Here is a 144,179-nt window from a genome sequence, read left to right on the forward strand (position 1 = left end):
AGATACCACATACATACATACATACAGTACCGGTCGGAAGTTTGGAAACATTACTATTTTCAATGTTTTTGAAAGAAGTCTCTTATGCTCATCAAGCCTGTATTTATTTGATCAAAAATACAGGAAAAAACAGTAATATTGTAAAATATTATTACAATTTAAAATAATGATTTTCTATGTTAATATACTTTAAAATAGAATTTATTTATGTGATGCAAAGCTGAATTTTCATCAGCCATTACTCCAGTCTTCAGTCACATGATCCTTCAGAATGATTTATTATCAATGTTGGACAATATTTTTTATGATTCTTTGATTAATAAAAAGTAAAATAAAAAACATTTATAGATGACATTTATAGAATAACATTCTAAAAAAAATAGAAATATTTTTAACAATATGCTCTACCATTCAAAAGTTTGGGGTCAGTCATTTTTTCTTTTTTTTGTTGAAAGAAATTAATACTTTTATTTAGCTAGGATTGTTAATGTAAAACTGATAAAAAGTGATAGCAAAGATTTATATTGTTGTATAAGATTTCTGTTTTTGAATAAATGCTGTTCTTTTTAACTTTTTATTCATTAATGAATCCTGAAAAAAATTTCAGGTTCCAAAAAAATGTTAAGCAGCTTAACTGTTTCCAACATTGATAATAAATCAGCAAATCAGAATGCTTTCTGAAGGATCATGTGACTTAAGATGGGAGTAATGGCCGATTAAAATTCAGCTTTGCATCACATAAATAAATTCGATTTTAAAGTATATTAAAATAGAAAACCTTTATTTTAAAATGTAATATTTCACAAAATTACTGTTTTTCTGTATTTTTGATCAAATAAATGCAGGCTTGATGAGCATAAGAGCTTTTTTCAAAAACAATAAGAATAGTAGTTTCCAAATATGAATGTATATTCATAATTACATTTTCTGACAGTTAAATATACTAATTTTCTCATTATTTTGGATTGTTTCTTCTTACCAATTATTTTATACTATCACCCATTTGTTTCTGTCCAAGTATTTTATGATAACACCTTAGTCACCACTAGGGATCCTGAAGTAATTTCCTTAAGCAAATTAAAAGTCATTAACTTTAAATGAATCCAGAGGCCAACATGTTATACATGATTCCTTCTTTCCGTAGCTTCTTTGACCTAGTGGAGGGAATAGAGGACCCGAACGTCTTCATCCCACCTTCATTCTGTGATTCTGTGAAAGTGCTGCCGGCCAAAGAAGGTGTCGTGGTGAACTCCTTCATCGGTCTTCTTTAAGAGGAACAAAATGTTTGTTTTCAGTGCACAATTTTGATTTCTTTTAAACCTATGCACATTAAAAAAATAACGTGGCTATGCAAACTATGACTACTGCAAGTTATTTTTATTCTGATGAAAGTCCAATACAGTCATAAAGCAATTTCCATTCCCATCATAAATGACAGGCAGTCTTTAACTACAATAAACAAACAAAAAGAACTAAATGAAAACCATATACTGTATATACAACTGAAAAAGAAAAATATGATGAAGGTTATTCAGAGATAAACTGTACAATGTCCAGTGCCTTGTATAAGATTCTCCAAAATTCTGAGAGTCTTGGGGGGGTTTTGACAGGAAATTGCAATGTTGAGTGCTGGGTTCACATTTCAAAGGTTTAGAGTCGAGTCAAACCCACAGCACAGAGACAGACGAGGCCTTTAGCAGCCGATAGGAGCAGATCTGCTATTTGTATAGGATGTCGTAGTGGCCCGGTCGGTAGAGGAGGAAAATCTTGGGCTCGCCACCTTCAGGGAAGATGTGGTGATTGACTGTTCCTCCCTCTCCTCGATCCATGTACTCCACCTGGATGCACACGTTTAAAGCCTGAGCCAGAGCTATAATGTGAATGTGATCACTCTCTTTGGACATGGGCTCCACCTCCTGGCCAAAACAGAAGGACATGCTGGTTTAAAAATGTTGCAAAGTCATTGAAGAACAGGTTCATTTACAACAAGGGTGTCCAATCATGCTCCTGGAGGGCCAATGTCCTGCTGAGTTTAGCTCCAACCTTTCCCAACACACCTGTCTGGAAGTTTCTAGTAACCCTGAAGACCTTGATTATCTGGTGCAGGCACGTTTCATTAGGATTGGAGCTAAACTCTGCAGGACAGTGGCCCTCCAGGAGCAGGAATGGACACCCCCGGATCTACAAGAACTGGTTAAAAATAAAATCAGTGTTCAGTGTTACCTGTTGGCAAAACTCTCGAACGGTGCGACCGCCCTCTATGAAGTGCTGGAAGAAGTCTTCCTCTCTTTGCAGGTACCCAGAGGTCACGAGTCGCAGATAGACGACAAGATAATCCGATATGCTCTGCTCATTAAATGAGTTGAGCAGCTCACCTACAGACGGTTGCTTATCACATGCCTCAATCAGGTCCATGAACTGAAATGAACAAGACATGAGGAAATTAATTGTGCAGAAGAAATTCATTCAAGATTATAACTCCCCCCAAAGAAAGAAAAGGGTAAACGGTTATGAGATCTCAAATGCTGTACACATTTTCATACATAATTGTAATGTCAACGCAAATAAGCAGGACTGATTTCATGTTTCCAGTGTTGTAAACTTAAACTAAAACAATAAAACATAGCTTTGGGCTTGCAATATTTCTTTGGACACTGCAATGGTCGTGATATGATGTCACACTCTGTAGTGTCTTAAAAAATAAATAAATAAATAAATAAAGTAAAATCCAAAATTTACAATCTACTACACTTTCCTGCTGCACTCTTAATTCAGCAAAGAGGTCATGCCGTGACGTATCGATTCTATTGATCACACGTATTCACGTGACATAAATTCTCAGGTCAGAGTTCACCAAATTTGAACTTTGGAACGCAGCTAAATGCGAAAAACTTCTTCACACGAGCTGTCCGGTCCCATCCATATGAATGGAAGTCAATGGAACGAAAAGTGTAGTGTGAACGTCCCTTTAGAATAGTAGCCTTAAATATAATAAGCTGAAGTGCTAAATAAAAATTAAGCAAAATTGAAATATATATATATATAAAAAAAATAATAATGATAAAATTAACAAAAGCACATAAAAATCACAAACATTTAAACAAAACCTAAAATATTAATAAACAATATAATAGTATATATGTGACCCTGCACCACAAAACCAGTCATAAGTTGCACGGGTATATTTGTGCCAATAGGCAACAATACATTGTATGGGTCAAAATTATCGATTTTTCGTGAGAAAAAATTATGTTCCATGAAGATATTTAGTAAATTTCCTACCATAAATACACTCACCTAAAGGATTATTAGGAACACCATACTAATACTGTGTTTGACCCCCTTTCGCCTTCAGAACTGCCTTAATTCTACGTGGCATTGATTCAACAAGGTGCTGAAAGCATTCTTTAGAAATGTTGGCCCATATTGATAGGATAGCATTTTGCAGTTGATGGAGATTTGTGGGATGCACATCCAGGGCACGAAGCTCCCGTTCCATCACATCCCAAAGATGCTCTATTGGGTTGAGATCTGGTGACTGTGGGGGCCATTTTAGTACAGTGAACTCATTGTCATGTTCAAGAAACCAATTTGAAATGATTCGAGCTTTGTGACATGGTGCATTATCCTGCTGGAAGTAGCCATCAGAGGATGGGTACATGTTGGTCATAAAGGGGTGGACATGATCAGAAACAATGCTCAGGTAGGCCATGGCATTTAAATGATGCCCAATTGGCACTAAGGGGCCTAAAGTGTGCCAAGAAAACATCCCCCACACCATTACACCACCACCACCAGCCTGCACAGTGGTCTTCTGCTGTTGTAGCCCATCCGCCTCAAGGTTGTGCGTGTTGTGGCTTCACAAATGCTTTGCTGCATACCTCGGTTGTAACGAGTGGTTATTTCAGTCAAAGTTGCTCTTCTATCAGCTTGAATAAGTCGGCCCATTCTCCTCTGACCTCTAGCATCAACAAGGCTTTCGCCCACAGGACTGCCGCATACTGGATGTTTTTCCCTTTTCACACCATTCTTTGTAAACCCTAGAAATGGTTGTGCCTGAAAATCCCAGTAACTGAGCAGATTGTGAAATACTCAGACCGGCCTGCCTGGCACCAACAACCATGCCACGCTCAAAATTGCTTAAATCACCTTTCTTTCCCATTCTGGCATTCAGTTTGAAGTTCAGGGCCCGTATTCATAAAGAATCTTAATGCAAAGAGTAGCTCCTAGTGACAAAATTCTAAGAAAATTCTTAGAAATGTGGGTATTTACTCTAAAATTAACTAAAAAATCCTAGTAAAGAAAAAAGTAATTCAGAAAGCATCTTAACCCTTAAAAGTGGTCTTAAGGTCAAATTTGTTAGGAGCACGGACGAGGACTTTTAAGAGGCTTAAGAGTTTCTTTAGCAGCGGAGAAAATGGCAGAAAGACGAAGAGGAAGAAGAAATGTGTTACAGACAATGGATGACAGTGACTTAATCAGACGCTATAGATTAGATCATGTTTGTTGCATTAAAACCAACTTTCAAACCACCAATTAAATAGACATACCAGCAATCAGTGTAATTGGAAAGAGTGAAACAATGTTTATAATTCTAAGCCAATCAAATACCTTATAGGAAATTAACAGCATGGTAAATAACAAAAAATGATTTGTTGAATTTACTAAAAAAATCTTATCGTAAAAGTGGTCGCAATCAATTTATTTTAGGGATGCACGATATATCGGCAACATATCGTTATCGGCCGATAAATGATTAATTTTGATGTTATCGTTATCGGTCCAATAAGAAAATTTGACCGATATAGTCAAGCCGATAGATAATGTATTATTTCCTTCAGCTGAGACGGACGCGCTGTCCACCATGATGGGTTTGAATTGCTCTAAATATGTTTGGAATCACTTCGAAAAGGAAAATACAGTTATGTGCAACATGTGCAGCACAAGTCTTCTATAATCTACATAAAATGATAATGAGAATAGAATAGGCTGTAAAAGAGCGTTGTGTTTCAGCGCGTTTGTTGAGGGAAGAGCGCGCCCACTGAGTTACACCTTCATGACGAGCACAGTCAAGTTCGCTTGTGCATTCACAGCCTTTTGTGCCATTGTAAGTTGTAATATTATATTTATTATTATTCTGTGTATGTAATATCATATAGGATGCGTTTGGTTGAGTTAATAAACGATGCAGTAAAGCACTTCATTGTACCGGTCTTTAGCTTCAGCGCGCGCCCACGGAGTTACACCTTCATGACGAGCACAGTCAAGTTTGCATGTGCATTCACAGCCTTTTGTGCCATTGTAAGTTGTAATATTATATTTATTATTATTCTGTGTATGTAATATCATATAGGATGCGTTTGGTTGAGTTAATTAACGATGCAGTAAAGCACTTCATTGTACCGGCGCGCGCATTTCAAACAGAAATGCACAGCATTAATAACTACTGGGACTGTCCTATACATAACACTGCAATGAGAATATTTCTGTTATAAAACGTAGTGAATTCTCTGGGTTTAGTTGTTTTTCAGCGCGCGGTTGTGGGAAGCGTCAACAACGCATTCTGACCAGCACAGTCAAGTTCGCTTGTGCATTCGCGTCATTTTAAGCACATGTAAGTCGTAATATTACGTTTTTGTAGTATAAACATCTGATTAAAGTCATATAGGATGCGTTTCGTTAAGTCAATAACCCGCAGTGCTTCACTGTACCGGTGATCATCTTCAGTTTCAGCACGCTCTCAAACAGGGGAAGAGCATCCACAGGAGTTATAACCCTTCACCTATGCGTGATTTTGTGCTAATATAAGTTGTAATATTATATTTATTTTGTATAAATATCTGATTGTTCTCATATATGATGCGTTTAGTTGTTAATTAAACTTCTAAGCGCTTCAGTTTATGGTTGTTCGTTCATTCTCTCCAGCTTCAGCGCGCTCTCAAACAGCAACATTATTCCCAATAGACTAGACTAATATTACAGATGTTTACTATTACTGTAATATTAAACTTTTTTTTTTTTTTCAAAAACACAGAAGCATTATTTTTTATAATTAGCACTTTTATTGTTCTCGTATCATTTCCATCAACAATATGGTTTGATTAAAACCATTTCTTTATTGTCTGTGCGGAGGTTATTTCATGCACTTGCATTCTGATTCTTTATTATGCAGCCTCAGTAATGCTGTTCAATTACTTGTTTGCATTATTTAGGTATATTATTTTTATTTTTTAGACAATATAATTTTTGGTAACATTTTACAAATAAGGTCTCATTTTATTAATGCATTAACTATCATGAACAAACAGAGAGCAATAACCTTTGTTTCTTTTAGTAATAAAATGTTTGTGTTTTGTAACAGTCCATTCACAGTTCATACCTAATGTTAAAAGACAACTTTGGGTCTGAATATGTTGAGATAAACATGAACTAAAATTAATAAATCCTGTTGAAGTATTGTTCATTCATTGTTGGTTAACTAATACTAACAAAAATTAAACCTTATTGTAAAGTGTTAAAAAAAAAATTTGGCCTTAGGAGTGTAAAATTAATTTGAAAAGGTAAGGAATCTCACACTGGTTCAAATAGGCTACTGTAGTGTATAGGTTTGATTTATGTTGAAGTGTTTGGGACATGGCTTTTAATGGTGAGCCTTTTGTTTTTGTAATCAGGCTCTCAGAGTTTATTAAAATTTGTATTTAGATTTATCGGCCAATATATCGGTTATCCAAAATGTTCATATCGGTGCATCCCTAATTTATTTGATCTCAATTTAAACAAAAACACATGCAATTCCCATTAAACCAATTCATTTTTTTTATTAAAATATATATATATATTTTTTTTTTAATTATTTAAACGAGCACAAATTAATTATGCTTAATTACATTTTTCAGTGTACATTTATATATTGTGTGTGTGTGTGTGTGTGTGTGGGTGAGAGAGAGAGAGTGAGAGAGAACGGTAAAATAGGACAATTTGCGCTTGTAAATTCAAAGTGAAGCCTTAGAATAGACCCTATACTTAAAAGCGCTAGATAGATAGATAGATAGATAGATAGAGAGAGAGAGAGAGAGAGAGAGAGAGAGAGAGAGAGAGAGAGAGAGAGAGAGAGAGAGAGAGAGAGAGAGAGAGAGAGAGAGACATTGAACATTCTTTTAAAGACCTACTGTGTTGTGAAAATCTTCAATGGTGAATTCTGTGAAACCTTGGCTCACCAGATCCAGTTTACTCTTGGCAGCAATAGCCTTGAACCTGCCAAGTGAATGGAACCAAATAGAAAGGTTACAGGACCTACTTGAGACCATTATCTTATTCTCATACTTTCACGTAAATTATCTTAACTGGCTTAACACAAAAAGCAGTTTGTCTGTCCACATTGAAAGTGAAAACGCTGCGTGATGTGACGATCGCTACCATACAGAACATATTTCATTTTTAATATCTAGTTTTGTAGAGTGGGAATCATTATTTAGCTAAATGAATAAATGATGTTCACTTGAATGTAGGCTGGCAGGTGGTTACCTGTGTAATTCTTTGCTGTCTTCAAGCAAAGACTCCAGATGTGAGAAACCAAAGGCTCTGTAGAAACAGTTCCCATCTGGCCGTGTTTTGCGCATACATGAGTACTTCTTCTGTAAGTCCTGTTGACGAAACCGTTTAACTTGTTGAAAAGAAAAGCCAGAGATGGGGATGCTTGGATATATTTGCATATAACATTACATATCCAAACATTATATAGTTTCTTAGCTCGGGATATGCGACTAGATAACTGACAAAGACAAAGATAACTACATAATAATAAATGCATAACATTCTATAAACATTTATTCTCTATTGAACAGGTTCACTTACTTTTATCTTCTGCTGGTAAATGCCGTCATCATCAGCATACTCTCGCTTGAGGACAGACAGTTCCTGTCTATCTGACACCAGAGGAATGCTGGTCGCTATCTACAATGATATTCAGGATGGGTTGAAGATTGAATCTAGTGATTTCTCCTAATGAGCAACATGTAAATACTGCATACATTAATACATGCTAAAACGGTCCCCCCACACCTTTTGACCAATGAATTCCTTCAGTCTTCCTGTCATTCATGATTACTGGATAATGATTTTTCTTTAAAGCTGCAGTCCGTAACTTTTTGCGCTCTAGCGGTTAATAAACAGAACTGCATGCGTCTTGCGGAAGAACATTGCAGCCGGAGCTACTGCTCTCTTTTCATGTCTATGGCGAGTCATACAGGGACTGTGCTCCTCCGCAGCGGTTCCTACCTGTCTGGTCTGAAATAGTCCCAATATAAACACTTATTATAAGTGTACCATAATGATTCAGGGTAAGACAAAAACACGGTTTGGAAAATGGAGTCATGTTGTACATTCTCATTATATAATTTTTGTAAATCTTGAACACAAAAAAAGTTATGGACAGCAGCTTTAAATAAACAAATAAATAATAATGAAGTTTTAACAAATTTATAAAGACTGAAATTAGACCCAAAAGGTTTTTTTTTTTTTTTAGCATTGTAATGCCCAAAACCCTAATATTTTCCAGATTTCCATAATCGTAGGAACAAATTTTGCTTTAATCAGCATTACTTTAATATCACTGAAATGCTATATTTTTTTAAAATGTTTTATTTTTTCATTTAAATTTGAGTTAAAATAATGTAGTTTTTTTTATGCGTCTTCATAGTTGTATTATTTTTTTCCTTGGCAACTAGTTGAAATAAAACTAGTTTTTTGTATATTTTATTTCAGTAAATTACTTAGCTAGAAGAAGACCTTTAACTCTAGAGGCGTATAAAAAGCATTACAGGACATTACAAATGAATGAGTTAAGGGCTCAACAATTACCTCTTGCTGAATCTTATCTTGCTGTGCAATAATGGCTTCATCGTATGCAAGACAATTCAGCCCTGCCAAAGAACAAAAACAATTAAGTGCAAAATATTAACAAATAATGCCTATTACGTGACAAGTGGCAAAAATAATACTCGTTTCCCCTACATGGTCAGGAACAAACGTTAGTATCGCTGTAACTGCGGGTGTAAGTTAAAGGTATTTGTTTCCACATGTATTAAACGCCTGTGTGACACACGGGGAGCATTTCGGTAAAAGTTTATATTGAGCTAGTAGTCATTTACAGCATGATATAATGATTTGGACACTGAAACAAGTGCTTTAAAACATAAACAATGAACTCTCAGCTATTGTTGTTAGCAGTTAGCGCTAGCTGCTCATCCCTTAGCTCCTGTACTTCATACAGCTCAAAACACAAGCGACATGTGCAAGCCGATGTAAACAGAAGTTGGTTCTGGTCAAACAGCGGTAGCGTTTTTCTCACCATCAGTCTCTTTTTGAGAGATCTCTTGCTGTTGCTCCTCCGCCATGTTCCTGCAGAACAGTCATTTCCGGTCACCTGATTGATTGGAACCGCTGTAGATGACCCTACTTCCGGTGAAAAACGATGGACTTTTCTCCCATAAAAGCTGGTGGTAAGTATACATCTTGACATTATTATTAATAATTAAGAACACAATTTATTTAGGCATATGATTATTCACGAACGAGGAAAGTATAGAAGATTAACTTCCCAAGCGTTATCTTAAAGAAAAATAGAGGAAACTAAAATAAACACATAATTTTGAATTTGTATGACAAAGGCTAAATGGTTTATACACACATTTGTTTGTAAAAGTCATATATATTTTAATAAAATGTCAAGTTATAATAATGATATAATGGTACCATGTGGTACTTCGTTCAATTAATGGCTGGTTATCTGAATCAGGTGTGTTAATTAAGGCAACTATTAAAAATGTGCAGACCATGATTGAAAACCACCCCCAAATGGGGTTTCTTGAATATCTGAATTTTTTTCATAACTGAAAAATCAAAGATGTTTGCAACCATATTTTGAGATCTGCATTTGATCATTGATTGTTGCAGGACACCAACAATAATCTTATACAAGTTGTCAAGGCCTGGCAGAGTCATTGACTTTATTTCAAAGCATTATATCTTGCTTTATTCCAACAGAAAACAGAGACAGAATGTAAGATTTAAATAATGGTTTATTTCAAATGTAACAGCTCAAGATGATGAGACACCCATAAATATATGTTATTACACAGTTGGTAACAGGGAGCAGATGCTCGGTGTAATGAAGACCGGAGTGTTTGGAGGAAAGTAACCAGTCGCATGGAGAGGTAGCTGGGTGGCTCAAAGGAAAGAAATTGTTCTGCTGTTCAGGTAAGTCGGAGGTCTGTGAGGTGGTGGTCCCAATGTGTTAAAAGCAATAAAACCAGACAAACTGCTTTCAGTCAATGACAGATTGATCAATCAGATGCAGCGGAGTCCCTCTTTTTATAGTTTTCCAGGTTGGCCAGAACCCACCCAGCTGGTCCCAGGATGGCAAGAGAAAACAAGGCCAGACCAACAGTTGTCTCCTGTAAAAACAGACACAAGACCCAAACGACTGTTAGGTAACCATGTAATTAAATCTTGTTATTACGACTTCGCGAGAAGTTTAAGAAAATATTTCAACATATCAATGTGAAATGATACAATATTAAAATATAATTTTAATGTTAGGTGCAATTAATCACTATTAGTTACAGGAGAAAAAAAAAAGATGATTAGTTTTGCGATTGACAGCACAGGCCATAATCTGAAATGATCAATTTCTCTTTTATGCCAAAAATCATTAGGATATTAAGTAAAGTTCATGTTCCATGAATATATTTTGTACATTTTCTACCATAAATATCACATTTATTATTAGTATTAGTTGTAATATGCATTGCCAAGGACTTCATTTGGACGACTTTAAAGGCGATTTTCTCAATATTTATAATTTTTTGCACCCTCAATATTCAAGATTTTCAAATATTGTCCTATCCTAAAAAACCATACATCAATGGAAATCTTATTTATTCAGATTTTCTGGTTTTGTGGTCCAGGGTCACATGAGAGATAAGATTATGGCCTGGTTTCACAGACAGGTCTTAGATTAAGCCAAACCTTATTTTAATATGTTTTAAGATTTGTCAGTGCACATGCTTTCAGTTAAAACAGCTCAAACATGCACTTTAGTCTGGGAATATTTTAAACCTTGTCTGTGAAACCAGGGGTAGGAGTCTCTAAAAAAAAACGTCCTTCGGAGGAACAAGGAACCGTAAGAAACAGAAATGGTTGATAGAGATTTTAAAGTAGAGGAAGACAAAGTATATAGAAATATACACAATGGCCCTTAAACGCGAATTATTTCTCTTTAAAGAGCAACTAAAAGTAATTAAAGTAAAAAAGTATTCAGTTCACCATCTATCGTCTGGAAGCACCCCGACCTTCTGAATAACCGCTAACTTATAAGCCGATCAGGTTTTGTGTGCCGTTTCAACCCCAAACCACATCAATCCAAGAACTATGCGACACTACAAACGTGTTCAATTCACAATAATCGTGTGAATTAGAGCTCAAACTAAATTGAATTTGTAAAATGTTATGTATGTGTCCGGTGATTACGTTGAGTCTAAAGGTGAATGCCAAGGAGATAAAGGCCTGCCCTTCACGAAACAACCAGCTCTCTACAAATACTCACAGCGGGCCCCAGCGCATCCTTGGCTGGACGCGAGGCGATGTTGGCTCGCTGGGTGATGGTTGATCCCCGCAGAACCGGAGCGGTGCGGATCCGAGCGATTCCCCGCAGAAATCCAGACATCTTGCTGCTTTAAAATAGAGTATGTAATGAACAGGAAGATGGAAATGACAGCGGAAATGCAGCAAGCGCTCATGGGAAACATCCGTCTGCGTGTGGGAGTTGTAGTTTTTTGGGCATAACCCATTTTTAGTTTGTTAGACTGTTAAAAATAAACATCTTGCACCGTCACTAGTTATACATTATTAAGATTATTCATTACAATTGTGTGGTTATATAACAGTGACACTGTTTCTTCGTGGTGATAGTTAAATGGTCACTAAACCATCTTCTTTTACCTCCTACATAAGCGCCTGGCTTTGTAAAACCTGATCCCAGCAGATTTTCGTTTCATAGCCTACAGTATTTTTTTCAATATTTTTTTCTTTCTTAAAGATTCATTCATACCTGTGGTAAAAAACAAAACAAAACTAAAAACAAATTAAAACATCTTAATATTAACATACTTAACATTGATTTTGACAAAGTCTTGCCCTGAAAAAAGTCATTTTTATTACACTTCCACGATTAGGAAAATTACAGTTTGTTTAACACACGCTGATCCTCTGTGACCACATGATCTTATTGTCACTGTTTTTGATATAAGTTGCCACAATGGTAGTCTGTAATTAAATATGGAGGGGGAATGCTATTTCATGCATTCTGACCATAAAACATAACAAAAATATGGACGATGCGACTTCATTCGCTTCCGCTGACTATAGTTGAAGCCTCCGGAGGCCCGCACACGGCGCTGACATCTTGCGCAAATTTGGGACAGAGTCTGCGCAGTAGTGATCTTGGGACCGGAATCTGCGAAGTAGAGAGCAGGAAGTAGAGGCGCGATATCAAAAGCCCGCTCACACTCTCGCAGATGCAGAACAATTCATTATGTTGGTGTGAAATACACAGTTATGGAAATGTAGAAATTAAAGCTAAAGCTCCAATCTCCTCCCAAAAAAGTCTGTTAGTGCCTCAGTGACAACTTCACTCAGAAAAGCCGTCAATCTCAGCTGTCAATCATGATGTCACACCCCCCATTTTTATAGCATCAAATAACTAACTAAAACTAAACTTATTTGAAAAACGAACAGTTGAAATGAAATCATCGTGATAAAAACTGCCTACAATGACAGAAACCATCTTTAGGAAATTTCTGAGAGGAGTGCTGCAGGCTTGATGCTGACCAAGCCTGTTAGCCAGTGGCGGCTGGTCAATAGAGGGCGCTGGAGCGCCGCCCCCATCAAAATTCCAGAAATATACATGTATACAAAAATGAAATAAAAATAAAATAGTTTACTCATACGATGTGCCGGCTGTTAGTAAGAGCCTCAGCATTTAATAAAAACTGGCTTTGATCGGTTAACTAATATGTTCTTCAATATGTTTCATGCGGTTTCATGCCCGAGGGACGCCGGACAAATGGATGTCTATCTGAGTCCAAAAATATACGGGCAGCATGTGACCTGAAGCTGGTCTCTAATTGGTTTTTAAAGATCCTCCTCCGGATGCAGATCGCAGCGTCCCTGGCGAATCAGAATTGGATGCGTGTTATTTTATCCAATCTGATTGGTTCTCGTCACCTGTCATTCAACTTTACTCTCTCGGCCACTAAAGCGAAAGTGCGCGGGCGACACAGTCACTCCGACTCCGCCAAAACCTTGTTATGATGATCACTTTCGTAGAGATGGCAGCAGTTAAACCAAATTCTTTCACAAGGCGTTCGTTGGAAGATCCCGAACCGGACCAACGCGCTTTACAAATCCAGCAGCAGGCCAGTGACAGAGGAGGAAGCTACACTCGGAGCTCCACGCGCTTGTTATGAGAAACGTAGGTGGCTGGCTGGATGTGTTGTTAGCAATGCCCTTTATTGCTTTCCCTGTCTTTTATTTCAAAGTGTCGGTACTGAAGTTTTGTGGACAACAACGGGGGTAAGAGACCTCAAATATCTAACTGAACAATGCAAACGTCATGACACTACTGAGATGACTGACTTTAATCAGAGAGTCGTTGAGAAATTTGCTGGCCAGAAAGAAAGGAGAGCAACATTTATGTTCAAATAGTCAACATGCTAGTCTGTTGTTGCTGGTTTTCTTTTGTTTTTCCTTTCCTCATTCAATTATATGTGGGAAATGAATGTGTAAAAAGATAAAAGTGAAGACACTGTCAATTCTTAAATTCAGTTATAATGTTTAGTAGACTTTAACCATTTTTGCTTTGTCTTTTTATTGCCTGAAATTTTCTGGGGACCCCTTAGAACCTTCTGGTTTGAAAACCCCTGTGTTAGCCTGACTTCGTCATACTCGATTCTAGTCAGAATATGAGTCTGATACTGCTCCATTGGGCTGTGATTATGGGGGCGTGTTTCAACCGAACCAGGAAAGACCTCAATTGGATAGACCTACAACCAATCAGAGCAACGGAGCGACGCATAGTTGTCAACAGAACTCAACTACACACACGCTGGAAGAAGTAGAAGAAGATGAGTGTAAACAATCTTTGCCGGCGTTGTAAAAAGAATTTAAGGATACACAGGAGTACTTACCACCATCATTTCTGAGAAAAATGGTGAAGGTGAATGCATATACGAACAAGTTCACCGTTTAGGATTAGAATGAATTCAACCCAAGCGCTCTTTGGTGCTGTGAATGCTTACGTTTCTGTTTATCATCTGTCCATCATCATATAAAGTCCGCCCTGACAATTTGTTTGGTCCGAACAGCTCCTGTTCAGGCATAGGCCCTGTCCCAAATGACACACTTCATGTGCACTTTCGGTCGTGTGGACTTACAATGGCCGCTGCGTGCGCGTGTCTGTTAAGTCCCATTTGTCATTTAAGGTCTCAGAAGGGTGCTCGCGAGCACCCCCTTTGAGGTCGATATGCGCCGAGGTCGGGTTAGGCAGCGGATTTCTTCGCTGGTTTAGGGTGCCATTTGGGACAGGGCCATAGTTGCTCCACAACGTATCAAGACCAAACTCAATTGTTGTGGGCGGGGCTAAATTCAGCTGGCATCCAGGCTACAAGCCTGTAGCATTCCTGTCAGAAACTGAAGCCTACATGCCTCGATTGCCCCACGTGGTTGGCCCCAGTATAGCTCATAACCCCCGCCCCTCCGTGTTTTGTAATGAATGCGAGACAAATTAAACAATCAAATTACACTTCAAATAATTGTTTCCTAAAGATGGTTTCTGTCATTGTAGGCCATTTTTATCTCGATGATTTCATTTGAGGCATTGACAGACTTTTTTTGGAATGAGATTGGAGCTTTAGCTTTAATTTCTACATTTCCATAATTGGTGTGTTTATTTCACACCAACATGATGAATTGTTCTGCATCTGCGCGAGTGTGGGCGGGCTTTTGATATTGCGCCTCTTCTTCCTGCTCTCTAGTATACTTTGCAGATTCCGGTCCCGAGGTCTCTACTGCGCAGACCTGGTCCCAAATCTGCGCAAGATGTCAGCGCCGTGTGCAGGCCTCCGGAGGCTTCACTTACTTCAGCAGAAGCGAATTAAGTCTCGTAGTCCATATTTTTTTAAGGTCTATGATTCTTACTTATTTACACTGTTAAATAAGTGAGTGCACATCAACCAGAGTGAGAGCAAGAGCCCGCCCATCAATGAGCTTCGTTCGGGTTACAGAAGCCGTCGTTTTTTAGACAACAAAATCAACAATGTCACTAAAGTGCATATAATGTAAACAACACGAACGTATAGTTAATCGAATGTTATATAGGGATAATGCCATGATGTGTGTGTGTGTGTGTGTGTGTGTGTGTGTGTGTGTGTGTGTGTCTGGTGACGCTTTAGCTCTGCCCACTCCATGCCTCTATGAGTTCGGCTGTTCTCGGAAAGAATCGGTTCAGCGTATCTGTCTTTAATAAATATGATAAAATTAAAGACTCTTCAGAGATATGAAGGATGCAATACGACTCTATAGGTACTCAAGATTAACATGAGACTGTCAGAATCTGTGTGTGTTATGCCCCCTTTAAATATCCGTTATAGATTGTTCTGTCATGACAACTCTTGGAGTGTTTGGCATGGCAATGGTTATGACAATGTTAATATGTTTGGTCTTGGCAGAATAGATCTGCACTTAGACATTTCAAAGGGTTTTTACAGTAATATGTCAGCTTTTTTCCCCTCAGTTGTAGCTACCTCAAGAAACAAAAAAAAGCAAGATTTATCCCACAACTATATTGACAGAAATTATCTCATTGGGAAGACGGAGTTAACATGTTAAAGCTGTGACCACAAGACTTCAACATTGTTTGTTTAAAATATAAAACAAATATATAAAACTTTCAGGACTATGTGTTCTACTGTGGCATCCACAATGAGCAAGAAATAGGAAAGCGTTCCTCAGAGTTAACGCTGCCCATGACATTGCCCGATTTATTCAGAATTATACAAAATCCCAACGGAGTGGACGTTAAGTGAGAATACGACTTTGATAGGCATTTTTTATGAAAAATAGAATTCAATATTTACTTTTTTATTGTTTGATATCTTGCATATCTCTGCCCTTCAATTTAAATGTTTTTTTTTTTTTATTTGTTGCATTTTAAGCACTTTTGTTTGCCAGTTACAACTGAACTTAAATTTCATGTATTTTCTAAGTAGAGAATGTATTTAAAATAATACTAAAGAAAACTGGAGACTACAGAAAATAAAGTTACTGTACAGTCCTGTAGCAAAAGAAGAAAAAAAATACAATAGTGTTTCCAGCTTTCCAGAAGATATTGAACGCCAGTCCATTGTATTAGAAACACCCTTGCAGCAGTGTTACGTTTTTATGTAAGTTAATGACAAGGTAATATTACACAAAGTATAGTGTTATAAATGAAATAAAATTAAAACTTATTTACAATGATTTACAATGGTAATAACTATAGAAGGATGTAATCACAGTCTATTACAGGGGTCCATATTGGAATATTAGTTTGAAGGATAGAATTCATACCCAAAATCCCAATTTATTATAATTTAAAAAAAAAACTATTTATATCTGCATACAAAACCACTGCTATAAAAACAAACAAACAAATTACAGCATACAGACAAACTAGCTTTGGTTTTCATATATGTAACATTAACAAAACAAACCCAAACCCTATTCATCAACAATTGTGTACTTTATTTCTTTTCATCATTGATGTAATAAAACAAAAAATTCACACTCACTCATCAACACGCATACATTTATACTATATAAAACAGTATATAAAACGGTAAAAGATTTCTAAAGAGCACACAGCTCCATATGAAGCTCTATTTCTTACTCTGTACAAGTAAATAATACTTTTAACTTATATTAATTACAGTCAGAAAAACATGAAGACACCATACACTATTTATCATTCAAATTCAAAGAAACCTTTTACAGCCGTTGGTTGTTTCCATCATATTAACACTTAAATTCTCTTCTATGTGTTCCCGGCATACTGCAGTCAGATACTGTAGTGAAGTGACCGTCTCAGACAGGCTCGTTCAGGAGGACACAACCGGTATCCTTCTTGGCCAAATCCTCTTTTTCAGGTAATGTTTTGGATTTTTTCTGTACTAAACCTCTGTAATAAGTGAAAGAGTCAGAAAACATGTTATGGTTACCCATTTACACACTTTGCTGGTCTCACTTGCACTTCAACTTTTGACGCAATATCAGTTGCATAATGTTGGAACAGATTCAACCAGCACAAAACTTTAACATGTACCAAGCCACCACTAGCTCACCTGTCTTCCACATCCTGGACAGTATCAGGCAAAGATTGCCCAAGGGTTTCTGGGAGAAAAAAGGCGAAGATCCCACTAATAATTGGAGCCCCTCCGTAGATAAAACCAGGTAGCCATGGGGAATCCTCTCCCAGAAGAAGCACCAGGGGGGCCACCATTGCTCCAAACCGAGCCATCATGGACACCCATCCCATTCCGGTCTGACTGAAAGGACACAGCAGAAAATGTCAAATGGTGACATGAACTGCACTGGAAAATAGTATAGGATTCTGGGAATCGTTATATTGCTTGTCAAAAAGAAACAAAATTATGTACAAACAGGGCTGTAACTACCATAGACACAGGGAAACAAACCCCTCCCCCAAAATTGTGGAGAAATTAACACTTAAAAGCATACCTCGGGTCTTTAGTGACCCGGGACGTCATTCACTACCCTCATAGTTACCGCAGGCAGAAAACAAAAGAATAGGAGATATCATCAGCTAAACTTGAAATGTCAAATATGATGGTGGATCTGGTGAAGAAGCTGTCAGCGATCAAAATATTGATTTGGAAGATGTTGAAAATGATAGTTTTGAGATGGTGCATATGAGCTCTGACGAGGATAGCGATGATGGTATAAAACATCTGCTCAAACTGAAGCATTCCAAGCTACAAAAGGTAACAAAATATGGTTTATTTTATTGTTCTGTAATTGTTACTCTAATATCAGGAGAGTTTATACTATCGCGACATAGAGATCCATCCGTGTTAGATATAGATCGCTAAAGACCCGAATATGTAATAATGATTGGCGAAACATTCATGCATTTAAGGGTTAATACTGCTCTATTTGTTGTTAGAATGACAAATGTTTTAAAATTTATATTTTTAGGTTGGTTTGCAGTCAGCGGTCTAACAGCTGATTGGCATGACCAATCAAATCAAAGAAGGGATTCACAAACGCCGAACATAAATTCCAGTGCAACGATTAAGTTCAAGTAGTTAAACATTTAATATTTGACTTTTTTGTTAAATTGAAAATATAGGCTGAATCATTTAGCCTACATGACAAGAAACATTTTGCGTAACGTATAAAAGTGAATGTGTGCATATTTCCAAATATATATTATACTTTTTCTTTTACTATTCTTCTGTCCATTTCCTTCTGTCCGTAAATCCATTTTAAATCCTTTCATTATTTGTTTATTCATTATAAAAAAGACCATTATAACCCTCCCCCACAAATGTTCAAGACACAACCTTGTGGACAAGTGCAATTAAGCTGTCAATCGTAGGGAATATTTTTGTTGTTTTAGGATTTAATTACCGGATGACCGTAGGATACAGCTCTCCAGAGTACAGGTAACAGCAGTTGAATGACGCAGCCAAGCAGCCCTTCCCAATCACTGCCAGACTGGTGCGTAACACTTGCAGGTCTGCACATGCACACAAAAAAAGTGTCACGAACACATAGTTCCACGATCAGCCATGTGAATGTGAAACTTGAAATGCCATGTCTCAATTTCTGTGGTTTTGAAGAACAGACAAACATCCAGATCTCACCGGGATAACAGCTTTTGAAAACAAATGACCCTACGTGACAATGCCAGGCAGAAATGCTCACCATAAGGCACCAGAAGATTAATGAGTATCATTAAGCCAGACAGTACAAGAGCTCCACACTGAGATGGTTTTCGTCCTAACATGCTCATGGATATCGTAACCAGGATTTTGGCTGGGATATCCACTGCTCCAAAGATGACCTGGATAAGATAAATGCTGACCCCAAATTTTTGCAGATCCATGGAGAGGCCGTAGTAGGCGAAGCTGGTAGAGAACCTGTAATGTTACAGTTCGAAGGTCTCAAGTTTGGTATAATTCAAATGCTGGTTGGTACTGAATGACATGGTAGGATTGAGTGACTGACCAGACTGCGCTCAGGCACACGGTGATGGTTCTCATAGTGGATGTGCGCAGGAGGTCTAGAGCACTGTAAGACCCCTGTGAACAGGCCATCTCCTTCTTCATGGACTCTTGCAACATCTGTATGCACAACCACAACAGAATAAGCATTCTAAATGACCTGGAAGATGCTGAAAATTGACATAACCCTCATGAAGTCATACCTCAAGGTTGATTTTATCGGCTTCTGCATGGCGTCCATTAATGCGAGCCACCGTTTTGAGGTTTTTTACCGCCAGCTCTGATTTCTTGGTCAGGACCAGCCAACGAGCAGACTCTAAGAACCACCTGCAGAAGACAAAAACCCAAACATGACTACAGCTGAATATGAGCAAAATATACACTTTCAAGTGGTTGACTTCTTACAAGGAATTTTTAATAGACCCAGAGTCCATGCATGCCAGAGTTGACACCTGTGCCCCTCTTTTTCCCAGAGCCGAGCGTAACAAAAAGTCTGACCAGATGCGAGAGCTAGCATCAAGTCCGTCCCAGTGGGTGTGTTAGTGGAGTTCTTGGGCATGTCATGGAGCTCTGCCCTTACGCTGAGGGTGAGCTGTGCATAACTTTGCTTCCCAGGATCTCCTGTAGCCATTGGTCCTGCCTAGCACCAAGTCTGTTTTGTCACCGAGCACCATGTCAGTGTTGATGCTGATACTCCTACCCTGCATCCCACTCCCACCTCCTCTGCCTGTCCCATATCTGGCAATGAAGCCATTTTTGAACTCTCTGCCTGCCCTCTCACAGCCAAAGAGACCTTTTCATAACCCTCTGCCCGTACTATCTAGTTATTCGTCCCTGTCTCCGCTGGCTCCCTTCAGCTCTTTGACTCCTGCTTTACTGAATCCTCTCAACAGCTCGGATACACTTTGGTCTTCCTGTTCACCAGCTCTGCCCTGGTGTGTTGACCCTCTGGCTCCAACTCGAACCTCCAAGCCATCACTTCATCACTTTGGCTCCACCTTGGCTCTTTACTCCCTCTGCACTACCAGAGACCATTGTCCTTGCGGCTCCTCCGGGGGTTCCTTGTCAATCCGACACCACCTTGGTCAGTCATCGCTCTGCCTTTGTCTGCACCTTGGCCCTCTACACCTTCGGCTCCATCAGGCTCCTCCTTCCCTTCGGCTCCACACCTCAATTCTCAGTTGCACTGGCTCTGCCTCGGCCCGACACTCGTCACCACGTCTCCGCCTTGGTCTCTATGGACCTTCAGTGTCGTCCAATCTCTTCAGCACCTCGGCTCCGCCTCTCTCTCTCTTCACCAAGGCTTTACCATGGCTCCTTCAATTAGTTCCACCGTGGGTCTTCAGCCTACAACATTGGCTGCGTCCGAAACCTGGAAACTGCTGCCTTCGGAGGACACATTTCAAGGCAGGAAGGCACCAAGGCACCAAGACACGTCCAAATCTAATGTTAGCTTCACTTTCTGTCTCCAGAGATACCTTCATCTGATCAAGTTTTGAAGGCAGCACAGATGTATCCTTCGCTGCCTTTGATATCCCACAATCCTGTGCTTTCCATACTGTGACAGTTGAGCTGGAAAAAAAAGATGGCATCCGAAAGTTGCGTTTGCTGGTCAGTTTGTGTGTAAATGTACGTTTTTTTACCAACATTTTCTACTTCTGATGTCATTTCTAGCGAGAAATGACTAATGGAGTAATGAAATATTTGTTTTGTTCTCACAGCTCTCTCTATTTTGCTGTAGATCATTAAACGGTTACACTGCCTAAGAAGTGTGTCCGAAATTAGTTTTGTGAGGTGCCTTCATGCACAAATGGTCCCTTACAACACCATTGTCTGAAAAGGCAGTGAGGCAACGAGTCAGCTGCCTAGGTTTTCGGACGCAGCCACAATCTGGCTCCTCCCACCGTCATCTCCTCCTTGACTCCTCCCACCATCATCACCTCCCATGTTGCCATGGTTTTTGATTTGCCCTCATGTGTTTCACCTGTGTCTGGTTAATGATCCCGTTTAGCCCCCAGTATTAGCATTCATTTTCAGTTCTTTGTCCGTGATCACCAATGTACTGATTGTTCTGTTCACGTTTTTTTTAGAAGTTTTGAGTAATCTGAGTGTTTGTTTATTTTGATCTGATATTTAATAACGCTGCACATAGATCCCACTACTTTTTTCATTACTGCCAAATCTATTTTGACACTTTTATTCAGAAAATGGGCATTACATAGACCAAAAGTGACAGTAATGTTACAAAAGATTTCTTTTTTCAAATAAATGCTGTTCTTTTGAACTTTCTGTTCAAAGGATCTTGCAAAAAATGTATCACATTTCCACAGAAATAAAGTTTGTTTTGTAGAAACCGTCAACAGCAGAAGACGTACCATGAGTAGAGGAAGGACACATAGAAAGGCAGAGAGACGGCCAGTGTGAGCCAGCGCCAGTCTCGGATGCTGTAAGCGACGACTGCCAGGATCAGCTGGCCTGTGGTGTAGCAGTAGCCCGTTCCTGTGCCCACCACCGTCCGCACACGCGTGGGGATCCATTCCACAACTGAGAAGCAACAATGACACTTCATGCTTTTCTCCACTTGATGTCACCAAATACATTGTAAATCAAATGCATTGAATAGATGCCAACCTCTAATCCACAGCTGTGTTATTCACTATACTCACTTAGAGAGAAAGAATTGAGCACCAGTCCAGAAAGGGCCATGCCGCAGCAGACACGGAAAATGCAAAACATGGTGAAGGAGGTGGAGAAGGCCGTGCATGTTCCTCCAACCGCCATCATCAGGTTAGAAATCTGCAGTAAAATACGCCGGCCAAACCTGCACCAGTAAAGGGGAATTTAATTAGTGTGCTACAGCATTTCTGGGTCAGAAGTGTTATATAAGAGTTTATTATTATATTGTTGTTGCTGTCATATTTAACAGTAAAAGCTGTTACAACCTGTCAGAAAGTCCCCCAAAAAGCACTGATCCCACAAGGACGCCTCCCATATAGGTAGTTTGACTCATTTGCTTTAGCGCACGCTGGTCACAAACCAAATCCCACTAAAAGAATCAACATTTTCATTAAAAGCTTACAGGGGGATGGGGGACATACTTACATTTCTTTGCTTATAGCATGGTGAAGAGGCAGAGGTAATCAGTGACCCAAAAAAGAATTTGGACTCACAAGGGGTATTTGAATTATTGCAAAAATGTTACCTCATTTGTTAGGCTAACATGAACAACGAACAACATGTTTTACAGCATTCGGTTACACTTTACACTGTAACAATGACACCTTGACATAGTTATATATTTAAGTACTGATTAATAGCCTATTAATTAAAAACATCTGCCTTCTATAGGGTTAGGCTAGGATTAGGGTTTGGTTTGAGGGTTAGTTACATGTAATTATGCATAATTTTATGGCAAGCTGTTTTTGACTTTTATTCATTCACAGGATATGAAATCTTGATATCAATAATTCAATTTTCACTAGTTAAAATGCTAATTCTTGATATCAGGAATTACATTTCCTCTAGTAAAAAAGGGAATTATTGATATCAACAATGACGCCATCACTCGCAGAAATCTAAATTTCAACTAGTAAAAACTCTAATTCTTGATATCTGTAGATGTATTTTCACTATGAAACGTCACCATAAATGGCATTAAAATTCAATAGTTGATATGAAGAATTTGTTTCTTGTTGAAATTCCAATTTCATAAATCAGAAACACAATTCTTACTAGTAAAACCCTTCATTTTTGATATCAATAATTACATTGTTACTAGTAAAAAGATTATTATTGATATCGACAATTGAATTGCTACAAAAAAGATATATATTTTTGATATCAATAATTCAATTGTCCCTAGTGACAAAGTTAATTTCTGATATCATGAATGTGATTGTTAGATATCTGAAATGACTCTTTTAATTATTGATGTCAGAAATACAATTTCAGATATCAGAAATAGCAAATATAACATGTTGAAATATATGTACAGATATCAAGAATGAACATTTCAACTAGTGAATTCAAATATTCTTGATATCAGGAATTCACATTTTTAGTAACAGTGTAATTATTGATATCAGCAATTGAATTTGAATGACAGCCTATGGTGTGATTTAACTAGTGAAAGTACAATTACAGATATATAATTATAGTTATAATTTTTACTAGTTTAAATTGTATTCTTCATATCAATAATTCGATTTTTTCAAGTGATGATGTCATTGTTGATATCAAGAATTAACATTTTTACTAGTGGAAATGTAATTCCTAATATCAAAATTGCCATTATAACTAGTAGAAATGTAATTGCTAATATCAAGAATTAGCATTTTAACTAAATAAATTTGAATTGTTGATATCAAGAATGAATATCATGGGAATGAATAAAAGTTAAAATGGCTTGCCATAATAATTTACTGTTATTACTATTACTATACGCGTTAAATCCACATGTACCAGATCAAGACACTATATGTTGCTGTTTGGGTGGTAAGTGTGTTGCACATGCAACGTGTAACAAGGATTATCAACAAAAAAAAAATCTTTATTTTTTGTTCATGTTAGTTCACAGTGCATTAAATAATATTAACAGACTTTTGATTTTTAAAAAATGTATTATTAAATGTTGAAATTAACATTATTGTCATCACAGCTTGCTTATAATAATATCAACGAAAAGACATTTATCTTTTACCTCAGTAATAATAGTCGAGCTCATTTCTGTCATATTGTAGTCCCATCCATCCTTGCACTTCTGCATCTCTATCTCTTCCATGTCCTCTTCCATTAGGCTCTCTGAACTATTGCTGTCCAGGAGCTGCCACTGAGGATGTGTGTAGCGTCTGCAGCGTTCCGGTTGGCCGTTCTGGCCCAGGGGCACCGTTACCCGCAGCACATCCCCCGTGGAGGACATTGAGAGGTTGGCGTGGGGGGCACAGTGGTGCGGCGGCACAGAGGCCACAAAATTCTGCAGCAGGTTATGGCTGGCCATCATCAGGATGGGCATACTCAACAGGGTGACATGCAGGATCTGGAAACGTCCCGTGCTGCCTACCTGCTCCAGCAGGTCAGAAAAGACCATGGCTCAGATGTCCACAACAACCGGCAATGTCACAGGTACCACAACTTGCGTGAGGTATACAGTTTATAACCCAATGTTCTGATAAGTAGGTTGTAAAATGTATCTGTGGGAATATAAAGATAAGGTATGTTGGTCAAAAGCCCTTGTAGACAATTTACTTATAGGTTCTGAAATGGGTAATGCAATACATTTACATTTATCTCATTTACATTTATTTATAGAATTACATTGCAATCATAACAGATTTAAATATAATAATTTAGCAGATGTGTTGTTTATCCAAATAATTAAAAGCACAAGTTTAGATATGCCAACATATTTTGCTAATAATATTGGTATCACTGTGAAATAAGGAGTTTTTAAGGTTGTTTTAAAATAAAATACTATTTCCTTAAAATTTCATGTTTACTTCAATTTGTTACTGTTTCAGTGAAATTGTTAAATTTTCTAGCAATTTGAGTGAAAATGGTTTCTACACCAATTTCAGTGTTGGCAACATGTGCTTCAAATGCAATAAAAATCAAATACAAATAAGATAAATAAAAATATTCACAAATATTCAGATAAAAACAATTACGCACGGACCTGTTGTGACTCGGGATGTCCTGAATTTTCTCCCTAGAAAACAAATGGAACTAGAAAGTGATTCTCAATAGGAGAAATAAATGGTGAAACTGTTATGCGTTGTTGTATAAGCAGCTCTGAAATTCCTCAGGCTTTCGGGTGGAAATGCACCACAGTTTTGCCCTGGATTAGAAGGTCCCCGTTTAAACCGCTTGTGGCACGAACAGACTTTTCCATGAGGCACGGGAAGAGATGCCTCAGCTAGGCTGAAGTTGTTGTGCTCCTTCTGGAATCCCTTGGCTAACCTCTGCGCTCGTACCTGCTGTGTCCTGAAGATGGTCCAGTGTCCGAGCCGGTGGGGTGTTACTGTGAGAAACAGAGTACAGCTTAGGGTAGATGAGTTTGCGGGAGTTTTCATATCTCAATTTCAGTGTGAAAGGAGGAGGGGATTTTGGGTAAATGAATTACTTTAAGGCATAACCCTCTGCTTAGCTGAACGTAGGAAGAACATTTTGTCTACTTGAGCAATTATGTCAGAACAGGTAAGAAAAAGTAGAAGAGTAACCAGAGATGTTTATCCATAGACAGGTTCCTATATCCTCTGACTCTCAAAGTTCAAAATGCACCTCATAAAAACACACACACTAGCAGTATAGGTTATGTTCAGTAAGGCCATAAACCTGATTGACTTGAAAGAATAAGTCACTTCTGAAAAAATTATATCAGATATCAGTTTTATGGGGTGTCATCATTGTGTGTGATCAGGGTGTTCAAACTTTTAAAGGTCCTGTTCTTCGTGATCCCCTTTTTCAAACTTTAGTTAGTGTGTAATGTTGCTGTTAGAGCATTTATAATACCTGTAAAATTATAAAGCTCAAAGTTCAATGCCAAGCGAGATATTTTATTTAACAGAAGTTCTCTTTCAAAGCCTTCAGCGAACGGCTGGTTAGGACTACATCCTGGTATTTCCTGCTTTAATTACGTCAGTAGAGCAGTATGTCGACTAACCTCCGCCCACAAGAACGCGCGAAAAAGGGGGCGTGGTCTTGTTGCTCCCGCATGGAGAATAGGAAGTGTTGCGTTCGGTTGCGTTCGTATAGTTTGTTTGTCGCCATGTCGTCGAGACGCTGTTATTTTCATCCCGGAGTCAAATCACCTTTGTTTGGCTTTCCCAGGGACGCTGTACTTAGAGATCATTGAGCGCATGCATCCCCGTTATGGTGAGAGGCGTGACCTTTCCGGTAACGTGCGCTCTGCGTGCCTTAAGCTGCTGTCGAATCACAACACGGGAACCGCTGGCACAATCAGAACTCGTTACGTATTTCTGAAGGAGGGACTTCACAGAACAGGGAAATCTTTCAAGCCGTTTTGAGGACAGTGAAAACAGCAGTATACAGATAAGTAAATTGTGTGAAAAATACTGTGTTTTTTTACACGCGAAACATGAACACATGTTATATTGCACACTGTAAACACAATCAAAGCTTCAAAAAAACACGAAAAACGGGACCTTTAATGCTTTTTAATGATATATGATATATATATATCGAGCTTTGTGACATGGTGCATTATCCTGCTGGAAGTAGCCATCAGAGGATGGGTACATGGTGGTCATAAAGGGATGGACATGGTCAGAAACAATGCTCATGTAGGCCGTGGCATTTAAACGATGCCAAATTGGCACTAAGGGGCCTAAAGTGTGCCAAGAAAACATCCCCCACACCATTACACCACCACCACCAGCCTGCACAGTGGTAACAAGGCATAATGGATCCATGTTCTCATTCTGTTTACGCCAAATTCTGACTCTACCATCTGAATGTCTCAACAGAAATCGAGACTCATCAGACCAGGCAACATTTTTCCAGTCTTCAACTGTCAAATTTTGGTGAGCTCGTGCAAATTGTAGCCTCTTTTTCCTATTTGTAGTGGAGATGAGTGGTACCCGGTGGGGTCTTCTGCTGTTGTAGCCCATCCGCCTCAAGGTTGTGCGTGTTGTGGCTTCACAAATGCTTTGCTGCATACCTCGGTTGTAACGAGTGGTTATTTCAGTCAAAGTTGCTCTTCTATCTAGCTTGAATCAGCCGGCCCATTCTCCTCTGACCTCTAGCATCAACAAGGCATTTATGCCCACAGGACTGCCGCATACTGGATGTTTTTCCCTTTTCACACCATTCTTTGTAAACCCTAGAAATGGTTGTGCGTGAAAATCCCAGTAACTGAGCAGATTGTGAAATACTCAGACCGGCCCGTCTGGCACCAACAACCATGCCACGCTCAAAATTGCTTAAATCACCTTTCTTTCCCATTCTGACATTCAGTTTGGAGTTCAGGAGATTGTCTTGACCAGGACCACACCCCTAAATGCATTGAAGCAACTGCCATGTGATTGGTTGATTAGATAATTGCATTAATGAGAAATTGAACAGGTGTTCCTAATAATCCTTTAGGTGAGTGTATATATGTATATATATATATATATATATATATATATATATATATATATATATATATTAGGGGTGTAACGGTTCGCGTATTCGTACCGAACGGTTCACGGGGTGAGTTCCAAATGGAATCAGTATTCCCTATTTGATCATCCCTATGTGAGCAGGACACGGGAATCAGTATTCCCTATTTGATCATCCCTATGTGAGCAGGACACGCGTGTGCCGTATGTAGCAGTTTGGAATGCACTTGGCAAAGGGAGCGGCGTAATTTCCTCATTATCTTCAGCTGGGATGTTCCCATGACAATGCAGTGCCAGCATAAATAAATATACAATTCATATTTTTAAGAGTTATATTACTTTTTATATACAGTATTACAAATCATATTTTTATAAACATTTTAAAATAAAAAATGTTTATTTTTATTTGCAACAGTTAGGCTAAAAAAAAGAAAATGATGCAGATAAAACTGCGACATCTGCTGCAGTGTTGCCAAGTTCATACATGTCCGCAGGTTGAAGCGACCCCAATTGTGTGATATTTAGCACCGGGAATGCGTATTTCAGCAGGAAACCCTGCCAAAAAGACATATATTTTACCCCCCATAAGAGATTTTTACCAAAAAAACCCCACTGAAATGAGACTGGGCTTGTTTTGGGCTAGTTTTGAGTAGCGATTGGGCGGGTTTTGTTGTGAATATCTGGCAACCCTGATCTGCTGACGGACACTGTGCTGCGTTGTCACCGGAACATCCCAGCTGAAGATAATGAGGAATTTACGCCGCTCCCTTTGCCAAGTGCATTCCAAACTGCTACATACGGTACACGTGTGTCCTGCTCACATAGGGATGATCAAATAGGGAATACTGATTCCATTTGGAACTCACCCCGTGAACCGTTCGGTACGAATACACGAACCGTTACACCCCTAATATATATATATATATATATATATATATATATATATATATATATATATATATATATATATATATATATATATATATATATATATATATATATATATATATATATATATGATTGGCTTCATCACTCTGTCTCCTCTCCACCAATCAGCTCGTGTGTGGTGGGCGTTCTGGCACAATATGGCTGCAGTCGCATCATCCAGGTGGATGCTGCACATTGGTGGTGGTTGTGGAGATTCCCCCCTTTCCATGTAAAGCGCTTTGTGTATCCAGAAAAGCACTATTTAAATGTATCAAATTATTATTATTAATATTAAACTGTGTTTGGAAAAATAAGTGATATGATATCATCATTGCAAAATTATACAACTCACTTTTCTGAAGGATCATGTGACACTGAAGACTGGAGTAATGATATACATTAGGGGTGTGACGAGATTTCTCGTCGAGGTGAAAAGCTGTCTCGTGTCATACTGTAATGACGGAGTGTGAGGGTGAAGTTAGGATAGAATATGCCAACACTACGTTTACATTACGCCTCCACTCTAGTTTGGCTTTTTATAGAAATAAAAATAATTTAATTCAGGTGGATAACAGTCGCTTCAATTCCATCAACTCATCCAACAGGAGCTGTTCGAGTCGTCAATAGTGCGCAGCACTGATCACGTGACGAGAAGACATTGAGTGTGTGTTACGTGTTAGTGAAGCGCTCGCATTGAGCGTGTGTTATGCAATTGTGAGAAAAAAGTCAGAATTGTGACTTTATATCACTCAATTGAACATTGATTGATTCCTTTTTGTCTTTAGCCCAGGCGAGACGCTTCTGATGCTGTCTGTTGTTCAAGAGTGGCTTGACACAAGGAATGCGACACCATGTCTTGCATACGTCTGTGCGTAGTGGTTCTTGAAGCACTGACTTCAGCTGCAGTCAACTCTTTGTGAATCTCCCCCACATTTTTGAATGGGTTTTGTTTCACAATCCTCTCAAGGGTGCGGTTATGCCTATTGCTTGTACACTTTTTTCTACCACATCTTTTCCTTCCCTTCGCCTCTCTATTAATGTGCTTGGACACAGAGCTCTGTGAACAGCCAGCCTCTTTTGCAATTACCTTTTGTGTCTTGCCCTCCTTGTGCAATGTGTCAATGATCGTCTTTTGGACAACTGTCAAGTCAGCAGTCTTCCCCATGACTGTGCAACCTACAGAACTAGACTGAGAGACCATTTAAAGGCATTTGCAGGTGTTTTGAGTAATTAGCTGATTAGATTGTGGCACCAGGTGTCTTCAATATTGAACCTTTTCACAATATTCTAATTTTCTGAGATACTGAATTTGGGATTTTCCTTAGTTGTCAGTTATAATCATCAAAATTAAAAGAAATAAACATTTGAAATTAGACATGTGCCGGTAAACGGTAATACGATATACCGCAATAATGAACATGCACAATATTGTTATCGTGGGCACTTCAAAATACCGTGAATAATTATTTATTACGAATTATTCAGATTTTTAGAATGTATTTTAAGAATACTTTACCCGTCAACCGTTTAATATGAACAACGCGTCAAAGAGGAACGCGCACTGATGTAAACAGACCGTTCATGAGCCGAGCACATGGCGGAAGGCGTGAAGACGCACTGAAGTGCACATTCACTTTCAGACAGCAGAGGGCGCTGATGGAACAGCAGAAATACAGCCGTTTCCCCAGTAATCACAATCCGGTGCTCGTCATCACATAACCTAATACTTAAAGACTTAAAGTCATTTTCAAACTTTTTTTTTTTTTAAGTTTTAAATTACATGCCCTAGATATTGTTTGAATATGTTCTGACTGTTGTTCAATCACACACTTTACAATATGGCTCCATTATTTAACATTAGTTCATTCATTAACAAACTGACAATGAAAAATACTTCTAAAGCATGTATTAATCTTAGTTAAATGTACATTTCAGCATTTAATAACACATTATTAAAATCAAAAGTTGTAACTATTATTTAATGGACCTGAGCTTACACTAACAGTTGCTTTTTTTAAACTAACATTATCAAAGAAGAATAACTTCTGTAAAAATGTAGCTATTCGCTCTTTGTTAATGTTAATGCTTTAACTGGCGAGACATTATTGTAAAGTGTTACCTATTGTTCTTTATAATTCTTTAGCACTTTAATAAAGTAATAAAGTGTTATAATAAAGTTTTTAAACCTGTCATAGTATGACAACACTTTTTTTGCAACTTTTTTTAAATATCGTGATAATACCGTATACCGTGATAAAAGCTTCAGCAATTAATCGCAACATGAAAATTTGATACCGGCACATGCCTATTTGAAATATATCAGTCTGTGTGTAATGAATGACTAGGGGAGAACCGGGGCGAAAGTAACACGGGACGAAAGTAACAACGCGATTTTCTCCGAGCCCTGAATACATTTGCATTTCAAGCTATGACAGCATGTTCAGCACACAAACCTTGACGGATCTGCCAAATATCATGTGATTCCGCCATCGTTTCCCGCGGTTTGGTCCGAAATGCAGTTTTCAAGTACGGCAAGTAAATTAATGAAGCAGTACTTTTTTTCTAATTACAAGTTGTGTTTCTTGTTTTATGTGTCACAGTAATGATCAATCTACGGGTTATTTAGTGCTATTACACACCCTGAAGGTTTGTCTTTTCTTAGTTTTTCAGTATAAAAGTAAATCGTGTTTAAATGTCAGGACTTCCTGTCGGGACGAAAGTAACACTTGTTACTTTTTTCCCGCTATTATATATATAATGCATATTATGCATATTTAATCTAATTAAATTTTTATATTGTTCATACTGTTGAAGAAAAAACGTATCAAATAGATTGACATTGCAAATAAAAAATATTCTAAACAATTCAAGTTTGTACTGTCATATTACATTTGAAACATTTGATGAACTTTAACATATAAAATGAAAATGTAATTTAATATTTTTTTTGCAAAGATAAAGGACAAAATATGTTTGCAGTTACATATTAACAAGGTCATAGTCTGGTATGTTTAATAAAAACAAGAGTAGCACCAAAAAATCTAGCTTGTATTGTTGTGTTACTTTTGACCCACCTGTGTGTTACTTTCGTCCCACCTGATGGGGTCAAAAGTAAAAATGTGCAGCTTATATTCAAAGTGAAATTATACTGTAGTTGTTCTACATTTGTACAAAATACCACCTGCTATTGATAGACCACACTTGTGAGTTATTGGCCACAGCAAAAATATATCTCGGTCTAAAACATTATCTTTTAAAATTACGATTTTCTGAAAAATGGTACTTTCGTCCCTGCTCTCCCCTATAATATACAAGTTTCACTTTTTGAATGGAATTAGTGAAATAAATCAACTTTTTGATGATATTCTAATTATATGACCAGCACCTGTAGTTGTCATTTTCCTTTTGTAAGTATTTTTATTGTATCCATGTTTTATATCTCAATGACATGCAAGAAAACAAGCAAATAAAGGATTTCAAGAAAAAAAAAAAAAGATAATATATATATATATATATATATATATATATATATATATATATATATATATATATATATATATATATATATATATATATACATATACATACATAATGGTGAAGGTCTCTAGAATCATCCAAACAAAATCATTCTTACAAGAGATCTATAGTTTTTTGTACACTTAGTCAATAGTCCAGGCAGCAACTATAGTTGCTGGTGAGCAAATGACTTAATGGGGAAATGGGGTATACTGTGTTAACAGGTTAATAGATCAAGATTTTTGGTCTTGTTTAGTGCTTTTTGCTTCCATAATATCCCACCTAAAACATAACTTAACCCTTTAACTGACATCTCTACTGTACAGCAGACCTTAATTCGATAGGGAAAAATATCATATTTTATGATATTATGTCGTGTAAGGGCCAAAATATTGAGGACCCTTCATCCAGTTTTGAATGGATGCGTTTCATTCTAATCGGTCAAGGACCCTCATTTGTTTTATGACTAGTAGCTTACGATTCCATTATAATGTGGAAATTCAGACAAGTAATGAGTTTACATTTACATTATTATATGAAATCACCTACTCCAGTCAGCCATTGAATACTATGAGACTATTTATTTATTTTTGTTATATAGATGTAATTTTTTCGTCATATTGATTTATTTTCATTTAACTTTTTGATACACAATACCTTGTTAGGGCAACTTAATGGCTGCACTGTTCTGCACTATGTCCCACCACTTTAAGACAAATGTATTTGTATTTTCATATTCAACAGATTATAAGATAGATGCAGCTTTTTTGAGTTTGCATCGAATGTTCTCCGACTTTTATACATAATTTGTTTATGAATAAAGATTGATCTGTTGAAAGCAGTTATTTTGATTTAGATGCCAAATGTTCTCATCCTAGTCAAATTTGACATTGAAGGGTGCATACAACATATTTGCCCACCGGCAACTATAGTTGCCGCACATTCAAATACGGCAAAATAAAATAAATGCAGAACATGTTCACATAGGACACTATTAACATGACTATATGCATGAAACCATTCAGAAAAATGTGGCCACAAATGGGTTAATGTGATGTCAGTTCCCCTCAAGTTAATGAGGTGGAGTTCATTACACTTTCATTCTAGCCAGACATTTTGCACAGAATGTTGTAAAAGTGAAGCAACAGGCGTCCAGTGTGATAATCCAGTGGCCCCCGTTCTACAGTGTGAATGGAAAGTCAGGACCCGTTTATCTCCAAATCGTTGCAGCTGCCAGAGCAAATAACTCAGCTTAGACCTTCGCTTGAAACACACTGTGACAGATCCAGCCAGTTTCTTGCGTTCCCCTGCCAGTTTGCAAGATGACCTGAAGGTTGAAGGTGCAATGGGGGGATTTAGCATTCCTCACGCAACTGTGGCAGAGTAACCAAGCTTTAAACATCGCTGGTTACCCATTATAGTACTGCGCATCATGTAGATTGTTTGCGAATAGCATAACCCCTGATTTTAAACATTGCTTGTATGCATACGACAGTGTGTGAGAGATTGCTCACACGTGGATAAATACTGTGTCCAGCATGAATGGGTCAACAAGTGTGTGTTTACATAACACTTCTTCTCATTCTTAGCAAGCTGGTGAGATAAATGACAAGACAAAGCAGTTTATTTGTAGTTTATTACATAATTTTGTTGTTGTTTAACAAAAATAATTGAAAAAGGCCTTGTATTTGGGATAGCTGGTTATGACTTTTCAGTGCATGATTTTAGTGACTTTTGCACATTATACCGTTCAAAAAGTGTTTAAAGTTTAAGCAGCAATATGAGCAAAAGCACTGCCTCGCTTTAAAAGCAACCGTGACCCCCTACACCAGCCATTTTGCACACATTACAGACAATCTTGTCATTTTAAGCATGCTCCTAATCCTTTAAGAACTAACAGCCAAATGCAACAGTGTTTGAGATTGGATTTAATTGGATTTTTTTTCCAAGTATGAAGTGTTTATACAGTTTAGATGAGGGAAAAAACGCTCCATTGAATTAGAGCCCCAAATCCAAATATAACATCAAGAGCCTTCTTGGATGTGATTTTTATTCGTCTCCTTCTGAATATGCATTTTAGAGCGTTTCCCAAAAGCATCGTAAGCCTATACAGTGTTGGGGGTAACGCATTAAAAGTAACGCGAGTCATGTAATCAGATTACTTTTTTCAAGTAACTAGTAAAGTAACTTATTACTTAAAAAAAAAAAAAAAAAAAATATCGGAGTTAATTTTTCAAATAAGTAACGCAAGTTACTTTGTTTTCCCATTTAGTTACTGACAGCTCTCCTGTCCCTATATTGAGCGAAAAAGTGCAGAGGCGTTGTGTGTAAACATGATGGTTATTGTAGTTCTAATATAAATGTGAGCCAGCATTTACTCATCTCACTTGTCACAAAAACAGATTTACAAAATGAATAAAAACAGTGAAATGCAAACTCAGAATATTATGAAAACCTGCAATATGTTAAAGAATACATACTTTATTTAATCTCACTTTATCAAGCAATATTATTTTTGCTGCTGAACTTTGGTGATCCAATTCAACCACACTAATAAGCAAAAATGATTCGATAAACATCACATTTGTTTAATTTTTAAAGTAAGAGTGTTAAACTCATGCGTCCTATTCTTCTGCAATCTAGAATGGTAGCACAGCTGAAATATTCGTTTAAACTGTGCCCTCTACTGTACAGGCGTAAATTTGCATTTCCTTCATTTCACTTAAACTTTTTTGTTGTTATAAAAATCCAAACAAACTGCCCAGCCCAGATGAGAAAAAGTAACATAACGCATTACTTTCCATAAAAAGCAACTAAGTTACTTTTTTAGGGGGTAACACAATACTGCAATGCATTACTTTTAAAAGGAACTTTCTCCAACACCAAGCCTAAACGTAGATCATAGAGACCCATTGGTGCCAATAGTTTCTACGATATGCGATGCATTTGGGAAACACAGCCCTGGTTTTTGCTGAATAATGCTGATATAGATGTTACCCGTTGAACATTGATTAAGTTTGTTTAAGTTATTGATTGTTTGTGAAGTGAATGAGGCAGAACATAAAAGATTGAACATTGACAGAACATTGACAGATTGCATTCGGGTTGGCATAGGAAGACAGAGCAAGACAGGCGTAGCTGGATTCATGAAGAAAGAGAGCATCTAGTGTTGCATACAGGTCGTTCTTGGTTCGAGATGTTCAGGTGGAGGTTTATTCTAGGTCATCAGGAGCAGCAAGCTTCTCCAGAGTGGGCTCTACACCCCAGATCTCACGGGCGTACTGGGAGATGGTGCGGTCACTGGAGAACTTGCCTGAACCGGCGATGTTGAGGATGACTTTCTTGGTCCATTCCTTAGGTTTCTGTCAACACAAGAGGAAATTATATATCATCGAAGTTCATAATTTCTAAAAAAAAATTGGCAATGTAACAACAAAACAGTTTGCACTTTGCTCACCTTATATAATTCACTGACTTTCTCTTGGCATTTGATGTAGTCTTCATAGTCAGCAAACACCTTGAACCTGTGTGGCAAAACAAACATGATTCATATACGAATGTGGTTAAAATATGTTCTACGTTGGCATGTTATTTATATTAAAAGGCGAATATTTTTTTAAAGACCCAGATAGAATTTTTTTTACTAGAATAAATGGACTGCAAATAATCAGCAAATTCTCTGTGAGATGAACAGCAAATGATGTGTAAGATACAGTAGTTCAGTATATGTTATAATTAGCTCCCCATATACACCAATCATTCCTAATATTGTGTTGGTCCCCCTTTTGCTGCCAAAACAACCCTGACCCGTCGAGGCATGGACTCCACTAGACCCCTGAAGGTGTGCTGTGGTATCTGGCACCAAGATGTGTTAGCAGCAGATCCTTTAAATCCTGTAAGCTGCGAGGTGGGGCCTTCATGGATTGGACTTGTTTGTTCAGCACATCCCACAGATGCTCGATTGGATTGAGATCTGGGGAATTTGGAGGCCAAGTCAACACCTCACAATAGTTGTTGTGCTCCTCAAACCATTCCTGAACCATTTTTGCTTTGTGGCAGGAAAGCATCCTTTATCCTGCTGAAAGAGGCCACAGCCACCAGGGAATACTGTTTCCATGAAAGGGTGTACATGGTCTGCAACAATGCTTAGGTAGGTGGTATGTGTCAAAGTACTATCCACATGGATGGCAGGACCCAAGGTTTCCCAGCAGAACATTGCCCAAAGCATCACACTGCCTCCGCTGGCTTGACTTCTTCCGATTGTGCATCCTGGTGCCATGTGTTCCCCGGTAAGCGACGCACACGCACCCTGACTTTTCTGTGGCTATGCAGCCCCATACACAATAAACTGCGATGCACACCTTTCTATCCGAACCAGCATTAACTTCTTGAGCAATTTGAGCTACAGTAGCTCATCTGTTTGATCGGACCACACAGGCCAGCCTACACTCCCCACATGCATCAATGAGCCTTGGCCGCCCATGACCCTGTCGCCGGTTCACCACTGTTCCTTCCTTGGACCACTTTTGATAGATCCTGACCACTGCAGACTAGGAACACCCCACAAGAGCTGCAGTTTTGGAGATGCTCTGACCCAGTCGTCTAGCCATCACAATTTGGCCCTTGTCAAACTCGCTCAAATCCTTACGCTTGCCCAATTTTCCTGCTTCTAACACATCAACTTTGAGACAAAATGTTCACTTGCTGCCTAATATATCCCACCCACTAACAGGTATGATGAAGAGATAATCAGGGTTATTCACTTCAGTGGTCATAATGTTATGCCTGATTGGTGTATGTTGTATATAGTTGTTAAAACAGAGGGAAATACAACTCATTTGGAAAATGAAAGAAATTTGTTTTTCAGGATAAATGGCTATAGAATTTACATTTACTGTACAAAAAACTGTCTTTACTGTCTTGTTCATTGTATATGTTTACCTTGTACAACAGGGAAAATGGTGTCTATTACTGACTATCTGTGTTTGTGGTAATGTGTATGTGAAAGTTTCTTGTTCATATTTGTCTACCTGTCATGATGCATCAGCATGCTGACGATATCCTTGAAGAGGTCTGGCTGTTTTGGGCTGAAGAATCCTCCTGCGATCTGGTCTATGGCTTGCTTCAGCTCTGGAATACGATTGTAGAACTCGGATGCGTTGTATCTGCCAGATTGAAGGAGGTCATATCATATACAGTACATACATACACTGTGTGAGTGCTTATTATATCACAAAATATTATATCTAACAAATAGATCCCAACCCTTTAGCTTCCATGGCGTCGACATCCTCCACTCTCATGCCGAAAATGAAGAAGTTCTCATCTCCTGCTTCCTCTGCCATCTCCACATTGGCTCCATCCATGGTGCCGATGGTCAGGGCTCCATTCAGCATGAACTTCATGTTGCCTGTTCCAGAAGCTTCTGTGCCAGCTGTGGAGATCTGCTCGGACAGGTCAGATGCAGGGATCACTGAAAAAAATTAACATTAAAAAAATTAATTATTTTTATATATATATATATATATATATATATATATATATATATATATATATATATATATATATATATATATATATATATATATATATATATATATATATATATATATATATATATATATATATATTCAGGGATTATTTACAATTTCAGGTAGTATAAGTGATGCTGAAATGGGTTTTAAAATGAGGAACTGTGCTGATTAATATTAATTAGCTAATTAATATGCATGATCCATAGAGGTTACAAATAGCATGCTATTTTACATTTTTATTAATTAACTACAATTGTGTCTGTAGTAGAGCTCGCCTCCAATTATCAAAACTTAAATTATGATTAAAAATAAAACAAATAAAATTACTTAAACATTAAAAATTCTCATGGAGGTGTTTTTTTTTTGCCAGAGGACAAATGCATGACAAATGCATATCCAGGCGCCCCTGGATAATATCAAGACACGTAAAAGTTTGTAATTTGGCACCTTTCTCAGCAAGGGTAACTCTGTAGTTCTCCAGGAAAATGACTTTGAGGCGGTCGCCCACCACCGGGTCATTGTTGACCACCTCACCAATAGCTGTGATGAGACGAATGATCATTTTAGCTGTGTGGTAGCCTGGCGCAGCCTGGGAAGGATTGAGCAGAACGTATATAAATATGACAAGAATTCAATAAACATCTTCATGCTAATCTGACTGCATTTAAGTCCCTCGACGTGGTAAGATTACCTTTCCTCCAATCATAACTGTTCTTGGGGTCCACTGCTTGTTAGGCTCCTTCTTGATGCCTGCAAAATAGAAATAATTTGTATTTTATTTTAATAATTTATTTATGCTTTATTTCTCTTCCATACATTTTCTCCTCAAAGATTGACAGCGATAGTGGAAAGGGGACAAAATATTTTTTATGTTTATTTTCTCTTACAAAAATGTCAAAAACCTCTCCTCAGAGAAGACACCCCTGACTAAAAGTAATAGTAAGAAGGGGGAAAATATTTGATTTATGTATGTTTATTTTCTCTTCCAAAACATGCCCCCGATTGAGAGTAAAAATGAGAAGGGGACATGTAAGAGTTAAAGTCCAGAGCTACTCACGGTTGTAGAAAGTGATAATGTGCAGACAGTTGAGCAGCTGCCTCTTGTACTCATGGATTCTCTTCACCTGAAGGTCAAACATTGAGTTGGGGTTGATCTTCACTTTGTAGTGCTCTTCCAGGTGCACAGCGAACTTCAGCTTGTTCTCCTGGAAGAGGTGAGAACAGAACAATCGATTTTAAATTCCAAAATCCACTGGACCGCTGATATGGGCCACATATTCATCATTTCTAACCTGTTTAACTTTGGCGATATCTCGAATGAAAGCCTCATCGTTGACAAAATTGCGAAGCTTTTGCAGCTGATCCAGGTCGCGAATGAAGTCCTCTCCGATTCTCTAACATTTGAGCAGGCCAAAGAAAGTCAGAGCATGAATATGGCTCTCACACCATGACATTATACATGATATAAAAGTGCAAGTGCAGACAAACTTCTGCTGTCACAGTTGCAGTCAGTTATGCTAACAAACAACAAATGAAGTTATGAAGCACACCAACCTCTGCGATGACCTCAGCCAGACCAGGGTTGCACATCACCAACCAACGGCGAGGGGTGATACCATTGGTTTTGTTCTGGAACTTGTTTGGATCCATCTCATAGAAGTCTTTGAATCTATTTCGGAAAGGAACAGTTGATTAATTCTGTTATCATTTAATCATCCTCATGTCATTAGAAACTAGAAGAAATTTCGAGTCAATTATTCACTGAGAACTACTGTGACTGGGTAATTTGTAAGAACACTTCAGTAACAAATCGTTCAGTCTGTTTTGTGATGCGGATAAATGGCACAATCTCAAAACAACAATTTGTTCGCAAGTTCAGTTCACTGACTTAATGATGCAATGACTTACATTTCAGTCTATCGAGGAACAGAAGCTGTCATATGACACATACTGTATTGTGAGAATTGTCATTTATACTGTTTCTTTAATACCACAGGTTAGTTAAAGGGTTAGTTCACCCAAAAATGAAAATTCTGTCATTAATTACTTACCCTCATGTCGTTCAACACCCGTAAGACCTCCGTTCATCTTCGGAACAGAAATGAAGATATTTTAGTTGAAACCTGATGGCTCTGAAAGGCCTCCATTGGCACAATGGCACGGTTCACTCTCAAGACCCTTAAAAGGTACTAAAGACGTCGTTAGTCCATCTCACTACAGTGGTTCTAAAATAACTTTATGAATCGGCGATAATAGTTTTTGTGCGCAAAAAACCCCTAAATAACGACTTACATAGTGATGACGATTTCAAAACAAGGCATCGTGAAGCTTCGAAGCGTTATGAATCAGCGAGTCGATTCAGCGGTTTGAATCGCCAAATTTCAGCAGTTTGGCGGTTTGACACGCGAACCGAATCATGAATCGGCTCGCTGATTCATAACGCTTCGAAGCTTCACGATGCCTTGTTTTGAAATCGTCATCACTATGTAAGTTGTTATTTAGGGTTTTTTTGCGCACAAAAACTATTATCGCCGATTCATAAAGTTATTTTAGAACCACTGTAGTGAGATGGACTTTGTAACGACGTCTTTAGTACCTTTTAAGGGTCTTGAGAGTGTAAAGTGCCATTGTGCCAATGGAGGCCTTTCAGAGCCATCAGATTTCAACTAAAATATCTTCATTTCTGTTCCGAAGATGAACGGAGGTCTTACGGGTGTTGAACGACATGAGGGTCAGTAATTAATGACAGAATTTTCATTTTTGGGTGAACTAACCCTTTAAGATCGTATGTAAAGCTCTGTGATTTGTCTGTATGCGTGTCTGAATACATACATGGTAGCTTTGAGGATGTCGGAGTGGATACGTGCCACGCCGTTGACTGCATGAGAGCCAACGATGCATAGATGAGCCATGTTGACTCTCTTCTGTCCACCCTCCTCAATGAGAGACATGCGGCGCATGCGGTCCCCATCACCGGGGTAAAGAGAGGACACGCGCTATAGCAACAAACAGACTGTTCTGTATACAACACACTCACAAAACACACTTTTTGATCTTATGGCATCTATCAGCAGGATTAAGGATCTACTGTGATTTGTTTACACTACCTTTCAAAAGTTTGGTGTCAATAAGATTGGTTTGAAATAAAAAAAATTATTAACCAAGGATGTATAACATTTATCAGGGCAGTGAAGAGTTTTCTCAGTAAAAACGGTTTTCAACATTGATTATTAGGTGTGGGCGATATACTGGTAGACACGATTAACTGGTAGAAATGTGTCAACCAGTAGTGATTTTGGACTATCGTCTCTATCGAAGTTATGCTCATGTGACATTGCTGTGCTGCACGGGCACGGAAGCTTATCGTTTGCATTTGTTTTTAAGCATTGTGATTAAACATACACATGTGAAAGGTTAAATACACATGTGACATGTGTTTGCAAGTAAAATGTATGTCTTAAATGAACGTAAACAGTTGAGAGAGAAAACGCACAAGTATATTGGATCCATGCAGTCAGTCTTAAAGTGACAGCGCCCAAATTTACCTGCCATTATTAATATTTATCAAACAACAAAAATTAGAAAATCTCTAGCTGCTCTTGACTGAGTCACTTTTTTAAAATTTTATAAGAATTAGTGCTGGGCAAATGAATGCGTTAACACGGGCGATTCATTTTTTCAGTTTAACGCATTCAAAATATTTAACGCAATGTCCGTTTTTATATCCATTTTTGCCCAGCGTTACATTATATGATCACGCTCTTATTCATGTAAATGCTTTTAAACCATCTAAGCGCGACAAGACACAAGAGAACGCGCTGTCAATGTTAATGTCCTGTCTGAGTGGGTGCGTCTCAATCAGATCCCTAGTTCAGTAGTCAGGCACTGAACAGGGAGTCGGCCACATTCATGTACACGAACACGATATAATGATTTACTGCCTAGGAAGCTAATCGAGGGACACCCTGACACACACTCACACAGGCGCCAGTCTTGTGCACACATCGAGTTCTCTTTCGCTCTTGAACAAAAAATAACAACAACTCAGAGAATTTTGCCAAAATGCCAGTTTTGTAGAGTATTCTCATATTAGGAGTCTTAAATGAGTTAAATAACGTCTTAAATGAACTTGTGAGGAAATGAGATGCACAGGACAGCGCGTTAGATCCGCGTCATGTTCGGCAGCGGCTGATCTTAAAGTGACAGCAGCACTGATGATGTCTGTCATTAATGTTCATCAAAGAACAACGGGAACAGAATTTTTTTTTAGCTTTAATGATGATTAATCTATATTTCATTTATTATTTATGCAGTTAAAAATAACTATTACATTTCTGTGTAGACTATGTCTAACAGGGAAGGCCATGGGTAAATATAACATTTATTATAATGGGTGTAAATATTGTTTTAAGTTCAATTAAATTAAAAGTTATTTTTTAAAGCCTAATAAATGTTGAAATTGGTAGCTTTCAGTTATACTGTAATGTAACGTCATTAATGTTTCATACAGACATTAGTATCAGTGATTCATTCATAAAAAGATGCCATTACAACAAATATTTAAAATAGGCTGTCTTTGAATTGTTTCTTCATTAATTTGGAGAGTTACTGAAATTAATTACAATATCAAAATATTAAAAACTCCAATGTGTTTTTAATTGCGATTAATCATGATTAATTACAGAAAAAAATTGATTAATTAGTTACATTTTTTTAATCGATTTACAGCACTAATAAGAATAAATGTATATTTAATTTACACCGTAAAGACTATGTTTTTTAGTGCTTGAACTTTTTTCAGGTAGGTCTATTTCATTTGTGTCTTTGTTCTATTGTAGTTTGTTTTCATTTCTCTTTCTTTTACTTGTCTTCAATAAGCTTGATAGTTTTTTTAGGCTAGTATTAGTTTCTTAAATTATACTGAAAACGGTGATAAGAATTATGAAATTTCAAAGATAAAAACCATAAAACCTTATTTAAAGCAAAAATAACTATATTGTGATATACTATATCGTTATTGTGAAATAAAATTACTCTTATCGTGATATATGATTTTGGTCATATCGCCCACCCCTATTGATAATAATAATAAATGCTTCTTGAGCACCAAATCAACATATTAGAATGATTTCTGAAGGATCATGTGACACTTAAAGGGGGGGTGAAATGCTGTTTCATGCATTCTGAGCTTTTTACACTGTTAAAGACTTGGATTCCCATCCTAAACATGGACAAAGTTTCAAAAAAAAAAGTTGGACGTTTGATGGAGTATTTCTGTGCCAAAAATACTCCTTCCGGTTTCTCATAAGTTTCGGAAAGTTTTTTTTCTAGTTTTTTTCTGAAAATGAGTGTTTCACGCCCCCTTTAAGACTGGAGTAATGATACTGAAAAATCAGCTTTACCATCACAGGAATAAAGTGCATTTTAAATGAATAATAATTTTAAATTGTAACGATATTTCACAATAATAGTTTTTACTGTATTTTTGGATCAAATAAAGATCAAAGCATTAGAGATTTGCTCAAGAATCTTACAGACCCCAAACTTCTTAACTGCCAAATCTTGGCTCTCAGGTTTAGTGTTAAAGTGTGTTATAGTTTTGTGTTGTGTTGAAGCTGGACCTCCATGTGGCGGCGGTTGATTTCGTAGATGATCTCGAGGTGCCGGGGCAGCAGGGACTGGAAAAGGTCAATAGGCCAGCGTTCCAGAGCCTCAGGCAGCACAGTGTGGTTGGTGTAGGCACAGGTCTTAACGCAGATGTCCCATGCCTGCAGAGAGTGAGAGTGTCAACACAGTTTGGCTTACAACCTTTCCAGTAGACTTAATTTATATTAAGAGTAACTTGGGACTTGTAACACTTTTCTTTAATGTCTACTATAAATAAGGTACAAAACAAATATTATTTTAAATGTAAAATAGTGAATGTAATAATGGTGTTCATTGTTCAGAGTCATTTTTGAGTTCTGAGCTTGTCTGTACTCTGTCGCCCTCTAGAGTTATGAGTCTGTGGCCTTTCAGTGCTGTGTGAAACTGAATAAAGGAATGGTTCATTTGTAAAAATGTTCACTGTAAAAAAAAAATTGCATTCACAAATCTCAAACCTTGTCCCAAGTTAGTTTTTCCTCATCAACCAGCACTCTCATCAGCTCAGGGATGGCTAAGGCAGGGTGCGTGTCGTTTAGCTGAATGGCCACCTGAGAGCAGTCAAGGAAAAGGAGATGAAGAAAAGCACAGCTGTGACACCCACACCCTTCACTGCTGAGAGCAACTTCAAGACACACATCTTTCAATGAGACTTTAGAAGATATATCATATATGTATAAGATAGATGAACGGAGCTGACCTTGTCAGGCAGAGTGTTGAAGTCTGTGCGCACAATATCCCTGGAGCCGAACTTGGAAGCCTTGAAGCGGCGGATGATGTCTTGAAGAGTCGCAGCCACTACAAAGTACTCCTGCTTCAATCTGAGCTCCTTACCCTCAAAAAACTACAGAGAGGGGATCGAAAGCTTCAGGCAGGTGTTTAAAGACCACTCGCGTCAAAACTATGGCTGTCCTTTAAGGAATAGTTGACCCAGAGATTGAATGGTATTCTTTTATGACCCTATTTACAGTCTTCATACATTGTAAGAGCAACCAGCATCTTCCTCAAATTTTTAATATTGACAATGTTCATTTTTGGGTGAACTATTCCTTTAAATTGAGGACCTATTGTGTGTTTACTGACGTTGTCATTGGGGTAGAGCACACGAGAGATGTTCTCCGCCAGGTTCCTGTCCAGCACGGCCTGAATGTAGCCACCAACATTAACTGAGGAAGGAAGGAACATATGAGACAGAGTCCAGATTGGATTGTTTAAGGCAGGCTGTAAGTTTCTAGCATTCCTAGTAAGAATTAGATTAGCTGGTTCAGGTGTGTCTAATTGGGATTGAGGCTCAACTCTGCAGCACAGTGGCCCTCCAGGAACAGGATTGGACACCCCTGGTTTAAGGCCCTGATATAGTCACGGCCAATTTCTTTTTGTTCTTGGCTTATGGGTAAAAATAAGTTTGAAATACATAAACAACGGTATACTGTTAGCGAATATTCTAATGCCGCCCACACTCCTCAGAGCGGCATTTAGATGAATATGTAAATATGTGCTGCATGCTTTTCTCCTCAATCGCAAAATTAACACAAAAAATAAGACCGGTGAGAAAACACCTGTTAGGAAATGCATCTGATAAAAGCGATGTGCATGTTTGCACGAGCTCAGCAAGTCTGCACTCCATTTTAAAGCAGCACTAGGTAGGTTTTGCTCTCGGGGTCCCCCTACAGTTGGGAAACAGTATTGTCCTCTACTACTGTCGTAAACTCTGTCATCCCACATCCATCAGGGGATGTGCACGTGCATTTGTTGACATGACAACCATGATAGCCCTGAACACTGCAGCAGGAGTTCACATGCAGTTGTTCTGCTTGCGTCGCGTGTGAAATGTCTTCATCCCAGGTACAGTGGCATATGTTTCAGCATGTCATCTGAATATAATTTCATGGGTTAAATTTTTTGCAAACGCCAAATGATCGCGATGCTCACGTTTACAAGCCAGCGTCATTATAGTAGCCTAGTCTATTGGTTACCGTTTTACAGAATCTATATGATACTTCAATTCAATGTTTGAGTGGTAGGTAATAACCATATATCATCAATATTATAATATCAAGCTACCATAGATGAATCTGCAAATTTCGATTTGCATTATAGCTTGAGGCAAGACAAACAAACCAATATCACAGACACTGGTAGGTATCCTAAAATATGATTTTGTACGTCTTATGTATTTACTTGCAAGAATGTAGCCCCTCCTCCTTCAGCTCACGCCAACGAGCAAACGCTGGCCCAATGTTGATCCTCGTCCTGCCTTTAATCCGATCACTTTCTCGTTTCCTCTTTTTGCTTTCCTCCGACAAAACCTTTGCTTTCTTATTTTTCTGTGCTGCTTTGGCCATGACTATAACATCCAGCGATAGTTGGGCTCGCACGTTTGAATTTAAGGAAGTGGGGTGGTGGTGGAAGTGACGTATATGCCGTAAAGCAGTCGAATTTTGTAGTTCTTTTTGTTCTCTGGTTACTACCCGAAACCCGAAGTTTAAAAGTACGATTAAAAACGATACAGACCCCGTCAGGCTATGGCAGACGTGTCATTCAACCTATTGTAAGTCGATGTATCATCACAAGAGTCTTGAAAATATATTATGAAGGTTGAAAAGTTACCTAGTGCTGCTTTAAGTTGTCACATTTATTTATATAGCGTTTTACACAATTGATTTCCTTAAATCAAGCATCTTTACAGTGTTAAACATGAAAAAAAGTGTCACTTTCAATTAGAATTGACCTATCGGTATTGTTATTAATTTGGAAATGAGGGTTTACAGATCAGAACACAGTCGAGAGAAGCCTCATGTTACGGTCATCACAATCACAGATGACAACATCCAGAATCAACACTGTTCATGTACCGCAGATTCAATTAATTTACATTTAAAGCTGCTGTCCGTAACTTTTTTTGTGTTCAAGATTTACAAAAATTATATAATGAGAATGTACAACATGAGTCCATTTTTTTTGTCTTACCCCGAATCATTATGGTACACTTATAATACATGTTTATATTGGGACTATTTCAGACCGGTCTGGTAGGAACCGCTGCGGTGGAGCACAGTCCCTGCGTGACTCGCCATAGATATAGAGGAGGAGAACAGAGAGGAGTAGCTCCGGCTCAGTGTTAATTTCGTTGACGAATAATTTTCGTCATAATTTTCGTCAACAACCTTTTTTCACTGACGAAAACGAGAAAACTAGTGTTGGATGACAAAAAGTGTCATTTTCGTCAACAAATAAAAACGAGACGAAAATGTTAGGGAGGGACGATTAGGGAAGAGATCCAGTCAGAACTGATGTCCTGTGTAACAGATGCGCACATTTGATTTGAACGTGCTGATCTAACCACTGGAAAACATGGCGCTGTTGCACGCTCTACTGGCTCACGCATCCCCAATACAGCGCTCCAGAGCGGCTCACAATCAATGAATAGCACACATTTATGCCAGGCAATTGTTTATGAACTAATGCTGATGAATAATGACAATGTTTATATAGTAAAATGTTTTAGACGGTTGTAACAATGCATATTTTATCTACTGAACTTGAATGAGCTCCTGCAACTGCAATAGTAAGTCACAGACATTTCGAAATAAGAGTCAATGTGTATTTCGAGCTTGTTTGTAATTAAAAGTCACGCATCATATATTCGTTTTTGGTTACACAATAAACTGTATTTAATTTAATTCCCATTTAATTCATAGTCAGGAGGAAAGACCAGTATTTGACACATATTCAATAAAGCATCAAAGTATCAGGGTTATAATAGTTCACTAAAACCATTTAAACAAATCTTCATTACTTGAAATGAAATAAATGTTAACTGAAATTAAAACAATAAATAAACTTATTTGAAGCTTTAGCTTAACCTGATATGGCCTACTAACTAAAACAGAAATACAAAGTTATAAAAACGATATAGATGTTTTTAAAAAACAAACACAAAAGTGAATTGAGCTCTTTCGTGTATTTTTAATGTCAAAAACAAAATGATGTCAAAATGTCAGTTCAAGTGTCAGTCGGTTATGTAGTGCTTAAATGCTTAATGTATTACAATTTAACTAAACTCATTAGATTTTAGAAGACTAAATCTACTGTAGATTTAGTCGACTAAAATCTTATGATATTTAGTCGACTAAAACTAGACTAAAACTAAAAACAATTCAGGTGACTAAAATATGACTAAAACTAAATGGCATTTTAGTCAAAAGACTATGACTAAAACTAAATCAAAATTTGCTGTCAAAATGAACACTGCTCCGGCTGCAATGTTCTTCCGCAAGACGCATGCAGTTCTGTTTATTAACCGCTAGAGCGCGAAAAGTTACGGACTGCAGCTTTAACCAGTTTAATAAGGAGAGGCAATAAAATGTAGACCTTTGTTTATGTGTTTTTGACCTACACTGTACATGACGTGTATCAGTGTTACAAGTACCCCAGGCATATCATTTTACATTTTATCATTTTTGTAGCATAAACACCATCAAACCAATAAGAGCTTTGAATCTTACAATGTTTCACTATGGCGCTGAAACCTAAAGATGTCTGAGTTCCTGATACTCAACTGCCATTGGCTCATCTGCGTTTTAGGGGGAAGGGGCTCACAGATAGGTCAATCACAACTTTAATTTCTACTAAAAAGCAGCTCTCACTGTGTTTTTACTCATGTCTGACCTCGACCGACTGAACAAAAGAAATGAACCACACAAGATTTCCTCATCAAAAATGGCGGAACCTCAGAGCCACACCTTTCTATTACGCCAAAGCAACTTAAAGGCAAGCCTGCAATGTTAGCAAAAAATTTTTTTAAATACTAACGTCTGCAGTACACATTTTTTTAAATGGATGTCAATAGAAGAGAAGCTTCATTATTCTGAATAAACTGATTTTGTGGGAAAACAGCTTATCATTTCATGAATCGACAGCCTATCGGCTAATGTTCAACATGTTTGCTCTTAAACATTCGAATTGGATTTATCTATTTTTAGAGTTTACACAAAAAATTTAAATTAAGGGAAGTCACGAACAATTGCGCAACAGGTAGAATTCAGTTTAAGGCACTTCTCATTCATTTCAATGGTATCCGCAAACAGTGATTGACTGTAGCAACTCTGAATGGAATTCAATGACGTCAAGGCTGTAATGTGGTTTCAAGGCCCACGTGATCCAAGTTAGCCATTACGCTTTCTCCAATGGTAGAGCCATAGACTCTTATATCTCCCAATAATAAGACCATCTCTGCTATTACATCATCGCCAGAGACTAGTGGTAGTTTAAAGGTGTTTACCAGCCAGAGAGAACTTTTGCGTAAAGTTCACTTTGGCAAGCTGTTGCGATTTTGTCGGAAATGACCTCACACCTGTTCGTTCTTCAATTTCGCTTGAAGTATATTGGGCCTTAGTATGCCCTAGGCTGATGTTTTTAGCATGTATGTTAATTGTCACTGGTACTCACAGTCTTTCAGGTTGAAATCACAGGGGGCTTTGGCAGACCATAGCCTCATGGTGTTTACAATGTTGTTTCTGTATCCAGGTACAGGGGTGTCGTAGGGCAAAGCCAAGACAACCTGGGTAAACAATAAAAAAAATGGGTTTGTTAATAGTATTAACACACACAATGGTACAGCTTTATGAATGGGGATCCTATACCTGAGTATCCACCCATTTCACTCCATCTGGGTGATGCTCTGTCCTACCATAAAAGTGCACAGGGCGCATATATTCTGGACGGGCTTTCTCCCATGGGTTACCGTAGCGGAGCCAATCGTCTGCCTCTTCAACCTGTCGATCATCAAGATATGTGCAGAGTACACATGTTTAATTATAAGTCATATTTATGCATAATGTTTACAAATGAAAAAAATGTGGATGTGAAAAGTCTCTAGGTTTCTAAGCAGTTGTTGAGAAATTGCAAGCACTATTAACTCATTGGGGTTCTTTTTTATCTTTTCTTTTTGTTTTTTAAATCAAGTCAAACTATTAAAGGTAATTTAAACTACCTGCCAGCCACTGGAGATTTTCTGGTTGAAGATACCAAACTCATAGCGAATTCCATAACCATAGGCAGCCAAGCCAAGAGAGGCCATAGAGTCCAGAAAGCAAGCTAACGGACAAAGAGAGAGAGACCAAGGGTAGGTGAGACTTTTCAGAAACAGATTTATCATACCTGTGAGCGGTTCTGTAGCTTTGAAAGTTTCAAAAGCAGGCTGTTCCACTATTCTCTGACTTTATTGTGCAAAGTTAAAAAAAATCCATATACTGAAAAAAATGGTTCCTCTTTCAAACCTGAGGTCAGATTACTAACCAGCGAGACGACCAAGGCCTCCATTTCCCAGTCCAGCATCTTCCTCCATCTCCTGCAGCTCTTCCATGTCTAGACCCAGCTGAAGAACAAGGTATGTAATCATTCATTGATTTTAAAACGATTATCTAAAGCAGTACACTGGCTACATTGTGTTGTCTTACCTGATACGTGGCTTCATCACAAGCGTTCTCCAGGGCCAGGTTCACCATAGTGTTCTGCAAGGTACGGCCCATGTAGAACTCCAGGGAAAGGTAATATACACGCTTACAGACACAAGAAGGATATGACTAGTTAGTCGGGAGTAATTTGTTGTTTGTGTTTATTATTAGGGGTGCAAGCGTGTAGTGCTGAAACTCTATTGTAATTGTTAGAATTCCCAAGGATCAGCATTCTCCCCTAAAAGTGATCGGGAAGACCAATCCATAAGTCGTAGAGACTTGAAACTTTAAGGGATGGTAGTAGCCCCCCCAACTACAACGTCACAGAGGCTCGCCCCAATCGGCCTGATGGTGGTGTTACAGCAATCAAAAGTGTGTAACTCCATTTGTCACAGGCTCAAGTGTCTTATATCATTGGAATCATTGACTCAAGGCAGAAAAAGCACATTTCGGAAAACACTACTTTTGCGAACTAGTCCTAGGTTTTTTCGCCCGATAAGAAAGATTCTCTAGAGTCTGATTGTCAATAATGATCAAAAAATTGTCAGAATTTCGATTCACGTCAGCGATGGGACACCAAAACGATTACTAAATACACCATACCTTTTGACACATGTGCTTAGAGGCCTTAACCCTCTGCTGCTCTTCGTTTAGGGGTTGCATTGGTTGTCTTCCCGGTCATCAGTGACCGGACACCTAAAAATTAAACTTCCTCCACCCCAGTAAAACCAATGCAATTTATTTTTCTTCAATAATATTTTTTTCTTTTTAATTTTGTATTTTGAGATGATTTGATGGTATTTTTTTATATTTATGCAATAATTATGGTCTATTTTTGCCATTGAAAATGATATATAAAAAAAAAAAAAAATATATATATATATATATATATATATATATATATATATATATATATATATATATATATATATATATATATATATATATATATATATATATATATATATATATATATATATATATATATATTATTGCAGTATTTCAGGTTAAAATAGAGAGTAGGCCTTCAAAATAAAAAAAAATTTGAAGGCAGATTAGCGCCCTCTTTTGGAATTATTTAAGAAATCATGCAACCATGGGTGTCACTAGATCACTAGAGGTCTCTATGGAGAGGCTTGATAATTCCCTAGTTCTGTTTTGGACACATTTAATGTTTTTCTTTGATGGATTTGAATATATATTTAAAAAATATCAAAGACTATTTATTATAAAGTTTTAGATATTTTTTTTTGTTGTTAGAAATATATATATTTTTCTGTGAATTTGTGTTTTTGCAGATTTCCGATTCATTTCCTATGGTGTCATTTTTGACCAAAGAGCACAAGTGGGAGTATTTTTTTTACGATTTATACCATAACCTATACCTATACCTATAATAACCCTAACCCTCAATTTTTTTGTGTGTTTACATACCTAATGCTAGAAAAGTCACCAAGTTTCATATCATTCAGATGAAGCTGTGATTTTTAAAAATTCCAAATATGGTTCATAGGTTCAGTTTTTCATAGGTGTGTGTGTGTGTGTGTGTGTGTGTGTGTGTGTGTGTGTGTGTGTGTGTGTGTGTGTGTGTGTGTGTGTGTGTGTGTGTGTGTGTGTGTGTGTGTGTGTGTGTGTGTGTGTGTGTGTGTGTGTGTGTGTGTGTGTGTGTGTGTGTGTGTGTGTGTGTGTGTGTGTGTGTGTGTGTGTGTGTGTGTGTGTGTGTGTGTGTATAAGTGTGCGAGAGTGGATGTGTCAATATCACACTCTTGATGTTTTAGAGTGTCACCCCTTTACTGCTGTGTACTTTTTTTCAGCATCGTGGCCGATTTGTAGATTGTACACACAAATATTCAGAGAATTTTTGTGTTTTTGCCAATTTCCCATTCATTTCCTATGGTCGGTCATTTATGACCGAAGACAATGAACGCTACTTTTTTTTAACGACCAATTAGTATGCTCGAATCATGACCCCAATTTTTGTGTGTGTTTACATACCTAATGCTAGAAAAGTCACCAAGTTTCATATCATTCCGATGAGGCAGTGATTTTTTAAATTTCAAAACATAAAATTTTCAGAAATGACCGAAAAGCACCAGAGGGTTAAAGCCCATTAATTCATGCTTGCAGCTATATATATATATATATATATATATATATATATATATATATATATATATATATATATATATATTTATTATCATCATCACATTGGTAACACTTTACATTAAAGGGTTAGTTCACCCAAAAATGAAAATTCTGTCATTAATTACTTACCCTCATGTCGTTCGACACCCGTAAGACCTCCGTTCATCTTCGGAACACAAATTAAGATATTTTAGTTGAAATCTGATGGCTCTGAAAGGCCTCCATTGGCACAATGCACGGTTCACTCTCAAGACCCTTAAAAGGTACTAAAGACGTCGTTACAAAGTCCATCTCACTACAGTGGTTCTACAATAACTTTATGGAGTGACGAGAATAGTTTTTGTGCGCAAAAAAACCCTAAATAACGACTTATATAGTGATGACGATTTCAAAACACGGCATCATGAAGCTTCAAAGCGTTATGAATCAGTGAGTCGATTCAGCAGTTTGGATCGCCAAATTTCAGCAGTTTGGTGGTTTGACACGCAATCCAAATCATGATTCGACTCACTGATTCATAACGCTTCGAAGCTTCATGATGCCGTGTTTTGAAATCGTCATCACTATACAAGTCGTTATTTAGGGTTTTTTTGCGCACAAAAACTATTCTCGTCACTCCACAAAGTTATTGTAGAACCACTGTAGTGAGATGGACTTTGTAACGACGTCTTCAGTACCTTTTATGGGTCTTGAGAGAGGAAATGTCATTGCGTCCAATGGAGGCCTTTCTGAGCCATCGGATTTCATCAAAAATATCTTTATTTGTGTTCCAAAGATGAACAAAGGTCTTACAGGTGTCGAACGACATGAGGGTAAGTAATTAATGACAGAATTTTCATTTCTGGGTCAACTAACCCTTTAAGTACATAGTAGTTAAGGCCACCTAATTTAAAGTGGGACCAATATGTTTATATGATGTTGTTCATGTTAGTACACAGTGCATTAATTAATGCATAGTTTTTTAATTTTTTTTTTTTTTTTTTTAATTAACAGACTAATATTAATAAATGATGTAGAAGTATTATTCATTGTTAGTTCATATTACTTAAAGTTAACAAATGAAACCTTATGATTAAGTGTTACAATTTCTTTACATATCTATATAGAAATACAGCAAAGAACATGACATGGTTTACATTACTTTTGGTAATGTACTTTGATATATTGATTTAGGGGTTACCAAGTCAAGCTCCCCGAGAACTGCCCGACCGCCTGTGCACTATTTTTAAGACATTATTAAGGGCTATTTTAATACTTTCTGGCAGAGGGATGATTTAACACATGGCAATCCGATACCATCCCTGTTGTAGCCTTTGACATTTTAGGCCTTCCTTTGGTGTTGGGTTTGAAAAGCAAGAGAGAGAAAGAGACAGTGGAGGTGAGAGTGGGCGTGTGGCGGCACGACGGGCTGAAACAGACTAGTCAGAGATTGGGGAAGGTCACTGGTATTATGTAACAGTGGCATTTTGACTCCAGCGAAAATAACCGGCAGTGAGGTCACCAGAAAAGGTTACGGAGTCTTTAATATTATTCTGTAAAGCAGCTAATGAAGAAGGTCTGAGTGCAGACCAATGTGTTGTGCAAGTTTTGACTGATATTGAAAACTATGAAACAGATGGCAATGTCCAGGTAAACCACAAACTTCAGCCCACATCAGCAGTTTCTTAGCATCCAAAAGCTTTTCAAACTGGTTTCTTAGAAAAGGTTTCTTAGACAAGGTTTCTCACATCACTTGCACAATCACATTTTCAAGTCAAGGTTTACTGCTGATGTCCACCTACAGGAACGGGAACAGAATGGTACTCTCTGAAAAAGTCTGACATTTTTATATATGATATTTCCAGGAAAAAGTTTGTATAGTCTTCATGTAACTCTGATTTAATATGAGGCTGAATTACATGTCACCTCTTCTTCCCATATAGGTTTCTACGGTGACCTTTCTTTTAGGGAGCAACTTTTGACCTTTATAGCCTGGACACCAATCCCATCCAGGGATTTCGGGCTAGACTGGAGAGGAAAAGGTCAGGGATGCTGAGCTGTGGTTTAATCTCCTGTCTTCCGATTCAGATTTTGATGCCTTGAATACTGACACATTCTTGTTATACTTTTTCTACTGCTTGATCTTTTTAACATTTATAAAATATATAACGAAGATCTTTCAATGAAATATAATATGCTGTAAAATAGATCAAATATCATATAAATATAGATGTTAAAATGAAAATATTGTGTCATTAGTTGCTTTGAATGGCTTTTGAATGGTTTATGTATGCACATGACAGGACGCATTAATCTGGGGAAGCACAAACTGCATTATTGTGCTAGTAATGTACGGATCATGCTATTATAATCTAAAATTGAGGTATGTATGTTAATGCCAGTCAAAGTCATTGCATAAATTACATTAGACTACCAAAGATGTGCTAAAGTTGCACATATTTTGCATAGGGTGCTGATCATAGTCTATATGAAGAGCTCTCAGTGAAGAAGGGTCACAAAAGGTCAACAATGCTGTGGTCAAGCAGGCGTGGCCCCTGCACAAATGCCATGCTATTAGAGATGCATTGATGGATGTAACCTAGATATTAACTGCTTACAAACTTTTTTTTGTTCTTTTTTGGTGTAGTAGGCTATAGTGTCATGCATGGACCTGCTTTTGTTTTGGTACAATCTCGACATGCATGAACTTACTTTGGGGTCTTTCTCGTAATAACTCTGCTGTGTTCTGATCCATCTGCCTACCAAGTGGTCTCTGACTGTGTGCGCGAGCGCAAAATAATAATCCCGTTTGGTGGAAACGTTCCTGTCCTTTACCAGCGTGAAATGCAAATGGCGATTAAAGTTTTTCTTTAAGTCTGCCACATTCTCCACACCGGCGAGCCCCTTCACAGAAATCTGCTTCTTCCTGTCATGGTCTGACAGTGGTTTGGACATGGTGACAGCAGACTCGTCTTTGGATCAAGTAAGAGTGTAAACACCAGACCGCATGCAGCAGCACCCCATGCAGTATTGATGGCTATCCTTATTTAAAGTTGCCCTCATGAATATTAATTAGTGGGCGGGGTCGGCATGCAGCCATCCGCCAATCGTTTTCAATTTAAGTTCACGCTTTTTGAATACGGTTATACGATTTATTTTTACGCAGCTGTTAAATAAATATCTACAATAGAAGAAGTGTAAATTGCTTATAAATACTCGTATTTTGAGTTGAACTACAACTCATACAGTCGCTTGAGTTTGCAGAAATCTCTGGAGCCCAAGACATTAATAGCTGCAATGACCCAGCGCAAAGGCCATGATATTTGATAGCATAGTTCCACATAACAGCTGAGCACCACAGCATCTGGATACAGCACCACACACGAATTCTCAATCTAAAACAAACATTTTTGATAATTGAATACACAGTTTCCTTCAAATAAATAAATCAGTTCTTAATCCTCTTAATTTAAATATTTATACTAATGTAAATGTACACTTACATTCACGATAAATATAAGGCAGTACAAGAAGTGTTTTTTTTTTCCATTGCAAATATTTGCCCAATCACAACATCCAATTGCATTCCTAATTAAGCAACACTAATTTCCCCGTATTCCACCAGGTTCAGGTTTTAACTTTAATACATTGTTGTTGTTGTTGTTGTTGTTGTTGTTGTTGTTGTTGTTGTTGTTGTTGTTGTTGTTGTTGTTGTTGTTGTTGTTGTTGTTGTTGTTGTTGTTTTTTAAGCTGAGACATTGAATATAATTTTGTTTGCTTGTTTTTTCGTTTCATTTTTCAATAAAGCAGGTTATTTGACATTTTTGTCATTACAAGTTTCAGTACTAGCCAGAGTGAGAAATTAAAGTGTATGAAAATATGTGGCCACTGAGGGGAGCCAACACAACTGTTAAAGTTCAAATTAATCTCCCTCAAATCTGTGGATTGTGGATGAGTGAAAAAGTTTGTGTACATCCTGTGATGTTCAGACTTACCATTTGAACAAATAACGACACAACAAACAATTTCATAAACTATAATTATATTTTAATATAATATATTCATATATTTCTTGTTTTATATATATCGATCAGGCATAACATTATGAACACTTATCTCTTCGTGACGGCACCTGTTAGTGGGTGTGATATATTAGGCAGCAAGTGAATATTTGTCCTCAAAGTTGATGAGTTAGAAGCAGGAAAAATGGCCAAGCGTAAGGATTTGAGCGAGTTCGACAAGGGCCAAATTGTGATGGCTAGACGACTGGGTCAGAGCATCTCCAAAACTGCAGCTCTTGTGGGTGTGTTCCCAGACTGCAGTGGTCAGTATCTATCAAAGTGGTCTATCAAATGTCCATTAAGACATGGATGAGCAAGTTTGGTGTGGAGGAACTTGACTGGCCTGCAAGGTCCTGACCTCAACCCGATAGAACACCCTTGGGATAAATTATAGATGAGACTGCGAGCCAGGCCTTCTCTTCCAAAATCAGTGCCTGACCTCACAAATGAGCTTCTAGAAGAATGGTCAAAAATTCCCCCAAACCTTGTGGAAAGCCTTCCCAGAAGAGTTGAAGCTGTTATAGCTGCGAAGGGTGGGCCAACTCCATATTAAACCCTATGGATTAAGAATGGAATGTCATTCAAGTTTATGTGCATGTAAAGGCAGGCGTCCCAAAACTTTTGGCAATATATATATATATAACTATTGCCAACTTTTGGCAATATATATATATATATATATATATATATATATATATATATATATATATATATATATATATATATATATATATATATATATATATATATATATATATATATATATATATATATATATATATATAATTTTTTTTTTTTTTTTTTTTTTTTTGGTAACACTTTACAATAAGGTCTCATAACAGTAATGTATTAACTAACATGAGCTAACAATGAGCAATACATTTGTTACAGTATTAGTATTTGATAATGTTAGTTAATAAAAAATAGAGTTCCTCATTATTTGTTCACAATGCATTAACTAATGTTATCAAATACAACTTTTGATTTTAATAATGTATGTTGAAATTAACATGATCTAAGATTATAAATGCTGTAGAAATATTGTTCATTATTGGTTTATGTTAACTAAATGTGTTAACTAAAGTTAACTAATGAAAACTTATTGTAGTGTTACCCATTTTTTTAAAACATAAACCCAAGTTTTTCGATTTATGCTTAAAATGAAGGGGGTCAAGATATATTCTCTGACATGTCTTTATATCTTATGTAGTTTTGTTTCTCAAATATTTATTGTTTAAAAAAGTGATTTAGAATTTTTTTTCAATATCTAAAAAAAGGTCACACTTTAGTTTAGGGTCCAATTCTCCCTATTAACTAACTATTCTACAACATTTGCCTCAAAAAACTCCCAATTACTGCTTATTAATAGTTATTAAAGTGGTTGTTAGGAACTGGGTAGGATTAAGGGATGTAGAGTATGGTCATGCACAGTAAGGCATTATTATGTATAGTAAACAGCCAATATCCTAGTAATATGCATGCTAATAAGTTAATAGTGGGAATCGGAAGTGTTACAACGTAAAAAGTGTTTCACACTCCTCCACCCCTTTTTGGTGTGAATGTTAAAAATGAGTAAAAACATCTCGAACAGGAAATGCAACAACCGTACATTTCTCAACTGACAGGAAACCGTACAGGCAGTTGTACTCCGAGTGAACCCCAGTGAGGCCCTCTGTGGTTTTCAGTATGGGCAGATAGAGGCTGTACTGAAACACTGTGTTCATTAGCACTTCTGTTTTCAAAGACCGTCAGTAATCACTGTTGCACCACTGATGCCAGATTCAACAGGTAAGTTCCTTTGAAAATATTTCTAAAGCTTTATTTCTTCTATGTTGTCTGAGACCAGTTATTATTGATCCTTGATTTTTTTCTTTTTCATTTATGCACCTTGTTTTCTCCGGATGAGTCTTGTCCGTTGTATTATCCATGTGTGACCAGGATTTGTCTGCTTTTGATGAAAATGAAAAACCAGTGACACCTCTCACATCTGAACCATTCTCTGCTTTATTGATTCTGTCTCCTTTGCCGCGCATGCCGTTGTCTCATTTTCAGACTGAAAAAGAGAGGGATCAAAGAGAGGAGTGGGAAATTAAGTGGGGGGGAAAGGAGGGGCTGTGGAGAACATTGAAGTAGAAAGGAATGGAGAGCGTTTCATCGGATCAGTCAGCCAGCGTGGATGAGCTGGTGGAAGCCTGCATCAAAGCCTTTGGTCAGTGTTCATATTTGCTCCTTCCTTCTCTTGTGTAAACACTCTGATCAGCCAGTCGGAACAACACTGGCTTGTTCAACTGTGTGTATTTGTGTCTGTTTATCAATATTCCTTCCGCCCTCTTCAATATTTCTCTAGCTCTGGGGTCTTCAATTGTTTCAGGCCAATTGGCCCCTCTGGTGGATAGAGAAAAGGAGCAGGGACCCCCTGTTACTACACTCTAAAAATGCTGGGTTAAAAATAACCCAAGTTGGGTTGAAAATGGACTAACCCAGCAATTGGGTTGTTTTAAGCAAACATTTAACCCAATTGCTGGATTAGTCCAAGTCCAGTTTAAGCAAACATTCAACCCAACTTGGGTTATTTTTAACCCAGCATTTTTTCAGTGTATAAATAATCTAAATTAAAGGGAAAGTTCATCCAAAAAATTTAAATTATTTTACATTTACTCACCTTTATGTTGTTTGAACACAAACAAAGATATTTTGAAGAACATTGGTAACCAAAAAGTTGATGGGCGTTGTTGACTACTAAAAAAAATGGAGGTAAACAGTTACATCAAACATTTTAAGTTAAGAAATTCAAAGTTTAAGTAAGCAGAACTGGCAGATTTCTATTTTGTACTCCAACCATTTAACTTAAACATTTTCACATTTTTTAGTAGTGGAAACTTGGTTAGCTTTATACTTCTATTTCAGTAAATGCTAATTTGCTAATTGGTAACACATTGCTTTTGTAGCATTAGCATATCATAGCAATTGCCGAGCTCATGATCCACTTGTTTCCATGATGGTAACCCCTCAAAAACCCAACATAACAGAAACTCTACTACATTAGCATGCAGAAAAAAACATTAAACACTACTAAATCTCCCAATTAACATTAATCTTGCACACAAAACACTACATAAAACTTTATTTTAGTATTTACTCTCCCTTTCAAGTGTCATGGCAAAGCATGTTGGGAAAAATAAATCACACCCCAGTTTCAGTTAAATATAAGTTTGTAAAACTCAAAACAATGAAACGATTCAGATTGCTTAAAATGTGTCAGACTGGTGAACTTAAAAGAAAAAGAAAGTTATAAATACTCATAAAAGTTAGTAAATGATGACAGAATTGTAATTTTTATGTGAACAATCCCTTTAACTGGTTTTATTAGAGTCCAAAATATTACACTCTAAAAAATGCTGGGTTAAAAACAACCCAAGTTGGGTTGAAAATGGACTAACCCAGTAATTGGGTTGTTTTAACCCAGCGATTGGGTTGTTTTAAGCAAACATTTAATCCAACCGCTGGGTTAAAACGACCCATTCACTGGGTTAAAACAACCCAATTGCTGAGTTAGTCCATTTTTAACCCAGCATTTTTTAGAGTGTACTTAATATTGCTGAATCAACCTAAATACATTATTTTATATCAACAAAATACATTTTTATGGGTTAAAAAAAGCTATTTAGGGTAACAATTGCATTTGACTTGATACATTTTATTGTGAGAAGAACCCTTTTTTTTTTTTTTTTTTTTTGCTGACCTTTTGCTTGAATTTAGCTTAAAATGTTTGTTAAATTTAACGTATATAAAAAAAAGTCCCACAAAAAATGCCATGATTTTCATGAGAGCAGAAATGTTTAAGCTATTAAATGTAAATCATAGGCTAATGGCTTCATTTGAATTAATGTGCAAATTGCTGTCTGGTTTTCTGTTTTCCTTACAGACAATGAAGGCGTTCTGAGGGAGACATTTCCCGTGCGAATGTTTCTCACCATGCATCCCTGGTACCTGTCATCCAGTGACCTAGCCAAGAAACTCACGCACAAGTATCCTCAAAAGACCTGTCACATTATACTTTCTGAGAACTCTGCATTTAAAAAAAAAAAAAAAAACTAGCATTAATGTCAAATACCAGAAAAGAAATGTAAGACTTTAGTTTCCGAGGTGACAGGTCAGCTTTTATGCTAGACATTTAGCACTTAGTACAGTTGGTCATGGGTGGGGTTTGTCATTTATAGAGAGGGCTGACAGCATCACAAACTGTTTCCATCACTCTCCTCACAGCCGATAATAGTAATGAAGTGGAGCTACCTTGACAGTATTACAGGTCTCAGGAACCGGATTGTTCTGCAAATCGCCAGTCTCAGATTTGTCACCTTGTCAAGTAGGTTAAAGACCCATTGGTTCACCTAGTTTTTTTTTTACTTAGACATACAAAAAGCATAATAACTGTGCACACGCTACATGGCGGCTAAAAGCATGACACCCAAGGTTTGGCTATTTCAGCTGGGGGAGAGCGGAGCGCAACTTAATGCTTTATGACTTTCTCAGTTTGTGTAAATCAACTTAGGGTTCAGAGTATTTCTTTTTCCCCAAATAATTTCACACATGTCTAGAACAAATCGCCACCTTGGAATTATAAGGTTCCATCTGCATTCTGACTGGTTTGGAGATGTCGAGCTTTAAAGTTTTTTGTATTCCATTTGACTGTGTAGAAAGAACCTTTTTATTTTCTAATACTTAAAAAACAACATCACATAATGTAAAGAAGTTGTCACAGAATAAGAATATGACAATAACTCAATTCTGACAAAAATGTCAGATAGAACCTTATAATTCCAAGGGGACGAAATATGTATGTATTTTTCATTAATACAATGTATACTTCTTCCATTATTTACAGTAAAAGAATGGAAGTGAAATGTCACAACATGCCCCACATTTGAGGGGCACATTTTAATAACCATATGACAGATTGAAACGTTATCTGATCTAATCCAAAGATTATCCAAGACAAACTCAAATATTTTGTCAATAAAAGACAAGTATTCTTTTTTCATATGAAATAGCATTTTTTTTTATTCTGAATAAAATGATTTTGGAGTATGACAATAAACACACAGCTATACAGCATAGGTTAAAACAATGCAGTCAAATAGATGAAGACACATATTCAAACATATTCAGACATTCAGAAAAACACAGAGCTGAACACAACACTCCCCTCCCTCCACACACAGCATCCCAGAGCAGGAGACAAATAGACAAGCCATGAATGCTGTAAATTTCTTGAAATAATAATTCTGAATAATGTCTTTATTCACCTGTTTCTTATGGTTTCTCAATAGAAATTCATAAAAGTTAATAATGCCAATTGCATTGGTAACTGTATGGAATAGCATAGTTCTAATATCGGGGCACGTTTTAACGCAGTGTTAGAACGTTCCCCCTCTGCGCAACTGGGATTTAAACCTGGTTAATGTCTTCTGCTTGTTAGTATTTCAACTGTTAAATAACAGATATAAGATTTGTCTAATTTTGAAAAACTAAGTAAGAAATACTCTTGCTATGGTTAAATAAATGTTATATCTTCCAAAGATTTCTGAATTTTGGCGCAATTTTTTTCCTCTATATAGTGTTGATATGGCAACTTGTAAATACACTAAGTTTTGTCATGCTAGCATGTGTGGAAGTATTTGAAACGTGTGTTACAACTATCCCTGCATTAGGCCCCGCTCACCCCTACACCCAATACTATAGTGCATGAAATCAGGTGGGATAAAACATTGAAAAGATACTTGCGACTTTTTTCACAAAGTCAGAATTGTGGGACATAAACTCGCAATTGCCAGTTGTAAAGTCAGAATTGTGGTATATAAATTCGCAAATGCGAGAAATAATGTCAAAATTGCGAGTTACTTGTTTTCTAGCAATTATGACTTTTTCTCGCCATTGCGTGATATAAACTTGCAATTGTGAGTTATAAAGTCCAAATTGTGTGATATAAACTCACATTTGTAAGTTATAGAGTCAGAATTGTGACAAACTCATAATATGTGAGTTATAAAGTCAGAATTTGCGTGATATAAATTCTCAATTGTGAGTTATAGAGTCAGAATTGTGAGTTATAAAGTAAGAATTACGAGATATAAACTCACAATTCTGACTTTTTAAGCAATTACTTGGTGCTCAAGTTAAAATAAGTTTGAAAAACTGTGAACACACAAAAAAATTTTCTGTGTGAACCTGCAATAACAGCTTCCACATTTCCTTATGGGACTCGTTTTAGGGGCCACAGAACATGCTTTTGCTTTTAAAAATATGAGACACAAAGCAGAGAAAGAAATGAATGCAAGGTCACGAGACACTTTTTTAAAAAGTCAAACATATTTTAACTTGAACGCTGCAATTTTAGAAGCTGTCAAAAGACACAATATGCAAGTGAACCAGTCAAACACATCTGTCTAAACAGTACAAATGTGTTATGTGTGAAGGGAACAGTCCCTTAAGGAGGACTTACTCCATGTTAATGCTAATGTTTTGAAATGAAATGCACAAACGCATCTGTGGCTGTGGTGTTGTGTCCTAATACTATCTGGCCATGTGGTGTATAATTCTTGTAAAGATGTGGATGTTCTTTGTCATATGGCAGCTGGGTTGGATCACAGAGGTGTATTGTGAATTCACATAAAACAGTTGAGGCAAGACTATTCACTGAAAAAAATACCCGTCCTCCTGATGTCTTGCCCAGACCTATTTCATGCACAGCTAGACTGTGTCATAGTTCTTTCTGTCTTCCGTCTCTTTTTCTCTGTCAGGTACTGGATATCTGAGTTCCCAGCTGAGTTTGACCTGAACCCCGCACTGGCTGAGCAGATCCGCGGTCTGAAAGGGAGACTGGAGCAGAATGGAGATGTGAGGCGTAGTCTGCTCATCGACATAGACAGCATGTGAGTCACAGGGGCACAGTATTCACCCAAACCGCTGCTCCTTTGATACAGAGGGCTGGAGAATGTGGAGGGACAGTGTACTGAACATCACAAACAAGCTGCATGTCTGAGATACTCAAACAGCTGTGTCTAAGGTCAATGACAAATAAGAATGTCAAAGATGATGGAAAAGTCTAGTTAAACACAAATATATAAAGTCCTTGGATATGTAGTTTTTGTATGTTGGCTTTATTTTTTTAGAAGTTTTTTGGTAACACTTTATTTCGATAGTCCACTTTAGAATTTCTAATAACTATAAGTAACTTTGCAACTACATGTCAACTAGCAGCCTTTAGAGTTTTAGTAGAATGTCTGCCTTATATCTGCTAACACTTAATTTGATTCATGGGCGTAGAATACGCACTTTTTTTTTTACGATCCTACTAGAACCATTCAGAGCAGGTTTCGAACCGTGGTCTCTGGCGTGGGAGGTGGGCATGCTAACAAGGACACTAAAGACCACAGCTGCCTGTGTCATGCCCTGTCCCAAATGGCACCATAAAAACACTTGTGGTCTTCCTATGAGAACGCTTTGACTGTCGGGAAGAAGTCTGCTGTAAAGCTCGCACCAGTGCTGGTTCAGCAAAAGTGTGCACCCTTTTACCACAAAGGGGGGCACTCACGAGCACCCTTCTGAATCCTAAAATGGGACACCCTACGGTCTCATAGACTTAACGGACACGCGCATGCGGCAGCAATTGTAGTCTACAAGACCAAAAGTGCATATGAAGTGTGCCATTTGGGACAGGACCTCAATCGCTAACGTGCCTCTTGAGGCCAGGGGAGTGAGGTTTACACGCACAGCTCTTACTGACCTACGTCCGTCACACAGTCAAGTGTGGTCACATAGAAGCCAATGTGAATAAATCTAGATATAAATTCAAAGAGACAAGATAGTCTATAGTCTAAGATAGGTGATCTGAACATTATGGAGCGCTAACACTCTCGTGTAATGTTTCATTCATTCTCAAAGCCGGAGGGTGCTCTCTCACAGACGGTCCAAAACGGATTCGTATAATTAATAACTTATGACTTTCCAGGAAATCCTTTAAATGGACAAAGGCATCCAGCTATTTGCTGTAGCACTAGCAGGCTGCAGCAGCTGAATAAAAAGTTGATTTTCAGCGCTCCAACACCCCCAAAACAGCCCCCAGACATACAAAATCAGTAGAGAATTTGGCCGCCCGATCGATAAAATCGCATTGGGCTATTTTTTGGATACTTTTGACTAGCAATTGGGCTCATTTTGTTGCACAGACCTAGCAACCCCGAAAAAGAAGAAACGTTTTGACTGATGAAACGTGAAGACAATAAACACACGATTGCGACAATATATGTTTTATGTGCATTTTCAAGCCATCTCAAGGTATTTATTGACAAAGTATATGAATAATGCAGTGCTAATTGACAGCCTAATGTTTTTGAAAGAAGTCTCTTCTGCTCACCAAGGATGCATTTATTTAATCAAAAATACAGTAAAAACTGTAATATTGTGAAATATTATTACAATGTAAAATACCTGTTATCGAGTTAAATTGATTCTAAAATGTAATTTATTCCTGTGATGCAAAGCTGAATTTTCAGCATCATCACTCCAGTCTTCAGTGTCACATGATCCTTCAGAAGTCATTCAAATATGCTGATTTGATATATATATATATATATATATATATATATATATATATATATATATATATATATATATATATATATATATATATATATATATATATATATATATATATATATATATATACAGCTTTAAAGCTGTTCTAACAAGCCAATAGTGTCATTATTCAGCTCAAGTCAGTTCAGTATTGATTCAATTCAGTTCCTTAACTGTGTAAAATTGTGCATACATACTGTATAGACAGTGGATTTGAGCACATACATGTACGTGTAACAAACTCCTGTACACTCCACTGCACACTGAACAAGCAAAAGACAAGAGAGTAGTGATTTACATTTTTCACATCTGTGAGTTGTTTGGCATGTACAGTATGTGGCTAATCACTTTATGTTTTTGTGTAGAGTTGCTACACAAAAATAGCATTTTTAGAAGAGTTAAAATAGTTTTGAATTAAGTGTTTGCTTTTTTGACTTTGTGTGTGTGTGTGTGTGTGTGTGTGTGTGTGTGTGTGTGTGTGTGTGTGTGTGTGTGTGTGTGTGTGTGTGTGTGTGTGTGTGTGTGTGGACTGGTAATCATCACGTTATGGGGACAAAATGTCCCCACAAAGATAGCAATATCCGAAATCCTCATCCTTGTGGGGACATTTTTAGGTCCCCATGAGGAAAACATCTTATAAATCAGACTTAGTGATGTTTTTTGAAAATGTAAAATTGCAGAATGTCTCCTGTGAGGGTTAGGTTTAGGTTTAGGGGCAGTGTAAGGGGATAGAATATACGGTATGTACGGTATAAAAACCATTACGCCTATGGAAAGTCCCCATAAAACATGAAAACCCAACATGTGTGTGTGTGTGTGTGTGTGTGTGTGTGTGTGTGTGTGTGTGTGTGTGTGTGTGTGTGTGTGTGTGTGTGTGTGTGTGTGTGTGTGTGTGTGTGTGTGTGTGTGTGTGTGTGTGTGTGTGTGTGTGTGTGTGTGTGTGTGTGTGTGTGTGTGTGTGTGTGTGTGTGTGTGTGTGTGTGTGTGTGTGTGTGTGTGTGTGTGTGTGTGTGTGTGTGTGTTAGTGGTTTTGTGTGTAGAGTTTTGAGAAATGGAGCCAAAGTTTAACTGCGTGTAAGCATTTTTGAAAAACTGTATTATATCTCCAGTGTGTCAAGTCAATGACTCTTTATACTCTATCAATACAAATCCCTAATCCAAACATTAGCCAACATGATATATAGGCATACTGGAGAAAGAACAGGAATACAATGTCTTGTTTGTTTGCCTGTAGCCCATCATACGAATGGCGGCGTCAACTGGAGGAAACAGTCCAGAAGAAACGCAAGACCTCTCTTCTTTTTGACCACCTGGATGCTTCCACCCTGGCTGAACACCTGACATATATGGAGTACAAATCGTTTTGCAAAATTCTGGTAAGTCTCTTAATTTATAGATGCAGTATTAATCACATGTTTGTGCTTGTAATAGCATGACCTCTAGTCTGAGTTCATACTGCAAATTAAAAATCTGTCCCCCTCAGTTCCAGGACTACCACAGTTTTGTGATGCACGGCTGCACGGTGGATAATCCTATTCTGGAGCGTTTCATTACTCTGTTTAACAGTGTTTCCCAGTGGATCCAGATCATGGTTCTTAGTAAGCCTACAGCTCAGCAGAGAGCCACTGTCATCAGTGAATTCATCAAAGTGGCCCAGGTTAATCCAACTCGCTTGCCTGCTTATATTTAAAGACATGTAATATGTTTACAGCAGGGTCCAAAAGACCACATGATGGAAGATCTGGGATTCAAAATCTAGTTTAAACCTGAAAACAAACATAATGTTTTAGCATTTTGACATTTATATATATATATATATATATATATATATATATACACTGTAAAAAAAAAATCTGATCTCCAATTGAAAATGTTCTAGTGAGCGATCACATCTAAAATTTTCAGCTGGACAAATTCAATTTCTTGAATTTTAATTGAATTAAATTGCATCAATTCACAGAAATTCAATTTGGCCAACTGAAAAATGTAGATGTGATCGCTCACTAGAAAATTTTCAATTGGAGACCTGATTTTTTTTTTTTACAGTGTATATATATATATATATATATATATATATATATATATATATATATATATATATATATATATATATATATATATATATATATATATATATATATATATATATACACACACAGTATATACACACAAAAATTATCTTAATTATCTATATTATTATGATGACAAATATACAAAAAAAATCTAGATCATGATGTAAAATCAATATACAAATATTTTTTTTAAATAGGTCACTAAAAACAAGCAAATTTGTGATCATGTGATCTTACATGTGATGTGATACATTTTCTTATAGTTGGTTTGTAGTGTGTGTGTGTGTGTGTGTGTGTGTGTGTGTGTGTGTGTGTGTGTGTGTTGTTCAGGTATACCCTACATTATGGTGACAAAATGTCCTCACAAAGATGGCAATATCCCTTGTCCTTTAGGGGACATTTTTTGGTCCCCATGAGGTAGGGTTACGGGATAGAATATACAGTTTGTACAGAATAAAAAACATTATGTCTATGGAATGTCCACATAAAACATGAAAACCCAACGTGTGTGTGTGTGTGTGTGTGTGTGCAGAGGCTACTGCAGCTGCAGAACTTCAACACACTGATGGCTGTAGTGGGTGGGCTCAGCAACAGCTCCATTGCTAGACTCAAAGATACCCAGGCACTCATCGGCAGTGAGACGCTCAAGGTAAGGACTGCCAGAGAGCTGCTTTGTAAACACACCTCCAATACTGGCGTGAAAAACAAACAGCTGTAACACTCCAAATCTGGCTATGGGAGATAAGATTCTTAAGTTCCACTTTGCAGTAGGTGGCTTGAGTGCCATTTTCATACTCTCTGCTAGATTGCACAGAAATATCAATACTCAAGTCAAGTGCTCTGTTATCAGGCAACTAAACATGAGCAGAAATATCTTTTACCCATGTACCAACCGCTGAAATCCCTTTCCTCATATTTCGGCTGTACCGACCTTCATCCTAACGGATGGCCTCCTCTGTGTTTAATCAGGTGTTTGATGGATTGGTGGAGCTGGTCACTTCCTCAGGAAACTACAGTCGCTACCGTCAGCGATTCTCTGAATGTTTGGGATTCCGCTTCCCCATCCTCGGGGTGCATTTGAAGGACCTGATTGCTGTCCATGTGGCCCTGCCTGATTGGTTTGACCCAGAGAAGACTAGGGTCAACCTAACCAAGACCCATCAATTGTACGCCATCCTGGAAGAGCTGGCGCTCATTCAGAGCGCTCCACCCAATATAGAAGCCAATTCAGACCTGCTGAATCTGCTTATAGTGAGTCTGTTATGGGTGGGACACTGGATCAAAATCCAGTGATGGCAAAGCTGAATTTTCAGAACTCCTATTGTCTTCAGTGTCACATGGTCCTTCAGAAATCATTCTAATATACTGATTTGATGCTCAAAACCACAAAACTTTATTTCAGGACTTTTCAAAAGAACATTTATTTGAAATGTGTATATTATTTATAAAGTAATAAATATAAAAAAAAGATATATCTATAAATAAATCATGGCAGATTTTTTTTTACTTTTGAGTTAAATATTTCTTTTAAATATAAACTTTTCCAGTGAATTGACATTTAAGCAGGAGACACGGAGATTTGTCAGATCTATGTCAAATATCAATTATAGTTCATTTGCCTTTCTCCAGGTGTCTTTGGACCAGTACCACTCAGAGGAGGAGATATATCAGCTATCTTTACAGAGGGAGCCTCGCAGTATTAAAGTATCAGTGAGTCACCCCACCGACATAACAACTGCTCAGATAGCAAATCAGTTACCACCATGAGGTAGAAACCACCAATTACAAGCACTCATGACACAATTTGACAGATTAATTTTCCCATATTGCTTTCATAATCCATTTACGTGGACTTGCAGCTGGGAGACTTATCCACTACTCTATATTTATTCTGTTCATACAACAGACAGCAGTCATTTATCCATATCTGGTGCCTTATTTTCACTTGCTAAGTGAATACACCATTGATTTCTGGCTTCTTAGACTTCCAGCTCAAAGTCACAGTCCCCCCTAATAGAACAGTGGGCATCTTCAGTCAAACCCAAAGCGGATCCTGTCATTATCAACAAGCACATTGAAAAAATGGTAGAGGTATGTGACATGCACTACTTTCAATTCATTTATGAGTAACTCTTTGATTTTCATATAAACTGATTGCACAGAATACAGTTTATAATATGTAAAGGATAAAGTAAAGGGAGCCATATCACAAAATAAATGCAATAATGAGCTGTGTGAAAGTAGCACAGCTATGTAAGATACTGGTTACGTGGTTATATGGTTTTATATTTATATATTTGATATATTATGTGTTTGATAAAACAGTATTGTTGCACTGTATCACTCGACTTGTGTGTTTGAGTGTTCCAGACAAACTGTAAGTCAATGTATTGGTGGTGTAGATTTTTCAGTGACACTTTTTGTTAATTACATCGCCTGGTGTCAAAAAGTGATTTTCTTTATGAGTGAGTCAATTATAATAATTCACTCAACTGATTTGTTCAAAAACACTGATTCATGCATAAATGAAACAAGTAACTTACATTATGAGTGAGTCATTGAATCATTTACTCAAACAATTAATTAAAAAAACTGATGCTTTCAAAAATAAAACAAGTGACTGACCTTATGAGTGAGTAATTGAATCAGTCACTCAACTGATTTGTTCAAAAACACTAATTCAGTCAGAACAAAACAAGTGACTGACCTTATGAGTGAGTCATTGAAACATTCACTCGACCAATTTGTCCAAAAAAACTAATTCATTCCGGAACGAAACAAGTGACTGACCATATGATTGAGTCATTGAATCAGTCACCCAACCGATTTGTTCAAAAACACTGATTAATTCATAAATGAAACAAGTGACTGACCTCATGAGTGAATCATTGAATCATTCACTTAACCAATTAATTTAAAACACTAATTCATTCAGGAACGAAACAAGTAACTGACCTTATGAGTGAGTCATTGAATCATTCACTCAACAAATTTGTCCAAAAACACTAATTCATTCAGGAACAAAACAAGTGACTGACCTTATGAGTGAGTCATTGAATCAGTCACTCAACTGATTTGTTCAAAAACACTAATTCAGTCAAGAACGAAACAAGTGACTGACCTTATGAGTGAGTCATTGAATCATTCATTCAACAAATTTGTCCAAAAACACTAATTCATTCAGGAACAAAACAAGTGACTGGCTTATGAGTGAATCATTGAATCATTCACTCAACCAATTATTTTAAAACACTAATTAATGAACGAAACAAGTGACTGACCATATGAGTGAGTCATTGAAACATTCACTCAACAAATTTGTCCAAAAACACTGATTCATTCAGGAACAAAAAAAGTGACTGACCTTATGAGTGAGTCATTGAATCAGTCACTCAACTGATTTGTTCAAAAACACTAATCAGTCAAGAACGAAACAAGTGACTGACCTTATGAGTGAGTCATTGAATCCTTCACTCAACAAATTTGTCCAAAAACACTGATTAATTCAGGAACAAAACTAGTGACCGACCTTATGAGTGAGTCATTGAAACATTCACTCAACCAAGTTGTCCAAAAATATGAATTCATTCAGGAACGAAACAAGTGACTGACCTTATGAGTCATTGAAACATTCACTCAACCAATTTGTCCAAAAAAACTAATTCATTCAGGAACAAAACAAGTGACTGACCTTATGAGTGAGTCATTGAAAAATTCACTCAACCAATTTGTCCAAAAAAAAAACTAATTCATTCAGGAACGAAACAAGTGACTGACCTTATAAGTGAGTCATTGAAACATTAATTCAACCAATTTGCCCAAAAAAACTAATATATTCAGGAACGAAACAAGTGATTGACCTTATGAGTGAGTCATTGAAACATTCACTCAACCAATTTGTCCAAAAAAACAAATTCATTCAGGAATGAAACAAGTGACTGACCTTATGAGTCAGTCATTGAAACAGTCACTCAACCAATTAATTTAAAACACTGATGCATTAAAAAATAAAACAAGTGATTGACCTTTTGAACAAGTCATTAAATTATTCACTCAACAGATTTGTTCAAAAACATTGATTCATTCAGGTTCATAACTGGCAGACTTTCAACCGGTTCATTCTGCTGTTTGTTAATAACTGGTAATATTGTGTCCGAAATGTAAGTTATGTGGTATTAACTTCTTATTTATAGAATGACTGAATAAGAAAATATCACATTACTACATTCATTGGACAAGTATTCCAGAGAGCTGTGTACTAAATTAATTTTCTGTGAAAAAAAAAACTAATAGGAAGATATCTTATTTTCAGTCCGTTTTCCAAACTTTTGACACTGATTGCGATGGCTACATTTCCCAAGGAGAGTTTGAGATCATCAGGAGCAATTTCCCCTACCTCGGCAAGTTTGATGAACTGGACCAAAACCAGTGGGTTTATCAAGACATCTGTCCAGTTTATCTAGAGTAATTATTGTCCCTCTTATATGTCAGTCTACAGTAGAGTAAAGGTCCCATCGTTCTCTTTTTCATTTTCTCTCCCAGGGACTGTAAAATTAGCCGGGAGGAGATGATTGAGTACTTCACAAAGGCGAGCTCTTTACAGAACTGCAAGATGGGTTTTGTTCACACGTTTACAGAAACGAGCAGCGTCAAGCCTTCATTTTGTCGGCACTGCTCTCGCTTGGTGAGTACACATTTTATTTATGGCTCGAACTCTTTATCTTCATCTCCAACGTGATGACAACCCACACATGAGATGAAATAAGATCTTTTCAGTGTCATGAGGAACAGACATCCAGATCTGTACTTATCTCAAAAAGCACAGATGTACATAATGCCTATTTTATTATCACTCGTAAGCCAGATTGTATTTACAGCTCGCATTCGTTCATATTTGTCTCTGCTGTCAGAAGTTTATGGTGCAGTGTGTTTTAGGGTGTGTCTGAGGTAAAGATGTTGTTATGTTTACAGTTGGTACTTGGGTGTAGATCGTAACCACTTCCTATTTTTTCATTTCCTGTCAAGATCCACCCCAGAACACAACCTGGTTTCTTTTTTCTTTCGTGTTTTTTTGAAAATGAATGTGAATGTTATTATATATTTCTTCAATAACATTTTTTACATATAAACAAAATTTGTATTTTTGAAAAATGTTGAACATTGTGTCCAATCACATGACATATAGACTCCAGTCATATCATTAGCACAATAAAACAAGAAATAAAGAACTAACTGTAATTTAGTAGAAAACTAAATTAAATATACATACTCTAGCGTTCAAAGGTTTGGGGTCAGTAAGATTGTTTTTTTAATTAATACTTTTATTCATAAAAAAATGATCAAAAGGGATTGTAAAAACATTTATACTGTTACAAAAGATTTCTGTTTCAAATAAATGCTTTTCTATTCTGTTTCTATTTCTCAAATTATATATATAAGAGGCTTCATTTAAAAATTCTTATAGAACCCAAACTTTTGAACTGTAGTGTTAGATTATTCTTTTTTTTTTTTTAAATAAACATGTCTGGATTTATATACATTCAATTATGAATAAAAATATTAATATAGTTCCAACTCAAATAAATGAAGTATTTAAGCATCTTACAATTTCAACATTGGATAGAAAAATCAATCCATTTCAAATATATTTTTTCCTTGTTTTTCTTACACCTTCTGTCATTTTGATTTATTTTATATATGCTAATTCTTGCAGATATGGGGATTTTTCAAACAGCGATGCAAATGTAAAGGTATGAAACCAAATGTTGTGTGTTTGTGTGTGTGTGTGTGTGTGTGTGTATGTGTATACATGTTTTTGTTCCCTGGTGGGGACTTTAACCTGAATGCACACTGACTCACCGTGGGGACCTAAATTGAGGTCCCCATGAGGAAACAAGCTTATAAATCATGAGTTTGAAAATGAAAATGTAAAAATGCAGAAAGTTTTCTTTGATGGGTAGGTTTAGAGGTATAGGGTTAGTGTAAGGGGATAAAATATACATTTAGTACAGTATAAAAACCATTACATCTATGGAGATTTTTTGTCCCCACAAACATAGTAAACCAGACAGTGTGTGTGTGTGTGTGTGTGTGTGTGTGTGTGTGTGTGTGTGTGTGTGTGTGTGTGTGTGTGTGTGTGTGTGTGTGTGTGTGTGTGTGTGTGTGTGTGTGTGTGTGTGTGTGTGTGTGTGTGTGTGTGTGTGTGTGTGTGTGTGTGTGTGTGTGTGTGTGTGTGTGTGTGTGTGTATGCGTATGCGTGCGGGCGTGAATGTGGCATTGTGACCTTCCTCTTTGTTTTTCAGTGTGTGGGGTGAGCTGTCATAAAGACTGTTGCAGTCATTTGGCCATTGAGTGCCGCAAGCGGGCACAGAGCGTCAGTTGTCACAATGACGTTTCCTTTACAGCCACACGCTCCTTCAGCTTTCCGCCTCCCACTAGCACTGAGCTGATAGCTGAGTCCCCAGGTAAATGCACATTAATACGCAAGTGTACTTGAATACGAGACACACACACACACGCGCGCACATGTTACGTTACACAATCCAACACCTACAGACTGTGGGGTCCAAAAGACAAATCTGGGATTGAAATGTTAACATGGAAATAAATTAAGTTTTAGGATTTTTAAACAATTTTAAAGTGCCACTTTTATGGTTTTTCAAATATTGCATGTAGTGTGTAATATAACTGTTTGTGAATGTAAATGTTCTGCAAAGTTGTATAGTCGAAAGTGCATGAAAAGAAGGAATCGACTCAGAACCGCCTAAACGAGACACTTGTATTTCGAATCCCACTGTTACGGTTCTACGTCACTAGTTGTATAATGCCCGCCTATGTTGTACGTTGTCCGCCCGCAAACAACTTGACCAGCCCTCAAACGTAATTTTACTGACGACTGCTTAACACTTGCTCTTGAAAGATGGGTTTATTTGGACCAGCTTGCTCCTCGGAATCACAACCTGTTAGTATGAATAATTATTGATGTACATATATTCTAGCGGGTGTTCAAAATATGTAGCTTTGTGTTTTATATTGTGTACGTTTCTGGCTAACCGGTTAACTCACATTATTACTGTCTTACTGAAATACTTCTTCTAATCAGCTGTGGGACACTATTACCCAAAACTGTGTCTATTAATGCAGATTGTCTGTCGTTCTTACTACTTTGAGTAAAGATAAAAGATGGAGCAAGATTTGTTTTACAAACATTTGTTACATCAGTCATTCGCGTTAGTGCTCGGCTAACATATAATTAATAATTCGTTACATTTATATGGTGCTTTCCTGGATGTTCTAAGCGCTTTACATGGAAGGGGGGAATCTCCTCAACCACCACCAATGTGCAGCATCGCCCTGGATGATGCGACGGCAGCCATATTGCGCCAGAACGCCCACCACACACCAGCTGATTGGTGGAGAGGAGACTCATCAGTATATGGGGACAAAGGCCATTGGGCAAATTTGGCCAGGATGCCGGGGTTACACCCCTACTCTTTTTCCGAAGGACATCCTGGGATTTTTAATGACCACAGAGAGTCAGGACCTTGGTTTAATTTCTCATCCGAAGGGCGGTGCTTATTGACAGTATAGTGTCCCCATCACTATACTGGGGTGTTAGGATCCACACAGACCACAGGGTGCACACCCCCTGCTGGCCTCACTAATGCCTCTACCCACAGCTACCTAGTTTTCCCAGGAGATCTGACCTGGCTCAACCCTGCTCATGTGCTGTTATTGATACAGTTAATAGAGTTTGCATGTTCACTGCAATACATTTGAAATATACACATGGGTTTGTTGATGGACATACACTTATTAATGCTGATGGTGAGGAATTACAGTTGCAACATCTCTGAGTAGCGTATCACTGAGAAACGTCCTGCCCAAGTCGTCCTTGCGATGGAGGTTTGGGTTGAATAACTAGCTCTTCCAATGTTTCATCATCAGACTCGTGCTTGGATTGATATGGTAAAATGTTACTTTCTTTACAGTGTACAATCTCTGAGCTTTACAAAGGCTCCGGACTTGGAGCTGAAGTTATGATAATGGGCGTTTTGGCCAATCAGAGCAGAGTAGCTCACGGAAAGGAGGGATTTAGAGAGACCGATTCATCCATCGAGTCGTTTGAGAATCATTTAACATTGTGGTGATGTGCAATGTATATTATGAGAAAATGAAACTGATTTTGACCTTTGATGCATGTAAACCTGTTGCAGGAGACCTCCAAAACAAAATTAGGAGTCTTTAAAATAGCATAATAGGGGCACTTTAAAGAATGAAACGAAAGTGATGAATAATAGAAAAGAAATATGTTTTCCAAGTGTTTTTTTTTTGTTGTTGCTCATTTTCTTTTTATTAAATTAGAACAATTGTATACATAAACATCCAATAGTGTCCAAAAGTGAAAAGAGATTCCTCCAGCGTACATCTTCACCCTTTATTCAAATATTATTAAACATTTGTTAAAGAATTTGTATGCATATTGATAAAATAATCAAAAATATTTTATTGTACATGTATTGTCAAGTTCAATACAATTCATTGTTACTAAAAAACCATATATGTAGGCCTAATTAAATTGGAAAAATGCAAAAATTTGACTGTCTAGTCTACTGTACTATTTATCTTTTGAAGAATAAATGATGATAGTAACTTGCAGTGACTTCCCAGCTTTTCTCTCCCCCTCTCTCTCTCTCTCTCTCTCTCTCTCTCTCTCTCTCTCTCTCTCTCTCTCTCTCTGTACCTCCACAGTCATCACAGAAGGCTCTCAGGAGGAACAGGATGAGGTTTTTGATGTCCACCTTTGATGAGGTTGGAAAAGAAGATACATATTGCCAACACATTCACCTCGTGGTTGAAGGCTTTTTCATTAAGTCTTTCTCATGAAGAGAAATCCATCACCTGGCATTAGATACGTTCCTCTCCTCTCTATTTCCATAGGAACATCCTGGAGCAAATCCATAAGCAACCGCAGCAGTGAGGGAGCTGCACTATTCTCCAAAGCAGCGTGTGTTTGTTCATGCGTTTGTTGTCCAATGCGATGCATTCTCTTGAACTCTCCTATACTGTGATTTCTCCTGGGTTGTTGCTCAGAAAATAGTACATGGATTTCAAATAAATAAGAAAAAAGTACCACTGTTAAGTTGCAATTTGAAGAGGTCATATATTTTATTAGATCCCCCTGAACTTTTCCTGAACTTATAATGTAGGTAAAGGTTTTTTTGGTAACACAAGAAATGCTGTGGCGAGGTTGGAATGGGACAAAAAAATAAAAATAAATAGCACATCACAATTCACAATCCGTCACTTATGCAAACAGTATAGTACAAAGTATTTCTTATATAGGCTACAGTATCTGACACTGCGCTAGAGTGGCAATTGTATTAAATTGAAACTCATGTAACTGCATGATTTCATTGATCTATTTCATTCTCATGATATGAATTATGAAGAGAGGACAAGGTCAAATGAATGACGTGTTGCAGACACCATTGTGCCACGGCCATCTCTCATCACAGGCTTTAATTTCACACCAACAGAAGGCGCTGTTGTTCTAAAGTGAGAGACTGATATGACAAGCTCTTGTGCTGCCTCATTTGCTTTCTGTTTTCTGTTTATTATTATTAAGCAGATTACTCATTTGTTTTCTTTGATGCACATTTAGTTTTTCTTTGTGTGTATAATAAAATAGAACATTTCATCAAATGGATATAGTCTGCTGTTTGTTTGTCATTTTTCTTTATTTTATCATTAAAAGACACCGACTGTGAGATTGTCAAGGGACGTTGCTGAGGAAACCTCGTCGTCGACACACTCATATGTCCAGAAACAGCTGTAAACTGAAAACAGAAGCAAGCAGAACAAAGTTTCAAGGGTTTTTTTTTTTATTGCCCTATTACTGCAAACATGCTGTGTGAATCATCTGAAATTGGCCTAGATCAGAGGGTTAATCTAGCAGGTTGGGCCTCTAGCTGCAAAGCTACATTTATGTTCACAGTTAAGTTGTGCTTTCCACTTTATCAACATGGCCTTTTAAAGTTATTTTTTAACACTTTGGTGAACCGTGTCACTTTGAGAGCAAAAATTGCTATTGCTATGAAACCATAGAGAAAGGTGTATTTAGGCCACGCCCACACTGGGGTGGGGGGATGGGACAATCTAACGCTCTCCATTGACTTTGTATTGCGTGAAGCGGCCTCCTTGTCATTTCGGACTTATAACAAAAAACAGAACAATGTCTAAAAGCTGCTATGTGACAAGGTGTACGGCAAACAAGCTAAACAACCCAGAACGAAAAACCCATATGTTTTTATAAGCTGTTGACCCCCCCCAAAAAAACGAGCGATTAAGGACAAAAAAGTGGATAGGGAGAATGGGGTAATGTGTGAGACATCGGGTAATGTGAGACAACCCCTGTGTCTAATCAACAGAAAACATTTGTGATGGTCATATGACCATTATGTTTTCAAGCCCCTCCAAGTTCCCCTTGGCCATGAAGGAGAGGACCTCAATGCTGTGGCAAGCATGTTTTTTTCACAAAAATATTTTTTTTTTTGCATGTAAAAGTACATTTTCTTGCTGTCAACTTAATCAACTGTTGTGCCAAAGCAAATTGATTCAGGTAGAAAAACGTATATCATACATGTTGATGAACTACCAACATATAAAACCATGTGATGATGCTAGCTGAAGATTAGCCTGAATTACTGAGAGAGATTGTTTTTTCAAAAAATGTGGCGGTGGGGTAAAGTGAGACAAATGCTGTGGGGTAAAGTGAGACATGAAGTTAAGTTTAGTCTTAAACATATTTGAATCAACCTGATCTCACAGAATTCTGTGAAATGAAAACGGGCCCCTTAACTCAAAATCCGTGACAGTTTCACGGAATCGCCGAAAATTCCGTGACGGGTCCACGGAAGTGATTCCTATTTAAGTCAATGACAGTATACAGACGCGTTGGGCATGGTTATCGTCATGAAACTATGATTTTGCCATTATGACATGGAGTGTGATTCTCGATTTAATCAGCCAGCATAATTTTATTTACAATTATTTTCATATTTTTTTTATTTACAGTATTTACAGTATTCAGACACGTTTTGAACAAGTAACCCAACCCCTTCCCTAAACCTACCCATTTGTGTATTATAAAAAACAGGATATAACAGGCAGATACGACTGCAGGCACAATTTATTCAAAAAGTACAAATATTCCAAGTGTTCCGAGGCCAAACGATTGATTTGTGTGAAGAAAATCCCCAAAAGCGATCAGCAGCATCGAGTCCATCCGCCAAAGATCATAAACACATTTCAAATTTTACCACCGAAGAAACGTTACGTCAGCTTTGACAGCATTGGCTGTCGTATGTCTCGTGACCAATTGCGTCATTACGTCGGCTTTGATTGTAAAATGCCATTGGCTCTCGTGTGTCTCGTGACAGATTGCGTCATGCTAAAGAGTCGTGTGTATTATTTGAATGAGATATGAATGAGTGTGTTCACGGAGCGGCTGGATCATCATCTCAGCGATTAAAACATTAAGATCAACTCTGTTCTTTATATGAAGACATCGTGTGACTTCAGAAGACTTGGAATGCAACATGAGTTAATACTTTTATACTGTTTTTGGTCAGTTTTTGCAATAAATACCTGTATTTAGGGTAGGAGTGAAGTTAGTTGCTCCAAAATATAAAAGTAGCCTATAAATATTCATCAAATCATGTCTACTTTTTAATGTCATTGACTTACAGAGGAATCACTTCCGTGGACCCATCACAGAATTTTCGGCGATTCCGTGAAACTGCCACGGATTTTGAGTTAAGGGGCCTATGTTAATTTCACGGAATTCTGTGAGACCAGGTTTAATATTACATTACAGATGTTTTATTTTTAATGTCATAAACATTGTAGAAAAGCCATCAGGCCAAGGCAATACACCAGGAAGGCAATCTGGGGCTCGTGTTCCTAAAAGTGATGTGGTGAAGAAGCTGCCTCAACCTAAAAGGCCTGGAGGAACCACACGAAGAGAGCAACTCCTCATCTTTCCCTGTAACCTTCAGGAATGTAGAGTAGGCCTAGTTGTGAGGATGACAGTAGGCTGGTGTTCTAATCCAGGTGGGTCTAGTCCTTTGCTCTGACCCCCAGACACTACTGGCTATAAAGGTGATGATACATGGGGCAACTTTTTTGAGCAATGTTGCTGGGCAATGTTAAAAAGCAATGTTGCTTGGCCACTTTCCCATTGGGAATGGGCAACAAATTTCTATCTGGATACTTTAGATCGGTCATGGGCCCTGTGTCTTACCTGGTTGCCCGTTGACGGCAACATTGCCTAGTAACATTGCTCAAAAAGTTGCCCTGTGTATCATCACCATAAGGGTCCTGTGTTCTAATCTAACTGGTTCTATCTGTCATTTGAATGTTAATTAAAACATTTTGAATTATATTATGTTGTATATGATTTTGTTCTGCGTTACTTTCAAATGTTTAGGGAAAAAAAGTGCTTAATTAACCAATCCCTATGATTGTGTTACTAGTCCGACATTAGTTCTGGAATGTGTGGTTGACAACATGTGTTGTTATGGTAGTTTCAGAGTGGAAAAAGTAAGTGGTTCACTTTACCCCCTTGATTTCTCTGGTCTGTCTCAGTTTACCCCTAAGCTGGGGTAAAGTGAGACACAAGATGACTTTTTAAAAAAACAATCATATTTTCACTGACCTTCCTCCTGAATACATTCTGATCATTTCCATTGCTAGGAAACATCCTGAATTAATGGGAAATGTGTCAATTTTACTGATATATCATTTTAGCTCGCTTAGAGGGGAGCAAATGTAAAAAATGTCTCACTTTACCCCACTCACCCTTACAGGCAATTGAGACAGAGCGCGACATGCTATATTACACTGAGTACTACGCCCACTGGAGGGGAACGTAATCAGCGACAGGAAATATAATACATAAAACTGACATTTGGATATTTGACTTAACAGTGACAAAATGTTTACTGCACACATAGGCATACTGAGGCATACTGAGTGCCAGGAATCCCAAAATGTATCCATTCTTCCTGCTGAAGCTTCACGTCTTATTGCCTGTCTCCACTTTTGTCTCCTTAAACGCTCGTTTTTTTGGGTCGACAGCTTATAAAAACTTATTTCTATGTTTTTTAGCTTGTTTGCTGTACACTTTGTCAAATATCAGCTGTTTTTTGCTATGAAACCATAGTCGACTTGGCAGTGTGGGCGGGGCTTAAATCATGACTCAAGGCTCACGAATCATGATTCGACTCGCTGATTGGACATTTTAAAGAGTATTTCTGTGCCAAAAATACTCCTTCCAGTTTCTCACAAGTTTCAGAAAGTTTTTTTAGAGTATGGGTCTACGTGACATCAACAAGGGTGGGATGTCCTTGTACGGGCTGTACGGGCTCTTCTCCCGGAAGATCGCATGCGCACGACCAGGGTGAGAGAGCAAATGCACACCCATTAACGCACTTTGCTAAAGCCGGATGCGCTGCAGTCACAGGACTTCACGAAATCAACAATGTCACCAAAGAAGTGTGTTTTTGGTTGTCAGGGCAAGACAACCCTGCACAGCTTCCCAACGAACCCAGCGTTAATGGGACAGTGGTTGGACTTTGTTTTTCCGGAGCAGCAACGGAGTTGTGCAAGTGTTTTTGTTTGTTCCCTGCATTTCGGCGACGATCATTTTATAAACAAGGCCCGGTTCAACTCTGGATTTGTAGCTCGTCTAATGCTGAAAGATGGAGCAGTCCCAGCGATTAAAGGTCCTGTTCTTCGTGATCCCATTTTTCAAACTTTAGTTAGTGTGTAATGTTGCTGTTAGAGCATAAATAATACCTGTAAAATTATAAAGCTTAAAGTTCAATGCCAAGCGAGATATTTTATTTAACAGAAGTTCCCTTTCAAAGCCTACAGCGAACGGCTGGTTTGGACTACATCTCTGTACATCCTGCTTTAATTACGTCAGTAGAACAGTTTGTTGACTAACCTCCGCCCACAAGAATACGCGAAAAAGGAGAAGTGGTCTTGTTTCTCCCGCATGGAGAAGAGGAAGTGTTGCGCTTGTAGAGTGTGTTTGTCGCCATGTCGTCGAGATGCTGTTATTTTCATCCCGGAGTCAAATCACCTTTGTTTGGCTTTCCCAGGGACACTGTACTTAGAGATCATTGAGCGCATGCATCTCCGTTATGGTAAGAGGCATGACCTTTCTGGGCAACGTGCGCTAAGCTGCTGTCGAATCACAACACGGGAACCGCTGGCACAATCAGAACTCGTTACGTGTTTCTGAAGGAGGGACTTCATAGAACGAGGAAATTCTCAGGCCGTTTTTAGGACAGTGAAAACAGCGGTATACAGATAAGTAAATTGTGTGAAAAATACTGTTTTTTTACACGCGAAACATGAACACATGTTATATTGCACACTGTAAACACAATCAAAGCTTCAAAAAAACACGAAAAACGGGACCTTTAAGGCTCACATTCGTGCGTTGGAAGAAGGCGGTTATGGAGTGAATTTTGTGCCATAATTAAACAAACAAATCCAGCATTTTGCAAACAAACACGATCTGCTTTGCAAAGGAAAACTCGACTCGCAAACAAAAAGAAAGCGATTTGCAAATACAAAGGTCAGTTTAAGCGAAAACGCAGAGGAGTAACAAATATATATACTGAGTAAATTACATCATATTTCACAAATAAATACAAACGATCCTACAAATTGCATGTAACCTTTGAACAAATACCAAATCTAGTCCATACAAATACCTGTCAATTACAATCTCTCAGCTTAATTTTCTCACAAATGCAGTTTGCACAGATTTTCTCACAAATGCAGTTTGCGCAGATTTTCTCACAAATGCAGTTTGCACAGATTTTCTCACAAATGCAGTTCGCACAGATTTTCTCACAAATGCAATTCGCGCAGATTTTCTCACAAATGCAGTTTGCACAGATTTTCTCACAAATGCAGTTTGTACAGATTTTCTCACAAATGCAGTTTGTACAGATTTTCTCACAAATGCAATTCGCACAGATTTTCTCACAAATGCAGTTTGCACAGATTTTCTCACAAATGCAGTTTGTACAGATTTTCTCACAAATGCAGTTCGCACAGATTTTCTCACAAATGCAGTTTGCACAGATTTTCTCACAAATGCAGTTTGCGCAGATTTTCTCACAAATGCAATTCGCACAGATTTTCTCACAAATGCAGTTCGCACAGATTTTCTCACAAATGCGATTCGCACAGATTTTCTCACAAATGCAGTTTGCGCAGATTTTCTCACAAATACAGTTGAGCAACGTCCTCTTCCAAAACAGCAGATTTCAGGCATGTAATAATTAATTCATCTCAAAATTGAGTTTGATACACAATAGTGATCTTGCAATACAGTACAATACACCCTCAATACTTTCAACAAATCCAAAACAGTTGGTATGGCTATAGTTTTTAATTATTACTTTTAACAAAGTTCATTTAAGTGCTAAATTTGATATTGCATCAGATGTGAATTTATAGGCTGGGCTTGGTCCTTCTCCTCCGGGAAATGGTGACAGCAGAAAATAAATATTCATAATTCTGCTTATAATATAGCCTACTCTGCTTAAAATATATTTTATTTTTAATTTATTGAAAATATTTAATAAAAAATGAAAGCTCAAATGTGTGCCCTTCAGTATTTACCATATTTGATGTGACATTAAAATATCTCATACAAAACTAATCTGTCTAAACTTTAGTCCACAATACATTGTTGGATTTTAGTATTGCAATATATTGTGATACGATACACCCTTACATTATTTTGAATGTTCTCTGCGACAAAAATGTGATCATCATATGTACAAATTACATAAAAGTAAATTATTTTTTATATTTTTATATCCCGTTACACTACAGTGGATAAATTGTATGGAGGATGGATGCATTTTTAATGAAAAAAAACTAGCCCCAGCTAATTTACTATGTAACTAATTTTGCACTGATACCATATTACATATAAACAATATTATCTTTAAATCATGATATTTTTTTTTTATTGAAATAGGGTTGGCATAGTGAAAATCTCAAAAAGATTAATAATAGATACAGTAAGACAGAAACTCAGCTGTTCACCGCTCATTTTCGTCAGCTGAAAACATGTTTCAGGGCTTCTTGGGCTAGCGAAAATTGACCCAAAGCGCCATCTGCTGTTTTGCAAGAGGAAGTTACTCAACTGCATTTGTGAGAAAATCTGTGCGAACTGCATTTGTGAGAAAATCTGTGCGAACTGCATTTGTGAGAAAATCTGCGTGAACTGCATTTGTGAGAAAATCTGTGCAAACTGCATTTGTGAGAAAATTAAGCTGAGAGATTGTAATAGACAGGTATTTGTATGGACTAGATTTGGTATTTGTTCAAAGGTTACATGGAATTTGGACGGTTTGTATTTATTTGTGAAATATGATGTACGCTCACTCATTTATTATTTGCAAAACACAGTACATATATTTGTTACACCTTTGCATTTTCGCTCAAACTGACCTTTGTATTTGCAAATCGCTTTCTGTTTGTTTGTGAGTCGAGTTTTCCTTTGCAAAGCAGATCGTGTTTGTTTGCAAAATGCTGGATTTGTTTGTTTAATTTTGGCACAGAATTCACTCCATAGGCGTTGAGTAAAACTGCTTCAAATGTCTTTGATTTTTTAGCTATCGGCATGTAAGTGCACCTCAAGTAAACATGACGTGAAAAAATGTTCCGTTTGCTACTGCTAACTTTAAGTCCTTATAAACCTGGTTTATGACCTCATAAACCATGAGTAAACACACACAAATGTTGTAAAACTTGCGCATGACAAGCCGCTAAGCAAATATATACAGTTACAGTACATACCAGATAAAGACGTCCTGCTGTAGTAGTTGCTGCTGCTGCAGTGCTCCGGATCAGATTCTGGATCATATGTGTGGTTGAATCTGGTTGATAGTCATGGTTTAGTTAGGATAACATTTTTTTTTCCACGTTTAAGGATGTCGGAGCTTTCAAACGCTCTCAACGCAATAGCTGTGCGCTCTCGTGGCAGTTTAGCTCTGCCCACACGATACGCCTCCAGTCGCTCAGTTTTTTTTGGAAAGTCTCTGTACAGCGTATCTTTATAAATATGATCAAACTAAAGACTTTTCGGAGATATGAATGATGCAATACTACTCTATGGGTACTCAGGAGTTACAAGATATTGACCCCCCCCCCCCCCCCCCTTTAAGAATATTTTGAGCATGTAGCTGCCATATGCTTCAATGGGAAGACTGTATGCATCTTATCACTTTGTGGGTAAGCAAGATGATACTATAACCCCACACAAGGTCGAATATCAATATTTTCTTCTATTTCTGGAGGATTTACGAAAGCGAGTAGCAAGAGGAAACCGCAGCAGAGGTCAAGGATGGCGTGGGTCTCGTGAGAGCCCCCGAGCGCCACTGATAGTTGCACCTGATACAGAGTCTCCACTACCGTTACCCTTGTGATGAGAGCATCTGCATGGAGCTCCTCGCTCTGTGTTATGGTATCAGCATGCTTAAGGGAACTATCTACAGCATCATTTTAATAATCAACTCGTTAATTACAGACGAGAGAAGAAAGCCAGGCGTTCTGGTCCATTTTACTAATGTTCAATATGAAAGCGCCGCTCCACGAGACACTTAGGTGGCCCCAAGGGCCTCAAACACACACAGAGAGAGAGAGAGAGAGACATGCACACCCTCTCTTTATCAGCATATTGGATCAGCACCAGGGGACTGAAATTAACATTCATTAGTGGTTGCTCTGGGAAGGGTATATTTACAGGAGTAGTGCAGCATTGTTTTGTGTGTGTGTGTGTGTGAGTGTGTGTGTGTCGTACATCATGCCATGTTTCCCAGCCAGTAGGTTTTCCGTCCTTCACTGGCCCCGTCCCGCTTTGCAGCAGTCATCTGCTGTCTGATGTCTTTGAGAGCTGCTTATTTACCAAGTCGTCCCACAGTGAAACTTCATAATGACATCAGATTCTGCTGTAAGACCAGCCATGTCCAGATAACTCTCTCCATTTGTGTTCATTCAGTCATTGACCTTCATGAACGCAAATGAGTTTATATCTGTGATGGAAATTGCGCTATGATAAAAGCGAAAGGCCTTGATTGAGGTCAGAGGAGGGAATGAAAATGTAAGAGTTACTGAGATGAAGACGAGCCTGTCAGAAAAGATAGTTGGAGCTTTATGTCATGCTCCATTCTGGGCCAGTCACTTCATTGACATTGAAAAGAAGTCATCATTACTGGCCCAATTGTAATTTGAACTATCCTCATCTGAACCGCTCAGTATACAGACATTTCCCTTGTTTAAATGTTATGATAAAATACTGCACAATTATTGATACTACCGTGAGACCATTAAGATGAATATATTGCAGGATCTCCTTCAAACAGTGTTAAAGGTCACACGAGCGACCTTTATGGGAATGTGGGATGTGTGGAAATCGTCATCTTTTGCCTCAAAATAAAGACTCTGATCTCTAAATTTGTTTTGTAAAAAGACAATTAATGGTGGGATATATTAAGCAGCATGTGAACATTTTGTCCTCAAAGTTGATGTGTTAGAAGCAGGAAAAAAAACTTCAGCTCATGAAGTTAATGCTGGTTCTGATAGAAAAGGTGTCAGAAAACACAATGCATCGTAGTTTGTTGCGTATGGGGCTGCATAGCCGCAGATCAGTCAGGGTGTCAATGCTGACCCCTGTCCACCGCCAAAAGCACCAAAAGTGGGCACGTGGGCATCAGAACTGGACCACGGAGCAATGGAAAAATGCGGCCTGGTCTGATGAATCACGTTTTCTTTTACATCACACGGATGGGTGCGTGTGTGACGCTTACCTGAGGAACACATGGCACCAGGATGCACTATGGGAAGAAGGCAAGCCGGCGGAGGCAGTGTGATGCTTTGTGCAATGTTTTGCTGGGAAACCTCGGGTCCTGCCATCCATGTGGATGTTACTTGGACACGTACCACCTAGCATTGTTGCAGACCATGTACACCCTTTCATGGAAACGGTTTTCCCTAGTGGCTGTGGCCTCTTTCAGCAGGATAATGCACCCTCCAACAAAACAAAAATGGTTCAGGAATGGTTTGAGGAGCACAACAAAGAGTTTGAGGTGTTGACTTGGCCCCCAAATTCCCCAGATCTCAATCCAATCGAGCATCTGTGGGATGTGCTGAACAAACAAGTCCAATCCAAGAAGGCCCCACCTCGCAATTTATAGGATTTAAAGGATCCGCTGCTAACATCTTGGTGCCAGATACCACAGCACACCTTCAGGGGTCTAGTGGAGTCCATGACTCGACGGGTCAGGGCTGTTTTGGCAGCAAAAGGGGGACCAACACAATATTAGGATGTTATGGCTGATGGGTATACAGTTAAGAAATTAAGTTAAAATAAAAAAATCTTACTGACACCAAACGTTTGAACAGTATATACAGGACCATTTAATTCCTATGTGGTACACAAAAAGAGATGTTTTGAAACTTGTACACTATAAAACCTGTCAAGCTCCAAAACATGACAAATAGCCCCATAAAAGACACCATAAAAGTAGTCCATACAACTTGTGCACTTTATTGCAAGTCTTTGGAAGTAGTCACTGTTTGAACCAATTATGTTTGGCATTTGACATGATGACATTTAAGCACACAATAATTTAATATATTTTAATTATTTTGTCCTTTTTAAAACTTAACAGCCTTCAGTAACTAAATGGCTTTGTTGCACAGAAAAGTTAAACAAAAAAATGGGAAAACAATGTAATGGGTTTGGAATATCATGAGGGTGAGTAAATTAAGAATGTTCATTTTTGTGTAAAAAACTCTATTTTATCATTTTTGATGACAATGGTGGCTAATACTAAGTTATCGATTTTAATGTAGTAACAAAACAGGATTTTAGCCCTAATACTATGAGTACCGCATATCAAATGTAGAGTTTGTTCTGGCAGGTCACGTTAGTCAAGCTTGCATCAGCTACCACGTCTACCTATAGAGATTGCTAATGTGTCGTCATCATGACGTATTCCCACAGGTAAACGCAAAGCATTTTGGGAATCCGCGGCACAAACGGGCGCCAGTCGCCAGACTTCTTTGCATGGAAGGAAGAACGTAGTGTTCAAGATGCCGTCTACCTGCTGTGTTATAAACTGCCATAGTCGTTCCTACGACAGAAGTGGCATGAAGCTTAAGAACGGGATATACAAATATAAGTAAACACTTTGCAGTTTGAATGATGTCCTGTATGAACACAATGATGGAGTATATTTTTATGTGTCCAATGTTTGATTGCGCCCGCGCCCCCTTCTCTCACTCACTCACACACGCAGGTTTGTTGAATTCGGACTGCATGCAGATAGATGAGAGAGAGCGAGGAGTGTGGTGCTTAAAACATTAGCATAACTTTGATTGGACGACAGTTTTCTGCCCCACTTTTACAATCTCCAGGTCCTGGACCCATCCATCTGTAAAAAAGACTTGAATTCTGAAAACTTTGTGTGTGTACGCACTAATAACACTTAATATCATGTTGTATATATATATGGGTGCTGGAAGTTGGGCAACAGTTTGACGTCCCTTAACCAGTCGCTCAGCTCGTAAGGATCCAGTCCTTTGATTCCCTTTATTTTCTCATCATATCTCGTCTTTGCATTAGGATTTAGTTTTAGGCGATGTGGTCCGACAATGTTTTCTTTAGCCCGCTGCATTTTGTAGGATTATATTCTGTTTTTCTCTCCTGCTATGCCAGGCCATGTATACGGGCCAAACATACCCATAATTCTTTGCATTCTGATGACGTTGCCGCCCAGTTGGTCACATGTCTTAGCGATCTCTATAGGAATACAATTCCTATCACAGCATGCATATATAAGCTCCTTTAGTATTATCATTTGCTATCGCGTTTCTCCGGAGCTAATTACCCTCTCGTCAGTCAGGATTTGGCACTCTTATTCCCCCTGAATCAGATTAAATTCCCAAATTAGGTAGTACATTTTAATATTGACATGAATGCTATATGCAATACATTGTTGTTTCTGTTCTGTTTACCCTAGGGGGGTTTATCACTGCTCTCCCTGCTCTTTTCAATGCTAGGCTGCATTGATGCGCAGGGAGTTCTTGCCCAGAACAGAACCATACCGCCAATTTAAACTATATGCTTATTGTCAATCATCTTTGACGATAGTGGTTTTGACTGAAAGTTACTTTTTGCAAGGGATGAACAGTTCTATGTGGCACTGATACTCTAGAAAAATTACCACTTATATAGAGTTCACAGTTTATGAGCTAGCAAATGACTTTATTATAGTCAATTGAACGACAGGAACCATTTCACTCTCTTCAGGAAGTGTTCGGTATGCCTCTTTGAACTTCAGAGCTGTAGAAGAAGCCTAACAAACTTCATCAAACAGTCATCCAGAACAGAACAAAGTCATTATCATTACCGTCCGTAATCACTTACGACACCCTGCGTTTGATCCAGAGCTTTGGAACCACTTTGAAGACGAAGCTCCACAATGGAAGTCATCCAACATATTCAATCAGCAGAGGCCGCCAGTCCGTCCTGGCACATGATCAATAAAGCTGACGCGAGACACTCTTCGCTGCATGTGTAATTCCTGTAAGAGGGGCAGGAATGTGTGGGCAGTAAACACTGCGGCTCTGATTGACAGGGCTGAAGATTGGATCTACTCACACCATCTTCCACCTCCCTCTCTCTCTCTGTCCCTTATCTGTTCACGCCACTTTGCAGTTTTACATCCCAATCTCAACATTTTCTTTTCATATCTGCCTTTCCTCACTCTTCGCACCCACTGCCTCACCTCCTCTTTTTCCCGCTGTTCACTTTGACTTGTTTTCCCCCTTCGTTCCCGTGGCGAGGCAAAGCTAATGCATTTGTTTATATCCTTCCTCTTCCACAAATAGAAACTATTACCGCGGAGTCGAACGCCAGCGGTGGGCGCGAGGGCGCATGGCTGATTTCAGTTCTCCGCTCATTCCGGCTGCATTACCGCTCCATGGTGGAGGGTCTATCAATGTGGTAGCCGTAGTCAGCGATCATGTAAACCCAGCGCCGCTAAACAGAACCAGGCTGTTCCATGGCTGATACGGGCTCTGAGGTTTTTGCGCTCAATGTCAGGGCATATAGAGAAGCTTTACCTCCAAGAGTGTTTGATGCTTTATTGTGTTCTCGCCATTAACCGGGGCAATTGAGTGGAATTCACAAGCTTGGAGTAGAAGGACAGAGAGTCGACCGAGTGTGTGCAGCTGCAGAGAGTAATGAGATAGTAATTAAATCAAGTTATGGCTGGCTAGGGTTCAGCTGAAAGGGTTATATTAGGTAACCGGGGGGCACAGGATGGCCTGTGGGTGAACATGTCTTACCTGGGCATGTGGAAGGAAGATTTAAAGAAGATTTGAAGAATTGCTCCCTCAGGAGTCGACGACTACGATGCTTCGTGGGTGGAGCTGATGGCTGTAATTTGTACTAAATGGCGGTGAGCTGATTGAAAAAAAGTGTGGAAGTCATGATCATTAGACGGGAACACACACACACACACGCTGAGTGCTGCTGGCACCGGCAGGCTCATGGGATGCACAACAGTGCCGGTGCAGGTGTGCAATCAGTGGCAGGTCTGCGGGAATATGCAAAATGTTCAACTAGACTTAACCCTCTTGTTTTAGAAAAAAATCCAGAAAAATGATTCAGATATACAGCACACCTTCCTTTTGATAAAGACATGAACACTTACATAAGCTTACCTGCATTTTTTCCCCACTTTGAACACTTATATGATTGTTTTCAGTCACATGATTGGCAAGGAGACCTGGGGGGCAAAACATCTATAAAATTGCAGAATATGTTCCACAAATACTGAGATCACCTTTATGGTTTTCTATGAGAAAACACTTACCATGCAGTTTAGCATATTCTGAGCTCTTCTGTTCGCCTATAGGCCTATATAGTATACATCATCAATAAAGTGTTGCCAATACTGAATTTGTTTTTTTAGGGTGTGTTCACACTTGGCATGTTTGGTTCGATTTAAACAAACTCTGGTACAATTGCTCTGTTAGCGCGGTTTATTTGAATAAGTGTGCACTGTAAAACATAAAATCATTAAACAAAAAGGTCAAATAACTGGCAGCAACGGCTGCCAAACAAACAACGTAAAATTAAAGTAAAATATCTTCATCCAAATAAAGTGCAAAAACAATAATTTTACAGAAATTTACATTAAAAGTTTTACAAAAAAACACTGTTATTTTCAAATGTTTTCCTTGTTTAAATTAAGATATTTTACTTTAATTTTATGGTTTTTGTTTGGCAGCCGTAGCTGTCAGTCATTTGGCAATTCTTTTATGGTTTTGTTACAGTGTGAGCCATCAAACCCTGGTGTACACCAAACTCTTCTGCTGAAAAGATGGGTCTCGGTCCGCTTCCAAATAAACTCTGGTGCGGTTTGAATGATATATGAATGCAACACGGACTAAAGACATGTAAATAAACCAAAAACAGGAAGATGAGACCCAAAAAAGGACAGAATGCTCATGCATACCAGGTTTTTTTTTCTCGTCAAAGTCTTGAAGTTGCCCATCACAGATTGGTACAGGCATCAGAACCGCGTCTCCTCGCAGCAGATCATTGTTTGTGTGTGTGACGGATTCCTGCCACTGTTTTGACTCCTTTACACATTTTTTAAGCTCTTCACGAGTTCTCAGCTGGTCAAAATACCATATGTAGGCTACGCACATACAACGAGCACATTTTGCCCAGCAGACAGCATTATTTTGGATGTTCTGTCTCAAAACGCCTACCAATCAGGTTGTGAGCATATCCCTATGTCTTCAGGTTCGGTGATGAAAATGTCAATCTGAACGCAAAGCGACCACACTGAAAAAATTAAAACCTTGGATCAACGTAAAAAAAATTGAAGTAATCGATCACACGAAATATTTGTAATTGACTCAAAGTAAACCATTTAATTTAGTTTAACCTGAAAAGTTTAAATCCATGCAACCACTTTTTAAAGGTTGATCAAACGAATTATTTTAGGTTGGAACAAACTAATTATTTTAAATTACAACAAACGACCAAAACTAATATGTATAGGTTAAAGTAAATTAATTATTTTAGGTTGGAACAAACTAATTATTTTAAGTTAAAACAGACTAATATTTATAGGTCAGTAAATTAATAATTTTAGGTTGTCTCAATTCAAAAATTGTCATTTTGAAAAAAAAAATGTTTTTAAATTTAATTTAAAAAAACGTTGAATACATTTTGATCAATGACTATCAGAACACTTTCCTTTAGAACACATTCATATTAATTGTTCAATAAACTGACAACATTGAAAATCTGTTTCAAATGTCTGAAGATCAACAGTCTGCGTCACAAATACTTTGAGCCCACAAATGTCACAAAATGATCAAATCATCACTTGATGACACCACAGTAATATTAAATTAGGATGGTTTGTCCTGACAGGACACATTTCACCATAAAACATCCTAAAATACAATTAAACGTTGTGACAGTATTGTATACCGGTTTATATACAAATGTATATGATGAACAATAGTCTCTTTCAGCTGAACACCAGAGACAAATCCTGGAACATAAATAGATATATACTTTATGATTTTAGGAAAGCTGGCTAACATTTTGGTACATTTCTACCACATGTAAATGCTGTTAACAGTGTAGCAAACTAACATTAACAGCTAGAAATAGCTGAGCCTTGTAATATTATGGCTGATAAATATTGAACACAAGATAATTAAGAGTGTAAATAAAAGATCACATATTACCTTATGCTATTGTACGGAGCCCCTAAAGGGACGTAGTGGTGGAACATTTTTTAGGATTGGAGAATTTTGGGAGAACGAAAATAACTTTGCAAAAGTTCTGCGAGGGAACGCAAAATATTTGAAAAATAAAAATCAAATATAATTCTACCGTCCTAAAAGAATTCCTCCACCACGTCCGTACTATTGACAGCAGAAGTAGGGTAAACGTACTTATTAAGCTCACCAAAATCTACATTGAGACATTTTAGTGCACAGGGTATTTGGTTTGAGTACAAGAAGTTATGGTAAAAAAAGATTTCTCTCTCACACAATAATATTTAATTTAATTTTAAATGACAAAAGCATTTAAATTAAGATATACATCATTAAATGCAAAAGGTCTGGCTGTGCTTAATGGGTACATGTTTGTACTCTTTACACCCCTGTTGCCATTAAGCTCACAATATGTTTAATATGTTTTTTGGGGAAAATTCTTGCTTATTTTAAACAACATTTAAAAAAAATGTTTTATAAAGATTAACTTGAAGTGACAACCGTCAGTTAATATTTAAAGTCTGTTTATGAAGTATTTATATAGACGTTCAATGTGGGTGAGCTTAAAGGGAGCACACTGAGCTTTAGTGGAACAGCAAACCTTTTTTTAATTAATAATTATTAATAAATTCAATTTAAAAGGACAATTTTGCTCAATAAATAATCTAGGTCATGTATTAAGTTCATACATATTTTAATATGGACCGCTATTATTGAAAATATACTTTCTTATTGATGTCACACTGAAGCTGTGATTTTCATAGTATTGCACCCTTTAAAGGGTTAGTTCACCCAAAAATGAAAATTCTGTCATTAATTACTTACCCTCATGTTGTTTGACACCCGTAAAGCCTTCGTTCATCTACGGAACACAAATGAAGATATTTTTGTTGAAATCCGATGTCTCAGAAAAGCCTCCATTGGCCTCAACGTACTTTGCACTCACAAGACCCATAAAAGGTACTAAAGACGTCGTTACAAAGTCCATCTCACTACAGTGGTTCTACAATAATTTTATGAAGTGACGAGAATAATTTTTGTGAGCAAAAAAAAACTAAATAACTTGCATAGTGAGGACCGATTTCAAAACACTGATTCGATGCGCTCTGGAGCTTCATGATCCAGTGTATCGAATCAGTGGTTCGGATCGCCAAAGTCACGTGATTTCAGCAGTTTGGCGATTTGACACGCGATCCGAACCACTGAATCAACTCACTGATTCATAACGCTTCGAAGCTTCATGATGCCGTGTTTTGAAATCGGTCAGCACTATAGAAGTCGTTATTTCGGGGTTTTTTGCACACAAAAACTATTCTTGTCGTTTCATAAAGTTATTGTAGAACCACTGTAGTGAGATGGACTTTGGACAGCTATATAGCACCTTAGTCAAAGAACCGGTGAAGAACCACTGAAGCACCAAAATTGGTGCTAAATAGCACTAAAAAAAGGTTCCCCTATGATTACGAGCCAAGAACCATTTTTGGTGCAATATAGAACCTTAGTGAGTGTAGTGATATTAAAGGGTACTTTATTTGTGTTATAAGTACATTACACATTTATTATGCGTGTCTTCAAAACACACAAGCAATATACCATGAATATATTATTTTTGAAGTAATAGTACATGCTCAGTAAAAACCTTTGGCTTATTCAAATATGCTAAAATCTAGATATGTTTATATGGTTGTGAATGTTTGGTTGTCAAGGAATGGGATGCTAAATATAATTTTGGCTTTAATAAGATTTTCCCAATAAATAGGCAAGAATAAACCTGGTGTCCTCCATGATTCTTGTTCTTTCCGACAACAAAGCACTTGAATGCGACAAGCTTTTAATCAGGACTTCAAAATTGGGAAGTAGGACATTTCTGATAGCACATGAAGGCAGCATTATACCTGAAGAGCCTACTTCAGTCCAATATAATATACAAATATTATAATGAATATCATATACATACTATAATAGATAAAATACTCACTAATCAACAAGGTCGTTGTTAGTCCGCCATTGTGTCCTCTATAACCAGATACCTGCGGCACCGTGACATTTTCTTTCACTTGTAGCTATAAACTCAACAATTTACGACAACTCTCATTTGCATACATGTAAACAGACATTCCAACACACACCATTACACATACACACCACTTTGACATATCTCATTACCCCAACATGAACACGCATACATGTGTGCCATATATCATGTGACACTCACACTCAAGTAGCCAACAGCACATGTGCTGCAGCTGTAACTGCTGCAGCTAAATGTCATGCGGAAGATCACAGGCTAAATTAGCATAAGAGAAGAGCCGCTGGGCCATGACGGCAGTCGCACCCCGCGCTGACCTCTGTGATTGACAGCCGAGGGTGCAATGAGAGGTGAGATAGATAGTTCCACCAGGGCTTGAAGGTGTATTTACTGTCATTCACCATCATTCTTTCGGGCAGGTCGGAAGACAGCGCTGCAATGTCTATTGTGGCAGATTGGTGTCATTGCCATGCAAAATAGCATGAGATGGAATGTCATTTACAGGTGTGACCGGAAAAACACAGCTTATCCTGGCGTGTGACGCCGTTTCAGCATAGTAACTTTGCGGTTGACCTCTAAGCGCTTCCGCCTTCAGAAGACGTCTTAGATAGAGCGATCGCTCTCAGAATAATCTTTATAGGAAGCGTAATTAATAGCAGTAATTATAGAGGTGCGATAAGACTCACAAAAGCAGCCTTGACTATTCTGTGATACGCCGCTAACTGTACATGAGTGATATGAGCTCAAGTCTTTGAGCGCAGTGTGGATTTCGGATGCCACAGCCTTCTTTTGTCACGATGGCTGACACGTATCTTTTAAGACAATATCTTGTTGTCAAAGCTATCATCTCGTCTTCAATGGTGTCAACTCTGCATAACTTTGCAGCTCTTGTGGTTTAAAAAGAGAGTGTTAGTTGGTCTTGTTTGCAAAATTTCCAGTAGGCCTATCCTGCCACGGGTTTAATAGTCTTTTCTAAAGAGGGTGTCTTAATAGCTGAGAAATGGCAGGTTGGAGGGGATGGCGACAGAGAGTATGACTCCGTACCCGTGAGAGAGAAGAAGAAAGAGAGGCAGCGATGTGGGGGCGTTGACAAAGGTGAATAATGAAGTCAGTCACTTCACTGTATGACTGTAATGGGGGTTAGAAAGAGATTGTGCTATTTCTGTGTGCACAAGAGACGGTGAATGAGCGCATATGGATGTTTGCATGTGTTTTTGTGTGTCAAACAAAGGAAGAAGATAGATAGACTGACTGGGGAGACAAAGACATGCAGTAAAACTGAAACCAAGAGAGAAACTGAGAATTTTATGATCCTGAATGATTGTTTGGGTGAGTCTGAGGATGAAAGAAAAGGAAAATAGACTGACGTGAGGAGAAAGACAGCCATTTAAACTGAGATGAATCTTGCATTTAGTAGACTCGGGAGCGTATGTGCGTGTTTTTGTTGGTGTTCCTCTTTGTTGTTCCGGTCTAGCAAGGTTAATGTGGGCTGACTGAATGTCTGAATGTGCTCAACCCAACAGGCTACCACACAAAGGGCTACCAATGACCTTGTGGTACTGCTGAAATGTGATACGACAACAGCAGAGAAAATGGGAACAATCAAAATGTTTTCTACTAAATGAATAAATGTATATTTAAATAAGGATGAACCATCCACACCAACAGACATCAAATGAGCAGAAGCCTAAGGCCAGAAACATATGCAAGTATGTGATCGTACTCAGTTTTGCTCATCATTGTGATCCGGAAAATGTGAGAGCACAATTTATCAAACGACACACAAGTATTGTGAGGGGAATTTTGACCATAACAAACGATATCAAATCATGTAAGGCGTTTTTTAATGATATTAAACTTATATAAGGGGAATTCTAGTTTTCTGTAGTGAACACAATTTTGTTTGATAACCTTTGATACTTTTCTTAAAAGAACTAGTGTGTCCGTTGTCTGTAGCCTTGAACAGTTTCTTGGAAACTTCAAGGTGCAGATATCACCAACTAGGGAGTTTGTTATTGTGTTTTTGTGTTATTGTGATATTGGCCCTCACCCACTGAATTGAGAGTATAAAAGAACGAGTAAGTAGCTTTGGTTTTTGTCTTTCCTGACTGCAGACAATCTGTATGTCCGAATTGATGAGAATAAAAGCTTTTAAAGACACTTAGCTTGTGCTTTTCAATTCCAGCTTCACCATGATAATAATTAAAGTTTCTTTTTTTCCACGACAGTACAAACTGGATTTTCATAATTTACTGTTAGGTTTCTCTTTCAGGTAAGCTGACATCAAGGCAAAGCTAACAGTTTGAATAGAATCCTGCTAGGCAAGTTAGCTAACATCAATATAGATGTGTCTCAAATAACATACTATACATAAGGCCATCTATTGTACAGATTTTATACTTAGAAGTTTTTCAGTTGATGTTTCAAAAGCACAAGACATCCACCGTATTTTTAATGTACTGTAAGAGCTAACATGACCATTAATATCTTGAATATTCAAGGCTTCTGGTGTCAGTTGTTTCCAGTTATTCTAGCTTTACAATGCTATACTACAAAGCTATACAAGTCCATTCTGATGCTTGATATTGCAAACTGGTATTTTTTTTATCGTTATTTGTTATCATAACACATACTGCACTCTGTCACTCTTAGATCGTTGTGTATTGAATACTGTTTCCTTGTCCAAGCCTCCACTCTGTTTCAAGTGAGGCTTTACAGCACACCTTTAACCCTTAAATGTATGAATGTTTCGCCAATCATATTTACATATTTGGGTCTTTTGCGACCCGGGTTTACACAAATGGATCTCTTCCTGTTGCAATAATAACGCAATACTATAGAACTCTCCTGATATTAAAGTAAAAATTACAGAAGAATTTTATTAAATGATATTTTGTTTTGGAGCTTGTTACCTTTATTCAGCATCTGGCTCAAATTCGTCATCTCAAACATATTCTCAAAACTATAATTTTCAACATCTTCAAAATGAATATTTTAATCGGTAACAGCTTCTTCACCAGATCCACCATCACGTGACACTAATATTTGATTGTGTTCAGTACTTGCTCTGCAGTAAATCGCTGAGCCATTTCAGGTTTTGTTGATGATACTTCCTATTCTTTTGTTTTCTGCCTGCGGTAACTATGAGTGAAACGTCACTTCATCATTGTGTATCAGACATTATCACCTTGTGGAATAAAGATGAATTGCACTCATACAGTCATCAATGATTCAATTATTGCTATGCAGATGAAATATACTTACACTGTTACACGCCTCGGGTCATTAGCGTCTCTATACAATTTTTACAAAAACTGAATGGGAAAACAGGCATTCTTTTATAATTGTATAATTTTTTTGTGTTATATTGTTTATAATGAATTGATTGAGGAATACTAAGATGGTTGATGTTTAACTTTCAAAAATGAACGAAGAGGAGGGTAGTGAATGACGTTCTGGGTCACTAAAGACCCGAGGTATGTGTTTAAGGGTTACCACCTGACCAGCGTTGATAGTGTTGCCATAGAAATGCATAATTCCCAGTCCGAGGATGTGAACAGCTCCGATTGAAATGTCACATGTTGTCATCTTGAAATTACAGTAATTACGACATGCCATGAACACAGCATAAATCACTGTCTTGTCAACTGAGATTTTGATAAGAAACAGTGAAGCATGACGTCAGACTTAACAAACGGATAGCAGCTAATAAATCAGAAGTTTTGCGCATTCACAGGAAATTGCTTAGGCCTACATTGAAAAATCACACATCCCAATCACACACTTATTTACACTACAAAATGGTGTAGAACAGTGCATAATTATGCAAATTGGAACATCCCTTTTTTCTATTGCAAATACATCTAGTTCGATGGCACAACATTTAAACTATCGCCACCTTGCACTGTAAAAAAAATGCAGGTCTCCAATTGAAAATGTTCTAGTGACCGATCACACTAAATTTTTCAGTTGGCCAAATTGAATTTCTGTGAATTAAATTGCATCAATTCACAGAAATTCAATTTGGCCAACTGAAAAATTTAGATGTTATCGGTCACTAGAACATTTTCAATTGGAGACCTGAATTTTTTTTTACAGTGTGAGTATGGAGGTTTGTTATTGTCAGAGCAACGCAAGAACACACATTAAGCATTGCAATTGCTATTTCACTAATACACTATGTTTATCAGTTTAGTTTATTAATGTCACACTACAAAACCACACAGACAAGAGCAAATAATGCCACATAAACCATATAAACATGAGTCAGACTTTAAACATAACTGCCAAGACGGCACGTTTTAGACTAAATAGTCCAACAATGGTAACACACATACACAACATGTGATATTACAGTCAGTGAAATGTAAACTTCCAAACAAAATTAGTTTCACACAGTAGTATAGTCCCAAGGAGTAATCAGATCAAACTTGCTTTAATTTGGCCCCAGCCACAAAGCATGATGGGTAACCACAATATTGTAATCTGGACCTTGCACTTGCAGTGCATTAAGTATTTTTTCTGGCCTGAGAGCTCACACACGCATAAGTAAAAACATCAAAATATTAGCAGGCAGGAAACTAGCTTGAAATGACCATCATTTATCTTTTAATTTGGGGCATCAGTGTATGCTGTAGACCATTTGAATTAAAGGCAAGGAAGTAGCCTGAAAATCAAGTATAGATGTCATTTATCTTCTCATTTGGGGCATTAGTGTATGCTGTGGAGCATTTGATTTAAAGGCTGATAAATCTACTATTGATTTTCAATTGCTTAAATTAAATTCCATGTAGGCTGAGCTGATTTTCCTTTGCATTCTCGAGGAGGCGGTGGGCACAATCAGCCATTCTTTGTGCGTTTCGCTCTCGCCGCTTTCAAAGTCAGTGTGGTCATATTTTTAAAAGTATCGCCCACCGAGCTTGATGTCATGTGTTTTAGGGTCATTATCCAATCCAGTGTACGGAAATTAAGTGGAAAGGCGCAGTGCGTGACCTTTGGCTCGGTGTGTGTGTGTGGGGGGGTCGTGTATAGTAAATTTGGCTCGTTTTATTTTGCCGCGCATGAGTCACCCGAGATTATATGCCTTGGCATTCAGAAGTGTTTAATACCTATTCATTACAATCAGTGTGTTTTCTCTCAGCACTTGGCCTACTGATTGCTTTTGCATATTGATTTGTCGTTTGTTCAGTCACTTGTTTTAAACATCCATTGCCTTTGTCACTGTTAAGTGGTGTATCTGGGATTGACCTGGTCGAATGGAGTGTAGCGAGAACTGCCAATGTTTGTTGAATTGGGCTGATTTGGGATCAGCTTTGTGGAGCAACTTGGAGATGAATGCACCCTGCGTCTACCACCCAGGAACAGTGGTGAGTCATAGCCTGTGGAGTGCTGCCTGAGTGGTCTTGGGATGCCAGGAATGCTCAGGCCACAGTGGTGATTGAAAGTGACAGTGTATCTGGCTTCCAAAAGGGGTCAGGCCGCTCGCCGTCGCCTCCCCTCTGAATAATGGATGAGTCCAACTTAGGCTCCACCATGTCCATGTCATGGAGGGAAATCGTCAAAGCTCACTTCCTGTTTGCTTTGCTTTCACCTACAAAATATTGTATGTGTCATGTCCAGAACTGAAACAGAACAGCTCTTATAGTGTTTCTCTAACAGTGGTGGATTATAATAAAGCCTGGAAGACACAAAGATTTGCTTTACCCGGTCTTCAGCTCTGTTCCAAATGCCGCCTTAAGCCCTTGCGGTCTTTCTCAAAGTCCACACTTAGGTGACATAATGCCGCATGTAATGGCAAAGAGGGTGCTCATGTCAAATAGGACATCTCGTGGTCTCGTGCACTTCAGAGACACAAATGCAACCATATTTATCTTTGCTCTCAGAAATTTTGTGGCAAAATCCAGTAATTTTAATTTAAATCTGTGTGTTTGGGAGTTTGATCTGCACACACACACACACACACAAAAATTATTCAGTGGTTCTTCAGTGGTTATTTGGGGTGATTGAGGTGCTATATTGCACCACTACTGTATAAAGAACCTGTTAAGCCCATGTGGTTCTTCAGCAGTTCTTTGGGGTGGTTAAGGTGCTATATAAAGAACCCGTTATAGTTCTTTAAAGGTTCTCTATCTTTCTCTTAGTCTCTTAGTTTAGTTGGGGAAAGGATTAAAACAACATTAAAATACAGTGTATTTCCTGAAGTTAACATGGTTCTCAACCGTATTGCCCCCAAGGTTGCTCTATAAGGAAATATTCCAGGGCCCAACACAGACATTTTGACCTCAGCATTAAAGTGATTCAAAACAGCTTTTGCCATTATGCAACATATCTAAAATCTAAGGAGGCGAAGGGGGTGGGGGTAGGATGTAACAAGACTCTGGATTCTGAGAGCTGTTATTTGCGGTTTAAATTATGTGCAAGGAGGAATACAATTGGAGGATGAGAGAAAGATAAGACATGGTGATTGGATGTAGTCTGAATGAATGCCTCGTATGGTCCTACATAGCACCATTTGACAAATGCTCTGTATAGCCCCTTTAAAGGTGCTTTAAAGCACTTAAAGTGGTTCCCCTATGATTCCAAGCCAATTAACCATTTTTAGTGCTATTTAGCACCATTTTTATTTAGAGTGTGTGCTTTATATATTGCATTACTGACAAGGCACAATGTGCCTTTTTTGTCTGTGAAATCTAAAATTTAACTAATGTGACCAAACCTTTAGTTATTTTGCATATTATATTAGTTGCTAAGTGACAGAGTAATAGCGTATTATTGCTAATTATTACACGGTTCTGTGGAATACTTGATTCTGATTGGTTAATCGCGATAACAACCGGTAAAAACTGATAACACAGGCTCATGATTGCCTGGAATGTTTGTTTGTTTTTTTCGTAGAAGTTTTGCGTTTTGCTGAGCAAATAAAATATTAAAGGCTTAGTTCACCCAAAAATGAAAATTCTGTCATTAATTACTTACCCTCATGTCGTTGGACACCCGTAAGACCTCCGTGCATCTTCAGAACACAAATAAAGATATTTTAGTTGAAATCTGATGGCTCTGAAAGGCCTCCATTGGCACAATGCACGGTTCACTCTCAAGACCCTTAAAAGGTACTAAAGACGTCGTTACAAAGTCCATCTCACTACAGTGGTTCTAAGATAACTTTATGAATCGGCGAGAATAGTTTTTGTGCGCAAAAAAACCCTAAATAACGACTTATATAGTGATGACGATTTCAAAACACGGCATCATGAAGCTTCGAACCCTTTAAATCTCAAATCAATATTTTGTGAACAGTTATTTGTCATCCGGGTACATTTACTTATGTGGCAAGTAACCATGTAATAATCGGGATAATGTACATCCAGCCATTGTTATCACAGAATAAACACAGACAGAGTGATCAGGACCCCGATGCAGACCCGCTGGATGTACGTTATCCCTAGCACAAAATGTCAGAATATCACAAAACAGAGATTGAATATTGTTGTTATTTAATAGTAAAAAATAAAATGCGTGAGGTATTTTCCCTCAGTTACTACTATTATACAAAAGCCAGTTTCAGTCCTCCAAACGTATTGGCTGAAAATAATAAATACTTATTTCAACAGTACTTAAACTTTTTACTATTTTTATCGTACATTTTTGGTGATTCTTTTTGCATCATTACGCCAGCATGTAGGCAAATTACTTTGTCTTTAGTGAGTTGTTGACTTAACCAATGTGTTCAAAACACCACAATGATTGATATTCAGAGATTGAAATCTTTATGAATTAGTAATTTAATCATTCACACAACTGATTTGCCCAACAGCTTATTGACTATTTTCATTGGCGGACCTGAAAAAGTGACTGGCAGAAGTGCCTAAAATATAAGTTACTCAATATGAACTTCTTGTTTATTGACCTGTTGTGCTGTTATTTCGGAATTCGGATCAGCTGCACTCTTGCCTGTGTAATTACAATTACATTTCTTTGTAGCAGAAAGCAGCCTGATATCAAGAGGTTGATGAGAAGAGATTCAGATGCCTCTTTCCCAGAGGAGACAGTGGAACAGTGAAAAACAGCTTTGCATTATTATCTAGAAAGGGAGCTGACTGGCTGAGCACTTTTATGGCAATGTCTGAACAACCTAGTTTACCACAGTGCGGTGAATAACGTATGCTGTTCGACCTGAAAGTAAGGAAGTGAAATGTCTTTGTTGCAATAACAAAACTGAAGTCTTGAACTAAGAGGCTGTCTGGAATGTAACGAAAAGCACAATGCCAGAACACAGGCTGTGGAGAGCCTATTGTAATAGGGTGGTGGAATTTAGAAAGAATTGAAAAATGTGTGAAGGTAGCTAAACAAAAGCCACAGGACAAGTTGAACACTGTGTTTCACTGATGATAAATTAATCCGTCCCGTCGCATTTGGGGGATTTGTTATCATAATAGGCTGACTAACTTTTGCCTCCAAAACATCACAGATCGAGGGCTGGGAGGCCTGCAAAAGGCAAGGCGAACTACATAAAAGCTCTGTATTTCTGAGTGCACGCATCTGTGTGTGTGTGTGTGTGTGTGTGTGGCCGTCCTCGTAGGGCCCTTATCAGGAGCACTGCAGAGTCAGGCTGTATTTCTGTGAGCGGTTCCCTAGAGATTGTGGCAAGGAAGAGTGACAGGGAGTACGGGTCTTTCTTGAACAGGTGAAGGAAAATCCAATCCATTCTGTTTAAATGTTTTGTCTCCTCTTTATTGATCCTTCTCTCTTTAACTCTCTCAGTCTCATTCCGTGGCTCCTCAAGGGCAGGTCCTTGGGTGAAGACAAGTCATCCTGGATGCTGGACATTGCCTATTGACTGGATCTACTGTGTCGGATAGGGTAACTATTCATTCATATAGGCTGACACCTGTTACATGTGGCAGGGTTGTGCTCCATTTAGAATTGATTTGAGAATGCCTTTTAAATTCCAATTCAGTCCCTGAATTTGAATTGAACTTGGATTGGGATTTCAAACAAGTTGAAGAATTGCAATTTTTACATCATCTGAAAGCTGAATAAATAAGCTCTCCATTGATGTATTTGTTAGGATAGGGCAATATTTTGCCGAGATACAACTATTTGAAAATCTGGCACCTGAGGGTGCAAAAAAATCGAAATATTGATAAAATCGGCTTTAAAAATTGTCCAAATTAAGTCCTTAGCAATGCATATTACTACTAATAATGCATTTTTGATATATTTACGGCAGAACATTTACAAAATATCTTCATGGAACATGATCTTTACTTAATATCCTAATGATTTTTGGCATACAAGAAAAATCAATAATTTTGACCCATACAATGTATTGTTGGCTTTTGCCACAAATATACCCGTGTGACTTATGACTGGTTTTGTGGTCCATGGGTCACATATGGAGTTTGCCCAATCACTACCTTCATTTTTGAACATGGAGGAATGACTAAATCCCTAAACAGCAGCAGCAGTTTATTTTTGTAGAAATGTAAACTGAAAATTCACAGTTTCTTGCTGTGGAAGAGCAATATGAAGATACGTAAGAATGTGTGGTGTTAGAGGAAGACATAGGCCTAATATAGTATATAAAAATGAACAAGCAGCTGTGAATTTTCAGTAACACATTATAATAAATGTCCTGTATTGTATATTAAAATGTTCTGTATCGCTTTAGATGTCTTTAAATACTATGCACTAACATTTACAGTAAATTAATCATTTGATACAATGCACTTATTGTGTACATACAATGTTTTTACATTGTACTTACATTTATAAAATACATGCATGTAATTAAATATAGAATTACACTGTTGACCCTTCCCTTACCCCTTAAACTACCAATAAACCTACCCATGCCACTAAACCTGTCCCTAATCTTATACCATATCCCTCCTTAATAGCAGCACAAGTGTGTTACAATACAACATGGACACAATAAGTAGACAGTACTTATTTTTTGATGTAAGTACATTAAGGACACCAGATATAAAATGTGACCAAATGTTCTTTTTGTGTACATTATTGACTTTTCAAATTTTACCTACTGCTTTACCTATCTGTATCTAAAATTCTCAATGATACACAAGAGGATTCAGCAAGAAAAAACTGATATTCTTGTATAGTGTAGAAAATGTGTCAACTACAAAGTATAAAACACATGAAATTTGTATATAACAAAAATGTCCTTGTTGAAAAAACATTTAAACATTTTGACCAGTGTGGCTCACACAATGACAAAAACAGGTTTTATTTTGGAGGCATTGGCCAATTTACTGACACAATAACTAGGTTTTGAAGCATGAATTAAATGTTTTGGGAGTTTTTGCAGACATTCAATAGAGCTCTGATGTTCAAGCAAACAGACAATTGAAAGTTTAGAGAATGTTAAGACTGTTTTAAAAAATGTGCCAAAGCGATTGAGAAAAACTGTAAAAGTCTTGAAGGTTTATAGACAATGAGAATGATGATAGATTGATATGCATTTGGGGTCAGTAAGATTTTTAAGAGAGATCAATACCTTTATTCATCAAGGGTGCATTAAATTGAACAGTAAAGACATTTATAATGTATAAATGATTTCTATTTCAAATAAACTGTTCTTTTGAACGTTCTATCCATCAAAGTATCCTGGTTCTGTATCATGGTATCCACAAAAATTTTATGTGATTCCACACTGATAATAATAAGAAATATTTCTTGAGCTGAAAAAAAGCATATTATGATTTCTGTAGGGTCATGTGATAAAGACTCTTTAAACCTTTTTAAATGGTAATTATATTTTACAATATTACTGTTTTTACTGTATTTTTGATTAAATAAATACAACCTGGTTGTAAAACACAGCACCTCTTGTAACAAAAACTGATCTTGTTACTGTACATTCACATAATGAAAAATGTGCTACTGCGTTCTTGCCTAATTGACATCCAGTTAAGATGACAGATGGGCTGTGATTTATTTATAAGTATTTACCACACTAAACCAAGAAGCGAGATTTGCGGCATAATTGCGCGGGCACTAATAAACTGATATGAACTGCTAAATAATGAGTCGGAAGGCCTCGAGCTCCTCTGCTGCACTATCACCGCGGTGCATTTAGATAAGACCACACCGAGCTGATGACCCAAATCTAAACCCAGCACAAGAGGCTGTTCACTGGCATTCTGCCCCGCTCGGAGGACAGAAGTGGTTAAATGCAGGCTCTTATGTATTTTAATCTCCCAATTGTGTTGAGTTAATTCACAGCCAGCCCTGGGGAAACGCTAGTGACTGCACAAAGACAATTGGCTGCTTTTCAAAATCTGTGTTGTGGCTCGCGTGTTTGCGTGTGTCTGAGAGATGCATTTGACTCAGAAAGACAAAGTGTGTGTGTGAGCGAGAGAAAGTGAACGCTTGTGTTCAAAATAAAGAGGGCACAATAGGGACAAAGAGGCAGAAAGCCTGTTGCGGTGTCACTTACATGAGCATTCACCCCCCAAAAGCAATTGCCATCTCAGGCCAGTCAATCTTTCACCCACTCTCTCACTATTTCATACTTCACTCACACGGTAATGACATGATTACATTCCAAGGTCCCCATCATGCCGTCCTTCTGTTAGTGTGGCTATTCCTGAAACCACACATTATGGAGAGAAGGATAGGGGGAGGGAATGAGACGGATAGTCTATGTCCCATGTCCTTGTCACTCTGCATTAATATGTCTCCCATGCAGCTGTGCTCTCTGGGCTTGAAGAGGCTTCATGGTCTCCATGTCCACACGGTCCAGGTTTTAAACCCCAGCCATCGTTTGATACAAGTTACTGTGACAGTGTGGCAGTTCTGACACAGTCCACAGCAGACTATCATTAGCTTTGCCAGCTTCAGGAAACGCACACACTTGCATGCACGCTCAGCTTAACCATATCCACAAAATCCCCAACCATTTGCATGTTTTCCTTTGATGGAGCCTCTTATGCATAATGCCACTCCAAGTTCAAAGTACCGCGCGAGAAGCGAAAGAATGCAAGAAACGGTATTATACAAGAGTAATGGAAACTTCTACAATAATAATAATTGCAAATCATCTAGTGATGCCACAGCTCAATACAGATGAGGCAGGTTGGTCGGGGAACAACGCCAGTCTAGACGCTTTTCCTGAGTGCGTAAGGTGCTGTGTGCACAGCGGCCAATGCCAAGACACAGTTTGGAGAGGCTGGTTTTCCGTCTGCTGTTGTAAGATAGAGAGCCCCCCCCCGCCACACTCTCCATCATCTCGAGGCACTTGTTGGAATGCTCAAAAGCTCACAGTCATTTTCAGAAATGAGACGGGAATGTCAAATGAAAAGCACCCATTTGTTTAAAAACAAATTAAGCCTTTTTTAAGATTTACTCATTTCAATTAATAGTAAAATTCCATCAAATTGAATTGAATAATCCTTACATAGTTTAATTGAATAACTGAACAATCCATAATCAATTATTTAATTTAAATATGTAAGGATTATTCAATTCAGTTTGATGGAATTGTGCCTTTAATACAGGTGAGTGTACACATTATAATCATTTTTTACTTATTTCTTATTTATTGAACAACTATTATCATTTTAATAATGTTGTTATTTATTCATTCAAAAATCAGTATGTATATATATTAACGCACAGCATCCGTTTTTTCTGTCATCCTTGGGCTAGCTTTACATGATCACGCTCTTATTCATGCAAATGCTTTTAAACCATTCAAGCACGACAAGACAAAAGAGAACGCCCTCTGTGAATGTCCTTTCTATGTGACACACACATGACGCACAAAGACGTGTGCCAGTATCATGTGCCAGAATCGAGTTCTCTTTTGCGTTTTTTTGAGCAATAACACACAATTGTGCCAAAATGTCTGTTTTGTCAAGTATTCTCATAAGAGCAGTCTTAAATAAGTTAAATAATGTCTTGAACTTAAAGAGTTGTGAGAACATTAGATGTGCATCAGATCTGCGTCATGTTCGGCAGCGGGAGATCTTAAAGGGTTAGTTCACCCAGAAATGAAAATTCTGTCATTAATTACTCACCCTCATGTCGTTCCAAACCCGCAAGACCTTCGTTCATCTTCAGAACACAAATTAAGATATTTTTGATGAAATCCGAGAGCTCTCTGACCCCTCCATAGACAGCAATTTAATTACCACTTTCAAGGCCCCGAAAGGAAGTAAAGAGATTGTTAAAATAGTCCATATGACTCCAGTGGCTCAACCTTAATTTTATGAAGCGTCAAGAATATTTTTTGTGTGCAAAAAAACCTAACAAAAATAAGGACTTTATTCAACAATTTCTTCCTGTCTGTGAGTCTCCAGTTTACGTTGGCCATCAACATGCATGCGTCGTGGTGCTCACGTGAACAGCACAGGCCAAAGGTAAGCCAGCATGCTGGCGTAGCTCTGACGTAACTCAGAAGCGCTGTACTGTATCTACTACGTCAACAGCATAGGTGTAAAGGAACTGCTCTGAGACAGAAGATTGAGAATCCAAATGCAGATTTATTGAAAGTAGGGCCCTATGAAATCCGTTTTATTTTTTCCCAAATTCCATTTTATTTTTTCCCAAATTCCGTTTTTTCCGTTTTAATTTTTGGGAATTCGGTTTTTTTTACCCTTAACTATTATTTTAGTCGTAAAAAGAGTGTTTTTAATGTTAATATAATAGAACATAAAACATAAAATAGGAATGACCTTAAATTTATTGAGGTAACAAACATCACATTTACTTTTCAGGACAAATACTGCAACATAATACTGCACTCTAAGCACTTCAAGTCACAACTAGATATTAGTGCTGTGAATTGATAATAATAAAAAAAAGAATTAATCACATTTTTTTCTGTAATTAATCATGATTAATTGCAATTAAAAACATTGGAGTTTTTTATATTTTGATATTGTAATAATTTCAGTTACTCTCCAAATTAATTTAGAAACAATTTAAAGACAGTATATTTTAAATGTGTGTTGTAATGGCATCTTTTTATGAATGAAGGCCAGTATCACTGATATTAATGTCTATATGAAACATTGATGACGTTACATTACAGTATAACCGAAAGCTACCAATTTCAACATTTATTAGGCTTTAAAAAAACTTTTAACTTTTAATTTAATTGAACTTAAAACAATCTTTACATAAATCTATTATAATAAATGTTATATTTGCCTGTGGCCTTCCCTCTCAGACATAGTCTACACAGAAATTGAATAAAGTTATCAACACCTTTCTTAACTGCATAAATAATAAGTGAAATATAGATTAATCATCATTAAAGCTACAATCTTCTGTTCCCGTTGTTCTTTGAACATTAATGACAGACATTATCAGTGCTACTGTCACTTTAAGAGCTACCTCAGCCAAACATGATGTGGATAATGCTGCCTTCACATGCTATCGGAAATTTGATGATTCCGACTTCTGAAGTCGTGATTACGAGCGCATTGCATTCAAGTTTCAAAATGTGAGGGCGTTCATGTGCAATGTTTACCTAGGAAACTTGTATATTACGATAATTCCGAGAGCACGTGAAGGCAACATAAGACGCGCTGACCCGCGCATCTCATTTCCTCTCAAGTTCATTTAAGGCATTATTTCCCATACAGTTCATTAAAGTGCATTAAAAACAAGGCAAAATACAGCAAGCACTCCCTGAGGGAACTGCTCGGCTCGGTACTGAGGGCTTATCGTTGAGTTTCTTAACTTTTTCGCCGACGAAAGCAGAGCCGTGGAGCCGCTTCGCCATACTTTCAGTGTTTTGAAGGAGGAGCTGAAATGACGGGAGGGGTTGTGTTGCCCAAATTTGCTTCCCCCGGTCTGCATTTCCCCAGACATACGTTCTTCTCCCACACAAAACCGCATTTCATTCCAAATATGTCAAATTCCGGGAAATTCCGCGTTAACAATAGATTCCGCGTTAATATGCCAATTCCGCGATTCCGTCCGCGATTCGGTGATCGCGGAAATCATAGGGCCCTATGAAAGGGTAATCCACAATCGTAGTCAAGAGTTCAGGCAAGGTCAAAAGACAGACAGGCAGTCCAAACAAACACAACAAGGCAGGGAACACAGGCAAAAGAGTAATCCAAGAACAGGCAAGTAGGCCAAATCCAAAAACCGACAAACAAGAAACCAGGGCGAAAGCTCAGAATTGCAGTTGTTACACTAAACAAGACTTTGCAATGAATGACTGAGATAACCAGGCTAATGCTGCGTTCCAGGCAGGTTTTTGAGCCTGTAAGTTACGACTTCAAACCACGACTCACGACTTTGTAGCATTCCAGGCAAAGTCACGCCAAACTGCCTGAGCGGTAGCTAGATGTAAACAAAGAATGGCGAACCTTACGGGGATTATGCTCATTTACAATAATTTCTATAGCCAAAGGTGCTTACACCATGCTTATTTGAGGGAAACGGGGGAGAAAAAACGGCACATAAGACAAGAGAAGCTGTTATACCTTTTATTTTACGTTATTTGTATATTTGGAAATGTATTTGGTATTCATTTATTTTTGCATTCCATGGCCTGAAAACTAGCTAACACTAGAAAAGCTGCTGATAATGCATTACATTTGCGGATAAATAATGTAAGAGCAATAACTTTTATTTGGTTTTTAAAGGGTAAGTTCACCCAAAAATGAAAATTCTGTCATTAATTACTCACCTTCATGTCGTTCGACACCCGTAAGACCTCCGTTCATCTTCGGAACACAAATGAAGATATTTTTGTTGAAAGCTGATGGCTGAGAAAGGCTTCAGATAGGCCTCCATTGGCATTCAGTACATTTACACTCACAAGACCCATGAAAGGCACTTAAAACATTGTTACAAAGTCCATCTCACCACAGTGACTCTACAATAATTTTACGAAGCGACGACAATAGTTTTTGTGCGAAAAAAAAATCTAAATAACGACTTTATTCAACCTCTTCTTGTCTTCCGTGTGTGCCTCCACGACGCATGCGCGAGAATATGACGTAGCGCCGGCGTTCGGGAATCCATGAAATGCACACTTTAGTCCCATTTTGACACAGGTGGATGTAATCAGGGATGATGAGTCCAGGCAGAGAGTATTATGGGTAATCTAGTCCTTAGATGAAGTGACACTCCGGGATGGAGTGCCCTCTGGTGGTAACCACGGGCACTCTTATTTGTGATCTGACACAGACATGAAGAAATGTTTGTTTGTTTTTTGCTTCATTCATAAAAAGATGCCATTACAACAAAAAAAAAATTTAAACACTGTCTTTAAGTTGTTTAATTTGGAGAGTACCTGTGAAATTATTACAATATAAAAATATATATATATATATATTATTAGACATTTTTATTAATCGCGATTAATTACAGAATAAATGTGTGATTAATTAATTCATGTTTTAATATATATATATATATATATATATATATATATATATATATATATGTGTGTGTGTGTGTGTGTGTGTGTGTGTGTGTGTGTGTGTGTGTGTGTGTGTGTGTGTGTGTGTGTGTGTGTGTGTGTGTGTGTGTGTGTGTGTGTGTGTGTGTGTGTGTGTGTGTGTGTGTGTGTGTACTGTGCATATATATATTCAAGTATTTTAACATATTTTTGTTTATTTTTTAATTACTATTATTATTTTAAAACAATTATCCTTTTATTTTACTATTAATTACAATTTAATTGATTAAATAAAATGTAATAAAAATTATGAAATAGTGAGGCAGTTTTGTTAAAATCATGCCTGAACAGACAATTGAGGTCCAGGCTTTGTGCTTAAGGTTATTAGCTGAGGGTAATACATGGGGGAATTACTACAGATACCATTAATCATACTAGCTGTTGTTTGAGTATTTGGCTCATTACACAAAGCTTGCGAATGTAAAGTAATCTGTTAAACATTAATGCATTTAAAGATGATACATGCCTAATATTGTATGACTCGAGGACGAAATAACAGTAAAAAAGGAAAACAATGGAAATGTTCAACTTATAAAACAGCCTGCAGCATTAGCTGATGTATAATCAACTGCATGAATCCATGCACGTTGGCGTTTTAACATTACTTTGAAGCAAAGATCGTTACACATTTTGTCTCTTTGTAATTAAATTCTGCATTAAAATGATATGGTAAACAATCTAAACTCATTGTATCACTTGACCCACAGAACACTTATTTTCTCTGTGACAAAATCATACTTAATTTAATCATATAACAGTAATTAGCATTGGTTCTTAATTAAACAGTGCTAAGTTAGTTACTCACAGTTGCTGTTTTGGTCAACATTTACCTTGAATTTAACCCAGTGTCTAAATATGTGTTCTTCTACTGTAGTATGCAAAAAGCAGTATATGAATTGAGTGACTTATGATTAATTTGCTGAGATAGGTAAAGTAGAAGAATAACAAAGAGCAGTAAACGGTAAAACCATTTGCACTACACAAACCAATGTGTTTATGTGATAATAAGTTCAAATAATATTATAACAAGTACCAGTTTGCATTTTAAAGCAGTATAATGGACTGTTTTTGTACAGGTAAAATAACTGGAAGCGGATGACACTGCAAGCTTACGCATTCAGGTTACAAATGTCTGCACCCGCTCTTGCGTAGGCGTACAATACCCAGATGACCTACTGCATCCACTGAGATTCTGAAGCATGCAAAGTGCAAACAATGGACACTTTGCAGTCCCATAAGGCCATGTGAGCTGAGGAGTCATACGATTTGAAATGTTAAAAAAATGGCAGAGAAATGTGAGCCAGGTGGCTCATTTCAAGGTTAAGTGCTATTGTTACAAAGAAAGATGTTCTTGGTTAAAATATACTTTTTTGCACACACACACACACACACACACACACACACACACACACACACACACACACACACACACACACACACACACACACACACACACACACACACACACACACACACACACACACACACACACACACACACACACACACACACACACACACACACACACACACACACACACACACATTGGGTTTCCATGTTTTATGGGGACATTCCATAGACATATGGATTTTTAAATTGTACAAACTGTATAGCCTTCTATAAGCCTAACCCTGAATCTACCCTAAATCACAGAAAACTTTCCGCATTTTTACATTTTCAGAAAACATCATTATGAGCTGTTTTCCCCATAGAGAGCAAATATATGTCCCCACAAGGACAAGGGATATTGCCATCTTTGTGTGGACATGTGTGCCCAAAACGTAGGGTATACCTGAACCACACACACACAAACACCTGAGTAAATGATTTTTGAGGTTGTTGTTAACATAAGTCAAAGAACAAAGTTCAAAGGACGACAGCAAAAGCCATATGGTATGTTTGAATGTGAATGTATTTATATTACACACCTGCACATCAGACGTCAACCGTTGAGAGGCAAGTCCTTCACTGCTCAGTAGATACTGTGAAAGTACAGAAATAATTCTTTACAAAATGCTCTAAATGTACATTCAGCCAGTCATCGCAAAATAAAGCCCTGATGCGAAAACAGCTAAAAACATGAAATACTGATTTGATATTAATGTATTATCTTTATATATTATACAAAACACAAATATGTTTCTTTGATGAGTGGACTGTAATACAATGTTGCAATGGATAACAGACATTTTTTTTTTTAAATATTTGACTGTTAAAAACCCCAACTGACCAATCAGAATCAAGTATTCCATAGAGCAATTACAGGAATCAGATTTTTTGTTTTGTTTTGTTGGTAACACTTTACAATAAGGTTGTATTGGTTAACATTAGTTAATGCATTAGTTAATATTAACATATGAAAAACACCTCTGTTCAGCATTAGTTAATCTTTGTTATCATTAGTTAAAGGATTAGTTCACCCCAAAATGAAAATTTCCTGATAATTTACAACCAAAAATTTGTCAACCAAAGCATTTTTAGCCCGCTAAAAAACGCTTGGTGCTCTTCTGTAAACGGCAAGCTGGTGGTGCTTGAAAGCGCTTTGCAAGGGCAGCGTTTTTTTCCAGCTGAGATACTTTGGTTGCTATGAATATGATACAGAATATCCATGGCAGTAGTAATGTGTTACTAGTATCTCATTTTGAAGAATATTACTGAATATAAAAAATGCCGTAAAAAGCAGTATTAACTTCTCCATTATTGCTGTTCAGACGTTAGGATGATTGGTTGGTGTAGTATTTGTCCTGCCCCTCCTTCACTGTGATTGGACGGCTTGATAAAAAGTGACAGTGACGAGCGCTGCCTATTACCCAACGTTGAACAGTAACAAAACAAAAAAAGACGGGGCAAATCAACTCTTGAAACATTATTATGGTGCATAGTGCATCAAAATGCAATATCATCAGTTGCCTAAATTAGAACATAGAACCTTCAAATGTTTTACGCACCATTTACCGTGGTAGGGAGCAGGTGTAAATTTCTTTCGTACCAACTAACATTTTGAAAATACAAAACTGTTCATGAATCCGAAAATTTACGTCAGAGCGGCTTTTCAATTTACAATGAAAGCCACACTGTAAGTTGATGAGTTGATTTAAATACGCCTTTTAATATGCTCTCGTTCATAGAGATGTTTAGATGGATGCTGAGGCTTTTTAGGGTAGAATCTGTGATCTCTGGGCCAGTTTGTCTGCTGGCTTTCATGGCTGCAATACGGTGTGTTTTCAGGTTACTGGCATCCTATGGTGTCGAAATACTATTGGGTAAACCGGCAGCAATACAAAACAAAAACAGATTCTGACACAGAAGGCACATTTCAAAGTAACTGACTGTAGCATTGTTTTTCTGAGAAACAAGGTGAATTTATTATATATTTATACATGTTTCCTACATCTGCAAGCAATATGGTATTTTTTATGCTTTAGTAGTGAAAAACTTACATACAGCACCTTTAAACCAATACAAATAAATGTATAATTACAAAACTTTTGATTTTACTAACATTTATTTTGAGAAAAAATAAATAGGTGTTTAAAATAAATATTTTAGCTGTTCGGCAAACCATAAAGGTTGGAAACACCAGGTCTAAACGGATTAAGGGACAGAATCAGAAATTTAAAGTAGCCTAAATATTTAGGGGTTCGGTAGACAATGAAGGGAACCCCTGGTCTAAACGGATTAAGGGACAGCAGGGGGTGGATGAGACGTAGTTAGGCTACTGGACATAGTCGGTGGTCCAGATTTTGATTCAGTAAGTCACATTGAGGCAGCTGTGCCGCAGTCATCGTATCGTCGGTGAGCTTGGAAGGCGAAGTGCTCGCGCGGGATGATTGGTGAGGTGTTCCACTGACCGCGCCCTCATTTCGCGCCTATAACCGCTACCGGGAGAACTCGTATAGAGTGGCAGATCTGCTGTGTCGTTTCATGCAGGTGGAGCGGCTTGAAGAGCTCGCACAGCCGTCGTCTGTACGCCAGTGTAAGGGGAGGGCAAACACCGCATTTCGCGTCTCTGGACTATACAAAAGACAAACGAACAATTTCCAGTGAGAAGTGGGGATAACGCGCGCTCACTTTCAGCCACAAACACAGGTAAGGGCACTTCTGTGCGTCTCTGCAGATGCTTTTGTTATCAGAATATGTGCTTTCAGAAATGCAGGTGATGCGCGGGGCTGGGGAAGTAAACGGATGGTGCTGACTCCTAAGCGAAGATGTTATTGTGTGTTCTGTGTTATTTTTTAACCCCTCAGAAGTGTAGCTTATTAGATATTCCTTTTTGGTGATGGTTTTGAACACCTGCGTGCCAGCGTAGCGTTACTAACGGACGCTGTGTGTATTGATTTGCCCCCATTTGAGTCATGCCATGTGCGGGATGCACGAGAGAGAGAGACAGAGAAATGGAAAAGCCGTGGGAATGAAACAGCCTTTTGTTTGGATAAGGGGTTATTTCATCCTCCGAATAGGTTGTTGATAAAATATTTGTTTCCGTGGCACGCATTTTTGTATGGTATATCCGTCTGACCCTTTAAACAAGTTCACAAAGGACGGGATACATGTAAACATATGGTCCGAATAAATTGTTTGTATGACTTATGAAATGACAGTCGAGGCCTGTGGGAGTGTTTCTGGACATGTCGAATGTTTTGAGAAGGGTCAGCCTCTTTAATGCATCGTCATTAACAAGTTCAGGGACTACATTTCATCACATAACATTATTGTTATAGTGTAAGGCACATTAATATTGCACCCAATCAACTTAAATATATGATGTCATTGTATACTCTCATGTTGATCCAAACCCATATGATTTTCTTTCTTTTGTGGAAGACATAGGCCTTCTTTAGAAATTCTGGCTGCTCTCTTTCAATGCATGACAGTGAATTATGATAGAAAACATTAAGCCTCAAAAAGGTCTTGAAATCACTTAAAAGAATCATAAAAGTCATTCGAATTTTCTGCAATCATAGCAACTGAGTGATGAACAGACTTCAATTTCAAGTTGAACTTGAGTACCAGATCAGTCTGATTTGTGAACAAATCATAGCTCCATGTGGACGGAATTCGTTTTCTAAACAACGTTTGAGTTACAATTCTTAACACTTGACGTTTGTGATTTTCATACCAATTCGGAGAGGACTAATATCTCCTTGTTTCTTACAGAGATGGGAGTGTGTTAGATGTGTGTGGGCGTTACAGGAATGCCATGTGCTGTGCATCTTTTCATTTATTATTCATTGATATAATTTACATTTATTTTATAAACGTTTATAAACGTTCTATAAACAAGTTTATAGAAGTGGCTGTCTTTAATAAATCCATAAGTGAGCAGTGAAATCTAGATGAGTATCTTACTCTTAAAGGGATAGTTCACCCAAAAATGAAAATTAGCCCATGTTTACTCACCCTCAAGTCATCCTAGATGTATTCTTCTTTCAGACGCAAACAATCAGAGTTGTATTAAAAAATGTCCTGGCTCTTTCTAAGCTTTATAATGTGTTTCCGTTTTGAAGTCCATATGTGTGCGTATCCATCATAAAAGCGTTCCACACAGCTCCGGGGGTTAAAGGCCTTCTGAAGCGAATCAATGCATTTGTGTAAGAAGAATATCCATATTTAAAAATGTACAAACTGTAATCTCAAACTCATGAGAGGCTGGTGTTCCAGCTTATGACGTAGGATGCAGGCTTAGTGTACGTTCTGGAGACGAATGTGGAAGCGCAGAGGATCGAGCAAAACAACTTAGTTCTCGCGAGAACTAGCATATTCTCATCGGAGCGTCATACGCTGGAATGCCAGTCTCTCGTGAACGTGCGTTCATCTTTCCAAAAAAGTTTTGTAACACCTTTGTACTATCATTGATCCATGGCGATTACATAAATTGCAATTTGTATTCGTCTGAAAGAAGAATTTCATATACACCTAGGATGATTGAGGGTGAATAAATCATGGGGGTAATTTTCATTTTTAGGTGAACTATCCCTTTAAGGCCCCGATTATACTCGCAGCAAAGTTCTTTTTCATTCTACATTAGGGGTAAAATGAATTTTGAAATATGTGTGCAGCGATATACTGTTAGCGAACATCTAACACCATCCGTCCACACATCTGAGAGTGAAGTTTAGATGTAAATATGTGCTGCACGCTTTCCCCTCAATAACAAAATAAAGGCAACAAAATTGAGAACACATTTAAAAAAACTAAAAAAACAAATTGTAAACAACGATAAATACAGTGTGCAACAAAGCATAAGAAAAGCATCTGATCATAGCAACGTGGATATGTTTGCAATGCTGCAATTCGGCACTCTGGTAAAATCACCTCACATTTATTTATATAGCACTTAATGCAATAGATTGCCTTAAATCAAGCAGCTTTACAATATTAAACATGAAAAACAGTGTCCGTGACTCGTTTAATCAGAAGTACAACTTCATTTTCTCACTATAAAGCAGCTCTCAATTGTGTTCATGTTTTTACTCGCGGATATCTGACCTTGATGGACTGAACTGAGGAAATGAACCAGAAAAGATTTCCATGTGAAAGGTGGAGCCTCTGTGCACACCTACCTTTTACGTAATTGCCACGGGCCAATGACAGTACAAAGGTATCTACCAGCCGGAGCGAACTTTTCTGGAAAGATCGCTTTGGTAAGCTGTTTCGAACTCCCAAAACGAACTCCAAACAAATTAAATTTTGGCCTGATTTGGCCTGACACATCAGTTCGTTCTTTGATTTTGCTTGAAGTATATCATTGCCTTTATCTGATACTAATATTAAAATGGACAGACTTCACAGTTTCTGCGATTTGGCTCTATTTATTAGTTACATTTTTTCGTCAGAAACCATCCATATTGAAATGAAATAAAAGCATACCGAACAATGGTGCGCAAACGGTATCATATAGGTAAAAAAAAAACATATAAGAAGCATTATAATACAGCAATCACAGACATTCGAACAGGTTGATTTCTCAGAGGACCGTTGAGTTTGCCTGAAAAAGAGCAGGTCATTTGTTGTGGAATTTTTACAGTGTGAGAAATACAGACTTGGCAGATTCGGACGGGTGAATGTCCGTGAAAGACAAATTTCTCTAACGCCCCCCTGAGAACTAGTCCCATCCGAATAGGGCTTATGCTTTTATGTAATTAACCAGGGCTCGACATTAAGCCGGTTCACATGCTTGTCCTTCGGACAAGTAAATCTGTCACTCACTTGTCCAAGTAAAAAATTAGCTTGTTCTGATTTTTTTGTTGTTGTTGTAAATATAATTTATTCTGAAGCAATATTCTCACCAGTGTTCAATCAGCTTTGACATATTTAAATCTGCATATTTGTGATATTTTTAGCTTTTTTATAAAGGGCATTTTTTCCATAATCTTATCTATAGGCTATGCTTCAGCTTTAATTTTTTTTATTTCATCTAGAAATTAAATTAGAATAAGACACTATAGGGCTGTTACCAATCAAATTAAATATTTTACACTAAAAAATTACAACTTCATTAAATAATGTTATGAGAGATTGTCTTAAATATGTTTGAATATGCAAATAAGAAATCTTGGAAAGATGAAACTAAACCACCAGTAGGTGGCAGCAGGTGACCGTCTTAATGAGTGAGTCATTGAGTCGATTCATTCAAACGTATGATTCATTCAAGAATGAGATAGGCCCTGTCCCAAATGGCACACTTCATGTGCACTTTCGGTCTTGTGGACTTACAATGGCCCCTTTAGGGTGCCATTTGGGAAGGGCTGCAGTCGTTTTACGAATAGGTCATTGAATCTTTGATTCAACCGATTCATTCAAAATGCTGAATCATTCAGTAACACACTGTTGCTGTGAGAGGCGTTATGGTTCTGCTGTGATCTTTGTTTGGAACTATTTTTGTTGCTGAAATCGAACAAAAACAGTCAATATTGCATCTAAAATGTAAGTGACTTAATGTTAATGAATTGTGTATGGAACTATCATATGAAATCAGTGTCATTTTTAGTCGTGATGGTATTCAGGAAAACAGCACTCTTGGTTCTGTGATGTTGCTTTACTATCGGCTATCATATGTTATAAATATAAAAATTCCACAATTTGTAATTTTAACCGTGTCTGTTAACTGAGTTTCTTTGTATTTGTTGTGTTTTGACATCAACATCATGTCAGTTTATTTTACATTATTATTATCCACTATCGATCGCCACTTACACTAAATGAATGCAGAATCATTCTTGCATTTTGGTGATTCCCTAGTTATTTTTTTTTTATTGACGTTTTAATCAGGACTTTACTTGTCCGGTCGTGCAAGTAAAATTCTCTTTCAAACAAGCGGACAAGCGTTAATGTCGAGCCCTGAATTAACAAAGTTACGTTAGTTGACTAAATGGTAAGATTCTGGTAAGAAGTCTAAGCAGTTTATGCAACTAGCCACAGAATACTTGAAATATAGACTTATTTTTATGGTATAGACTATTTTGATATGTTTATTTGATATGGTTTCAATTTTAAATAATTTTGTCTTTTTTTTTTTTACCCTCCCCCTCCCATGTTTTGAACATGAGGCTGAGTATGATCATTTAATTTTCACTTTTTGCCTGCACTAATCCTGTCCTATACATTGGTCCGCTACAATGGACGTCAGCACATCTAAAGAATGAAGCCACCAAAATGCTATGTTTTAATCCTTTTCGTGTCGCCCTCTTGAACATCTGTTGTCTTTTTCTGCCGTTGCCATGTTGCAACCCTCTATTAGCTTTATCACCAACTGTTCTGTGGCAGGGCAGCCAGGGCTGAAGAACTGAGGATAACTCGATTGTGAGCTGGTGTCAGATAAATCTTTCCGAGCTGTGGTGTGTGTGTGAAAATCCAGCAGCGTCTGCTGTGGATGACAATACATCATGTATGTAATTAAATTCACTGTTTATTATTAGTATATGATTAACACCACTAATTGCATATGAGTCCCTTGCGTAGTAACTGCTGAGGCGAATCAGTCAAATTGAGTTTTGATAAATATAGGCTATCTTCAGACATGCGTTCCTAAAGTTTATGGCCGAAACACGTTCTAGACAAACTCAGTTTCTCCAGTTGATCAAATCGACAGGACTGCCGCTATTGAAAGGCTTGAGCGATCAATATCGCATAATAGTTGCTCTCTGTCAGTGTAATAGGTTAGTTCGACAGTTATATGCAACCATTTACGAGGCTATAAAAATGTGGACACAAAGATGCACATAGTTTTGCTCTGTGCATGAAGACCATTAAATGATTCTCTTAGCCATGGGGATACGGTCAGTAATGGAAAAACACTTCTTTGAACATGTTAGCCAGTCTGTGTCGTTTCCGGCTTTGTACCTATAAACAATGAAAGTTTCATGAGCATTTTTAAAACAGTGCTATAATAGGAAAAAAAAAATCAAATGCATTCTGTTTTCAAGCACCATCGATTATTCATTGGGGTATGCAGCAGCAGCATGGATGTCAAAACAACATCACTTCCATCACCAGGAGCTTGGCCTAGCTTTCCGTCCAGGTAGCAGTGGGAAAAAGGGGATTTCACTAAGGGGATGCCCACTGCCAGGCCTCACATCTGGGTTTTGCATGGCTCATCGTATTCATCCATAGCTGGAACACGTTAGATGTCACCCCGTAACACTGATTCAAAATCAGTTTTGCAGTTGCTGTCATGGTTGCGGTTTGGATTTGGCCAGGCAAGGCTGGTCCCACTTCAGGAGAATGAGAGGAGAGCAGAAGGGGGGACTAGCATTATCAATAGCCTCCCATGAGTGTTAGGCCTGGAACTAAATCTCATCTCACCAGCTGATAAGGAGTATCGCTGGCCGTCATTGGGCTCAGAGATACAGAGAGCGGAGGGAGGGGGGAAGGAAAGCTGGTGGCTTTCCTGATGGACAGGTGGTCTTCCTTTCTTTTTCTTTTTCTCCCCTGTCTGTACACACGAAGGTTGACTGGTTTTGTGTGCGTGTTTTTTTTTTTTTTGTTTGTTTATCGTCCTTCTGTGCTGTCCTTTGGCGTCTGTGTATGAGGAACTGTTTTAAAGGGAATGACACACTGAGCCATGTTGGAGACAGTGTTAGGATTGAATGTTGTCTACTGCAGCTTGCACAATGACCCAGTGTTGGTTAACTGACAAGTTGTCAGATTGTTTGTGCACTGCTTAATTAATTACTTTTTAAAGCATTTTGCAATTAGCACGATGATAGTTCATCATAACATTGCCTCATGATGTCTTCCATTGTTATGCTCATGCTGGGTATGAATTAGGCTTACTAGCTGCATGATGATCTATACTTTTATTTAATTATTAATGAGATGCGAACAAAACAAAAGGAAAACATGCAGTACGATACATTAGGGCTGCACAATTTTTAATTGAGACTACGATTATGGCTGCTGTGATGAAGTGTCAGTTACAGTGTTCCATTTAAGTCTAATGTTGTAGATAAATACAATTATTTATTTAGCAGCAATTTGGCATTGTAACCAATCACAAATCGTTATTGATACTGATTTTTAGGGCTGCACAATATATCAACAATATATGTACATATCGAAATATGCATATCGCAAGGCACGCAATATCTGAATGATTTTAATAGGCTACTTCAACATTGTGAAAAGTGTTCGTTTTAGGTCGACGCATATAGCAGAGAATACACTGGGCATGTTACTTATGTGACCTGCTTGACGTTAAAAAGAGTTATTAAACACAATAACTTGCGAAAAACAACTACTTGCGGTCTCGTGCTGTCTGACACACACGAAACGTGCGCACAAGCCGTTCTTTTTTTTCGTGTCTTGTTACACACTTGTAATGTCAAATACACACACAGTTTGGTAAAAAAGGCTTTCTTGATGAGTATTCATTAGGGGTGTAACGGTACACAACGGTTTGGGACGTACCTCGGTTTTGAAGTCACGGTTCGGTACGGATTCGGTACAGCAGTTTTACAAAATTGCTTTTTTATTAATTTTTATTCAACAGTGGTTTAATGAGAAAAAATGGTGTCTGTCCTTAAATGAATTCAGTTATAACTAAAAGTTTCTTAAAGATAATGCTGTAAACTATATAGGGAGCCCTTACTTACATATTGCTATTAAAGATTAACAACAGAGCCCAAACTATTAGCCTAAATTCATTTGCTATTTATTTTTAGATATAATAATCAACACTCATAAGCTTCACATAAGGCAGTTTTTGCATTAACATCTAAATCTAATTATAATTTTTTTCTCCAATTCGTTGTTGAAATATAATCATTTAGTGGCTGTAATTTTCATGACCGGTTTATTTAAACATACATTAAGTAAACAAGACATCACTAACAGGCTAAGTAGTATATAATGAATATATATAGGCTAATATAGTGCATGTATTCAGTGAAAGAGTTAATCTCTCTAGTGAACTCACAGCTGTGGACACTGAATGACTTCTGAGGTAAACGTGAATCTACATGACATTGTTTACAAGCTGTTTTATTGTCTTTCCGTGGTTGAAACACAGATGGAGCGATTACACAACATATGATACGTTTCAGTAAGTTGTAATGTATCCTCAACATACCTTAAGATATTCATGTTTTTTCTTTAGGAAGAGATGATCGGGTTCACTCGTGCACGCGCTGCGCACTGCCGCTTGAAGTAGAACTGATACGCGTCTATCAGTCACGTCACATTATAGAGCGTTAAAACAGCATTTATCGTTTGAATTTCGTGATAAAATGGACTGAATACTCAATATGTTTGTGTGGGAACTCGGATTGAAGTGTGTTCCGCGCGTATAAACAAGCCGACTGTTAACTGTTAAAGATTGCATTCATAACCGTTCGGTACACGCGCGCACCGTACCGAAAGCCCTGTACCGAAACGGTTCAATATGAATATGTGTACCGTTACACCCCTAGTGAATGATATCAGTTGGGGAAAGAAACCGAATGTGTGTCAATAGGATCCGTGCATTAGGCCTTAAAGTGACAGCCTGCTAATACAGTAAAGCTGCTAATACAGTAAAGCTGCCGCTGTCTGTCAAACAACAAAAGAAAAAGAGAAAATTACTCCGTGCTCTTGGCTGAATAACCTTTGTAGCTTTATTATGTACCAGTGTATATTTAATTAATGTGAAGACTACTGTTTTTAGTTTACATTTTTAATAACAAAGATAAATTAAAATAACAAAAATAATCATCCACCCCTAGTTCAGGTGTGTTTGTTTAACTGGATGTTCTTGATGTTAAGTTTTAGGTTGATGTAACTATATATTACCAAGTAAAGCAAAGAGTTTTTGGTATTTAATTATATTGTCAGATTTGTGACATTCATTTTTGCTAAAACACTGCTGGTCACTTTCAGAAGTTGTAGCGATGCTTTCTTTTCCCAGAAAGAATGTGAAACACATAAATCGTATCATTCTCAGTTTTTAAATATTTTTTAATATAATTTAAATATATTTTACACACTTAAAACAATATCGTATCGCATATCTAATATCACATTATTCAACAAGGATATCGCATAACGCATTTTTCTTCAATATCGCACAGCCCTACTGATTTTCTTGACATTGGAAATACAATATGGCATGCAATTGCTCCACTCAAACGTTTTCTCTTTAAATTACTAATACAAAAAATTAATTAAAAAAAAAATCACAATTACAAAATGTTTGGGAGTACGGATGCACAATATTCAAGTACCATATCAGTTATCTAAAATAAATAATATGGATATACATTTGATTTACAATGTCAAAAAATGTAATCTTTATCAAAATGTCAATTTTTCATACTGTAGCATATATAAAGATGTGATTCCTCATTTAACTTTTCTTTACATGTAAATTGATTGATCAGATTTTTTTTTTTAGTGATGTATTTAATTTAGACAACATCAGTTAAAAATATCCATTGTTTGGTTACAGCCCATAGCATGGAAATAATAACATGTGACGCTGAACCATCCCATCCCAGTCACAGGAACACATACTAAAAAAGAGCTACAGAAAGATTCATGCTTTGACTGTTTGCTTTCTGACTCACTTGCCAGACTCCTGCTATTTGGCTGTCTCGCTTTTCAGCACTTCTTGCATGGACAGATCCTTGATGTGCATTACATGTACAGTCTCCCTCTAAGTGTGGACGGCCATCTATTGAGGCTGTGGAGGGTGAAGGCATGATCCACCCTGAGGGAGGCCCAGACATCCACGGCTTCAGAGCTTTTCACTGATGTCTGGGAAGAAGGCTGCATGCCTAGTGCTCCGGAGGAGCTGCACCTCTGTCTGGTGGAGCTCACACACATTTGTCTTGGGTTCTGCAGTATTCATGATTAAGGAATAGCACTGTGCCTAGACTTATGACTGTCTATGCAAGCTCATAGCCAAATGGTTGTGTCTCTTAAGTCACTAGGGGGACTAGAAATCAGCCTAGACTTTGTTCAGACACTGTATGTGTAGTTTTTTTTATTATAATTTTTTTTAAAAGCTGAAAGCAAATTGGGATACCAAGGAGACTGCAGAGAATGGGCGTAGGTGGCAGAATGACATGACAGCTGTTAGACTCACACATATACACTTAAGGCCACACAACGTTCACACGTCATGCCCGCTCTATCAAGGTCCAAGGTCACGCATGCACAGTTCGTCCACACGCGCAAACGCAGTCTCTCATAAGGCAACACATGGCCTGGAGAACTGGGCATCTTTTAATTCAGGCTGACGTGTGACTCAGTCCCCATGCCAGTGAAGCACGAGAAAAAAAAACACTAGGGATCACTTCTCCGGATGATGATAAGTTGGGGAAAAAGGTCACCGCTGAGATCCTCGTGTCTGTTTCCACCTCCAGGGAAGTAGTTTTTTTTTTCCTTTTCTTTTTTCCGTACCCTCCTTTCCATTTCGCTTATTGGCATCGGATGAACTTTACTTGCTAACCCGAATGAATTGTTAATGGACCTCAGGTCATTGAGAAGCATTCAAACACGGCGCATGTTCGCAATGGTGTGAAACCAGTGATTTAAGGCCACTTAGGCACTTTTCATTAGAAGAGGTCCAGGTCAGACTCGCTTTTTGCCCAGGTAGCCTTTGAAGGTGCAGAGTATATTGGTTTGCTTGAACTGCAGCACTCCACGTAAGCAGTGCAGCCCACACTGCACAGCATACTGTTATGCTGTGCTATGGACACAAGCGTGGCTGGTTTTGGTATGAATCCCTGATTTATTTTGAGGCGGTCCGGGGGGATAGACTTGGACGCATTCCAGAGTGATGCAGAAAGCAGATAATTAAAGGAACCCACTGCTTTTCCTGAATGTTTTGAGAGTAGGTAGAATGGGTAAGCAGCAACAGATAGGGTAGGTAATTACCTGGCATTACAGAGTGGGAGAAGGTGCCAGATGCCAGAGCGAGTAGGAGGAGGGGTGGGCAGATGCGAGCAGAGTAAATGCTTCGCTCTACGTGCGACCTAGCATTCCTGTTGTCTTATAAACGGAGCACAAGGTCATGTGACCTGCCCTGCAATTTATTTTCTCGCCCAACCGTAGTTGTGCTCTGTTTACACCGCATTTGCATAGTTGCATAGCAGATGGCTTTAACCGGGTCAGGTTTCCGTAGTTTTCCATAGTTTTGCATATTCTGTGTAATTTTGATGTTAAGGCTTGGTTTGTGCCAGAAGGTCCTCCATTATTCCAAAGTCATTACACACACACACACACACACACACACACAATCAAAACGTCTGCTCCCTTTGTGGCATCATGCCATGGCGACTGTAAAAACATATTGTTTCGAGAAAAATATCCAGTCATCAGTGCTTAAAAATAAAAAAAGGCTTATCCTAAAAACAGCAAAACCCATTGTATATGGCTTTGAGGCATTTCTGGGGCAATGAAACAATGACATTTATTTAGTGCACTTTTATTTAAATTTTTTTTAGCTTTATATGAAATAGTTTCTTAAAACTAAAACCTTTGTCTGTGCTGTTTTCTGTTGATGGGCAGTCTGAACACAACTTTACTAAACATTTGTAGCGTGCCTGCCATCCAGTAATCACTAAAAGGTTTGCGCTTTGCTACTTTTAATAGGAGTCCTAACTTTAAAATTCTGTTGATTTTATTACGAAATTCTAACTAAGTGTCGTTTTGGCGATCTTTGATGCAGCTTGACTGATCACTGTAGCTACCTCAGTTCAAGATCTTCTCAGCTCCTCTTTATTAGTTAGTAATTAAGCACTAAATAACCCTGGTGGGTTAACAACAGGTATGTTTACAACTTGTCAAAATGAATCATGTTTCATGTAATCGCTCAGTCAACCGGGCTCGTAGACTATACATTCATTTAACATTACATTTACCTCAAGTAAGCCATTCATCAGTGTCCTTTAACTCATTAGTTAGCTAAAAAAATAACTCCAGAGAAGAGCATTTTGCTAAATATATCATATTACAATTTCGTTACATTTTTGCTTGACCTAAGTGGTCTTTATTATTAATGTACTGTAAGTTTGAATCAATCTGTCATGAAACAAATTATTACACTTTCATTTAAACGTTTATTTCACCGACAAACTGGAGTAGAAACAAATCTGTTATTAAAAAGTTGATCTAAACTGCCTTCTGTGTAATTAAATGTTTGTACAACTCCGTTTTAGCAATTTGAGTGTTGATTATCAAATACGTTTGATTAATGAATTGATTATTCATTTATTTAGTTGCTTTTTTCTGCCAAGTGTATCCTGAATTTTCATTTCATTGCATCCGTACTTTTAAATGGTCAAATATTGTTATGTAGGGTTATGGGATATAATTAGCATACTGTAATTAGGCTAGAAGTCAATGAAAATTACCCTCTATAATAGAAAAGAAAAACCATTTGCATGTGTTTGTCCGCAATTCCATCAGGGCGGAAGTGTTATCCAGTGTGAGCTCATGCAAGCCTCCAGAGCATGTAACTTTACACTGCGGCATTCGCAGCTACTGCTGATCCACCTCCTCATGCCCAGTGACCTCCCAGCAGGGCACAGGAGACGTGGATTACAAAGCAAAAGAGAGATTGTAAAAGGAAATGGAAGCAGGAGTAGGAATAGGGTCACTAGTTTACTTGGCAAACTAGTTTATCTAGGCTTTTGATATTTTTAGCAGCAGTACTTTGAAAGTCTTTGAATCCGTCCCCTTTTTTAGAGCAACATGCAAATGTTTGGTTACTGTGTCGAGTCTTGCATTGTTTCTTCAAGTTGTGATGAAACAGAAGTAGCGACAGATCTTTCCATCTGTAGTGTGATGTATGCAGGTGAAACGGATGATCAAAAACGGGTTCCCATCCATGGTTCTATCCATCAATTGTTGACTGAATGGAGGCAGTTCTAAATGCGATTGAAAGAACTCTGGCATATGTCACCAGGGAGAAGTCTGTAGTTTCATCGGAAGATCAAGTTAAGATCAAGTTAATAAATTAGCTCAGAAAAAATGTTAAATGAAACTCATGCTTGGATAAATCATTCACAATTAGATCAATAACATGAATTTAGAAAGCATTTTAGGATGTGAGAGTGTCTGGAGCATGCTTGAACTCAAGGATGTGTCTTATGTGATTTCCCCAATATGAAATGTTCAGCTGGTGAATCCCCAAAAAACCCTAATTATACTGGGCTTCCTTAACATTGATTAGTCATTCAGGCAACCCTCCAACAAGTCGATTTTGAAAATATGTAGCTTTACACATACCTAGGCAGGAGAGGGCGGGGAAGGGTGGGAAGAGAAGTGAGTGAAAGTGAAAGAGGAGCAGGTGAAGAGCGATAGGGGTTGGCCTGGCCTCGGTTATGGCAGAACAATAGAGGTCAGGTGATTAACAGCCGATTGCTCGAGCGGCTCCTCGGTTCACACTCCTCTCTGAGAGGCAGGAGACAGGAGATTTACTTCAGGCTGATAGGTGTTGGACTGACGGCTGCTATGGGAGGGCTGTAAATCTTGTGATGTTAAACAGCTGTCTGCCCGCCCATCCGTCATGGTGCAGAGGCGGAGAGGAGCAGCGGCCGCCACTGTGCCAGCGAGGACTGGCCCGTCTCCAGGCCACACTTCGGCATGCCGTCACATGGCTCCCTCGTCCCCATGCCAGTCTGGTGTCAACACTGAGACACACTCATTTGTCCTCATTGCCATTGTTCTGGTGTCCAAGCCCTGGGGAGAGATCCGCACAGATCCGGAGGCGGTTTCTAGTCGCCTTCTGCCTGGTGTAAGCTGCACCGCATGGCCTAACCACATAGTGCCATCACCCCCCCCCCCCCCCCTTCCTACTTGTTTCTGATAATTTGCAGCCCAATCCAATCATGTCGCACTCTTCGTTATATGCTCTTCGATAAATGCCATGCTGCCAGCGCCAGTCCCGCATCCATCTTCTTTGTGTTAAATCTGATGATATATGCAAAATGGCTTCTCTTTGTTAGCGTGATTGCCATTGATTTGTCAGCATGCATGCTTCCAGTCCACGGCCATGTGACTTTCAGTGCTCCAATTAGCAAAAGCCCTGATCGTATTAGTTCTGTGTCCACTGTTGAAATGGCACGATTCATTCAGCCATATGACAAAAAGTGACCTAATTAAAATGGAGACACTATGAGACATATTCTGTTTATTAGCAGTGTAGTGGGATATTTTGTTCTCCAGAGGAGTGTATAAATTCATTCCATCCCAATGCAGAAGAAGTTGCCCATTATTAATTAGTAACCTAAAGCATGCACGTTTTGATTTAGCATTTTAGCTAAACAAATTAAAATCTCAGCAGGAGAGCCCAAAACACATTGGGCCCCAGGCTTAACTGCAGTTCATAGTGACTCAAACAAGACAAAAAAGGACAAATTTGTCGTTCCTCAACGATTTGGCTGAACAACTTGCGGAGACCTGCGTCGCATGAACGTGTGACGTAGTGGCCTCTCGGTAATCAGTCACGGATGCATGGTAGAGCTGCTGCTTGACAGCTGCATTGCTCCGCCGCAGGCTCGTTCTGCAACGTGCACAGCTCACCACACACTGTGTGCCACCTCGCTCCTTTGTCCCTCACTGCTGCATAGAGTCAGCTGGTTTACATAACTAGCTAATATAATAGCACTAACGAGTCCTGTCTGCGCTGTTGTTGCAAACTTTAGAGTGATTATTGTAGGGATTGTTGGCGTAAGTTACGGGGCAGTGTCTCTGGAGGCTACTGGCGGCTGGCAGGGCCCACTCATCTGAGTGATGACATTGTTCTCATAGATCCGATTAGCTTCACCTGAACGCGCCCCAGTCGTCTCGAAATTCCCAAGGCTCAGAACAAAACTAAAGAGAAAGGCAGAGATTAAGAAGGGTCAAAGCTGTTTCCTGTTCTTGCGGGCGGTTCAGAACCGCAACGGGCTCAGTAGTGTGGCCTGTGGCACCTCACTGTAATAGCTGCTTGCAAACTCCTTTTTTCCCCCTGCAGTGGCTGTTGATTTTGAAGCCGATGGAGTATGCGACGTTCTACTGAAGCTCAGAGACAGTCAGTCAAAGCCTACAAGGCCATTTATGCCACATTGGGGAAAAAAATGAAACAGTGATGCTGTTTCTGCTGGGGTTGGGCTTTTTCTGATGGTACGATACACATTGCAGGCAGTTATGCAGTGAAGTTAGTTTTATCTTTATCAGTCAGGGCAGACTGACGCTAGGCATTTAACTTTTCCTAATGGAGAGTGATGGATGAGGGATGTGGAGTTTCAAAAAAAAATAAACTTCAAAAAGCATTTTATTGTTTCCAGGGCTTGACAAAAATTCACCGCATTTGGCGGGTTGGTGGGTGTTAGTGGTGCAGTCACTCCTGGTAGCCACTTTGACTGGCTACATTTTATAATTTTATTCTTTAAAAAATAAATCTGAAATGATAGCCTAAAGGCCTGTTCACACCGGGACGATTTTCGCACGCGTTTATCGCCGACGTTTAACGCATCGGGACTAAACAATGGGCGCCAATGTGAGTGTTCACACCGACGCGCAAAACGCCAGGCGTAAAAGCGTCATTTTTAAAAAAACGCCTCGGGTTCGTTTTTTTATTTTGACGCGCCGCGTAAAAAACTGGCCGACCAATGAGATCAGCGCTTTTGTTCACGTGCCTGGAGCTGCTGAAGTGACAGTAAAACACGACTTGGTGGCGCTCAAGCACAAAACGCTCTTGCCGAGCACACATTGATACATTGATATATAATATATATATATATAATTTTTTCTTTTTTTACAATAAATCCTTAGAACTTTCTAATGATTTTTAGTCATAGGCTGTCTTATATTATTATAATGTTATATTTATTCTTAAATAGTCTATTTTTGTTATTGTAATAGTAATATTAATGTTATTGTAATATTAATATTTCTTATTTTGTTAAATATTTTTATTTAGCAATAATAATAATAAAAATATACACACTTTTCATTTGTAAAAATAAAAAATAAAATAAAAATCGCAATTTTAAACAGAATAATCGCAATTAGATATTTTCCCCAAATTGTACAGCCCTACTAAGTGTCAAAAATATAGATTTTTTTTTATACATATCGATACTGAAATATCTGAAATGCTTCAAATACAAATTTTCTGCAGAAATTCTGTACCGCGCTTAAACCATCAAATACACACAAAATCATGCCAAAATGCCAGTCTTGGCAAGTATTCATGTAAACCTAGTCAGTTAAGTGAATATAAACAGTTGAAAAAATTACACTTGTGTAAAAGTATAATGGATCCGTGCGTCAGGTCTTAAAGTGACAGCTGCCTAATATACCTGCTGCTAATCACCATGCATTTATCCATTTTGTTTCTGCACTCAAAGTGCCGCTCATCTCACCACGTACTCCTATGAATACATTTAAGAATCCTTCCAGGAGAGTCAAACTTGGTAACATGCATGGTTACACACACTCGCACATACAAAGTATTCAGTCACTCTGAAATACCCACATCTGTAACCTACTCTTACACTGTCGCTCGCTTTCTCTACCAGTTCCACACCTCTCTTATTCTCTCGCTCGCGCACTCACACACTTTATCTTTGTGCAGCTGAAATGCACAGTTGAACTTGCAGAGGTAGCTTTTTCTGGCTTACCTCCCAGACACGTTCAGTGCTAAAAAGAAAATTCAAATATGTAATATATGTTTAATCATCATAATTATAACCGTGAACGCCTAGATATTTATATATTAGAATGACGATGCTAATGGATGGCTTTCTCTGGGTATGTTATAGACATTGTGTGAACCTAAGGGGATCTGACTTAATGTAACCAACTGAACCTCAAGTAAATTGCAAAAATGGCTCAGAAAAGTGAAAGTTATAGTTTTGAGAGTCTAGCACTATTTGTTTGCAGATGCCACTAGTGTTTTGTTTGATGTCGTTTTTTATACAAGTATGATATAACCATAAGCAGTGATAGGAGATGACAGAGAAGAACGGGATCCAGTAAGGACCATGAGCTTGGACTGTAACTCAGGACACTTGAGGTAGTGTCAGAGCAAAGGCTATGGGTCTGACTTTTTGATTTTTGTTTTCATTGATGTATGAAATGTGTATCTAAAGCTGTCTGATGTATTTGATTTGATTTCTTATGTGTTTATTTAATTAATTTTGTTTTTGTTTGATTTATTTTCAGATTTCTTTCCAGATTTTATCATCACATGAAATAATGAGAAAAAGAGAGAATGCGTCTTTCAATTCCTCATTTTAATCCTTTTAAGTGTTTCAATTGCAGATTGCTGTGATTAGCTATGAGGGACCCATTTGCCCTGCTTAAATGGGACAGAATTGTTTTTTCCCCCTCCAGATACAGGTAATGTTAGCAGTAAGTGGTGGAATCGGCGAGCACACTTTCTGTGCGGACCATATACTGAAGGTCAAAATGCGAACACATTACATTTGTTGAAAGACATCACCGATGGTATAGGTCATTTTTCAGTCCACTGAAAGTCAGATGTGTTGCTGTAGGTGATATCTGCATACTTAAAGGCCTTTTAGACAACCACATATAAGTAAGCCATTCACGGTCTGTAGCTCTTTGGTCTTGTGTGCGAAGCGTGTTAAGGAAGCACAGTTTTTCCATCCAAGGAATGAAACTCATGATGATCTATTACACTTTACGGTTCACTTATTTGTTGAGTTCACACTGTCCAACTGGCCAGAAAATGATTTACTGCAGTAAAGCTAACGAACGATTGCGCTGTCTTTTACATTGTTTACCATCAAGCCACTCTGCCAGACATTGACGACGGCAAATTGATTGTGTTCTCCCAGACATATTTACTAGTTAACCAGCCGGATATAATCGAACGCGTTCTGCGCTGCGCTGTTTTCCCCCTACAATCCCCATTTGGCCTATGATGGAGCTATTGTGAGAGGAATGGAGAGTGAAGAGGAATTCTGATTAGATTAGAGGAGGGAGGAGACTGAGAGGACGGCCCGGAGAGGGAGAAAAATTAGGGGATTGAAGGCGTGGAGTCTGCAGAGGGAATATGTGTGCAGCAGAGCTGAAAAAGGACAGCCAGGAGCACATACCTAATTAAACTAATTCAGCAGGCCTGGAGCTCTGCCGCTGGGCACCTGCACACACTTCTTCATCCCCTCTTTTCCCTATCACTCGATTTTCCTTTTATTCCACTGAGTGACAGGCTGATTCATGATTCCTCCTCTCCCTTGCAGTGAGCTCCAGCAGACACTTCAGCCGAGTTTGAGAATAAAAAAAACAGCAGGAGAAACCTTCAGCTCACAGGGGTCTAGTGACTAACTAACTGCTTCTCATCTCCTCTTCCATCCTCCTCCTCTCTCTTCTGTGTCTTTGTCTTTTCTTTGTCTTTTTTCTTCACTTTCCTCTTATTTCTCCTCTTGTCTCTTGGAGGTGACACCTCTTCATGTCTCATTCACTTTGAGTTTTGTATCATTGAGATACTATTATAGTTATCAATATTTTGAATTTGTTTTTTTTTGCCAATATTATATATATTAATATATTAATGTGTGTTATTTTAGTACATCGAGTTAAACTAAATGAAATAGAGAAATGTTTTATATAATAAAGTTTTTGCAAAATTTAAAGGGTACATAACACACATTTTCTGCCAGTCTCATGTTAATCTTGAGTACCTATAGAGTAGTATTACATCCTTCATATCTCCAAAGATTCTTTAGTTTGATCATATTCATAAAACACAAATCCGCTGTACCGATTCTTTCCGAAAACAGCCGAGCTTGTGCAGGCATGCAGTTGGTCGGAGCTAAAGAGACACAAGCAAGCACACACATGCACGCACTAAATACATCATGGCATTATCCATTGATAACTTTCGATTCACCATAGTTTCATGTTGTTCACATTATATGCAATTGTGTGCCGATTGCCAACAAAACACAGATATTTGATGCAGTTTCATTCACCGCCTGCGGTTTCGACTCGTGACCGGGAACAAACAAACATACTTGCAGAACTCTGTTGCTGAACAAGGTTGTTTCCCTCACAACCAGAAACACACTTCTTTAGGGACATTGTTGATTTCGTGGTCTAAAAACAAAATGACAGCGCTGCCGACAGCTTCCTTTAATTTAACCTAATTTGTTATAAAGTTACAGTTATAAAATATACAATATTATATGTTCACTCTAAAGCACTATTATAACATGTTGTTTAAATGTTAATTCAATTCAAATATATTATTTATTTTGTCATCTCACACATGGATCTGCATTCAATTAATTAGCATCAAACAAACAATATAATCGTTATTCTATAAAGATGACTTATTAACGAAGAGACTTGATTGCACAACCACCTAATAGGTGTCGATGTGCACGAAGTAGATTATGTAAATCGCCATTAAACAAAAGAAGAAGAGGAAGTAGAATGGCACGCTTTTTCTCTTAGCATCTGTTTCCATGGTGAATCATCAATTCGTCACTCTGTTGAGACTGTGTCTTGTGTGTTAACCGGGAACATACTCTGAGTTGTCTGAACTTAATCCGGGACTCATTTTTGGAACCAGCATACCTCGAGTAAGCAAGGTTTGGGTTAATCAACCGAGAGTTCAAGGTATATGTGACAGTAAGTTAACCTTGCTTTCTGGAATACCCCCCTGGTCTTATTGTATCTCTTCCGTGTCTCTCATTTTCTCTTTTCCTGATAATTTTTTAACCTGCAGGAAATCACAACGGAGTTCTCACTACCTTGTTTGTTTTTATACATGGACGGCAATACAAAGTAAATGGAGACTGAGTCACCTGCTTCTCTCTATTTTTTTTATTTATTTTTTTATTTTTTTGATAAGTAAAAAGTCAGATTTTAATTGGGGCCCAAATGTTACTCATCAGTTTCCTCTTAGACCAAATGATCTGAGAAGTGCCATCCACATTAATTTTATAGCTCTTTTCTGTATGTCAACAGTTGTCTCATTTACTGATAGTTTTTATTTCTTTTCCTAGGAGATTTTGGAAAACATCTGCTTGAATAATAAAAAAGGAGAACTCGTCGTATGCTCTCCTCTCTCTTTGGTTTATTTGTTCTGTAGTTTCCTGTCGACTGGTAAAACAGCAGTGTCTCAGTCAGAATCTGTGCTGTTCTATTAATTTATGACACCATCGAGTCATCAGGGAGCTTGCCTTCACTGCAGAATGGGCCCTTTGCGAAGGGAGCCCCAAATTCCTCGCAGGGTACAAGGTAGATGTGAGAGCGCTCGATGAGCGAGCCTTCGTCTGGAATGGCGCTTTGTGCATGAGTCACATCTGCTTCACCCCTTTGTCATGAAAATGGGATTGTTTACTCATCTCTCCCTTAAATGCTGGGTTTACTCTGCATTATTACATGCTGTTGTCACCTCTCCAGCAATATTTTTTTCTCTCTCTGCCTGTGGATTTCTTCTGAGCTGATGTGATGACAGATTTTGTGGTAATTGAGAGCTCTGATTAATCCACAGGGGTTATGGGTTGTAAGCAAGCAGGATTAAAGGAATAATTCACCCAAAAATGAAAACTCATCATTATTTACTTCCTCTTTATGCCGTTCTAAACACATTGGCATACTTTTTTCTTAATGAATCTCTTATGACAGTTTGTGTTTTTAAAAAAAAAAATGTATTGTGTTTAATTCATATGGACTGCTTTGATTACATTTTTGATAAACTGATGATTATTTCATGTTATGGTTGCAAAAAAGAAAATTAAAACATAAATTAAACATTTTGTATGCTACAAGACAAGATGCCATAAGATAAGAGAGTGAAAGAAAAAATATGACCCCCCCCCCCTTTTTTTTTACATCTCCTGTTGAAACACCAGTTTGAGTTAAAATAAGTGCTCTTAGTAATACAAAAGAGACATCTGGGATGCCAGTTAGATAGTCCTTGGAAAGACTGTCAAAAAGTCTGGTTGAGTCTCAGAAAGTTATATAACAATCTTACTCTGACTTCTGCTGTTCAAGGGAAGTCGACATGAAATAACCTTGTCTATTTTTTTAATGCATGTTATAGATCTTATTGTGAATTATTCATGGAGTTGACCATGCAATTTAATCAAAATGTCATAGCTTGATCTTCCAATGAAACAACAGACTTTCACTCATTTAGTCTGCGTAAACTCGCCCCATAAGAAAAAACTTTTCTTATTTTACAATCGACTGCAATGTCATCACATTCAGGTATGCCTCCATCCAATGGACAACCAAATCCCCATTCTCCATATTTTTTTCCCTGATTTGATGATCCATTTATCTCTGTTCGCTATGGCCATTTTCAATGCAACTTTTAAATCAATGCCTTAAAGTAGGCATGAAACAAGTTGCTATAGTCTTTTCTTCCCTGTTGTGATTTTCACAGAGGAACAGCTTCTCAAACTAGAAAAATGTAAGGCGGGACTTGATTTTGTCCATCAGGAGTTGATTGGATGGTTGTGGTTTGTTATTGCTGTTAACAATCCAGAAGAGATGTTGATGCATAAGGGAGGGGGCGGGGTTTGGTGTCAATGTATTGTGCATCTCTATTTTTATTTGGAGTTTGACAGCTGGAGTCCCTATGAGCCATTATTTTATGGAGCTGCATGAAGATTTTTCTAAATATTTTCTGAATGACGAGTGATTTTTTTTTTTTTGGCTGAACTTTACGATCACTTTAAGATTAGGTTTCTGTTTAGGAAGCAATACACCCTTAAGTTGCTTGAGAAGCCGCTATGAGAACCGTTTTATTTTGAGCTGCTCTCATAGCAGAACTAGAGCCGGAGCTCTCATGGTTCATCCCTCCTGCTCTTTTCTCTTAGAATTATTTTTGTTGCTGTTGTGTCAGGTCAAGTTAACCAGCGCTGATAATTGTGCCGAAGTTTCGCCCCAGTGTATTTTCACTGCAGATGACTGTCATTGTTTTGTGCAAAGAGACTCCTTGGGCAATTCACAGCACAAACCAATACTTGACATGTACAGAGCAGATTAAAACTCGGGGAGAAAGGAAGTCCCCTTTTCGTAATGTGCTCAGTCAGAATGGGATTGGTCTGTCTTGGCGGAGACGTTCTCAAGGTTGAGTTCACAGAGAGCGAAGGAGAAAGAAGCTTCGTCTAGCACAACACCCACACACGTTTCTTTTTTTTTTTTTTCTGCAGCTGACATTTCCTCTCCACCATTCCTTTATAATGTCTGAATTGAAATGTTCTTAAAAAAAAAAAAAAAAGTTTAAAAGGTTATTGACAGGTCCTGTGTGTGTGTGTGTGTGTGTGTATAGGCAAGCATGTGCGTGTACATCACTTTGCATGTACACAGAGAGGTCCTTAGGGGAGTTGTATCCATGGCGACAGCTGGCCGCACACTACTGCGTGGTTGCTGGACAAAGGCGAAGGGGCTCTATCACAACCTGATGCTCTTTAATACCCTGTCAAGCTGTCATGTTTTTCTTTGTTATGCTTTAAGAGAAAAAGAAAGGGTTCCTACTTTCATTAATTCCTACATTAGCCTGCTCCCCGTTAAGCACCGCAAACGTGATCTGAGTGCAATATTTGCCCGTTTATTGGTGTGGTGTACCTTGAACGGAGTCGAGGGCGATTACAAATGACTCCATCATCTGAGACAGAAAGTGCGGGTGGGGTGGATATTTAATGCCTCCGCGTATGATGGAGCATCTAGACTGTGTTTTCGGCCACAGCGAAAGTGAACTGAGGGGATGATAAAGGAGGATGATGGTCAGAAACAAACCAAAGTCAGAGCTACATGCAGTCCTGCCCCTTTGTAACCATCACAGAAAACACCAAGGTGTCCCCGGGATGTTGTCTTTTGATACTTCCTCATTCCCTCCAGGTTTTTCCCGAGTTGAAGGGGATCGTAAATTTCATCCCGCGTGCCGTGGCAAGCCTGGGGACACGGTATATCCTAAAGATAGAGATTTCTAACATAACCGCATTTATCACTCGACCGACTGATGTAGGCATCTGCCAACTTGCATGGACAATTTAGCAAATGTGCCCGGCTTATCTGAGTGCACGACACAATGGAGTGCGTTGTCTCCGTATCTGTGCATGACTTGAAGGAGTGGCGTCTCCCAGCGAGTCTTTGTTTTACTGTGATACTGGCTGACTTTGTTGTTATCTGTTATGTTGGCTTGCCTGTAGTCTCTCTCTTGAACATGCATATGTGTGTCCCATACCCTCTGAAGATATGCCAACACAAATGAAATTGACTGCTCGTTCTATTTTTGTCTCCGCGCAGATATGATGTGCAGCTGGCTAGGCATCCACGCTAACATGTAGACCAAGAGATATTATGTGTTACGCTTTACTTAACATACTTTTACTGTAACATTCTGAAACTTTAAGAGGACAAAAACGTTTATCTTTTAGCAGATAATACGCAATTATGTGATGCAAAGTTAAGCCAAATGTAGACTGAAGGAGAAAGGGAGAGAGAGGTTGATTTTATAAATGGAATTGATAAACCGATGCAAGAAAAAAGACCAATTACAATTCAGTATGCAAATGTCACAAACAATTATGCCAGTGTTGTTGGTTAAATTTGTATAGCTGTGCAATCCAACAATGTAAGCGAGTGAATGGATGATTTTTTTAAATGCTTTTTAACAAAAGATTTTCGCAGTTCAGGCTTAAATTATACAAAATAAGTCCTGTATGTTAAGTAGTTGTAGCTGAATTAATTAAAGGAGTTTCTGGACAAGAAAATAACTAGAATAGAATTTTAGTGCTAGAAAGGCAGATAAAGAATAACGTTTAAGTTTATGCAATTTCAGGTTTTAGCTGTGCATCAGAGCTGCTGTCATGATACTCCGAGGGTGTCTTGATTTCAGATGGCTGCGGTTTTCAGAATCAACACCGGGTCTGTTCCAAAACCTGCTGCCTTCTAAGGGAGCATCCTAACAGAGATAAGTATGACGTTGAGCGGTTGAGGGTCGCCTTAAAGCTATTGGGAGATCTTGCTTTCTTTTAGTTGGGACGGTATCAATTAAAAAAATATGGCAGAAGCAAATTGTTGCCATAAAACACTAGCTGTTATGGAGACAGACTTGTGCAATCAATCTACCTTTCCCATCATTCTCTGTGGCAGCACAGGGACGATAAAATACTCAGATAAAGCATCGTTTATGAACCTAATGCGCATCCTTTGCTCTTCATTATGTTGCATTATCACTAAAAAGCTTCAAGTCTTTGTTGGGAAGTGACATTTTCTAGCAAATCCATTTTGTTGGGACCAAAAGCACTTGAATGCCCATAACGTCGTAATTTATGTTTTTCAGGCTCATAAGTAGGAACTTCCCAGGAGGACTTGAACACACTTCACACACACACTCATTCCAGTAGAGTTTGATGTTAGCACTTTGCTATGCTAACAATTATAACAATTAACCTGTCAGACACAGTGGGGTTCCTGAAAGATGTTCTTGTAACAGAGCTATAGTCACTGTGCACTGGAAAGATGGTTATATATGGTTAATATGCAGAAAAGACGAATCATAATTCAGTATAAAAATAGATCTAAGAAAGAAAACCAATCACGAAATGTATGCAAATGCTACAATCAAGTCTTCATGGCAGGCTACGTTTTGAATGCTGCACATCCTATCCATTTAAGTCGGAGGGAGATTCAAAGTTTAATCTTTAGTATAGAATTTACAGCATTCAGAAATAGATTGCACACCTAAGGCGTAAATGATCTACCAAACAAGGTCTTTCAGGTTGAATTAATTGCAGTAGTTTAATTCTTAGGATAAGGGTTTTAAACAAACATCTAACCAAAATGTTTGAGGAACATCAATACACTGCTGCCGGCAAAAAAGTGTGTGGGATCTACGAGCACTGTAATTATTTTAGAAAGCATTTAGGTGTTGGCAGTCCACTATTTGAGGTGTTAGCATGTTGCTTAAACTGGTGTTGTGCGGACACATTGAACCGTGTCATCCTGAAGTCGTTATTTTTCAGTAGGCCTGTGTCAGAGTCAAATACAGATTCCATTTAAAGTGGTATTCTTCAGTGGCCTGCACAAAAATTAGCTCCATGCCGTAGCTTAGCTTGTTTAGCGATTGGCCATTTGCTGTAATGACATTTGTGCCCCTCCACTGCAATTTACCTTAAATGTGTTGTTCCTTGTGTTTCTAAAGATCAATATTTGGGTGAAACAATTGCTTGAGTTACTTGAGTCACTCAATTACAAAATAGTATTGATTTTAAAGCTTTCATCATTGAATACAGTTACATGGCACAAAAATACACATTATTTATTGCAGAAGGAGAGTCTCAAAGATACATATCGAACGTTTGGGAATATTTTACATTTATTATGGACTGAAATGGTGACAGATAGAGTGATACAGTGCAGATCGAACTCTTTGTCAGATTAATGTTTGCCAGATGTAATCACCTGATGTCCGGTTATATCATTTTATGGAGCATCTGACATTGTCTAGTCACTAAGCTTAAAGGGATAGCGTGACCCAGAAAAACTTCTAGCCTATATTTTTTAAATAGATTTTTTTTTTTTAACACAAGCACATTTAAAGATTATTTTAATAGAGTTATTATGATGTGTATATACAAATGGTTTAAATTGTCATCAACTGCTCACTCTAATGTCGTTCCAAACCTGTATAACTTTTCCATCTGCAGAACACAAAATAACACGTTTGAAGAATGGTGGTAACCAAACCGTTTTAGTTACCATTAGCTTTCTTTGTATAAAAAGAGAGACATTTCTCAAAATATCTTCGAAACTGATTAAGCCAGTTTCGAACGACATGAGGGTGACTAAATGATGAAAGAATTTTCATTTGTTGGTGAACTATTCCTTTGATTTTAATTTATCATTTGGAAAAGCACCAGGAATCGGATAAGGTCCTATCTAGTTTGATTTTTAAAGAAAAGCTTTGATGTATTTTTTCGAGTACATTGCTTCAGCAATGATTATCTGTAACTATCAATAGAGATTATTGGAAATCTGGATTTAAATAATGCTTCGCTGTGAAATTTCAAGCTCAGCGGTTTAAACGCTGATTTGTTTCTATCTTTGTGGTTTCTTCTACCCCCGCTATGATTTGTATCTTTATCTTGGGTTTAATATTTTCCCCTTGACCGAAGCAGAGTTGAGTAATGCGCAGGGCTAATTTTTGTTGTAAAGGGAGACCTTTTTACACACATCGGTGTAATTTAGTTTGTCTCTCAAGGACAATCGATATAGGAAGCCGACTGATAAAGCTCACTTAAGCCCTCACTGTCACTTGACCCTTGAGCTCTGCTCGCATAATATCGCTAATACACAGAGGATCGATCGGAAAAGGCGAATTAGGCATGACCCAGCCTGAGTAACACAGTCATTTGATCCTTTCAATTAGTTCTCTCCGACTGACCCCCATGCACCGAAATCAGATGCTTCTCTTTTAACTAACGTAATTTAACCCACAGTTAAATGTGAGGGAGACTATTTGTAGCATTTGTGGAAACCGAGAGGTTATCCACTAGAGACCTCTGATGTGTGGCTGGTATTAACATGCTGTTTGTGTATATAAGTGTGTTTGCATGTGGCTGAACCCCATATGATTCAACACACGGAGTGTGTGAAAGTGCGTGTAGCGTGCTGTGCCACTCTCAGCAGGTGGCTCGGATCTCTGTGGGGGGGTGGAAGGGCCGATCATATCCTCGACGGATGCCGGTAGTCCCTGACACAATATGGCCGCCAACGTGGCTCTGCAGGCCAGAACCCGCCTCCCGCGGTGCTGTTGATTACTCCTCACCTCCCTGTCAACCGCTCGCCAGTCATAAAGCTATGGCAGGGTGGTGGGCGGTTTAGGGCACTAATATGAATGCCAATCGTGTTTAAGAAATAATGCAGGCGCTTTTTCAGGCGAAATGTCTTTTTAGAGGCACTTAGACACTTCAGACGAAGCAGATAAGCTTCTTACTGCCCCATTTTTTTTTCCTGCTTTCATTAGAGCCTTCACAATATTCTGCAGCTTTGCCGGGTTTGAAAGCTCAACCTGCATGAGGGAACACGGATTTGCAAGCGGTCCCTGGAGCTTCCTTCAGCCTGTGATGTCACGTAGCGAAGGAGGTGAGAAGGGCGAGGGAGATGAGAGGCGGGAGGAGCTGGATTAACCTCCGAGCAGAGGGATTGGGGTCTCAAAGTTGGGAGGTTCATGACCCATGTTTGTATTGTCTAAACCCATTTGGAAATGCAGTTCCACGTATTCTGACATTTATGTTGCATGTCAGTTGGTTTTAATGCAGATCCTTTGGTCTGAGCTTCTGTCACATTGTACCATTTACATAAGATAAATGGCAAACACTAGTATGTTTCCAATAGGGATGCACGCAGTATATTGGTACAATATCAGTTATAATTTATTCAATACAATGAATTGCTCATATGCTTTTTCCTTTATTTTTATTACCTTTAGATGAACTTTAATCTAAGAACCCCCCCCCCCTCCCCTTTTTTTAAAACCACTTTTAAATCAATTTCTTCAAAATAATAACTGTGAAGGGGACCTGTCAAGGTGGCAAGGCTATTGCTGGATTTCAAGTATTGGAATCTCATTTGGTGAGATTGAAACAGTTATGCTTGTTATGCTGAGGACATTTCATGTTTTGTTTCTAAACAAACGTTAAAGGGATAGTTCACCAAATAATGAGAATTTTGTAAACAATTACTCACCCTCATGTCGTACACAAACCCATAAGACTTTCGTTCATCTTCAGAACACTAAGTTATTTTTGATGAAATCTGAGAGATATCTTTCCCTCCATAGATGGCTAAGCGACTGAAACTTTGACACTTCGATTTGTTTTTGGGTGAACTAGCCCTTCAATGTAAACTTTGTCAACATTGTGCTGGCTTAATAGCCACTTTTATTTTTTTATTTTACATGGCAATACAGAACATCTATTTTAAGTGGAATGTTAAGATTTTATGTTAAAGGAATAGTTCGCATGGAATTGTACGAATTTCGTTCGAAACCTGTGACAGTTTTTCTGTGGAAAACAAAAGATATTTTGAAAAAAAAAAGAAAGTTTGTTAAATAAAAAATATATTTTGTATTCAACAGAAGGGCAAAAAAACAAAACACAGAAACATGCAGGTTTGGAAAGACTCTTAGAAAGAGTAAATGATGACATGATGTTTGTGTGTGAACTATCCCTTTAAAAAAAAAAAACAAACAAGTTTGGTGAGTGACAGCCATAGTTCACAACAGAATTCCCAATAAACCTGTGTACAAAACCAAAAATCTTTTGACTTGCTAATGCAGAGCTTGATTATTTTAGTGACTCAGAGCACAGTCTTTGAGATTAAGATCTCATCTGAACCTCCCCCCCCCCCCCAAATTAGATATTCAAAAGATCTCATTTGAGATGTTTTATTCCTGTGGGCTTTTCCATGTAACATGCTCAGGCATGGCCATCGCCACGTGCCATTGCAAAACGGCGGCATGTGGGTCTCTATGCGAGAGTAATTAAGTGCACTAATAGGCAAGACTCCTCTGATGAGGACAGTAGGTGCTGCTTGACACTCCCCGAGGACTTTCACACACCTCGATCTAGGGTGATTAGACTGTAAGAGCCTTCCTTTCTCTCCACAGTCTACTCTTTCATTATCTAAAGGGCTAGCGCTCACCGGCAGCAGAGGTGGAAAGAGTACTAAACAATTGTACTTAAGTAAAAGTATTGCTACTTAAGAAATAATTCACTTGAGTACAAGTAGAAAACCTGAAAAATATTACGCAAGTATGTGTAACATAGTAATGAGTAGTTTTTCAGCAAACTACTTATTTATGAAGTACTTTAATATTATTTTTCTATTTTTACCCAAAATGAGGCGATGTGAATATTATGGAGCGTTAAACACTCTCATGTAATGTCAGTTTCATTCATACTGGAAGCCAGAGGGCACCCTCATGCAGGAAGTCCACAAGTGAGACTCATCATACTTATGACATTCAAGGAAATCCCTTATATGGACAAAGGCATCAGGCATGAAGAAAGAGACCTTTTGACTGATAAAACATGAAGACAATAAACACATCGCGATGATATATGTGTTTACTTATACATCATTCTTATGAAAATACCCAAGATGGCTTTTCCTTCGATATAGGCTGTATCACAGAGAGAATTTTATAAAATATATTTTCTGTATCATTCTGTGATGAGGTATGGGACCACAGAAGGAAATTATTTTAAACATGACTGACTTGTAGCAAAACATGGTATTAATCTCATTGACAAGAAAATATACAGTACTAACTATCCCTGTTGCCAAGAGAGATTGTTTTATACCTAATTTTGAAAAGTAAGTCCATGTAAGATCATTTGAATGCCCTTCTTTAAAAAACAAAAACAAAACAACCATGGCAAAAAAGGGTGAGGGTTTTAATCCATCATTTCATTGATCAAACCTATGTGAATGGAAAGTAAAGTGGGGTACAGGTTAACATGTTAAATAAAATACACCCCCCCCCCCCCCCCGCCAATTTCATTTATTACCGAAAATGTGCCAGGAGTCAGCTGTTGCTATCCGGTTGTTAAGTCTGACGTCACGCGGCAGTGCTTCCGGGTCCAAACACGCTCTCATATCACAAGAAAAACAACACGGTGCTAATATACACACACAATGTGGTGTAATACTACAAACATTTTTTTATCATAACCTTTATCTCCATACCAAAATTCCAGATGGCCAGACAGTGATTCATCTTTTATAAATCGTTAAAATATTAATGTCTGTGACGCTGTGAGCTCAGAGACTGTTGTGTAGACTGTAAGTATTTAAAATATTTCACTTTTTAAAATGTTTGATGTTTAATATGAATAAATAGCGCTCATAAACGGCCATCGATGGCATTCTCAAGTGAAACGAGTTGAGGCTTGGACCCAGAAACGGCGTTCCTTACGTCACAACTTAACAAGCGGATAGTCAAGTCACCTTCTTTTTATTTATATAGTGCTTTTTACAATGCAGATTGTTTCAAAGCAGCTTCACAGTGTTAAACAGAAAAATAATGCAACAGAATTTGATTCGGCTGTACAGCCGCTCTGGAGCAAACAGTGATGTCATCCAGCTCAGTTCAATTATCATTATAGTGTCAATGCGGGCAGATCAGTAATATAGTTGAAAAGTTAGTGTCCCTAACTAAGCAAACCAAAGACAAAAGAGGTGAATGTGGCAAGAAACCAAAACTCCATCAGGTGGCGTAATGGAGAAAAAAACCCTGGGAGAAACAACAAAATTCAATAATGTCGGGGTTACTATAGCAACGAACTACACTTTTACATGCATCTGATTGACAGATAAACCATATACTCTTATTCCGTTGTTGTTTAATGTTGAGGTTATTTCAGCTTTGTATGAAATTTGCTTTGTACATTTAGTTTATCTGCATTGATAAAGATGGCAAGTTTACCATTCATCTGAACTATGTGCATGCATTTTAGAAACTTGCATCATGTTCTTGCTCCGTCCATGCAACTGCATCCTTCTTTGAGCCAAGTTTTCTATTTACTTCAACTGATCAGTGCTCTGGGGCCTCATTTATAAAACTTTGCGTAGGATTTGCGTCAGAAGTGGCGTACGGATGAAACCTAGGATGTGCGTACGCACAGAAATATTCGGATTTAGAAAACCGTGCGCACGCACATCCTACGCAGTTTTCCCTTAATGAATCACAATCAATTCTAAATGTAGCGCAGCTTATGTGGCTTCATGTCACACCCATAGTTGCCATAAATAGTCCGAGAAACGGCCACAAGTTAATATTCATCGATTGCGAAATCATGGCAAACACAGAGGAAATCAAAAAAACGTAACTTCACTCAATGTGAATTAGAAGTTATCGTTGGTGAGGTGGAAAAGAGGAGAAAAATGTTGTTT

General features: G+C 38.0%; 6 protein-coding genes across 7 annotated transcripts in view; 2 read left to right on the forward strand and 4 right to left on the reverse strand.

The window, feature by feature from the left end:
• The window catches only part of epdl2 (ependymin-like 2), a gene marked incomplete at both ends in the record, with an annotated part of 7,716 nt that extends 6,445 nt beyond the window's left edge, over nt 1-1,271 (forward strand). Inside the window, one exon of the mRNA XM_079834561.1 lies at nt 1,145-1,271. Coding sequence (XP_079690687.1) covers nt 1,145-1,271 — 127 coding nt within the window. The remainder of the gene's footprint in view (nt 1-1,144) is intronic.
• Nucleotides 1,272-1,362: 91 nt separating this feature from the next.
• otub1a (OTU deubiquitinase, ubiquitin aldehyde binding 1a) lies at nt 1,363-9,440 on the reverse strand. The gene is made up of 7 exons (XM_079835455.1): nt 9,350-9,440; nt 8,860-8,921; nt 7,855-7,953; nt 7,525-7,643; nt 7,170-7,254; nt 2,224-2,418; nt 1,363-1,916 (listed from the first exon to the last, which is right to left on the reverse strand). Exons 1-7 carry the CDS (start codon nt 9,393-9,395, stop codon nt 1,719-1,721), a joined length of 804 nt encoding a protein of 267 aa, XP_079691581.1. The 5' UTR covers nt 9,396-9,440; the 3' UTR covers nt 1,363-1,718.
• Nucleotides 9,441-10,200: 760 nt separating this feature from the next.
• cox8a (cytochrome c oxidase subunit 8A) lies at nt 10,201-11,772 on the reverse strand. The gene is made up of 2 exons (XM_079836039.1): nt 11,606-11,772; nt 10,201-10,454 (listed from the first exon to the last, which is right to left on the reverse strand). The coding sequence occupies exons 1-2, from the start codon at nt 11,723-11,725 to the stop codon at nt 10,344-10,346; spliced, it is 231 nt and encodes a 76-aa protein (XP_079692165.1). The 5' UTR covers nt 11,726-11,772; the 3' UTR covers nt 10,201-10,343.
• Nucleotides 11,773-16,466: 4,694 nt separating this feature from the next.
• On the reverse strand, nt 16,467-25,418 carry slc22a6l (solute carrier family 22 member 6, like). Its single transcript, XM_079834957.1, has 11 exons — nt 25,012-25,418; nt 24,040-24,529; nt 22,283-22,386; nt 22,007-22,161; nt 21,716-21,884; nt 19,544-19,667; nt 19,345-19,460; nt 19,042-19,256; nt 18,745-18,853; nt 17,436-17,639; nt 16,467-17,272 (listed from the first exon to the last, which is right to left on the reverse strand). The coding sequence occupies exons 2-11, from the start codon at nt 24,424-24,426 to the stop codon at nt 17,179-17,181; spliced, it is 1,677 nt and encodes a 558-aa protein (XP_079691083.1). The 5' UTR covers nt 24,427-24,529; nt 25,012-25,418; the 3' UTR covers nt 16,467-17,178.
• An 8,089-nt stretch (nt 25,419-33,507) lies between these two features.
• pygma (phosphorylase, glycogen, muscle A) lies at nt 33,508-54,690 on the reverse strand. Its single transcript, XM_079835984.1, has 20 exons — nt 54,372-54,690; nt 49,539-49,640; nt 49,378-49,456; nt 49,073-49,176; nt 48,723-48,854; nt 48,529-48,640; nt 44,161-44,243; nt 43,778-43,921; nt 43,536-43,628; nt 43,056-43,202; nt 40,267-40,430; nt 38,989-39,103; nt 38,727-38,828; nt 38,492-38,639; nt 38,126-38,184; nt 37,882-38,023; nt 37,166-37,373; nt 36,931-37,065; nt 35,358-35,424; nt 33,508-35,262 (listed from the first exon to the last, which is right to left on the reverse strand). Exons 1-20 carry the CDS (start codon nt 54,612-54,614, stop codon nt 35,113-35,115), a joined length of 2,529 nt encoding a protein of 842 aa, XP_079692110.1. The 5' UTR covers nt 54,615-54,690; the 3' UTR covers nt 33,508-35,112.
• A 2,631-nt stretch (nt 54,691-57,321) lies between these two features.
• Nucleotides 57,322-76,137, forward strand: rasgrp2 (RAS guanyl releasing protein 2 (calcium and DAG-regulated)). 2 transcript variants are annotated; one of them, XM_079834678.1, is made up of 17 exons: nt 57,322-57,508; nt 57,773-57,929; nt 59,646-59,748; nt 60,030-60,086; nt 62,521-62,652; nt 65,592-65,733; nt 65,841-66,014; nt 66,962-67,078; nt 67,399-67,680; nt 68,059-68,139; nt 68,413-68,520; nt 70,742-70,857; nt 70,972-71,113; nt 72,143-72,179; nt 72,732-72,893; nt 75,181-75,240; nt 75,370-76,137. In XM_079834678.1, the coding sequence occupies exons 2-16, from the start codon at nt 57,860-57,862 to the stop codon at nt 75,234-75,236; spliced, it is 1,779 nt and encodes a 592-aa protein (XP_079690804.1). In that variant the 5' UTR covers nt 57,322-57,508; nt 57,773-57,859; the 3' UTR covers nt 75,237-75,240; nt 75,370-76,137. The 2 variants fall into 2 exon arrangements, with proteins under 2 accessions (XP_079690804.1, XP_079690803.1); XM_079834677.1 differs by having other exon boundaries at nt 75,181-76,137.
• Nucleotides 76,138-144,179: the final 68,042 nt, after the last annotated feature.

The sequence above is a fragment of the Gobio gobio genome (genome assembly GCF_949357685.1).
Source record: "Gobio gobio genome assembly, chromosome: 14".
Lineage (NCBI taxonomy): Eukaryota > Metazoa > Chordata > Actinopteri > Cypriniformes > Gobionidae > Gobio > Gobio gobio.

Bases quoted from the DNA above. Each gene is read 5' to 3' on its own strand.
- cox8a (XM_079836039.1), bottom strand. From the start codon at position 11,725: ATGTCTGGATTTCTGCGGGGAATCGCTCGGATCCGCACCGCTCCGGTT. The intron at 10,455-11,605 runs GTGAGTATTTGT...CTGTTTTTACAG, and splicing joins AGGATGCGCTGGGGCCCGCT to GAGACAACTGTTGGTCTGGC.
- pygma (XM_079835984.1), bottom strand. From the start codon at position 54,614: ATGTCCAAACCACTGTCAGACCATGACAGGAAGAAGCAGATTTCTGTG. The intron at 49,177-49,377 runs GTTAGTAATCTG...TTTGTCCGTTAG, and splicing joins AGGCCTTGGTCGTCTCGCTG to CTTGCTTTCTGGACTCTATG. The intron at 40,431-43,055 runs GTCCAGCTTCAA...TTGTTGCTATAG, and splicing joins TCAACCGCCGCCACATGGAG to CGCGTGTCCTCTCTTTACCC.
- rasgrp2 (XM_079834677.1), top strand. From the start codon at position 57,860: ATGGAGAGCGTTTCATCGGATCAGTCAGCCAGCGTGGATGAGCTGGTG. The intron at 59,749-60,029 runs GTATCCTCAAAA...ACAGTATTACAG, and splicing joins GCCAAGAAACTCACGCACAA to GTCTCAGGAACCGGATTGTT. The intron at 72,894-75,180 runs GTAAATGCACAT...GTACCTCCACAG, and splicing joins GCTGATAGCTGAGTCCCCAG to TCATCACAGAAGGCTCTCAG.
- slc22a6l (XM_079834957.1), bottom strand. From the start codon at position 24,426: ATGGTCTTTTCTGACCTGCTGGAGCAGGTAGGCAGCACGGGACGTTTC. The intron at 22,387-24,039 runs GTAAAAGATAAA...TGATTCTTTTAG, and splicing joins GCTCGACTATTATTACTGAG to TGGGATTTGGTTTGTGACCA. The intron at 19,257-19,344 runs GTCAGTCACTCA...GTAACATTACAG, and splicing joins GTGTGCCTGAGCGCAGTCTG to GTTCTCTACCAGCTTCGCCT.
- otub1a (XM_079835455.1), bottom strand. From the start codon at position 9,395: ATGGCGGAGGAGCAACAGCAAGAGATCTCTCAAAAAGAGACTGATG. The intron at 7,954-8,859 runs GTAATTGTTGAG...ATATCATTGTAG, and splicing joins AAGATAAGATTCAGCAAGAG to ATAGCGACCAGCATTCCTCT. The intron at 7,644-7,854 runs GTAAGTGAACCT...TTTCGTCAACAG, and splicing joins TTTACCAGCAGAAGATAAAA to GACTTACAGAAGAAGTACTC.